Consider the following 144,179-nt stretch of genomic DNA (forward strand, 5'->3'; position numbering starts at 1 on the left):
GATTGGACCATTTTCATAAAACACTACTCATATCTATCACTATCCACTCTTTTTCTCATCCTATACAAGAGGTGCCTCTTTCTTTGTAAATGACCAAATGGGGTAGCATGCCCACCCACAAAATGAAAAATACTATTACTGTGTTAATTCTTAGTGCCTATTTCTTTTATAATTTCATGTGTTAATCTTAGTTATATTACATTTTTATAACTTTATTTCACATCATTAATTGTTTAAAACCACATAAAAATATAATTAACTATAAGGATATTAAATATATATATATCAAAATATTGATAAATAATAAAAATAAAAGTTTATATTAAGTTATATATTTACCTTTACTTTTTTATAGCTCTAATTTGTATTATTAATTGTAATAATATTTTTAAAATCAAGAATTTAATAAGATTCAAACATAACAAATAGTTAAAAATATTGTACTTCTAGTTATACAAGGGGTATAATTAAATTTAACCAGCTGTCGTCCCTAAATGAAGCTATTTTAGTATCTAGATTTACATTCTTAAACTAATAAGTGAAACTTATTCTTTTATATTTACTTACTCAAAATCTATCAACTATAATAATGTTCGAATTATAAAATATTCATAAACATTTTATGAACATCACATGAAAAGGAGGTTCGCATACAATTCAAAGACTTAAAAAACTATTATTAGATCTTTTATAATTTCCCGTTGAGATTCACTTTTTAAGCGATTTTCACGATATTTATTACACTTTTATGTTTCAACATTAATTGGGATCCCTAAAGTTTTTGTATAAATTATAATATAACAAGATAAATTTCATGCAAATTAGTTAAAAAGAAGTTCAAGAACTATGTCCAAAATTGGAAACAATCATTTATTGGAAAAATAACTTTAACTCAAATTGAGTAATAAAAAAGGAAAACAAAACTTCTTAAAAATAAATTACAAAAACAAAGTTTAGTAATGTTACATTACTCTATAAGTCCCTGAACAACTAGACAATTTTTAAGTAGGCCCCTTTTCTTAATTAGATCATTTAACTTGTATTTGTTTTTTAGTTAGATTTTCCATTTATAATTTTGATTCCAAAGAAAGAAAACTGTGACAAGTGAGGGGATTACAAATCAATTTCCTTTATTTATGCATGTAGAAGGTGTTATTTAAGGTGGTAACAGATTAAAAAAGATCACAGCACATATCATATCAAAAAAATCATACAAGTTTTTACAGAAGACAAATTCTTAAAATATTTTATACTAGGGTTAGTTAAACATTTGTATATTGGTTTCTTAACTTTTTAGAGCTCTTCCTAATGAAATTAAACTTTGGTTATTACATTTTAAAATATAGTTTAGCTTAACTTCTCTATTTATGAAAAATAATTAAAAGAACTAAAGTCAAACTCAATCTTAATAACTGAGTTTTGACGTCAAATTGGCTTTAAAGACACACTGAGCTCAGCAACCAAATTAGGTCATATTGAATAATTTTAGAACAGACAAGTCTTTCATCATATTTACTGTCAAATGAGATTAATTTACAGCATGACCAATCATTATAAAAGGAGTGGTATTATTTTCTTTCATGACATGACACTCCTTTTTTTCTAACAAATAAGAAGCGTCCATTTAAGTCTGATATAGCTCAGACTTTAAACTTATCAGCAACGAAAGAAATAGCTATCAGTTTTTATTAAAACAAGAAAAGTGTTTCTTTTCTTGTGCCCACTTTAGAAATAGAAAGAATGTTTTGATATATAAACCCTCCAAGAGAGAATGAATCAGGCAACGTGAAACTTATATATTTGTAAGAGAAAAACTAAAACAATTTGATTCTTATTACTTTATGCAAAAACCTGTGGAAGCAATAATTGTGACATCATGACAAAGCAGACTAAGGTACACAAGTATGAGCCGCAGAGTGAGGCAGCACCTATTGTGACATAATTGAAGAGTGAAGAAGGAGGAAATAGTTAAGACATTGGGTGTTTTTTCAACCAAGGTTCTTAATAATTTACAAGTAGGCTTTCACATCCAATAGCAATGGTAGCCAACATAAGATTACAAACAATTTCCACAAAACACTGCTACAAATTTCCCATCCTCACACCAGTGTCTCGAGCATAGGGAGGGGGACCATTATTATTAGCTTTTGAAAAACTAACGTAGTAGAGCTCCGAGGTTATGCCTGTCAAAACAATGAAGGCTGCTCCTGCTGCAAACACACCCTTCCTCAAGGTCTGACATGAAGGGGCTCTCTCTCCCATCAGATCACGGTACTTGGTGTGGTATGCATTCCTCACTGAACCAGCAAGCAGGCACGAAGCAGCAATGATAAATGTCACCCTGGATCATGCATCCAACAACAACATATCATGTTTTACAGTTGTGTTGTGAACAAGGGAAAACATCGTATCATATCATGTCTTGTATATTCTTTCATCACAAGAAGTGTTCTGTGATCGTTAACTCACCGCTTTCTTGTTTGAACCCTCACACCGTCAAACACGTTTCTTCTGACACTACCATCTCCAACATTGGTTTAACACGTATCCAACGCTTTTTACTACACTATTTTTGTCGGTTTAGAGGTGACACTTTCATATGGATGGACACATGCTGATATATATTGTTAACAAAATATTATACTATGTGTTATGTCTTGTGTTTCATGATTGTTAATTTCGCTAATAATGATGATGATGATGATGTAGTATATTTCATTTTGTTCACTGGTTTCAGATTTTTGTGCTGGAAATCATAAAAGCAATGTTGTTACGATGGAGAAAACCTTAGAGAAGTGAAAATGAGATTATATCTATATAAGTTATCAAAGAAAACAGAAAACAGAATAAGAATTCCATAAAACTAAATAGACCAGTTGATTCTGTGAATTGAAATAAAAAAGAATAATTTAGAGCAAACATGTAAAGTTCTGTTTGAAAGAGTATGATCCAAAAATGAACACTTACCAACTAGTGATGAATAAGCAAATTGCCCATGATCTGGATCCACTGGGTCTCATAGCTTTCCCACAGCACAGACATCTAGTTACAACCATAATGATCACTTGACTAGCGACTACGATGAACAATGACCCCACACCTAGGCCGGTTGCAATGTCAGAGTCATATTGACAGTACTTTCTTCCCGCAGTGTTTTCAGATAACGAGGCCTGTCAGATCAACAAATAGTTACACCGAATTCAAGTATTCCAACACTCCATAAATTGTTTCTGGTTTTGAGTTCTCATTCCATCTCAACTTCGCACCCTACTATGCAAGGAAACTATACAGCATGGCGAAAATGTTGAACTAGTAGCTATTAGTTTTGTGTACAATGAAAAGCTTTAATCCATACGAACTTTGTTTCCCTCAAATCACAAATAATGCAACTTGGAATTGCCGATGCAGTGCAACTAATGTATTCAATGCAAATATCAGTAGCTTTTCACCCTACGGAATTGTTGTTGAAAAACATTCCTAAAGTTTTGCTTTCCATTTTCTAGAAGTATAATTCAGGATCCAATCGTGAGGTAACATTGAAGGAACAAGTTGGCTCAACTTCCAAATCTTTTAAAATGAGAATAGCACTCTCACGTTGATTCGACACCAGAGAGATTAGCTATGTTTGGAAACGAAGGAAAATTATAAATCCACATCTTTGAATAATAGAAAGTGATCCTTAGCTGAAAAATAGTCTCTTTTAGTTACATTATACCATAGTAAAAACATAGGAACCATATCTAAAACAAAAATTATACTCTAAGAAGAACAAAAAAGGGAACTTGATGCAGACAATATGCTAGCTAGACATTGAAAACAAAAACATAAGTAAACTCCCTTCCCTCACAGAGAATTAAGTAAACATTTATGCATTAGTTGTTTTTAGATCGGATAAAAAACAATATTAAAGTGTTTTATTTTTATATCTGAAGAGCTTTTAGAAATAAGTTGAAACAACTTACAAATATAAGTTTTTGAAATACTTGCAAAGTGCCTTTGCCATAAAATGAGTATAAATAAGCCTTTCCAAACAAGGACGAATCTTTTTTAAGATAATTAATTTGGTAATTTTAGTAGCATCTTTATGATAGAAGATGAAATACAGATAGGACTAGAATGAATGGCCTTTTGAATATTGGAGTTAAAGTAAGTGGTCGATTGCAAGTAAAATTAAATTTCTCTACAAAAGATTAGAATTTATTAATAATGTAATAGCAATGTATAAATTACATATAATCTCCATTTCTTTCCGAAGTTAAATGTTTTGTCAATGAATACAAAAACAAGCCATATTTGGAAGCTTTTAAAATTAAGTCTATACAACTCGTGCTTGCCTTATTAGTAAACCAGGTTTAAATTTAGGCTTTCCCTTAGTTTTTAGATAAATAAAAGAAAACCTGTTTATATAACCAAACAACAGATAAAACAAAAACCTTGTGTTTGTAACTAAATAACTTGTTCAATGATGTTCTAATGTGTTGTACCTGAAGTGCATCAAATGCAACCTAAATGGACTGACCCTTCATAAGAGCTTGTATGCCATCATTTCTCAGGTTTAAACCCATCATGGTGTAAAATCAGCTATAATCACTTGTCTTTTTGCTTTTATGAGGTAGTGTTTGGTAATGTGTTAAAATCAGATAGAATTTGACACATGAGTTTGGTCTATTTTATATCCAATACGTTTTATTCTAGAAATAGAATAAACACATCACACGTGGTTATAAAATGGTACATCTTCATTCCACATAAAAGGAGGAAAATGAAATAAAGGGGAACTTAGAGTGTTCCACTCTGTTCTGTTCTGTCCATGAGCCAAATGCTACTTTAAAGTTTCTTAATAATTAAGTATGAGATATTTCAAAGAGAAAAAGATGATGTGGAGAGGATTATATACAATTGTAGTATATTATTACAGATCAGATTCTGCTTTTCTAGGCATTGATTTCACAGTCTCGTGAACCTTTTCTGGTTTAGATCTATACTCAGTAATGTAAGCCAACTTATATTCTTAACCACTAACTATAATAGGACAAACACTTGAAATTTCCTATATATTTTCTTTGATTGCCTAACTAGTGCTCCAAATCATCTTGTGAGTCTTCCTACCCACTTGAGCATGTATAAGTTTTTCCATTTTCAAAATGCAAGAACAATAAATGTTTTCATTATTATATAATAATGAGTAAGATCAAACCATAGTACCTTTTGCTGGATGTCAAAAGATGTTTTTTTAATCAAGTCTAGATCAAACTTTATATATTAATCTTTTACTATTAACTATTTAAATAAAAATTAAGCATTGTCATTTTTCTAGCTTCTATAGGGATTTATTTGAGAAAATTATTTTCACTATAGAGGTGAGAAAGGTAAATCTACAATGTATAATTATAAATAAATAATCAAAATTAAAAGCTTTTAAAATAGAACAATTACACACAACAATAAGATTTAAATAAGATTTTTAATCTTATAAAACGAATGGGTTTTAAATTTGGTATTTGTAAGAAATTAATTTAATTTCTCAAAAATTTAAAGTCATTGTTTTTTACTATTAGTTGGTCTTCATTAACTAATTAAATTAAAATATATATATATATATATATATATATATATATATATATATCTATCTCTAATTTTTTTACCCCTATAATAAATATTTTTTATCAACTTAAATTGATATTGGAGATGAAATAAAAAAAACTATATTTTAAATGGGTAAAAAATAAAGTATACAAAGATAATTCATTTACAGTTAAATTTAATGAAACCAAAATCATACATCCCCCATTCCAAATCCATTTCAGTCTGCATATAATGAAAAATAGTTAATACAAAATCACTTATAATTAAAAAAGAAAGAGATGGAAGTAGTAAAAACATCAGGAATATATTTTACTAAATTATATCAATTGAAAATCTCTTTATCAGTATGTAATAATCTGACAAAATTATTGTAGAATGGAGAAAGTGTTTTATGAGAGTTAAAAATCTGTTTAAAAAAATGATATAACTTTTGTAAACAAAAAACTCACATTATTTGTGTTATAATAATACCTTCACTGTATATGAAATCAAGGAAAACTCAGCCAAGAGAGAAAACAGACTAAAAACACAGTGAATTATCTGATCTTTTCACATAAAAGAAGAATATTATTATCACCTTCAGGGAAGACCAAAAGCAATCAGAAATTTTGAACTGAATTCATAACAGCTCTTTATCAGAACACAGAAGTAAACAACTGAATCCAGATATCCAAAGAAAAAAAAAACTGTGAATGAAGGAACAGAAGAAGAAAGTAACTCACAGTGTTCCTCCTCTGTTCTGCAGCAACAGCAAGAGCGAAAGCAATGAGATCAAACACAAACACCACCGCCAATAACAGAGACGAAGCCATAACTCTCAATATTTCTTCAGAAAACAAATTAATTAAAGTCAGAAAGATTAAAATATCGAAAGATTTACAATAAACAGCAAGAGAAACGCACCCGTTTGCTTTGATTTTTGATATGAGAGTGATTTTTCCTTTTTGAGAAGTAAATGGGAGCAGACTAAACAACCAAAACCATTAAAGTATGTAACTTTTGGATGTAATTTTAAGCTTTCGGATGTTTTAATTTAATTCTCCAACAGCGCCTATCTTTTTATTATATGCTACTTTTTATTATAAGTCACATCTTCTGTTATACATACTTCAAATTTAAATTATTTTAAACCCTCATATGCATGTACACACTTCATTTAAAATTCATTGAACCTAAATAAACATAAAAAACTTTAAAATGCTTTAATTATAAATAAAAGTGTCATATTTAGATTTCTTTCTTTTCTCCTTTATTTAATTTAAATACGTAAATGTAATTACAGTGCTTTGGTGCCTAACAATTTAATAATAATTTTATGTGTCACTTTGCTTCGCACCGAAAATTTTGTTTTCTATTATATGATCTTGATTTTGTTTTGTTAACCATAATTTATATAGATTTTAATATTGTGCGGGGTACAGTGGCGTTAGTGGCGTTTGTGCTGTCAGGGTTTAATTTGAGAGGGTTACTTCTATACTACTTATTATTTTTACTGCCACATTCTTTTTAAATTTTAAAACTATTCTTTATATTTAAAAATATCATATATTTCACATCTTTTCTTTAACGAATATGCTCATATCTATTGAGAATTTATTTTATTTAGTTTTTAATTTATTAATTTATTCTATTTTAAATTAATATATAAATATTATTTAATTTTTTTAAAATTTATTATATAATTATATATAAATTAATTTTAGTTTATTTAATAAAATAATTATTATTAATTTATTTTATATATTATTATTTAAATAAATATTTAAATATTTTTATAAATCTACTTAAACGGATGTGTCACATCCGTTGAGGTTTTTCCTTTTTAGTTTTTAGTTTATTAATTTATTGTAATTTAAATTAATATATAAATATTATTACGTAATTATATATAAATTAATTTTATTTTATTTAATAAAATAATTATTATTAATTTAATTTATATATTATTATTTAAATAAATATTTAAATATTTTTTATTAAATCTACTTAAACGGATGTGTTACATCCGTGTGGCGACATCCGTTGAGGTTTTTTCTTTTTAGTTTTTAGTTTATTAATTTATTGTAATTTAAATTAATATATAAATATTATTTAATTTTTTTAAAAAATTTATTACGTAATTATATATAAATTAATTTTATTTTATTTAATAAAATAATAATTATTAATTTAATTTATGTATTACTATTTAAATATTTTTTGTAAATCTACTTAAACGGACGTGTCACATCCGTCGTTAACCGTTGAGATTTTTTTTTTTTAGTTTTTAGTTTATTAATTTCTTGTATTTTAAATTAATATATAACTATTATTTATTTTTTTAAAATTTATTACGTAATTATATATAAATTTATTTTATTTTATTTAAAAAAAATAATAATTATTAATTTAATTTATGTATTATTATTTGATAAATTATTTAAATACTTTTTATAAAATTATTTAAACGAATGTGCCACATCCGTTAAGGTTCTTTTTTAAAATAAAAACAATAAACTAAAATATAAAATATGTAAACGAATGTCAACATCCGTTGAAGGTGGAACGATGTTGACATCCGTTTTATAGCAAGGACAAATTAGGTATGGGGTGGTGTAAGGAGCATTTGATGGTGGTGAAGGGAGCAACATTCTTAGTTTGAAGGTGTTGGGCTTGATCAATTGTGTGCGATGAACATGATGATCAATGATGTTTCATCTTCCTTCGTGAGATTTAACTCGTTAAAAGCATGATGTCGCTTCGGCGGTTCGATTCACATCCTTAATTACTGGGATTTCATTTACTTAGTTAAAACTGATGAATGCATCATGGAGATATTTTAACTAGTATAATAAGATTATTTTAAAATTAATTTTTAAAAATTAGATTTATTTATTATTATTTTGTATTTGTTAAATAGGTATAGATAGTAGTTTTTGTATCAAGTTTATTGAGTTTAATGAAATTAGATAATGTAAAGATTGAAAGGTGAAGAAAAAAATGTGTACTTTTGGAATTCATTAAGTCCAATTGAATTTTGTAGGACGTAAAAATGTTGATATATTGTATAAATCATGAGATCTCATTCTTTAAAGAGTGATAAGTTAATTAGATTAAGGATTTGATGATTTCTTTATTGTTTTAATTATATAGAGAGAATTTATAATACATTAAAGGCGTGATATTAGTTGTGTTTATACATATTTTATGTAAAGAATTTTTTGTGTTACGATAGGTTGTTTTTTTTTTCATTTTATTTTTATGTCTTTTTTTATTATTGATAATTATGAGGTTCTTTAAGTTGACATATTTTATGAAAGACAATACATTGTGTCGAATTCACGACTTATAAGACATATAAATCATCAATTTTAACTAAATTTTTAAACATTATGTGAGACTTTAAAAAAGAGTGAGAATTGAGCTCATAAACTTCAATTACAAAAGTTTCTTTTCTTGAATATTTGCACATTCATATTCTAGTGCTCCGTGACGAAATAAATGTATTAAGCAATAATATAGTCTATATTTTTTATTTTTCTTCTTTTATTATTGATGTTTGAAGGATGGTGATTGAAATGGTGGAATCATGAAAAAAAGTTAGTAATCACAGAATATGAATGAAGAGAGTACCAAACACAGGATAAGGATAAGGATTAAAAGAAGTCAAACCTAAAGAAAAGATGACGTGTTACTAAATGATTGAGAAAACTTGAGAAAACAAGCAATAACTTAGTTAATTTACCAAGAATTAATATAATTTCTAAAGTACAAAAATTAACCACAAATTTGTTTACAACCCTTTCTGATCAAGAATGAAATAAAAATAGAAATATGAATTTATTAACTAAAGAATTGATAGAAATTATTTTTATTGAAATATTTTTATATTTTATTTATAATCGTTCATTGATTGTTGTATTATTAATATTATTTCATTTTTTAATATTAAGATTGTTAAAGAAAAACATTGCAGGCTTCCAAAAACATTAAAAATCACAAATTAATTTATTGTATGATACATAATCGATTATTTTTTGTTACTCATGTTTTTCAAAGGAAATAATTATGTGTCTTATCTCTTTTTTCTATTCTACCAAATTCAATTAGCAATTTTCTTCTATTTATATGATGTAACGGGAGAGGGAGAGATAAGTAAAGGAGAGCAAAACAAATGCACAAAATATAAGGAAGGTGAAAAAAAGAAGGAAACGTAAACATAAAAAAGAGGAAATTACTATAAACAAAGAAGAAAATAAAAATAAAAAAGAAAGATAAAAGAAAGAAGAGATGAAAGAAAAAAAGACATGAATATAGATCTCAAATAAAATTGATTATCTTGTATTAGTATAGTGTTTAGTTTGTGAAAAAAAAAACGAAAGTAGAATGAATGGATGTTAAAGAAAGAAAGAAAAATTAATAAAAAAGGCAATAAAATCTAGGTTGTTTATTATAAGAGAAAATAAAATTAGAAATAAAACGAAAGATGATAAAAAGGTGAAAGTATTTGGAAATGATCAAATTATCTCACTAATAGGTCATCCAATATTTATATACAATATTTCCTTCTATTCTAGAATACTAATAGCATAAAAGACAAAATAACAAAAGCAGAATGGACAAAAAGAAAAGGAGTGGTGCGGCAGAGTGGTGCGGAGATTGCAAGTTTGTTATAAAGGAATATAGTACAAGTTTGTTAGCCTCCCGCAAGCTGGAGAGGGGTGTCAACCATCTCTAGCTTGGACAAGTTTGCATGGAATGGCTGAGGAGGAAGAGCTTTGGTGAAGATATCAGCAAGTTGTCGAGATGATGGAACAGGAAGGAGCTTCATTAATCCTGCTTGTGCTTTTTCTCGAACCAAATGGCAATCTATCTCCAAGTGTTTTGTTCTTTCATGAAAGACTGGATTTGCAGCAATGTGTAAAGCACTTTGATTATCACAATAAAGTGCTGCGGACTTAGAACACTGAATTTTGAGATCATTGAGAAGGTAAGTTAACCATTGCAACTCACAGGTACTAGTAGCAAGTGCTCTATATTCTGCTTCGGAGGAAGAACGAGACACAGTATTCTGTTTTTTGGTTTTCCAAGAAATTAAAGAGTTCCCTATGAAGAAACAATAACCTGTGACTGATCGGCGTGTGGAGACGCAAGTTGCCCAATCGGCATCACTAAACCCAATTAGGTGGATAGGGGAATTCCGTTTGAAGTAGAGCCCCTTGTTTGGACAACCTTTCAAGTATTTAAGAACTCTGTTTGCAGCACCTAAATGAGACGTTGCAGGATTTGCCATGAACTGACTTAATTGCTGAGTCGCAAAGACGATGTCTGGACGAGTCGTTGTGAGGTAAATCAAACGACCAATGAGTCGCCTATAGGATAGGGGATCATCAAGTATTTCACTTGAATTAGCTTGTTTTAAGCGAAGAGAGCTATCCATAGGAGTGGAACTCGGTTTACAACCCAATAATCCTGAATCTGAAAGCAACTCAAGGCAGTATTTCCGTTGAGATACAAAGATGCCATCATCAGACCTACTTACTTCTAACCCAAGAAAAAATTTGAGTTCTCCCAAATCTTTAATTCGAAAAGTAGATTGAAGTATATGCTTGAGCTTTGTTATTTCAATGGGAGAGTTGCCAGTTAAAACAATATCATCAACGTATATCAATAAACCAGTAAATTTCCCTTTTTCATGCTTGATAAACAAGCTGTGATCAGCATGTGATTGAGAATAACCAGATGAGAGAAGAAGGTTAGAAAGTTTCTCATACCATTTTCTACTTGCTTGTTTTAGCCCATAGAGAGATTTTTTGAGCTTGCAACATTGTGAGGATTCATACCCATATAGACCTTGAGGAAGCGTCATGTAAACTTCCTCGGACAAGTCTCCGTGTAGAAATGCATTACTAACATCCAATTGCTGCAAACACCAATTATTTATGGAAGCTAGGGCAAGGATAACTTGTATGGTAGTCATTTTAACCACTGGAGAAAAGGTTTCAAAGAAGTCTATCCCTTCAACTTGGGAGAATCCTTTTGCAACAAGCCTCGCCTTATATCGTTCCACACTCCCATCTGGTTTTCTTTTGATTTTGTAAACCCATCTACATCCTATGGGCTTGACATTCTTAGGAGTTTCCACAATCTCCCAAGTTTTGTTTAGCTTTAAAGCCTCAATTTCATCCTTCATGGCTTCTTTCCAACACGGCTTCAAAATTGCTTCTTGATAGCTTCGGGACTCAATCTCAGAAATAAGGTTCATGACATAATGACGCTCAGACTCAGTAATGGAAGAAAGAACAGATTGAATAGGATACCTGCACGTTGATGATGATTGATTTGATTTGGTCTCTATGTTGTAGCAAACAAAATCCGCAAGTTGAACATTAGGTTTAGAGCCACGAGTGGTTCGTCTTGGTATGAAAGGACTAGGGTTTGGATGAGGTGATGAAGAGATATGTGGTGAGATTGACTGGGATGGAGAAGTTGACGGTGAAATTTGTGGAGAGGGTGAAGTTGTTGGAGAAGGTAAGGTTTGAGGTGAAATGGAAGTGTGTGATGGAAGTGGGTCCTGAGGTGTAAAATGGAGGGGATCAAAGTCATGGAAGGTTTTGATATGTGGAGGAAATAATTTTTCTTTTCCTTTTTCTTGGGCTTCGTGTTTGTCAGTAAAAGGAAAGTGGGACTCATAGAAAACAACATCTCTAGAGACAAATATGTCTTTGTTTTGTAAGTCTAAAATAATATAGCCTTTTGTGCCAAATTGATAGCCGAGAAAAACTCCTTCTCTAGACCTTGGATCAAATTTCTGTTTGGGTCCAGTGGTTGAAGCATAACATAAAGAACCAAAAACTCTAAGCATGGAAAAATCAGGTTTTTGGTTATGTAAAAGTTCGTAAGGAGTATGTTTCTTTGTAACTAGAGAAGGGATACGGTTAATAAGATACACTGCATGTTTTATTGCATAAGACCAAAGATGTTTGGGCAGTTGAGATTGAAACATGAGAGCACGTGCCACATTAAGAATATGTTGGTGTTTTCTCTCAACTCGCCCGTTTTGTTGAGGGGTATAAACACAACTGGTGTGATGTATAATCCCTTTTGAAGCAAAAAAATCTTTAAGAAAAAATTCTGGACCATTATCCGTCCGAATACATTTTATTCTGGAATCAAATTGATTTTCAACTAGAGAAATGAAATTTTGAACATATATTTTTACTTCGGATTTAGATTTCAATAAGACAATCCAAGTATATCTACTAAAATCATCCAAGATAGTTAAAAAATATTTTTCACCATGAATTGAGGCCTTAGAAAAAGGTCCCCAAATGTCCATGTGCACCAAATCAAATTTTTTTGAAGCTCTACTATCACTAAGGCAATAAGGCAATTTTCTTTGTTTTGAAAAATGACAAATGTCACAATTTTCATTAATATGTTTTGGAATAAAAGGAAATTGTTCACATAACATATTTAATTTGTTTCCTGAGAGATGTCCTAATCTATAATGCCAAAGGTTGGAGTTGGAGATGGTATTGGTAGCACTTTCATTAATGGAAGGTTGGTTTGGTGATAGAACCTTGGCTTCTTTATGGACTTGCAAATGATAGAGACCTTGTTGAAGATTAGCCAAACCAATCATCCCCAACGTACGCTTGTCCTGGATAGTGCAAAAAAAATCATGGAAGATAAGGATATATTTATGAGTCAGTATGAGTTTGGATATGGATAAAAGATTAAAATGAAAGTCCGGAACAAACAAAACATTGTGAATAATAAATTCTGGAGAAAAAATTACTGTTCCAGATATATGGGCTATAACAATTGACTTATCAGGTAAACTTATTTGTATTGGTTTAATGTTAGAATAATTTGAAAAGCAATTTAGAGAAGATGCAACATGATCTGTGGCTTTCGAATCTATGATCCAGGGGACATTGTGAGTGGCGGAGGAGGTGTGGTGTGGGTTAGTGCAAAAAACAAAGGATATACCACTGGACTCAGGATTTGGAGCGTGGATGAGATTCACTCTATTGGGCTGAACGAGAGAATTAGGCCCTGTTACATCAGAAGCATTCTTTTGTTGCTGTGGTTGGAGCAAAGACATTAGGGTTTGATATTGGGCATGGGTCAAAGTGATGGGGCCTCCCTCCTTCTCTGAACCGTTGCCTCCTTCGGTGGGTTCGATCACAACAGCACTGTTAATGGAGGAAGAGCCAGAAGCATCGCGATTGAACTTCGGCCTCCCTGGGTATCGAGGATGACCAGGGGGATAACCATGTTTTCCCCAACATACGTCAATAGTGTGTCCAGGACGGTGACAATAGGAGCATTTCTTGTTGGAGGCTCCTTTGACAGTGGGAGAAGGACCAGAGCCACGCCCTTTGCCGGAGAAAGAGTGATTTGCTGCATTCACAAAGGTGTTAGGTTCAGTAAGCGTAGGTGAAACGAGTTGTCGTTCCTGCTGGACAACCATGGAGAAGACACGGTTGATAGAGGGGAGAGGATCCATCAAAAGGATTTGTGAACGCACAACAGAGAAGCGTTCGTCCAAACCTTTGAGGAATCGGATTATGAAATCCTGTTGGTGGTAAGTTTTGGCAAAACACGAGCAAGAAGAAAAGGGCCTGTAGTTATCGAGTTCTTCCCAGAGGGTCTTCAGTGCAGTGAAGAACTCAGAGACAGAACGAGTTCCTTGAGAAAGACTATAAATTTCTTCCTGGAGCGCTGCGATTCTGAGAAGATCACCTTGCGAAAAACGTTCGCGAAGGTCATTCCAAATGTCTATGGCACATTCGAGGAAAATAACGCTTTGGGCAATGGAGGGAGTAATCGAGTTGAGTAACCAAGACATGACAAGGGTATTGCACCTTTCCCAAGCAGAATAAAGGGGTTCTTCAACCTTAGGGACGAGGATGGTGCCTAACAAGAAAGCCATCTTGTTTTTTGAGATTAAAGCCATTCTAATGGCACGAGACCAGGACTGATAGTTTGTGCCATCAAGGACAGGGGTTATGGAGACAGAGGAAGGTCCTTCACTAGGGTGGATGAAGAAGGGACTTGATGGGTTCATGGTGGGATCAGTGGCTTCATGACCACGATTTTCTGTTTTAGGACCTTCATTATCGGAGTTCTTTGGACTAGGAGGAGGAGTAGAAGACATTTCGAAGGAATAAGCAGAGCTCCAGGAGGGAGCTCTGATACCATAAAACGAAAGATGATAAAAAGGTGAAAGTATTTGGAAATGATCAAATTATCTCACTAATAGGTCATCCAATATTTATATACAATATTTCCTTCTATTCTAGAATACTAATAGCATAAAAGACAAAATAACAAAAGCAGAATGGACAAAAAGAAAAGGAGTGGTGCGGCAGAGTGGTGCGGAGATTGCAAGTTTGTTATAAAGGAATATAGTACAAGTTTGTTAAGAAAAAAATATAGATCATCTTTATTTTCTTTTATAAATGGTAAAAGTGAAAACAAGAGCAAATATATTAAAAATTACAAATACTCTAAATAAAAATAGAAAGAGCTAGCATTAATACAATCCTTTACTAGGTTATTTTTTCTATTTTTTACTTTCTAGCCGAAATTGAAGGAAAAGCACTTACAAATGAGATTCAAAGTTTTTTTTTCTTTTAAAAATTAATTTATATATACTTATAAGTCTTTGTTGACATCAAAGCATTTAAGCATTTAAGGTGGTATCACCCACCAGCTCAACCAAAAACACTATTAACTCTTCATAAAAAACATCAATAATCCCCCACTCTCACGTTTTTGTTTCACAGAACATTTTAGAGCATGTATAAGCATGTGACAATATTGTATCAAGACATAAATTGTGCAAATACATCAATTTCAATCAATTATAGAACATAGATATATTGAAAAAGAAACAATTAATAATATGTGATCAATAAACCGAATAACCAAATTCCAAATCATGGAATTTATAACCCCTGTTAAATAGTAATCGATTGATTCTCAGTTGCAATCGACTTCATTGCTTTCCATTTGAGTTAATCTCCAGTTGTTCATCCAGAAGCAATTTTCCTGCAAAACCTTTCAAGATCTTTTCCAGATCAAGCATTTTAGAATTATTGTAATACAAGAATTATTACAGGTATAATTTGTGTGTGTAAATGTATGAATGCAATAGTAAACATTAAAGCAATCAACTTCATGCATAACACAATCGACTTAATCAATACAAATTGAATTTAAGCAAAATATCTGATTTCATTAATTCTCAAAAGATATTACAATCAGATTAACCAATATAGAATGGCATAAAAAGCCATTAACAAAACAAGCACTAAAAACAAACAAAACATCCAAACAAACAAATTATTTATACTTTCTTCTTATTCTTTTTCAAATAGGTTCCAAGAAGCTTGTCATTGTTGCTCTCTTCAACAACATTCTCATCCTCTTCCATTCCATCACTATCATCAGGTGTACTCCCTTCCTCATCCGATTGATCTTCATCATTATCTTCAGTAACTTCATCCTTGAACCTCCAACCTTCTGGTGTATGTTGCATTCCCATCTTGTGTAGAGCAGCTTTGTTGATCAAGCTTGTTTGGTTGTAGGACTCACTTGATTCACCAATGTAGTCAACTCCGAAATGAATAAGGATCTTGGAAATGAACACACAGTACAACAACTTTGCTTATTCAAGACGGGTAACTTTCAGCATGTTATCAGAAAATTGCTACAGGCCAGTCTACTTGAATGTTTTCTTTGAAAGCCTTCAGCAGATATAAGTCTTCTGTAGTAGCCTGAGCATGATTACTTCCTCTTGGCATTAAGATCTAGGAAATGACGAAGACTGTTAGTCTATCGTCCTTCATCATACCACCCGTTTTGTAGTGAGAATAGTCTCGAATATCGTTAGGATTTCTCAGGCTATCCTGATATACAGAAAACTTGTGAAAACCATCCACACCAAGATGGCATCTTTCACCTTCCATTTTGAGTCCAGCTATCTCCGTCCAAACTTCTTCAGTAAGTTTGATATCAACTCCCTTGACTCTGGAGCACAATGTTCCTTCACTTATTCTCAAATTGCAATAAAATACTCTGACAAGTTCAGGATACCATGGATCAGCCAATTCCACAAACTTATTTACGCCCTGGCGTTTTAGCCAGTTTTGGAACTGAAAACCTTCTTTCCTGAAGAAGCTTATCTTCAGAAATTTGTGTGTAGTAAGACTCCTCCTTTTCCAGCAGTCAATGAATTTTGATTGAATGTCGACATCGCTCATCCACCCATCAAGGTGTGAAGATCTTCTCATGTTCTTGATACCCACGGTTTTCACCCTTTTTCTCTGAGATGAGCTTGAAGCCATTTGTGGATAGTGATTGCAAGAGCTTGTAGAGAATTTAGGAATAGAGGATTCGAATGCAGCAGAGAGAGTACATGACAGGTTATCTCATTCTAGGTTTTAATAAGCCAAAAACAATTTGGAGGGAACGCAGAAAGATTCATTTTCGCACCAAAAACAGACATTGTCAAATTTCAAATTTTCAAGACTAAAGAAAGCACCTAACAGAGAATTTTAGTCGATTTTATTTATGCAAAAGTCGATTCCATGTTTCACTTAATATTTCAAAACAGAGAAACACAACACACAGAAGATATTCGACTTAACAAATAATGGAATCGATTAAAAGTCGGGCAAATAGATTTTCACATAAAAACAATCTCGATCAATCAATCAACAATCATACATTCATCAAACAATCATTCAAACAAATATCATGCATGATGCAGTGAGATAATAATCGTTACCACTTGTAGATACTCAAGAACTTTGATATCATCAAGTTAGCTCATCCTTGAGTTGTGCATTGCTACAGCAGCCTCTGTTATCCTGCAAAACAATTTAAATTTTTCGATGTTGGTACCCATTTGAATTTGGGTCCTTGCTTGTTAGTTGCAAAAAGTTGTTCCTTGGGAACCCATTTGTATTTTCCCTTTGGAACACCAACATTTCTAAAATAGTAGTTTCTTACTGTGTGACCAAGTGTATTGCAGTAAAAGCATGCATTAGTAGTAGGTTTACTCAGATCAATAAATTTCTTTAAGTTTATCCTATTACTTTTAGCCTTATAACCAATCCCTTGTCTGTAGATAGCTCTTCCAGATGATCTCAACACAACATCAAGATTTTCTTTGCCTTGAGTGAATTTTGCCAATGTGTTGGTTAAGTACTCAATTTTCTCAACATGTAGAGGACAATTATCACACTCTTTCTCAACAACTTGTACTTTGGTCTTTACTGTCTTTGCAGATTTCAGAGTCTCTTCAAGATCTTTTTCAAGCTTTTCATTTTCCTGCATAAGATTATCAATTCTGTATATAATCTCTTCTCTCAGATGATAATCGATTCACTTTGTACTGAAGTCGCATGGCCTCTACATGAATTTCCTGAAATGCATCCAGTAGCATGTAGTACTTGACTTCTATTGGTTCATTTTTGAATTCACGATCACTATCATCTTCTGATTGTGCAGAGTCTGCCATGAAGCAGATATTTGATTCTTCTTCGCGATCACAGTCTTCATCACTTGAAGAGTCTGAGTCATTGTTTTCCCAAGCAATATATGCGCTTTTCTGCTTCTTGCTCTTGTCTTGAGGAAATCTCCTGCTTCCTCTTTGCTTGATTTTCAGGTCTGGACATTCAAGCTTGATATGTCCTTCTTTTCCACACTCATAACACTGAACAACATTTGATCTTGCAATTTTCTTTCACTTTCCAGTACCTGCATGGTCAGTAAATTGACTTTTGTTTTTCATGAATCGATTGAATTTTCTTACCACCATGCTCATCAATTCTTTTTACTACAAAATCCACAGTCTTTGGAGTTTTTCTGCTTGTAGCTTTTAAGGCAATAAACTTCTTTTCTTCAATTTCTTCCTCTTCTTTTAGTCTTCCAAGTTCAAGCTCATGTTCTCTTAGCTTGCCAAACAAGGTAGCTATATTCATGCTTGTAAGATCTCTGATTCAGAAATTGCAGTAACCTTCAGTTGCCAACTTCTGTTTAGACTTTTCAAGATCTTGATGTTGATATCTTCCTTGTCAAACACTTTTCCTAGAGCCATGAGGTGGTTGACTATATGCGTGAATCTTTTATGCACCTCGTAGATAGTCTCACCAGCCTTCATTCTGAATAATTCATACTCTTGTATTAGTGAATTCTTTTTGGCCCTTTTCACCTCATTTGTTCCTTCATGAGTTACCTCCAAGACTTCCCACATTTCCTTAGCCGTTTTGCATTGGGATATCCTGAAAAACTCATCCATAGTTAGTGTAGAAGCAATTACATTTCTAGCCTTAACATCATATTATGCTCTACGGTTCTCATCTTGAGTCCATTTAGAAAAAATTTTCAAAACAACTTTTCCATTCAAAACATGAGTGGGTTCATATGGACCGTTTATGAATGCATACCAAACACCTTTGTCCACGGATTCAAGAAAGATTTGCATCCGAATTTTCCAAAAAGCATAGTTTTCACCAGCAAATAGAGGTGGTCTATTTATTGATGCACATTCACCAAAGGTTTGAAAATTAGAAGCCATTTTCCAGGATCAGTCGATTTAACATAAAACATAATCGACTAGTTTTTCAAATATCTTATGAAAACTAGCTCTGGTGCCAATTGTTAAAATAAAATGGCTTAATTTTCAACACCAAGAGGGAGGCGAATTGGTGAAACACAAAAACAACGTTTTCTTTAAATCTTTTTCTCAAAGTAGTGTAGTGAAAAATGACCTTTGTAGTGCAGTGAAATATAGTCGAATGCGTGAAAAATAAAGTCGACTGAATGTAACAAAGTAGGGATAGAAAGATCAAACGCTGAGTTTTTATACTGGTTCGGCCAAGCCTACATCTAGTGTCCTTACACCACAAGAAGCAAATGCACTATAATGATTAAGGATTTTACAACAGGGCTTTTATAGAGACCTCCACGTCAAAAATATAAAACACCTCTCTAACCCTCTAATCAAAATATAAACATACAACAAAAAGACCAGCAACAAGAATCCCCTCTTCTGCTGTCTACACCCTTTGAGAAACCCCTTAAAGTCAAGAACGTTGCACGCTCTTCTTCCTGTAATCACAATAGGGAATTGACCCAATCTTCAATAGATTGTCAACTTTGATCTTTTACTAAACACCACTCTGTGCAGATTTGATCAGCTCTTTCAAAGCACAACAATTTTGCTCTTCAAGAAATCACAAGAGATGATCACCACGGTCTTCTTCTTTGATTCTTGGAGCTTTTCCACGTTCTGTAAGATAACACTAATCTATAATGAATATGAAAATGTTAGAATTCACACAAGTTCTTACATAATTCAAATTTGCGTCTATTTATAGTTTTTCACAATTCTGACGCTCTCAAGTCAACTTAGCTACTAATGCAGTCGAATACAACACTTCAGTTAAAGCAGTTAGCAGCAACAAATGCAGTTAATTGAATGTACAATTAATGCAGTTGAATCACAATAAATGCTTGGTCAACATATTTAAAAATATAGTTGTTGTAACATTTAATTCAAACATTAACAGAATTTCAAAACTGTAACAGACTTAGTCGAATGCAGGTTGCATGTAATCGACTATACAACATAGTTAAACAAAGTTCTAAAAAACTTTCTCTTCAAAAATTCTCACAGCACACTTTGAAAAAGTTTATGCAAAGCCACGAGTTTTAATCGATTTACTTCATAATGAAGTCGACTTAAAACTGCTGTTTTGCCACATATTATAAGTTCAACAAAAGTGCTTGTGGTTTTCCTTTTCTAAAACATATGTCATGCATTCACAGATAAGATCTCATGTAAAACACAGTGAATTGCATCAATGACAGAATCAACACAAACATGTTCTTAAATAATCATAAACATGAAAGCTATGAACATGTAACACATAAACATCACATGTGTTATTAATTATGTGTTGTCATCATAAAAAACCAGAAGCTCTAAGATTGTAGGTTCAGCTAAACTAGTGCTCCCCCTATCAACAATTTCAACAACTATGATAGGTGAAAGAAAATAGAAATTCTGGCCAAGTGAAGACCAACATTTTTATTTATAAAAAAAGGAAATGTCATACTGAATACCTTAGTATTGATGTATTCGTATCCAAGGATTTGAATGAGCTGTCGGGAGGGGAGGCAACGAGTTAAGTCGTTGATCACGCTTATCGCCTCCACCTCCTCTGGTGTCATTAGGAACTTATGCCCTGAAGTCAACCTTTTGGGATTCTCGGTCCAATATAGGGGTACTCAGGCCGACCACCTTCATTAAAAATTTCGGTCGATCAACTTCCTTTATTACACGACCTTGAAATACTTATTCTTGAACCCCTAGAAGGAGATCGAGTATAGCTCAAACAACCACTTCCCGTGCTTAGATATGAAGGAGAACCAACCCCTATTTGTGTTTGGGTACGTGCGGAAGTAATGATGAAAAATGGCTGGAGTGGGAGTGAAAGTAAGGTCAAGGTCGGCGTGAATCACCACGAACGCTTGCATAAATTCCTAGCCGTTTGGGTGAAGTTGGGTGGGTGCCACGTTCAGTTCCCTCAGCAAATTTATGTGGAAATCATCGAAGGGGAAGTTGCACGTAAATCTCGTTGAACGGGTAAGCACACATAAAGAAGAAGTCATCGCGGCTGCTCCCCTTCCCATGGAACACCTTCTCGTTCCCCATGCACACCATCAACTTGATAAGAGGGATGTCTGCATAAGTCTTTAAAAGGCAGATCCATTCATCCTAATGTTTTATCTTGCTCCTCATTCAAAAGCATGTCACAAATTCCCTCATGTCGTGGGATGCCCAACCATAGCCATGGATAATAAGAAGAGTTTGGCCAGACTCCACTCTCTAGTTGGTTGTGTTGATCTCCAGCCATTAAAAAAAAGAAACTCATGACCCTAATACGAGTATCCTTATTATTATATACATTGGTCACGTTGTCAGTCGAACCTTTATCTCGCTTGGTTGACTCAAAGATAAAGGAGTAGATAGACCATGGCATCGACGAAGACAAGGCATCATCATCGTATCCTCGACTGCCCCTTCCCGAAGACTCCTCAAACGAAGACAAGTTCACGGTCAACATTATTACCTGAAAAGAAGATAACACTTGGTGGAAAGAGAAGGTTGAGGAAAATAGTGAAAATGACGGGGAAGGCAAACCCCTATTGATAGCTAACCAACCCCTCTCCCCTCGAGTGATATCGACCGTGAGATTAAGCTGAGATCCCAAGGTCCAGATCACGTAATCCTACGGATTCTGTCAAGCACGACCCGCGAAGTGTTTCACACCTTTTTCTAATGATATTTTTTCACCGTAGGATGAACAACCCCATCGTTAATAACCACCAAAACCGAGCGACCGTTGCCTGATTAACAAAGCCCTTTGGTAGTTGTTCGAGACTTGTGGTTAGGGCGCTTGTGTACCGTATAATCGTCGGGGCAATAGTTGATTGGGCGATCAACCTTCACACCCAAAGATAACTCCCCTCATTGATAAAAGTCACTAACCGATTGGTAAATCCCCTAATATTGATCAAACACAAATTAAATACGTGTAGGTAAAATATGTTTATCGACTCTTGGGCCATGATTAGGCTGGTATAAATTAAAAGCTGATTATGAAACTTATAAATACAAGTTTAAAATAAAGAGATAGATGATTACATGTATTATACGGTAGAAAATTAACTATGCTTACCAAATGATCATATAATGAACTAAGTATCATAATATTTTTTGTAGATAACTTCACCGCATGATGTAAAAAAAAAAAATAATAAAGCCTTAGATTGCAAAATAGTTGGAAAGGTATTTAGAGTTTGACTAAAGTTTAGAATACAATTCTAACAATTAAAATTCCAAACTTTAAAATTCTAGAGTTTAAATTACACGTGAACAGTTGTAATTAACTCCTCCAATTTTATAAAGCATATAAATAGGAAAAAGAGGGAGACGCTACATTTTCTTTTAAACTAACGTTAAAAATAAAAGTTAAAATTCATTCGGTGTTATATGTTTCGGTTGTCTAACATATATGTTTTAAATTCTCTCGTCAATAAATGGACACTAAAGTTTACATTCTCCCGTCAATGGACATATGTTTTAAACTTCAGAATTCCACACTAAATTTAAACTCCCATCAATGGAGATATATGTTTTAAATTCTCCCGTCACTCAATGGAGCTTGTTTGCACAACGAGAGTTAAAATTCCTTGTCTGTTACAATTATGTGAATTTTAAATTTATCTATATTTTAAATTTTGATACATTTTAATTTTTAAATTTTAAAAATAAATGAATATATGTTAAATGATGTTTTAAATTAATATTTGAGATAACAATTGTCAAACAGATAAATAAATCAAACACTATTTTGAAATATTATTTGATATGTAAATTTCTTTTAACTTAATTAAATTAAAATGACTATATTTATTAATTTTTGAAATTTAAAAATAAAATTCTATCAAAATTTGAATTATGAGCAACTCTTATTTTATGTGAATGTTTAAAAATTAAAAATATATTTAATTTCAATCTTAAAGATGTCACAACAGCTTTAATGTAAATCATTATCAAATAAAACTATATTTGACTTTTAAAATTAAACACTTAAAAAAGAGGATTTAACTCAATGAACTTCTATTGACAAATTAAAACTCTAACTATTTTCAAGAGTTAAATGTATTTTTAATTTTTATATTTTTACACAAAATTGAAAATAATTTATATTTAAAATTTTGATATATTTTAATTTTTAAAATATAAAATTAAAGTAATATAATCTTTTTAAATTAATTAAACATTAATTTTATTTAACGTATCAAAAACATCTCATATTATTTAAGTTGCTTAACGTTTTCTTATTTTAATATCAATTAAAAAATATATTTAATACATAACCAAAATATTTACCTAAGAAGGAATTTTAACTTTTATATTTAAGGTTAGTTTAACCAAAAAAACCAAAACAATGTAGCGTCTCTCTCTTTTTTCTATTTATATATTTATATATTTATAAAACTGGAGGAGTTAATTAAAACTATTCACGTGTAAGATAAAACGTGAAAAATAAAATTGCAAGAATTAAGGATCTCCTAAAACCCCATTTCCCTTTCATCGTGGGCACTGCGTTCTGACCGACCCTGCCTCAACCCCTAGGCTGCTCCACCATAGTCCACCGTCTACCGCCGTGCACCGTTCACCGTGCGCGTTCACCGTGCGCCGTCCACCGTGCGCCGTTCACCGTGCGCCGTCCACCGTGCGCCGTTCACCGTGCGCCGTCCACCGTGCACCGTCAGTCCCTTTCATCACTTTCGCATTTTCATCTGCATTCCGTTTCGAAGTTCTGTTTCACAACTTTGTTCATATTTAGTTGATTTTACTCTTTGCCTTTACACCGTTTAGCCTAATTTTCTATTTCGTTCGTACACGTTGGATATTAAACCCGTCTTAAACCACTTAACATACATCTTCCGAAGAGTTATCGAGGAAGGTGGTCAATTTCTTTTTATCTTGGCACAATCCGAACTCAATTTGTTATTTGATGCTGTTTCATAGAACTGGCCAAGAATACCAATGGCTTACCGGCGTTGCCTTTTGATGAGAGGGAACCTTGTAGATCGGAGGTGCCATCCATCATTCAGTTATGTTCTTCATAGCGATGAAGGGAGACAGGAAAAGTCTGAGGAAAAATCATCTTCAGCAGGCGTTAGTAAGTTTGCCCAGATAAGGTCCTTTGCAAGCTCTCTTAAGGGACCATTGGGGTTCTCCCCCCTTTCCCGAGATAGATTTATTTCTCCATGCACTGGATATGGCTTCTGCCGGTATATGTCGACAGTGAATCAGGGTTCAGATAAGATTGACAGTGTCATACTCACTGATGTAGCTGATGTACTCACTGACACTACCATAGACACTATAGCTTCTCAGGCTGCCATTACTAATGAGGTTGCAATTGCTGCCGCCGATTCTTTTTTGCCTGTAATGGGCTTGCAGTACGTGATAGATGCTGTGCATTCCTACACTGGCTTAAATTGGTGAGTCTATGTGTGTATGTATGTATAGACACAAACATAATCCCGAATTTTAATGGAATACCAAAAACAGTCCTGAAATGGTTTCATGCATGTCAAGTTGTCATTGGTATATCTTTTGCTTTTACAAGGGATTTGGGTTTGAACTTTAGATTATCTGTTTAATTATAACTTGCTATAGGCACTGAAGATACTGAGTTTGCTTTAATATTTTCTAAATTGATATATCAGCTTATTTTATGTCAGTTCAAAATGTAAAGGGAATTTTTAGAGTTTCAGGATTATGCTATGGTTGGCAAGGTTGTTCTTGCCCTATTTGTATGTGATGTATATTCTGGGATTTGATTATCCAGTGGTGAATTCATTCATAATTCATAAATAATATATGTAGTATTTGGTGAAAACTTGACTTTCAAGGGTGATTATTAATCTCATTACTTCTTCTTTCAGGTGGGCATCAATAGTTCTTACAACCCTGTTGATTCGAAGTGCTACAGTTCCACTCTTAATAAATCAACTTAAGGCCACTTCTAAACTTTCGGTATATTATGCTTCTCTTAGCTTCATCCTTATTTCTTTCTAAAATAAAATAATGGTATATTATGCTTCTCTTAGCTTCATCCTTATTTCTTTCTGAAATAAAATAATGGCAATGCCTTTTGTCTGTTCCTTCGTCCTTGCCACGTCCTGATTGGAGTGGACACAATTCATACATTTGGAGGGAACTGTTTCCCTTAGTTCACTTTACCTTTTTGGATTAAGATCTCCTTAACATGGCTTAGAAGGTTAATTCTAGCTTTACACTTCTGTTCCATCTTTTTTATTCTGTTTTCTGTAAAGGCCCTCAAGCTTTTTATATCAATAATGCACTTTTTATATATTCTAATCTATTTTATTACATAAGCTTACTATTTCACTTATGCCAGTTAATGAGGCCGCACTTGGAGGAGATAAAGCAGCAGATGGACGGGATGGTAATCCTCAAATAATTTTTATTATTACTGATGATATTGCCATGCTATTTTATTGAATATGCAAGTGAGCTAACGGGGCCTCAAATGTTCTGTTTACCGTGTTTTGTAAATTTTAATTGGTTTATTTATCTTTGAATGTCATTCAATCATTTTAAGCATGTTCTCTTACCTCCTGAACTGAGAGTAATGTGATGGAAAGGATCTTTTTTATTTAATTGTAAATTTATTATTTTAGCCCTTTTCTACTTGAACACAATAGAAGCAACCACTACCTATGCTTTGTACACAATTCTAGTGCAACGTACTCTGTTTCACAGTTTCAGTCGTGACAGAAGTTAAAAATTCTAACATCTGGCAATCATAATTTATAGAAGTTGAACATTCTTAATACTCAAAATTGCTTTTTCACCTACTAAAATGTAAAAGAATTTAAAGGCATTTTGTCCATTTCTCGTTTATGTTGTTTGACACTAATCTTATTTTCATGTACTTGAAGAGTTGAGAATAGCTAAAAAGTTTTTTTTCACTTAAACTTATGATACAACTTACTACTGCATTTATAGGAAACAATAGTTTTGAAAAGCAAAAGAAGCAAAAGGGCGGGAGGCTCCTTACAAAACCCTAAAAGAAAAAACCCTTACATAAATATTAATAATAATAATGACATTACATTTCAACACTCTCCCTCAAGCTGGAGCATATAGATCGTATGCACCAAGCTTGGAACATATAAATCATATGCACCAATCTTGGAACATATAAATTGAATTCTAAGCCCCCTAAGAGATTTGATCAGAATGTCTACAAGTTGTTCATTAGAGTTGACAAACTCAGTAACAAAATCCTTTGACAACAACTTCTCTCTTAGGATCTAAGGTAAGAGGAGAGAAGGAAGAGGAAATGAGAGAGTAGTTAGGAAAGTCGGGATGGAGGTGAGAGCAGTTAGGAAAGGCGGGATGGAGGTGAGAGCAGTTAGGAAAGGCGGGATGGAGGTGAGAGCAGTTAGGAAATGCGGGATGGAGGTCTTGTATAAATAGAGTTCTATTTAGTGTTAGAGGGGAGTTTTTGAGTATTATTTTGTAAATCTGGACTTTGGTCAGAAGAGGGGGATTATGCCTCTGTTAGGGCTAAGAGGGGGATTAGGCCTCCATTAGCGCTATCATTGTACTTTGTTCTCAATATCAATATAGGAACCCATTCTTTCATTGTTCTTTCTATCTTCTGAGTGTGTTCTTGTTAGGTTCCAAACCCAGGTTCCTAACAAATTGTTCCGACTTGCCGGATCCAAATTGGGGGAAAAATGGAGAGCAGAATCGACTTGTCGGAACCGAACGGTCTTACAGTTACAGTCAAAGGCCGAACGGTCTTACAGTCAAAAGAGTCTCCCAATCATTGGCCGAGCAATCTGAGGCCATAGAATACCAGTCGTTTGGGGGACGAACGAGCGAAGAGGTGACACAATCCGAGGCTAATCGCTATAAACCCAGGCCGATTGGGAGCTGCCAAGAGTGTGGGGTCAGTAACGAAGATGCACAACGAAGAGGAGAAGTAACTCTAGAATGGGAAGATCTTGTAGCAACTCTGTTCAGGGTTGTTAATGCGAGTCGAACGGTTGAAGGCAGGGTGGAGGAGCCGAACGGTATAAAGACAGGGAGAAGAGAGCCGAACGGTATAACGATAGGAAGAAGAGAGCCGAACGGTAGAAGAAGTTATTTTACAGGGAAGGATAAGAAGCTCCTCGCCTTCAAGGAAATAATGCAAACACGAAAATGGTCCCATAAATTTTATCTCTCAATTCGACCACCACCCAAGCCTCCAAACGGGAAGTTGCAGGTAGTAGTCAGCGGGTTCCCTTCCTGTGATAAGACCATATCACAATGCCATGGGCTCAAACTTCATTGTTCCAACCTTGAGGACAAGGTTGTTTTGCAGCAGGGTGTAATGATAGGATCTAAGGTAAGAGGAGAGAAGGAAGAGGAAATGAGAGAGTAGTTAGGAAAGGTGGGATGGAGGTGAGAGCAGTTAGGAAAGGCGGGATGGAGGTCTTGTATAAATAGAGTTCTATTTCAGTGTTAGAGGGGAGTTTTTGAGTATTATTTTGTAAATCTGAACTTTGGCCAAAAAAGAGGGATTATGCCCCCGTTAGGGCTAAGAGGGGATAGGCCTCCATTAGCGCTATCAGTGTACTTTGTTCTCAATATCAATACAGGAACCCATTCTTTCATTATTCTTTCTATCTTCTGAGTGTGTTCTTGTTAGGTTCCAAACCCAGGTACATAACATTCTCTTTAATAAAATGACAATCAATCTCTGTGTTTTGTTCTTTTATGAAACACTGGATTAGAGGCAATGTGAAGGACTACTTGATTGTCACAGTACAACTTCATCTTTTCATTTTCTCAAAATTTCAACTCTTGAAGGAGTTGTCTAATCCACACTAGTTCGCATGTAGTTAAAGCCATAGATCGATATTCAACTTCAACACTAGATCAAGCAATAAACTTTGTTTCTTATTTTTCCAAGATACAAGGTTCCCTCCAAGTAAAACACAATATCCTGTGGTAGATCTTTTGTCAATTGGACAACTCGAGTGCTTCCCTTGTCCTCATACAACAATCCTTGTCTTGGGTTCCCTTTTACATATTTAAGAATGCGAATCACTACATTCTAATGATCAACATGTGGATTTTGCATAAATTGACACAACTCCCATCAGATAAGAAAGATCAGGTCTTGTTATGGTAAGATAGATGAGTTTTCCAACCAGCATTCTATATGTCTCTGGGTCTGAGTAAAGTTCACCTTGGTCTCTCATTAACTTTTGATTTGAGTCCATAGAAGAATCAATGGGCTTGGAATTTGTCAGGCTTGTTTCCTTCAAAATATCAAGAGCATACCAAGGAAATATTTTAGCCAACCCATATCTTTGGTCTGAAAGTGGTTGAACAAATGATTCTTTAATTGAGCAATTCTAGTAACGTCATTTCTTGTAATGACAATATCATTAACATACACCATAAAATAAACACATTTATCAGGAGAAAAGTGACCATAAAATACTGAATGATCCGCCTTACATCGTTTCAATCCAAAATTCTGCACAACCCAACTAAATATACCAAACCATGCTCGAGGTGATTGCTTCAAGCCATAAAGGGAATGATGTAATTTACAAACTAACCCAAACTCCCCCTGAGCAACAAACTTAGGAGGTTGCTCCATGTATAGCGCTTCTTCTAGATCACCATGAAGAAAGGCATTTTTAATTTCCAACTGGTAAAGGGGCCATTGACGAATGGCAGCCATAACAAGCAAAATACAAACAATACTGGTTTTAGCCACATGAGAATAGGTATCACAATTGTCGAGGCCATAAACGAGCTACTAGACGAGCTTTGAGACGATCGATTGTACCAGTAAGACCAACCTTAATAGCATAGACCCATCAACAACCAATAAGCTTCTTACCAGGAGGAAGAAGGACAAGGTCCCAAGTGTCGTTGTGTTTAAGTGCCGCATTTCATCAATCATGGCTTGTCGGCATCGAAGATGACCAAGTGCCTCATGAACATTATTGGGAACCTTAATGGAAGATAAGGAGGGAACAAAGGAGAAATATGAAGGAGACAATGATGATAACTCAATAAATCATAAACAGGATAAGGATTACGAGTAGAGCGAATACCTTACCGAAATGCAATATGCCAATTACTATCTGAGTCAAGAGAAGGTGAGGAGGATGAAGGATCCATGGTTTGGGAATCTGATGGAGGAGGATCTGAGTCTCGAGGATCTTCAGTGTTTTGAGTTTGAGATTGTGTCTGACGTTGATATGTGAGAAGAGGTGGAGGAACAATGTCATTTGCATTTTGAGTTTGAGGTAAAGAAACAAGAATAACCAAGGGATCACATGATGGTAGATGAAACATTTGTTGAACAGAGAATGATCCTCTATGGAGGACAAGAAAAAAGGTGTATTCTCAAAGAATGTGACATTAGCACACATATAATACCTCTTGGTTGAGGGAGAATAACATTTATACCCTTTCTGAAGGCGAGAGTATCCCAAAAGGAAACACTTAATAGCTTTTGCAAAGAGTTTATCAAGACCTAGAGAAACATTATGATCAAAACAAGTACACCCAAATACACGAGGAGAGACATGGTATAGAGGGTCATTTGGAGAAATGACCAAGTTAGGGACTTTATTCTCAAGAGAGGAAGAATGTATCCTATTGATAAAAAAACAGGCAATGTGGATTGCATCACTCTAATGATGAACAAGAACATTAGTATTCAACATCAAGGAGCGTGCAATTTCAATGAGATGTCTATTCTTTCTCTCTACAATGCCATTTTGTTGTGGAGTGTGGAGACATGTTGACTGGTGTAAAACTCCTTGGGAAAGTAAGAATCAAGAAAATGCTGCATAAAAATATTCCTTAGCATTATCACTTCTGAGGATTTTAATTGTCTTCCCAAATTGGTTCTAAATTTCATTAAAAAAGGACACAAATATGCCAAAAGTTCAAATCTCTCTTTCATTAAATAAACCCAAGTACATCGAGAGAATTCATCAATGAAAGTTGGAACATAATTAAAACCAAAAGAAGTAACACGACTTGGTCCCCAGATATAAAAATGAATAGTTGAAAAGGCAAAATTACATCGCGTCTTAGACTTTTTAGGATAGGAAGATCTAATATGTTTTCCTAATTGACAAGACCCACAATCTAAGACTTGGATGTATTTGAGACTTGGAAGCATCATCTTCAACTTGGATAAGCTTGGGTGGCCCAACCGATCATGCAAAAGTTTTGGGGATGAAGTTGTGAAACAAGAAACTGAGAAGTTAGGTTTTAAGAAATAAAGTCCTTGTGACTCATGTCCTTCTCCAATCAGATGACCTGTACCATGTTCCTGTATAACAAAGGAATTAGCAATAAAGGTTACAAAAAAATTTAAGGAACAAGTCAATTGACTCAGAGATTAAATTGTAAGGACAATGAGGAATATACAAAAACAAAATTCAAATTTAGTGGAGGAGATAAGGAAACTTTGCCAATTCCTTGAGATGCCACTTTGATCCATTGGCAATGGTAATGAAATGGGAATTTTCGGAAAGGACATGGAAGAAAATGAAGGAATGTTACCGAAGATATGATCTAAGGCACATGAGTCAAGAGTCAAGAATCCATGGACTATGACCTTCCACAGATTGAGAGATGCATGCAATAGACACATTTGACATTGAGGAGGATTGGCCAAGATTAGAAGATTTTTCAGACTTGTACCTCAAAAACACTTAGTACTCTTCATAAAAAATTCTAGATTCTGAATGATTAGATTTAGACACGTGAGCGACTTTGTCTGGAAAGCCATGCAAGGAATAACATTTATCTTGGGTATGACCCACTGTCTTACAATATGAGCATTGAGGACGTCCACTTCGACCACCGCGTCGTCCTTGGTTGCTCCTACCTCCTCTTCCTCGCAGTACCACCATTGCTGATATTTCAATAGCATCACTTAAATTCTTGTCTTTTACCAATGTAGGTACCCGAAGGAGTCGAGTAACTAAGCCATCCATCGACGGGATTTGATCACCAGCTAAAACTTGATCATGTACATGATCAAAATACGAGTGTAAACTTCTCAAAATTAGGACCATGTAATACCGTCAAGCTTTGTGTTTATACTTTCTAATGAATCAGCTACAAAGAAGTTCTTTAACTCTTCTACCACAGCCCAAGGTTTTGCTATATGGGAAACCATATCATGATTGACTTGTTTGAAAGAAGCTACTATTTGGGTTGCATCGAAAATATGTTGTACAACATTAGCCAAAAGTATCTTGTGTGCTTTTCCAAAAAGAGGAGCATGTCTTATAGGGTCTCAAGGTATCTAGAACCTCTTGCTCAACATATTGCCACAAAATAGCACATAACTGAAAATCTAGTTTCTTCCACTAAGGTTTTTCTTCATCTGGGACCATAGAAACATCTTGTTCAAGGTGATTGTGGTGTACTTGACCAAGAAACCATAGTTCCACAGCAGAGGACCATGATAAATAATTTTTCCAATTGAGTTTTACAGACCTAATGACAGGGGTAGTAGAATTCCAATAGAAGAGGCCATTCTAAAGCTGTGAGAAGAAACAGGACTTAGGGTTCCAAAACAAACAAAATAACTTTGAGGGAGGAAACCCTATGTATGAGCCACATCCAACGAAATCGAGAAACAAGAACCAAAACACACTCAAGAAGCTCCGGCGAGACGACTGCCTGTGGTGCGGTGTAACTTCGACACTTGGAAGGCAGCGCGTGAGGAACACGCGCCCGAGACTGTCCGAAGAGAAGTGGCGTGTGGTGGCACATGTAGAGGCTTCTGAGGAAGGGACCACCAGGGTTGGGTCGCGCTTCTTAAGGCACACCTAACCCTTGACTTCGCTGGAGAAAGCAACGATTGACCACGGCGGCGACGGCGGAAACGGCATAAAGACGACGGTGCCGACAATAGACAATGAAGACAAAATGGTCTGGCTCTTGATAACAACTTGAAGAGTTGAGAATAACTAAAGAGTTTTATTTCACTTAAACTTCTGATAGAACTTACTACTGCATTTATAGGAGACAGTAGGTCTGAAAAGCAAAAGGGTGGTAAGCTCTTAACAAAACCCTAAAAGAAAAAACCCTTACATAAATATTAATAATAATAAAAACATTACATTTCAACACATGTTAATATTTATTAGTTCTACATTAATCTGCACTGCAATGAATTGGCTATCATTATATGTGTCATGACAATTGCACTATTACAACAATAATTTTCTTTTGGTGTATTTATTGATAGTTGATTTTCTTTGAAAGCCAACTCTTCTAATGGATTAGTTTTTTCACCAATAAGAATACTTTAATAGGTTTCATATTCATTCTAGAATTTGATGAAGACAAGTGGTTAAGAAGAAGAGAAAAATATACTATTGCATATTATATTTTTACGACAAGGGTAATTTAGTAACAGAGAATGACTAATTCCGCTCCATTCACTATCCAAATAGTAAAATGATTTTTTTCCCCTTGCATCATAATGTATCCGAGCAATGGAAAGAGATGCTAAGACTGTTTAAGGTATGTTTGTCAACATTGACTAATGCTACGACTGTCTTCATAACAACTGACTGCTTCAATCAGTGTTGTTAACTCTGTCAAAACATGTCACTAAAATATATTCTGATGCCACCAAATATGACATTTTTGTTGCCATTTCCACCATCACTCCCATTTGTTGCCACCATTATCAGCATAATAAACTTTTTAGCTATGTTTGTTGATTTGGGGTTCATGGCCTTGATTGTGATGGTGCACTGAAAAGCAATGTACAATAATGAATTCATTATTCATCTAGATAATAAATGATCTGTGTTAAAGGAATAAATGCATATTCAGAACATAGATTTTGTTTCTGGAGTTGTTTGTTAGTTTTTATGTTGTCAAAATATATTCTGTTCTATGTAAATGCACCGCACACATATATGAACTTATCGTTCAAATGTTGCATATTTATTTATATATTTGTATGTATGAAGAAACTTGATTGCTGGATGATCATTCTTCAATGTTTGCCTGTACCTGTTGACAAATGGCGTTGCTGTATATGTAAATTTTAACGTCTAAACAAGCCATATATTAATCAACCTCCAAACTTACCTCATCTGTGGTATTTTGGTGTGATTTTTATGTTTTCGATTTTGTTGCTTGTATTATTGAAAACAACTTTCTCTTTGATCACACTAACATCCAATTTTCAGGCTATGGATCCTGTAGCTGCTGCTAAAGGTCAGCAGCAAATGAAGAAGCTGTTTAAGGAGTAAGCGTTTTCATAATTTGCTTCTAAAGACTATCCTTGTCATTATTTTCGTGTTCTATTCTTTTCTATTCTGCTTTCATTTTTGCTGTAATGGTTGTTCTGTGTTTAGAGCATATGGTTGTTTTAGTATTTTATTCTGTTCTATAACTGCTTATAGTAGTTTTTAAACCATCCATTCTTATGTAACTACTGCACTTGGTGATATAGTATTATAATGTATTAGTGGATCAATCTTTGTGGTGACTTGTGAACTGAGATGGCCATACCTGAGATCATTAAATAACCAATTTCTGCTTTTACTTTCATGAACTGCTTATGTTTCTTCACTTGTCAACTATTGTCATCTGATGGGAAGTGTTGCCGTTGAAGACAGGTGCTATCTGATATTTAAACATTAGTATCATAAAAAGGTAAAAAGAAATTAAAATAATATAACTTGTATTATAAATAATGCAAGACTCAACTTATTTTGGGGTTTATTTCCACAGCACTTAACTATATATTTTAGATATTGAGAAATATGTTTCTTAGAATTCCATTGAAATTCGTTATTATAGAAAAATGTGAAACTTAGCAAAATTGTTTTTATTGTGTAAATTACGGAAATCTTAATTATCAATTGAATTTTTTGTTTTGTTGATTACACAGATACGTGCATGCATATACACACTCACACACACTATATATCTAAAATAAGTCCAATTTCTCAATTCTTTGATCTTTTGCTTGACTAAACATTTTCTTTGGTTTTGATAATTGCAGATATGGTGTGACCCCTTTTACGCCATTGAAAGGACTCTTTATTCAAGGCCCTATTTTTGTTAGTTTTTTTCTTGCGGTAAGCTGTTCCAATTTGATATTTGACTTAGAGTCTGAAGAGCTGTTACATTGTTTCTATCCATTCTCACATTTGTGTTTCAAGATAGATAACAAATATGGCTGAAAAAGTGCCGTCATTCAAGCATGGTGGAGCTTATTGGTTTACTGATCTCTCAACTCCAGATCCCTTGTACGTTTTTCCAGTTTTGGCTGCATTGTCATTCTTAATAACGGTAGAGGTGAGCATTTTCTTTCATAAACTTTCTACTCTTGTGATAATTCTTTCTAGATGACTTTCGTTATTCATGATTACATGCTTTTTTGAGTTGACGATACGGTGTTCTCTCATGCATTAATTCCAATTTGGACTAATTGATTTTCTGTTCCGTAGTGTAATATGCAGGAAGGCATGGAAGGAAATCCTGTGGCTGGTACCATGAAAAAGTTCTCCAGAGGTCTTGCGGTTCTTACGGTTCCTTTCACCATGGGATTTCCAAAGGTAAACTATCATAGTTTAGTGTTTTTCCGGAAGGAACAGCTATCCTTTGCTTACACTTGTTTTTGCATTTGAAATAATTGTTGGATGTACTTGCAAAGAAACAGTAGTTCTGCCTGAAGTTTTATTATAAATTGTTGGATTCTATCTGCGTGTGGAACCATGTTTCAACACCAATTTAAATGGGTTTGGACACTAACTACATTTATTCTTACGTGCATCTGTGTATTTGTGTCCAAGTTCCAAACACACTGTATCGTTTGCTCACTGGCTGGTAACTTTGCAAGTGTAACTTTCTACTATGAAAAGAGGCCTTATTCGCCTCCCTCTTACAACTAAATCCATCCCTTGGTTTGAACACTCCCTCCCCTTATCCCTGAAGCCATGTCTGTGTAGCAGGTTGTCACACAAGGTGCAATTCCCGCTTACCCAAATGTAACTCTAATCCCCTACTACAGCCCACTTCTTTTGCTAATGTATCACCTTTAGTAATCTTAGTTCATCTACTACGTGTTTTAACATTTATTTATGTTTACTAGTTTTGACATGTTGAAAATCGTGTTCCAAATTGTGAACTATGTAGGTAATTTTAAATCTTGAATTGTAAATAAATCATATCAGATCTATAGACTCAATAAAAAATTGCTTAAAATATATGTAGTTCTCAATTTAATAATTTTGAACTACAAATTAACAAAAAAAATTTAACTATAAGTCTCAAAAACCAAAATCCCAGGTTATAAATTAAAGCCTTTATTTTAGTAGAAAATAAACAGCAATGGAATAGCTATATACAATGCAGAGAATGAATGAAACATTTGTGAAACCGTTTTCAGAAAAATTAAAACAGATAGAGTGCTTTTGGTTGCTCCTTCATTTTTTGTAAACCATATAAACTTGATTGACTTTTCAATTCTTTTCTATGAAAATTAGTTAAAAAAGCAAAAGGGTATAAATAGAAAATTGGTTATGTTTCATATGGGTACCTATGGAATAGGACTGTTTCATCCAAGCTTTTCACAACTTTATGTCACATGCAGTTAATTGCATGATCTGAATTGCTGATTTCTTGAATCGAATTAGATTTGAGATTCCAAGATCCCGTTTGGGGCGGTTATGAGTTAGTTTTTAGTTCAAACTTTATTTTCCAAACAAAATCCATTTGATAAAATGGTTTTACAAGGAATTTGAGAACCATTTTACCTTTATTTTCAGAACAGAAGAAAAGCTTCCTATTTTGAGTTAAGTTTTGAGCAGTCTCTACGTTTACCCTAGCCAGCCTTCTATCTGCCTTTGCTGGGTTAACTCTCTTCCTCCTTGTTGCCTCTCTATTGTATGATCTCTCCTTGTCTTCCTCTCTCTCTTTCCATTCCCCCTTTTCTTTCTCCATTTCTTTGTTCTTCTCTCTGTAGTTTTTTATGTTATCTGAAATTGAAAATACATACATGACTAGTTCGCTTGCAGATTTGTTTTCATTTCCGTACATAAAAGTTTTATATTCCGCTCTCTCCATTTCTCTCGTGATCCCTCTCTCACTCAGCATCTCTCTTTATAGTCTATACTTTTTTGAAACTGAAAGCTTATGCATGAAGAGTTGGGTTGCAGATTTGATTCTATTTTTCTGCAAAATAGCTAACCTTGGGGTTTGGTGGGTCATGAGAGATATTTTGGGTTGGCTTAGTTATAGTTTCGCAAAAGGTTTATTTTTTTCGTTAGTCTTAGTCTTAGAAAGTGGATTTTAAAGTTAATCTCAACCAATGTTGTGAAACCTGAGGATCGTAAGGGGATAAAAAATTGAAACTCGAGGATTGTAACTTGATTTGCTATATTCATAAACTCGTGCATCCATTAAAAAGAATATTGATGATAAAAGTAACTTATACATAATAATAATAAGTCATAACTAGTAAGAATTAGTACATAACTAAAACTAGGTTCATAATTCATAAAACGTTCATGCATAAAATAAACTTTAGACAAAACTTCAAGGAATTTTTAAAAGACACAAAAACAATAAAATTAGAAAATAATAGGACTACTACAATGATTTACATGAGACAACATGGAGACTCTAAGAAAAAGACTGATTGCAATTCAATAGATCAATAAACCACAAACAAAAATTGTTGTAAGAATTTGTGTTGAACTCTTCAATTTTTTTTTTGCTCTTGGATCATTACTTTTTCTTTTCTTTTAAAATATATTTGTTTCCTTTTGACTTGGATCCATTATTCTTTCTTTTCTTTTCAATTTTGTAGTTCAACACACAAACAAAGAAAACTAAACAAATTGCCTTTCAAATACCAATACTCATGCAAAATCAAAATAAATAGTTAATTGGAACTACAATTAACTGAAAAACCAAAAAGAAAAAACAGATAATCTCCATGGATCAAATGCACAATTATATGAAAAACACGAAAATTAAAAAATAGAATTGGGTAAAACCGTAGGAGTTTTACTCCTTACAAAATTCTAAGAACAATGAATCAAACAAAATTCCAAAACAAAGTACATAATACCAATATTCAAAATTTTTTTAGGTGTTCCTCATATGACAGAAAGTTAGATAGAAGAGAATATCAAACGAGAAATCTTGCTCTAGATATCAAATATTACAATCCGAATACCAGATGATACCTTCCCAGATGATACCTTCCCAGATGATACCTTGCAAGATGATACCTTGCCAGATGATACGATCTTATCCAGGAAGGAAAGAGTATGATTGTTTTGAATTCGAATCCTAAGAGGCGTAAACAAAAATAAATTAGAGAAAAACACAAAAGAAGACAAAGATGGAGACACCACAATCTAGCATATTGTTAAGTCAATGAAGATTTTCTATAAAGATTGTCATCTTTGATAAGAATCAGAGTTAGAGATGCCACAATCTAACATATTGATAACATATTGATAAGTCAAGGAAGATTCACGACAAAGAAATTCATCTTTGATAAGAATTAGAGTTCTAATCCTAGAATCAATAGAATCCTAGAATCAATAGAATCCTCTCAATGAAAAACTAATTATCATATAATGAACATCCAAGGTGTCTACATATTTGGTGCTTATATATAGACACAAATGTTTAAGCCACCTAAGAAACCTTAAAAGAAAGTCCAAAGACATCTGTCTCAAAAATAACATGAAAATTCAAAAATAGAAACGAACTATTCGCCCAACGAAACACCTTTCTTGCCTAGCAACTACTCAATATTCTCACTCAACAAGATAGGCAGGTCACCGAGTGAACTTACAAAATTAAAATAAAGTACATACACTTTAATTGCTTAAAATTTATTCTATAATTAAGTTCCAAGCCATGATTTTCATGTTTTTAAGTCCTTTGAATTGCAAAGGCTCATCCTCAAGTTTTTCTTGTATTGAATTAGGATATAGTCCTTTATCATATCCTCCTTCTTGACGAGAAGTTGTCCTCAAATTCATACCAGTTGAAGATTCCTTCTCTATTGTATTGGATTAGGAGATAGTCTTCCATCAACTAATTTCTTACCTTCTCAAAAGTGCTCCAGTTACACTCAACCATATGAACTACATGTCAACTCAATACTCTAATTGCAAGTCTTTGTAATTCTCGATGTTCATCACCATATGATTCCCACCATTGTAATGGATTTTGGTTGAGTGGAAATTGAGCTGTCAAACTACCAAAAAAAAAAATCCATATTTGCTCTTGAAACTCTAAATTTGAGCATCAATCTTTCTGATCTCATCAATGTCTCCCACCAACTTATCCAAACAATCATACATTCCACGTTTCTCCTTATAATCAACTATAAATTCAGCATAATAGTGCAACATGGGATTGAGGTAATAGCCTACAATATGCAATGGCCTATGCAATTGGTTTTCCTTTCTTTGATCAATGATTTTCCAAAGGGGAGTGTAGCTGAATAAGATAAAAATAAATAAATTAATCTCCAAACAGAGTTTATAGTTCTAAAAAATAAATTAGAAAATCAAATATAAGTGAAAGGTAATTAGTCTTTTAGAAGTACTGGTAAATAACTTGATTGCTATCACAAGCCTCCGCACCCTTAATTTTATCTCCTAGAAAAGATTGCAATTGTTGTTTTGTCCTGGGGACTGACTGGATGGTGCATAACACCATAACTAAATTATCAAACAGAAACTACTCTCTTTCCTTCTTGTCTGGGACTACAAAAATAGTTTCTTGGCTTCTGTGTAAGTGTTAATCCTTATTGTTTTAAGTGTGTTTCGATCTCAGATTTTTCTTGTCCTCCTTTCTTATTCTGTACTCGGTCACTTTATTATTATTATTTTATCAGAAAGGCAGGTCATAATTAACATAAAATTTAGTGTTTGAATTATAGTAGGAAACCTAACAATTGTATTGATTAAGCGGAAGCATTCTATTTGACCCTGGAAACTTAGAAAAATTGCTCTATTTTTTTTTTCGAAAATAGATGCCCTAATATTTATAAAATTTAATTTGTAATTTACTTGAAATTGAAGGGTATCTTTGGCAAATCAAAGGTTGGAACTCACGCCTTGTATATGCTAATATATGTAGATATTGATTTTCCATATTCTATCCACATGTTTTAGGTTTATACGGTTATTTTGTTTGTAATATCTAAATGGTGTTTTGCTAATTGAGAAAGAAAAGGAGAGATTGCCAGTTTCTCTTTACAGCTTCATGTTCGCTTTCATTTGTCATTTCATATAGTTTGATTTGTGCTCCTTTATGATTGTGCAGGCAATATTCTGTTACTGGGTTACGTCAAATTTGTTTTCACTTGTATATGGACTTGGTAAGGCTCTTGACATTTTCATTTGCAATTTTACGTCTTTTTCCAATTTTCACCACTTAAATAGGTAGAAACCTAAATTTCTTGAAATGCATTTTGCTTTGGGCCTTCATTCTACCATGCGAATCATGATTGCATTTATGCGGTCTTGAATGTATAGGGCACGTAATTGAAGAATCCATGGCTCCGTAATCTTAGTATTCTTTTTGAGTGCAGTCTTCTCTCTGTCCATGATGATTCAAAACAATCCAAGATGCACTTGCAAGTTACAGTCTTGCACTCTTAATACTGATTGATCTAATCTTTTAAACATATCAATGAAGTTGAATGCCTCTAACAATCATTCGTAGCCTGACTGACTTCCATTTTACTTAGTCCCTTCTAGAAAATCTGCTTGATTCTAATCAATATCTTCATACAAATCACAACTATCTCATTAGGGTTATGTTTTGTTCTCTCAATCTTAGGACTTTTCAGAGTATTTCCATTCTCTGTTTTAGTTATTACTTATTTATTTACATTTAATTTCACAAGCAGAATTTGCATACCATTCTGTCTGCAATATTTTCTCCAGGTTATCATAATTATGGTCTTTTTTATTGTAATAGTAAGATATCTAGTTCCCTTATTATTATCCCCAGGATAATTTACTAGATTCAAAATTGAAGGATCAAGAACAAGATTAGTTTATGTAGTAGATAGCATCTTACTTGTGTGTATCGATACACTTACTGTAAATCATTCAGCTTGGTCTAAATTCTGTTGATGTTATTAGTACTGGAATTAGAAGACTAAAATTTTATTTGAAAAGGAGTAAATTTGACATAAATTTAATTCTATAGTCATGGAACATGCTGTCAAAATTGTCCTTTGTGAGATTTAAGGATTAAATTCATGTCATTTTTCTATGATGATGAAATTATTCCCCCCGATGGGTGGGTTTGAGCTGTGTTAAAAACAACTAAAGGAATAAAATTCTCGTAACAGAGGAAAACTTGCAGTAGGTCTATAAGACTCAAGTTCAAGGTTGTGTTTCATGTATAAATTATGTTTCTAATTACTTATGTATCAAAACGGTGTTTTTCCACTCTGAACTGTATTAACACAAGCGATCCTTGTTATGCACTTTGTTTTTTTTTTCTTCCTAATACCCATTTGCTCTTATTTCCAATTTTGCAGTGCTTAAAGTTCCTGGTGTAAAGAAAACATTGGGTATTCCTGAAATACCTGTTGCTGTCCCCACCAGTGCTCCTCAATCGCCCTTTTCTATATTTCCCGCTCTAAAACAACCTACCTCTACGACAAATGAGTCAAGCCCAGTAGTACCTGATAAACCTTCAAAACATTCAAATACAAAGATATCATCTTCTTCTGTTATTAGTCAAAGGCTTAGAAGTTTAGAGAAACAAGTGAAAGGAAGAAAGAAAAATAAGTGAGTAAAATTTACTGTTTCTAGATTAGGCTATCGAAATACGGAGCAATTGTGCTCAGATTTTTGTTATATTTTATTATCCTGGGAAGAGGAGGAAATTAGTTCAAACATTGAGTGCTGATAATTTTGCACAGGGATTTGCCCATCGTGTAGCCTACGCACGGGTTTCTAAATTATCGTGTAAACATTGATTGCTAATAATTTATGTATTTGACAATTGGTACAAGTTTTACCAAAAGTTTGATTATTTATATTTGGATACTTGACACTTATTTTTTATTAGACATTTTGTATTTTACTTAAGACATCGTATATGCCGCACAGAATATTCAAGCTTGACTAAGAAATATGAAGAGTGTTGTGTTGTCAACATATATAGTATAACAATAAAATCTTTTCCTTAATTTTAATGCGAATTTCTTAATTTTTGTACGCAGAGAAGGGAACACAGGTTGTCAGACCCCATTAAAACGCACCCAAAATCCCAAGTAGTGGGATCCATGTACCAAGAAGAGAGTGAGCGTCTCAGTTAGTGGAAAATAGGTGGCTGTAGGAGAGTGGCCGTTCGTTTTGGGTGATAGTAGTATTTAAGGCTAAATTTCAAATGACGTGCCACTTCTCTCTGCATGCCTTTCTTCTTCTCCAAACTGTTGAAACTCTTTTCTCCTCCTTCTCTCTAAAATCTCCTCATTCTCTCTAAGAAAACCTCACCATTTCCTCTTTCGATCACCTCTCAAGCATCGTCTGAACACTCCCGACGACAAGAGCTTTCGTTTAAACTGATCGGTTTATTATTCTGAGCCGGTGAGTTTCTTTCTCTCTAGTACGTTCGTTTAAGTCTTGCATGCAACCTTTTATTTCTGGTCGCCTGAGTAGATAGTATAATTCTGAGTGTTTCTGGTTTTTCTGTTTGGTCTAGTGCTCCTAAAATGGGAGTGTCGAACGTTAGTTCTTTGGTAGAGGGGAGCTCTATTATGCTTCGTTGAGCGTTCGGTTACGTATAAAGGTAAGGGAAGCTTATATAATTTGATTAATATTCTTGTTTGAACGTTGGTATGTTTGCATGATATGTTGTTTGGATTATTGGATGAGTATGAAATATGTACGTACTGCTTATTTGGATGTTTGTATGGATGACTGATATATGTTGTGAATTGAGTTGAGATAGGACTTGATATTCAAACTGTGGTATTCTGAGTAAAGGTGGTAGTATGGTTGAGAGTGGTTAACGAGCGTTCGGTTCTTCTTGGAAGTACCTGGTCTTACCTGAGTTCTCATGTTTTGGGGGATAAAGTCTAAGAGTCTTCCTGTAATACTATATAGGATTAGTTAAACTTTGACCGAGAGTTCGTATTAACTATTCTGTTTCCCTTTGAGTGTCCGTCTATATTAAGTTCTTCTTCTACAAGGAATTTCGTTAGTGGAGATCGTGTTATAATAATAGATATGTATAATAAGTGTTCGGCCTAAGTGTAGTCCTTCTTTAGGTTTCATAAACAGTTTAGTTCATGTATTATATACTACTTAAGGTCGTGGACGTTATCGTTCTTTTTCAGTAAGACTAAGTGTGGAGTAATTGTTTATATATATATATATATATATATATATATTCATTCTTTCTATGTAAATTATCAGTGATCGGTCTTGGACCAAGCGTTAGTCTTAATAACGCTCGTTCCTGATAAGCACTTGGTCTTGGGTTATTGTTCGTTTTATAGCGTTTGGTTCTACAGGGCTCGGTCTTAAACCAAGCGCTGGGTCTTGTTTTCTGTAATATATATTATTACCGTTCTTAGAATGAGAGTCTTCATTCAAACTCAATAGCGTTCGTTACTTCATAGTTTCTCATTAGTATTAGTATTGTGTGTCAAACAGTGCTGGTCTTTAAAAGGTGTTGGCCTAGAGTCTTAGTACTCGGCCTAGGCTTCGTGATGTCCATTTTGAACTCTTAGTGGTCTGTTTATTTAAGTTAATAAGTAACGCTCAGTCATGTTCGTTTCTAAGAAGTGTTTTCCAGTCGGATTTATGCCATAATTAGAGAGTGCGATTGTATTTCAGTTGAATGTATTAATGATATAGTGTAAGGGAATTTGAAATGTGATGTGAATGAAATAGTGTGATTATGAACGAGTATTCTAGGGAGGAATATCTCAGGAAGTGGTTATTGATTGGTAAAGTATGAATGTGGGCAAACCTTAGTGGACGTTCATCCTGATATTCCATGATTACTCGTTCTCATGTAGAGAAGAGTAAGTCACGTGTGGGAATGGCAGGAAGTCCTAGTCCATAAGATTAACTTGGACGGAACGGATCAACCTCGGGTGGCAGCTGTTGAGGGTATCCCAGTTACTACATCATCGGGGTGGACGAACGTCGTAGCTACACAACATTCATACAGTCTCGACAGTCAGAGTCAAGTGGTCGTCCTTTGCATGCCTTGATGAATTGAGTGTTGTTAATTTAATTATGATTGTTATATGTTGTTATGGAATAAATTAAATTACATAAGCTTACCCTATTTATCATTTTTGTCTTTGTTGTACGTCCCGTCGTTGTCCTGTTGCAATGATCATCCGTGTGGATGTGAGCAGAAGGAGAAGAGCTTCTGGAAGAAGTATTGGAAGACGCGGAGGAAGTGAAGGCCGAACCTTAGGGACGTTCGGTATGATATTAGCTTTATATTTTGTAAGACCGCTCGGTATGAGTTTCTTTTGTAGAACGTTTGGTCTAGTTGCAGTTAGAGTAGTGGTTTTAAATTCTCTGATGTTATGTAAGGCCGTTCGGCCGTAATCGTATATAGCTGAGCGTTGAACTGATCTGTAGTATTATTAACATGTGATTATTCTCTATATGATTTTACATTGTATTTTTGGGATGTTACATAGGTGGGAATGTAAAGGGAATTTTAAATAACTGTCACATTGCGTTCATAAGTCTATCTTCAAATTATCAAAGCTGTTGAAATATTCAAATTAGAAATTGAAAGTTTTAGGATAGAGAAAAGGACACGTGAATACTGTAAGTTATATTCTTACTGTGAGAAAGGGAGACTCTGCCACTCTCAATTTGAAACTAAGTTACTGGATTATATAATTTTGGAATTAATTGTTATAGTTGAGTAATTCAAAAGATACGTCTTATTGTCTAGTTTATTCTCTTTTAATGAATTTCTACATCAAAGTGGTAGTAAGAGTCATGGGTTCTGTGTTTATAAAGTTGAGACATGAGTTTAGCTTTTAGTTTGTTTTTTCTTTTAGTACATATTTCATTTTAAACTGATTGTTTTCTCTAATTTTCCAATATATGTCTTCCCCCTCCTTCCAAAACACATTGTTATTTACTCTTCTCTCTTGGATTCATTCTCTTGGTGCTTATTGAACATATTTAATATTTTTTTGTTGATGGATTCGACGTACAAAATAAACAAATATAAACTTTCCTTGGTTGAGATTGTTGGTGTAACATGTACAAAGTTGACATTCTAAGTGACATTTTCAATCTTATTAAGTAAATGACAAAATAATTTCACTTGGGCTTTGGAAAGACTGAAAGGTTTATTTTTGACATTTGAGGGCTATCCACAAGTCATTGTCAATGATAGAGACTTGACTATGATGAATGTCATTGACAATATATTCCCTAAGTCATATAAGATGTTATGTCAGTTCAACATTCTGAAAATTTTTTAAGCCAAATGCAAAATGTTAGTTGATTTTGTTGAGGCATGTAATGTGGTGATGGAAGCATGGGAAAAAGTCATGGATTGTGAAGATCAGACCATGTTTGGTGACTATGTGAATCACTTTCAATACGTCCGCAGTTCATGACCTTTATTCTTCTAATATGTGAATAATACTTGGATTATTCTATGGAATACATACTTTGTAAAGGTCTAGACAAACAAAGTAATGCATTTAAGGAACACAACAACAAACATGTATGTTTTAATGTTATTTTACTTAGTTGTTTCTGTTAAATATTTTATGTAATTGTTTATTTATTTTTGTTAGAGTTGAGTCTACTCACTAAAGCTTGAAGAAAGTTTTGGAGAACAATATAGGTGATCTTTGTTCTTGTTGGGATGATATTCATAACATCATTATCCTCCAACACAATAAGATTAAGGTGTCCTTCAAAAAGAGTCTCACTGTTATGAGTGAAACTTATAAAGGAATCGGATACAGAAGACTTATTGGATGTGTATCCAGATATGCTTTGGAATTCATTGTTGAGGAATTGGAACAAGTACAACATATATGGATTGGATAGTAAGTTGTGGATGCATATTGAGATAAATATTCAATCTTCCCTATGCTTGTGAATTAACACAATATGACCCTAGATGATTCCTTTGGCTGAAATTCATATAATGTGGTATTGAGGTTTTCAAATATTGTATCAAATGAATCCTAGCTAGATTTATCCATTGAGCATGAATTTTCTATGGTTCAAGAACGATTCAAAGAGATTGACATTGTAAGTAAAGTCACCATTAAGCAAAAGTTACTTGATATTGTTTGTCCTACAATCACATTCATGGTAGAAGTCTTGTACATAAAGTGAAGACAAAAGGTGCACAAAAGAATAAACTTCAACGAAATAAAAGGTATACAAAGCGTGGGCCGTCATATTTTGAGCATGTAGAAGTCTTGCACTTAACAAATGAATCTTCATTTGGAAAAAAACAATTGCAATCAAAGGCAAAATTTGTGCGAAGAATGAGAGAACACGTGATAGAGCAGTTTCATCCTATTTGTTACCCATACATTGTTGATGTTGATGTCGTGATTGATGATCATTGTGGGTATAAATGCATTATTGCATCTATAGGACTGGGGGAAGACTCATGGCCATTTATCCAACATGATCTTTACAAAAAACTTGGTGAAAGGCGTGATGAATACGTAACACTAGTGGGAAGCTATGATTGACTCGAAGATTTAAGGAGATCTTTGTTAGTCGAGTCACAATCAATGGTATGAGTTCCTATATTGAAGAAGTATTTATTATTTCTTTTCTTCTTGTTTTGTAACAATTCTTTTTATTTCTTATAGGCTTAATGCAAAGAAGTGGATGACTATATTAGACATTGGTTATGCAATTACTAATCGATATAATATCATCTTAGTCTGTTTGTCATATGGTAAAAATTATACTATCTTCCCATTACGTAGCAAACCGCCTTCTGATATAAGACAACATCGATTAATTTGTATAGGACACGTTCATGGATGTCATTTCGTGCATGTAATATTATTATTCTTTACTTTCATTTAACCATTAGTTGTCATTTCATTTTAAAATTACTTGTCATTTAATTAACTATACTAATATTAATAACACAATTTCACCTACAAAAAGGTTGTTCTTTGCCTATGGTTGATATCATATCCTTAATACAATGTTATCCTAAGGCGCGAGCATGGTCATCTTTTTATTCAAGTAAAATGTAAACATTTGAATAGTTGATGGACGTTACTACCTCTTATATTGACTTAGTTGAACCATGATATTTATGTAATGTGTTGAGATATGTATATAATCATTAATAGTTGTTGTTAATTAATTACAAAGTGTTTCACTCTCATGCATATAAATCTCACATTTGTAGTCTCAGCAAAAGAAGGACATATAAATGAACAAGTATGTAAATATGTACTAAGATGGTAAATAATATTCATAAAATAAAACGTTACTTCAATCAAAATATGAAATAAACAATCCTAATAAAATTAATACACAATAAAAGATAATGTTATCCAGACGAAGATGAACGTTTGCCATGTACATTCCTATGACCTCTATTGCTCGGTGAATTTTCTTCAACCAATGCAAGAACTATTTGAAGGGCCTTATTCGTATGATCCCATGTTATATTCCCCTTAATCACATCCCGACAAGAGATCATCGTCTGTAAGATTCTGGCAATGCACTTCACAGAACCCTATAGTATAATAATCAGACAAAAATAAATAAACATTCATAAATAGAACTTATAACATAAATATTGTAGGATAACATACAAGCAAACCAGAATTTGTAGGCGATCTAGGACGAATGGACACTTCATTTGAAATATTTCACCGTAGTCTAGGAGAAAGACTAGGTTGGTCTTGATCGACAACAAGAATAACGTATGGATGGGAAACCCTTTCGAACCACTATAGGTATCCCTCAATAAAATCAGACGAAGATGAGACTGATCTTGCATGCCTTATATCGTGGTCTACATAGTGCAACCAGGAAGCATTTAGTGAGCATGTCTGCCTCTACAACAACATGTGGCGGCTGAAACCCAAACTGCCTTAAGACACGTTTAGGCAAATGCCGGTGAAGCATCTCACCAATCTTGATTCACCTAGAGAACATACAGATTCCTAGAAATGGACGAGTGGCCCGATGTGACTCATACGGGTACCAAATCACCCTATCGTATGTGAGACTATCCAAATGTGAGCTTACCTCTACCATGTTGCAAACTTGCCTCCCCGTCACCCACCGAGCGACACACGATCTGTCTTCATCATAAGAAGACAACACACCTCTCATTCCCATCCTAAGGAAGTGTTCATCAATCAAACTCTTAAAAAAAATTAATTAATCGTTGATCAACAACAATAACAACAAATCCTTGATTAATTAATCCTTGATAGAAAGTGCTAAGTTCAAAGTTTCATCTCTCAATTCTAGACGTTTTTATCTACCCGGACGAAATTGGGTATTGACAAAATGAAACATGAACAAACAAAAAAGAGAGTATGTTAGCTAGATAGAGAAAAAAATGAAGGTTTAATCCTTTCGAACATCCCTATTTGTGTAGGGTTGTCTCAAATAGGTCCTCGTATTTATTTTTATCTCAAGTAGGTCCCTATTTTTGTAAAATTGAGTCAATTGGAACCCTGCCGTTAATTTCAATAGACGACGTTAAATTTATTGAGTCGTGGCATGCTGACGAAGCAAATTTTAATGACGTGACACGTGATTGTGTAATTTATTTTATTTCAAGTTTTAAATAATTAAACCTAATTTATACTATGACTGATAACAAAATAATTAACCCTAATCTTCGTCGCCACACCCCTTCAGAACCTTGTTCAGCATTCCGTCACGCACGCTGCGTCCTCCACCAGCTTCGGCACCTTCTCCACCGCTGCTGCTCCTAGCTCCGCCTCCGCTAACAGCCTCGCATGAAACCACCATCTTCTACAGTGGTCCACGCAGAACTCCCTCCCCGAGCCTCTGCACGCCATCCTCCTCCACAACAAGCATCACAACATCATTCACGCCTAGCAATGAGGCATCTCATTGATCAGGGGATCCGTGAGCTTCACCGCCCTTGGGCTCTTGAAATCTGAGTGTAGAAAAGTTGGTTAGCCTCGGTGATGCAAACCAAGTCGTTCCCCCAAAACGCGCAATCTGCAACGTTGTCCTCGAAGCACTCTTTTCCTAGAGAGAGGTTAGGTCGTCGGAGGAAGAGAAGAGAAGAGGCGGCCGCCAGAGGAAGAGAAGAGGCGAAGCTTGCGGAGGGCAGACTCGGCGTGTAGTGTGACACCCGGGCACTGACGAGGGCGGGGAGTGACGCCGGTGCGGGGAGCATGGTGCAGGGGGCACAGACAATGAGCGGCTCCTGGCAGCTTCGGGTGGAAGGGGTACATGGACGAATCGAACATACACCGGAATGAGAGGGATCTGGAGACTGTATAGGTATGGGACTATACGGTTGAAGGATAGCTTAAAGGAATTGATTTGACTACTCATATCACCAAAATGCATTTACTTTTCGGTAGCCTGACTCATAAGAACTCCATGGTTAAGCGTGCTTAGCCTGGAGTAATTCTGGGATGGGTGACCTTCTGGGAAGTTTTCTCAGAAAGTGTGCGAGTGAGGACAAAGCACACTGGAAAGCCTGGTGGTGGTCTGTGGGGGCAGTCAACGGTCCCTGTGAGTTGCCGGGACGTTACATGTAGCTGGACGATCTTGGAGTCGTCACTGATGACGGCGATCGGGCCACCAAAGGGCGCAACAACGACCTTGGTAGTAGCGGTTGTAGAGGAGCTGCCACTCCCCAATGACAGATCGCGGAAGTGGTTCAGAGGAATTGGGAAGAGGAAAGTCGTATACTTTCTTCCTAATTTCTTAGTTAAGTGTTAAAAATGTGTAGTGGGACATGGGATTTGTGTACTTTGTTCCTAATTTCTTGAACGCATGTCCCCAAGTTCCACTTCTTGGCCTCCGAGACATCTTGAAAGGTGTATTCTATTTAGCTTGGAGATACTGTAATTCTAGTTTTCTCTATCTGGGTGAGCTTCTTAGTTCTTTGGGATGCACTTTCCAATTACCCAACAAGAAGAGGATTTACTGTTTAAGATTTGAAGATTCTGGAATATATAAACCCCTTATGTTGTATTGAATGAACGGAACTGAGGCACTGGTTTCTTATTGACATAAAAGATAAAATACTTTTTGAATGATCTGCGTGAAATCACTGCAACTTCAAAAACCCTAGTGAAATCACTGCAACTTCAAAAACCCTAACAGGAAGAGGACACCAAGGAAGAAGACAATGCTTTAAATTTCACCTAATGCATAATTAAATTCCACCTAATACAATCTCAGTGTGCCACGTCATTAAAATTTGCTTCGTCAGCATGCCACGACTCAATAAATTTAACGCCGTCTATTGAAATTAACGGCAGGGTTCCAATTGACTCAATTTTACAAAAATAAGAACCTACTTGAGATAAAAATAAATATGAGGACCTATTTGAGACAATCCTACACAAATAGGGATGTCCGAAAGGATTAAACCAAAAATGAATTATATAAAATATTGTATAAGAGTTAAATTTTAACCTAAAATTTTTATCACAACCTAGAAAGAAAATATTTTTCGTTCGATCAAGCAAAAATAACTTGTCATTAATTGTATTTTTCTCCCTCAAACAAGCCGTACAAATATAACACTTTTTTTCCACAAATTTTCTTATAATTACTGTATAAACAAACCGTACAAATAACACATTTTAGATAATTTAAAATAGAACTATTTAATTTTCTTATGTGCATAAAACTATTTAATTGATATGTGTGGTATATATTTTTCTAACGAAAACATGGATAATTATGATGATAAGGATGGAACATGCACCTGCCCATCACATGTGTCTTGGACAAAGAAGACCAAATTTGTTGTGTCAATTTATTTCGTGATATTTTTAAATAATTTGTTTGTGAATTTTTCTTTTCTAATAAGGAAGACTAAATTTATACGTACGCATTATCTATATTCAAATTTAAATCGAATTTGGGAATATAATGATTAAATGCATATAACTCTAACATCATCAAAATATTTTTAGTTTACTTTATGGTTTGTTTTAAAATTTATGTTATTAGAACTTTTTTTTATTATTACTTAATATTAAAAACTGTGTATTGTTTTTTATCATGTTTGATTAATTTTTATTTTCTATAAAAAGATTATTTAATAAATATTTGAATAGATGTATACTTATTATTAAATAAAATTCATTATTACTTTATATTGTAAAAAAATATATTTTTATTTTGACATTCAATACTGATATGCTTCTTTTCTTGCGATTTTAATTTTAATAAAAAATATTTAATTTTTGAATATGTACAATTATATTCTTTACTAACATAAAGAGAAATATGACACAGATTTTATATTCGTATAGAGGATCTTGAATATATATTTTTATTTATTTAGTTAAAGTAATAATATTTGTACAAATGTAATAAGTATCTACTTGTAAATTAATGTTATATTTTGTAATATTACATCAAATCTCTGAATTGTTATTATTTTAAAAATTAAAAGAAGTAGAATCTCTATAACTCAAAAAATTGGTTTCTTTTATTATTTTTATTCAAATTTATAGAAATATTTAAAATTTTAAAATAATAGTACAAATAAATCATACATAAAAAAATGACTTCAAAATAAAGAAATCATATTAAGTTTCTAAAACTATGAAAAAAATATATTTTTAAATACATGCTTTTAGTTTTTGTCAACCCACTTTATAAAGACAGCTTTGTTCAATGTATAATAAGTACATGTGGTTTTTTTTTTATCTTTATAGTAGCCTCTCTTTACACAGACAGCTTCACGTTTTTTCTCATAGAAGTATTACATGTATGGTACGACTTTTCTTTTCATTCTTTCATTTTAACTTGTATGTTTCTTAAATTTTATTTTAATAATTTAATTAATGATTTTTTTAATTTTGTGTGAATTTTTTTATTTTGAAATATTTTTTAACAATATGATTAATAAATTAAAATAAAAATTTCTAATATTTTCTACTTTTTAAAGTTTTTTTCTTTCTTTTTTTTAAATTTTATATAAATATTTTTATTTTAAGATTTTTTAGCTTATTTGATTTTTAAAACTTATAGGTGATTTTTATTCATATATACATATATTTGAAAAATATATGATAATAATTTAATATTTAACTTTTTATTTATTTATAAAATAATTAAAAGAAATTTTTAAATAAGAAAAATATGTCCATCTAAATTAAAAAAAAAACTTTTTAATACAGAAAAGATCTAAAAAAAGTAAAGTCCTACTAATGAAGTACCACTTTATTAAAACAATATAAAATAAAAGACAAAAAAACAAAAGTCATGAATCCAAAGCACATCCTAACACTACATTGAAAACAACACAAAAATAGAAAGATGTACTTAAAAGAAGATTTTTGTCTAAAATACCGAAATGATCCGTTTAAAAGTACAACTTTTTATTCTGAAAAAAAAAACATGATTTATATATTCATCTAACTTTTTAAAATTTAGCTATTTTTGTTAAAATTTCTTCATTAAGAAAGATTCAGGCTGTATAAATACAATAATATAGAAATTTTTTCATATAAAAATGCAGAAAAATAAACTTTGGAAGGTGCAGGAAGAAACTACCTTATTTGGTTCCACCACAAGTGTTGTTTTCAATCACTTTGCTTTTTTATGTATAGAAAAATAATTGTTTGGCTCTAGAAAAATTAATAGAGTTGACAATTCAATAATATAATAATATATATTAAATTTATAAATTAAAAAAATATAAATAAAATATTATTATTTTAGATTAAGAGTATGTTCCCCATTATCCCTGGCTAGTTAACGACCTCACAAATTAATAACATTAATAAGAAGGATATCACTGCAACTCTATATATTGGCTTGCTTATTAGGTAGAAGATAAGGTATAGTAGACCTTTTACCTTTCTATCTTTCACTCCTCTGTCATCTAAGTTTCTCATAATTTCTTTATCTTATTTTTCTTTTTATATATTTCATTTTTTTTATGTGTTTATGCATTTGAAACCTTTTATGAAAATATTTAAATAGAGATTAAAATTGTGGCTAATTGGTTTAGAAAAAGATAAAATGACAACCTGTAATAAATGGCAAAGACAAATGTTATATAGACACAAAATGAAGCATCACTTTCTACTTCCAAAACACCCATGTCCTTTCAGACATCACACCTAACAAAACAGAATTCGTGTCGAAATTGAAAACGTTTATGTTTATATATATATATATATATATATATATATATATGTGACATCCCAAAATATATAACAAAGTATATACGTAGAATGCATCAATTATAATAATAGAAGCAGTTAAGAGTACACAATAGATAGAATTAGGAGTACAGTTATCCAAGTCTGACTGGAAAACTTTAAAATATAAGTACAAGTTCATAATTCTCCAAAATACAGATCATGCTAAAATGAAGGCTAGAAGTTTTTTCAAAATAAAAAGCTATTGAACAACATAGCTAGTAGAAATCCTAAGCACTAGGAGCTGGGTCTTCCTCATTCTCCAACGCTTGCTCCAAGGGTACATCATCACCTACTGCTCACATCCAAAGGATTGGATGATCATCGCAAGAGGGAAATCAAACACATGCAACGCACACAAATGCAAGGGTGAGCTAGATCTCAAACAATCATACAATTCATTTTCAACCAATCTAGCATTTACCAGAATATACATACACATAAGTCATCATAAACATAAGCATTTATTTAATAACACTCATCAAGACAAGTATCCTATCATGTTAAGACTCTAGACACGTCCGGACATAGAATGTATGTAGAGCTGGGGCGGGTTGTGCACTTGTGATGGCCTCTACTGCTTTGCAAAGCCATTGCCGAGGGGTTCCACCCGACCATACACAAGGTTAATCCGTTACCGCGGAATAGACCTCCAGTGATAGCGTCTACCCTAGGACCTCCCACTACTCCCACCACACGCGTCAATCCTCTCTAAGTGAGAATGAAAGACCGTTGGAGTGTTAGGGATAACCCCCCATATGGAAGCCTCTTACATTCATTCAATACACTAACTGATCTCACCGAGAGATCTAATTTCTGATTCAATCCGACCATTTTAAATTTCATAATATTCCTTTTGGATCAACATCATAAACCACTTATAATCATACACTCCAGTCATACTTCTCAAACCAAGTAACTCACTAATACTCACCGACATACCCGAGTAATCACACTGCAACTTTTATTTTATACCACAACCCACATACTTCATTTAGTATTTTCTCTTAAAAAAAACATTTATATTACAACTAAAATATAATAAAAACTATTAAAGGCAATGTGACAGTACATTCCATTTTATTAAACCTATAAGTAAATTTATACTTTATTAATATAATATAATAATATAGGTACATAAATCCCTGCACGAAAACAATTAAAAGAAAAACAAACCTTTCTTTTCTATTTCTAGCCTGCACATGAACTTCTTAATAAAGGCCACCTTATCTTTATTTAATATTAATTTTCCTTCATAAAATCTTGCGGGACCCACCATTCTTTAATACAAAAACGTACCAACAAAGCCTATAAGCCCTTTTCTCTTTCTACTTTACAATGATTTATCATGAATTACTCCCCTCTGCCCTTAACTTTCCACCACATCCAAATAAAAGAAAATATTTCCAACACCAAGTCCAAGGCGGGACATACAAGGTTTTTTTTTTTTTAAAACAAACACCAACAACTCTCAATCTCCCCAATTTCCTATTTTTAAGCAAAATAAAAGCAAATCAAAGAAGTAAGAAAATTCCCACCTTCTGGACTTAACAATCCCGCGCCACTCACAAGATGCTTCAGAACTTAAAAAGCCAAATTACCAAGTCTTATAACCAAGGCAATACCCAACTAAAAGAAGCCATAATCTCCTTCTTTGTCACAATGCTACACACCACTTTCATACTCACGAAACTCTTTTCTTCCTTTTTATATTTTTCAAACAAAAAGTTCTTACAGTACCCATACTTATATAATAAATATGCAGAAAACTCCATTCCTCTTATCTTCACTAAACCCATCTATATTTCATCAATCAAATCCATCATAACAACTTACAACCAATACATTTTTACATGCACAATTTTCAGCATCATAACACAAGCCAATTTATACTCAACAGGTACATAACAGTTTAAATCAACACACCAATTCAAGATTCAACATGCATATATCTCATAAATTAATTTCAAACAAAAATAACTAGCTCCCCTTACCTGGAAATCAACAGTACAACCAACTATAGTGCCCTAACAATGCCTTCACAGCGAAAATCCCAACAGTGACCTACAACCACCTAATTGGTGATGGAAAACAGCTCTTAGAGCTAGAACAGACAGAGAATCAAAATGAGCTCCATGCAACCAGTAAAGTTGCATGCCCTAATATCAAGAAGAGTGGAGAATTTGACTTACCCGTCCAAATGAAATTCTAATCGGATAGAATGGAAGCCCTCAACTCTGTGAGCGAAAGAATACCACCTATTTGAAATTTGAACGGTGGAAAGTGGTGGAAAGGTAGAGAGAAGTCAGAGCAAGGAGAAGAAAAGTGGAACTGAGTTTTAGAGAGAGAAAGGGAAACTGGAAATAGGTTCAGAGTTGGGAAAAAGAGGAAACCCCTCCTAAGGTCATGGTGCCTTTGGCCCTTTGGGCCTGGCTGCCTCAGAGAATAGGGCCCCCTAGCCCATAAAATTTTCAGGACCTTACAATATATATATAAATAGAGTGTAAGATATTTATTTATTGAGTTTTTTTAATTTAATCTCACATTTATGATGATTTTTAAAATATATATTTTATAAAAAAATTTAAATAATGTATAATTTTATTGGAGGATATATTATTACTTAAATGAATTATTTATCTTAATTTTATGAGTCTTGCAATTCCATTTAACTTTAGTTTTGTAAGTCCTACATTTGCTACTGCACTTTAATACTTAAAAACATTTTTCAATTTCTGTCGTTGAAAACAAATTTCTTAAAATATATTATTTGTTTAAACAGTGTCACATCATTTAGCATGATAATCAATTGTATTATGCGACTTTTGTTTTATGAACAAATACATTTTATTATGTGTACTATTGATGTTTTGACTATGAATAGTGTGGAAAACGATGCAATAAGATGATTGATTGTGATTTATTATGCACTATAAAGTCAACTTGATTTTTCAATATTTTTATTTTTTGAAATTCACTAATACAAATTAATGGTTCTATATTGACATTTAAGATAAGATCATTTTCTTCAAAACCGATGTAATTATAGAAGTAATGACAATTTTGTGATATTGTGAACATAGATTATATAAGTTAAATAGAGAACTAATACAATATAAATGAAGGAGACTATTAAGTCGATTATAAACAGAAATCGATCTAATAAATTATTAACAAAAGTAATGAATTAAATATAAAATACTAAATTGTACTTAAAAAGTTGCATTGTTGTTTGTTGTATAGTATTTGAGCAGAAGTGTATATAAAACTATATTTTTCTAGAATATTAAAATGTTATTTATAAGATTGATGGGATATAAGTCAATATAGAATTAAAATTAATATAAAATTATTCAATTTTCTTGTTCATGTTCTTTATCATTTCTTAAATAAAAGTCTATGTTTTTCAAATTTCAATTTGTGATAATTCACCATGTTCATCATTGTTAGGCCTGTTATTCTCGTAACATTGACTTGACTTTATATAAAAACTTAATTCCGGTTTAAATATCATCTTTAACTTCTATAAAGATAAATAAAATTTTAATAACAATAGTAATAAATTATTTTTGAGGTAAGATATTAATTTTTAGAGTTATAATTTATATACAAGAAAAATTGATATTATTAACGATTAAAATTGTAATGTATAAAATTTATCGATAAATTAAAATTATCGAAGATTTATTAACAGTCAAATTTCGTCGATAAAAATAATATCAGTGAATTTTATTGATGAAATTTTTTGTCTTGTCAATAACAAAAAAATCTGTTAGTAAATTTCTCGATAATTATTTACGAAAAAATTCATCGATAAGATAATTATTTACGAAAAAATTCATCGATAATTATCGATGGAAACATTCATCGATAATTATCGACAAAAAAATCTATAGATAATTATCGATGAAAAAATCAATTGATAAATTTGTCGGTAAATATCGTGATCTAGATCATCTTATAATTGTAAGGGTGATGACAAACATTGACTCTGGTCGGAGTTAGAACGGACAACAATCGTGTTACACGGTGGTGACAATGCTTGGTTGCATTGTTCCATGAAACAGGAAGAATGGAGGCACTGCTTCTTCCGTGCACAGAAAAGAAAAAGATGAAGTGAAAGACCTCGAACGCAATGTCCACGATGGAGAAGGAGACAATGGCCTAGTTGAATGGAGATGGAGGTAACTTGACTTGTAGTTGTAGTAGCAAATGGAAAAGTAGGAGAAAAGGAGGTTGTTGCAAAAATATGATAAAGACTTACGAGAGAGAAAAATAAATAAGTTTTTGGCTCGGGGACAGAGTGAATAATGAACAAAATTTTTTTTTGTTTATTTTATTGATAGATTTACCGACGAATTTTTTGTGAGTCATGTATATTTCATTTACTGAAAGATTTTCCAACGAAAATTTTATCGATAATGTATATTTTATTTATCGACGGATTTTACAAATAATTTTTTTTGTCGATAAATAAAATATATATTACTAACAAATTTTTATCAGTAAGTGAAATATACATTACTAACAGAAAAAATTGTCACTAATTAATCTATCGGTAAAATATTTAATAATATATATTTTAAAATTATCATAAATTTATTGACGGATTTATTTTTGTCAAAAAAATTTTTGTTGATAATTTAAAAGTTTTTTGTAGTAAAATGCGTAAAATTTTTAATTTTATTTCATACAAATTTTATTTCTCTATGTTTTTTTACATAATTTCTGTCAATCGGTTGACAATTCACTTTTAAAAGGAATTTAATTATTGAACAAGTTAATTGTTTATAAAGAAAGAAATAAAAAGAAAGGTAAAATAATAGATGGAAAATGTATGGAAAAGTTTATTGTGTTTAAAATAAAATAAATATAATTACTCTATTATCATGTTGAGTTATTAAGTGACGTGTGGTAGGCAAAATATCTATCTATAACCTTTGGAGTGTCAGCATAAAAAGGGGTATGTGGTAGAAAACGGAGTGAGAAGAGGATCGGATAGTAACCGATTTTATGATGGCTTCTGTCTCCGTTACATCGCATTTCTCAACGTTACTCTCCATTTTCCATTCTTCATCATCTTCCACCTTCCGACTTTATCAAACTCCATGCCACCCCACCAAACATAGCAAACCAGAACACCACCGTCTCTGCAAAGTGTCATGCCACAAAAACACTATACCAAATGAAGAAGGAAAACCATCACACAACAGTGGTGAAAAAAATCGAAGGGACGTTCTCATTGGGTTTGGAGGACTCTACGGTGCATCCACTCTTGCAGGCAATCCTTTAGCCATTGCTGCTCCAACTTCCCCTGACTTCAATACTTGTGGCCCACCACAGATACCAAACGATGTACCATCCACCGTTTGTTGCCCTCCACAATCTTCTCCCATAGATTTCGAGCTTCCACCACCTAGAACATCCCTTAGGGTTAGACCAGCTGCTCAGTTTGTGGATGATACCTACATAGCCAAGTATAAGAAAGCTCTCAGTATCATGAGATCCCTTCCTCCTGAAGACCCTCGTAATTTCATCCAACAAGCTAATATCCACTGTGCTTACTGCAATGGTGCCTATAACCAATCTGGGTACCCTGACGTAAAATTACAAGTCCACAACTCCTGGCTATTCTTTCCTTTCCATCGTTGGTACCTTTATTTCTATGAGAGAATATTGGGAAGCTTGATTGGTGACCCAGATTTTTCTATCCCATTTTGGAACTGGGACAACCCTAAGGGTGGCATGGTAATCCCTTCCATTTTCACAGATAAAAACTCCCCTCTCTATGACCCTCTCAGGAATCTGGTTCATCAACCACCAACTCTTATAGACCTAGACTATAACAAAAAGGACGATGACGATCCCAACGGGACTCCACCTCCAAATGAGCAAATCTCTAGTAACCTCGCTATAATGTATAAAAGTGTTGTCTCGGGTGGGAAATTTCCACGGCTCTTCCTAGGAAGCCCTTATAGTGCTGGTTCAGCTCCCGAACCTGGTGCTGGAAGCTTAGAGCTTGTTCCTCATATTCCAGTTCACTCTTGGACTGGTGATAAGAGACAGCCTCACCGCGAGAACATGGGAATCTTCTATTCGGCGGGAAGGGACCCCATTTTCTATTCTCACCATGCCAACGTAGACAGAGTGTGGAACATATGGAAAACAGTACCAGGTGGGAAGAGAAGGGATTTCACTAAACCTGATTGGCTGGAATCTAGCTTTTTGTTCTATGATGAAAACAAGAACCTTGTGCGTGTAAAGGTGAAAGATTCCGTTGACTCGACAAAGTTGGGGTATGCTTACCAAGATGTTGACATTCCATGGCTCAAGAATAAGCCTAAGCGCAGAAAGCCTAAAGCTAAGAAGGTGGCATTGGCACAAAGTTTTGGAGTTAGTGCAGCACGAGCCGCTGAGACTACGAGTGTAAAGTTTCCTCTCACTTTGGATTCAAAGGTTAGCATCGTTGTGAAAAGGCCAAAGCTGTTGAGGAGCCAGAAGGAGAAGGAAGAAGAGGAAGAAGTGTTGGTGATTGATGGGATTGAGTTTGATAGGGAAAAAGGTGTGAAGTTTGATGTATTTATCAACGACGAAGATGAAAAGGAGATCAAACCAAGCAATACTGAGTTTGCAGGAAGCTTTGTGAGTTTGCCACATACTCATTTGCATTCAAACACGAAGATCAAAACCTGTTTTACGCTGGGAATAACGGATTTGTTAGAAGACTTGGAAGCTGAAGATGATGACAGTATTGTGGTGACGTTGGTGCCAAAATATGGAGAAGGACTTGTCACAATTCAGAGTATTAAGATAGAGTTTATTACGGAATGAAAAATAAGTAGTTGTGAACAAAATAATTATGGCATCTTTGAAAAGGGTTTTCAATAATCATCTGAACCTTCAAATGATTTCAACATTGTATTCAAATTTTACTATTCAATGGCAAAAGAGGATTTTGGTTGTTTTATTCACAAAAAAAAAAAAAATTGGAGTAAATAACACTCATGATGCAAATCCTGAACAATTTGACCTTTCACCTTGAGTATAACACATTGAACTTACTGTTTGAAAAACATTACACAAATACTTTGTGTACTTTACAATAAATTTTCACTGTTTAAAAAACATTACATTATAATTTTTTTAGAAGAAAAAAATTAGTTTATATTGTCTTATAAAAGTTCTGATGTTAAGAAAAAAGAATGAAATTTTACTAAATCTTAAGAATGTTGCGTGTAATTTACTTAATAAAATTTCATTATGTTTAGTTTTTTTTTCTGGAGTTTTAATCTAAAAACTTTCCTTTTTTTTTTTTTATTTCTCAGTACCAAATTAAAACATAAAAAAATATAATTTCATGACATGACCTTAGTGTTAACTGATAAATGTCTTTAATTTGAAAGGATGGTCTGTCTTACCTGATAATACAAGGATTGTATGATGATTATTTAAGCACATCGGTGCAATCTGAAATTAACCAATGAGTCAGCAGCAATATATGCAGCCATAGATAATGTGAGTCCCACAAATAAGAGGATTCTATCTTTTTCTCATTTCCCTTGTCTATATCCTAACACTACTATACAATACAGTTTGAATTTTAATGTCAACATTTTGGCATTTGAAAGGAAATGACACACATGAGACTTTTTATGTTTGTAAGCTTCTGTCTACTATTGTTTTGGTTTTATAGTTGCGAGTGATAGAAAAATATTTGTTTTCTGTAACGTAATGAAAAATAAGTTGTGTATAAACAATGTGTTGGTAGGCGTAGTAGTTTGATTTTATTATAATAAATATTTTTAGACTAATAAATATATATATATATATATATATATATATATATATATATTTATTTATTTATTTATTTATTTTTCTAAGTTTTTTTTCCATTCGTAATAATACTACCCACATATAATAATACAGTTTCTAGACGATGTGAACTCTATTTATATAAGATTAATTGTTAAATTTAAAAATGAATACGATGAGTTTTTGTTTTTCAAGTGAACTAAAAGTATACACCAAAACATAAAAATACAAAAATGGAGCACTATAATGTAACAAAACACAACACACAAATGCAGAGCGCTGCCCTTTAATAATAGGCCTCATTAGCCCTAATTTTTACCTTTGCACATTCAAAGTTTCCAAATCCCATATACTCCTTATACTCAATCTTTTGAATTATGTGTGTGGAACTCCATCTCCAGATGTGATGTGACCAAATAAAAATATTTTACACTTAGTCTTGTAAAAGTGCATTAACACACTGCAAAATAAAATAATCTCATACTTACCTAGTAAAACTACACTAACACAGTGTGAAGGTTAGGACGAAAATATCACTCATGCTCTCCCCGGCATGGTAGTCATATCATATCATATTATATTATATCATATTATATTATATTATATTATATTATATTATATATATATATATATATATATATATATATATATATATTATATAGATAATTTTATTTATATTTTATTTTAAAAATTCTTAAAATAGTTTTTTTTTAAATATATGCAAGTATGCATAGGGACCGCGAGTTTTGAAATACTCTTAATATTTTTTAGACGAGTATTCTACCGGTAACGAGCAAGTAATTGGTGGATTTTGTTGTTGCGGATTGGGTAACGAGTAAGCATTATATATGTACTCGATCTGACACGTTGTCATCACTACACTTACGAGTATTTGGATATATTTGCTGCATACATGTTCTTGATCAAAAGAAACAAGAATATATTAGAAATATTTTTGGGATATAGCACACAATCAAAAGGCTATGGAGTGTACAACTTACAAATAAAGAAGCTCATCATTAATCGAGTTCTTAATGCTTCTTGGAATTCAAAAGAAGAAAAAATTGTTAAAAGTAACATTGTGTAACAATCTCAAGAAGAAACTCAAGAAGGGGCAGAAGATTCTTCACCGGAGTTCATTCCAAGACAAGTAAAATCTATTAGACATATACGAAACTTGCAATATGATCATGATTGAGCCTAAACTACTATAAAAAAGGAAGAAGTATGGGTCAAGACTATGGAAGAAGAGATTAAAATGATTGAGAAGAATAACACTTGAGAGCTTCTAAACTATCTTCATGGAAAATACATCATTGGAGTAAAATGGATATATATAAAACAAAACTCAATCCTGATAAAACTATACAAAAGCACAAGGCAAGATTGGTTGCTAAAGGTTACTCACAAGAAATTTGCTCTAGTTGTTCACTTTAATACAATTAGAGTTTTAATAACTCTTGCAACACAAAAAGGATACATCATTTATCAATTGGATGTCAAATAAGCCTTTTTAAATAGAGTGCTCAAAAAAGAGATTTATGTTGAACATGCACAAGGCTTTATCAACAAAGGAAATGAAGGTAAAGTACTAAGACTAAAATAAGCTTTATATGGCCTAAAGCGAGCTCCTCGAACAAGGTATAACAAGATTGATCAGTGCTTCATCGATCAAGGATTGAGGAAGAGTAAATGTGAGACAGCACTATATATTAAGGCACAAGGTTGGTATCATCTCATTGTCTTCATATATGTCGATGATGTTATCTATATAGGAAACGATACGAGGATGATGACAAAATTTAAAGAAGGCATGATGAAGACATTTGAGATGATCGACCTTAACTTGATGAACTATTTCCTCGGTACAAAGGTGAAACAACAAAATGAAGGTATATTTATCGCTCTAAAGAAATATATTGAAACTCTATTAAAGAAGTTCAAGATGTATGATTGTAAACTTGTTGCTACTCCATTGGTGGTAAACAATAAGCTACAAAAAGAAGTTTGGAGCACAAAAAGTAGATGCATCACACTACAAGAGTTTGATTGTCAGTCTCCTATATCTCACAACCACATGACCAGATATTATGTATGTTACAAGTCTTTTATCAAGTTCATGCAAAAGCCAAGTCAGATTCATTATGGATTAGGAAAAATAATTTTAAGATATCCACAAGGCATACAAGAGTTCAGTATATGGTACAAAATCATGACTAACTCAAGGATGATTGACTATGCAAATAATGATTGGGTATGACCAATGGGTGACATAAAGAGTATGTTATAATACACTTTTTCACTAGGATCAAGTATTTTATCTTAGGCATCAAAGAAGCAGGCAGTTGTGGCTCAACCAACAATAGAAGCAGAGCATGTAGCAATTGCTGAAACCACTTGAAGAAATGGATGAACCAAAAGATGGGCCGATTATTATCTATTGTGACAAAGAATACACAATATTAATAGCAAGAAAATCCAATCCATCATCAAAGAACAAAATTCATAGCCATTAAATATCATTTCATTAGAGGTGAAGAGACAAAAAAAATGCAACTCGAGTATTGCTTAATAGAAGACCAAATTACAAATATTTTCACGAAGACGTTATCAAGACCAAGATTTGAACTATTACGCTTTATGCTTGGAGTTGCCGAATTTGCATCAAGGAGGAGTATTAAAGGGTATTGCAAATTCTAGAAGAATATAGAAAATACTAAGATAGAAATATATAAATGTAATACAAATTCTAAAATATTGCAGAAAAGTCTAAGAACATTCTACATATGTAAAAATCTAAAATATTTTACATAAGTTGTGCCTAGCATTTTCTATAATAATATACGAGTCTATAAATACCCATGTATACTCTACCATTTGATTTAAGAACACAACTAAGAAAACTACAAATTACACTTCTTCTAACTAGTATTTTCTTCATCCATCAATTATTCCTTTCACAAATTCAAAATACTGATAACTGTGTTGTTCTTATTCGTGGTGCATTGTGATAGAACGAGATATGATTCAGTGATGTTGGAGGTGGCCAATGGTGGTTTGAGTTTGCTATTGTCGTAGTGGTTGTGGTTCGCAACAGTAGTTGCATTTGGGCCTTGCTTCAATACATATTTTCTCTCTCTCTTTAGTGTAGGTTTGCGCATTGGGTGCAGAGCGATCTTCAGTGGTGGCGAAGGAGGGAAGGGGAACCGCTATAGCTACGACTATTGTGCTCGTATATAAAAATAAATACTTTAGTTTTGGTATAAAATAATATTCAAATTTTGGTTATTGTTTATAGTTTTAAATGAATCATTTGAATTAAAAAATCACTAAAGTGAATTTTCTTTGTTTGGGTAATTCATATGAAAGTTTAAATGTTTATGTATATCTATGTGAGTATTGATCAACCCAAAAGAAGATTAATATTTGGTCGGATTGCATATACATCATGTGATAAGGGTTTGTTTGGCAATGCTAAATCAATCCAAAGACAAGTTTGTTGTTAGATATGCTTTATTATTAATGATCATTATACCAAGATACCAGTAGCAGTTAGTATTGATGTCCAATGATTTAATATTGGTGGTGCATTAGTTATCTTGAGATGGGTTAGATCATTATTTGATTTTATTTTTATTTTTATTGTGCGAGGTTAACTCCTTTATTTCTCTTCTAAATGTAGCTACAATTGTTTCAATATTTGCTAATCTAAATTCAATTCCAATTCTCAATGACACAAATTTTAAGACTCAAGAGAACATGAAAATTGTTATTAGCTGCATGAATCTGATCTTGCATTCTTTTCCTACGAACTCAGATACCTTTAAATCTGTTAGGAACATAATATTTTATTAACTAATTTTTTAAAGTGATCTAATTAAGATAAATTTATGACTACTGACATATATTTAATGAAATATTAATTGTGTAGAAATCATATACAATATTTTAATTTGACGAGGATTAAATTAGAAATATATTGAAATTTAAGAAAAAGTAACTAAGATATAAAGGGGTCATAATTTTCATCTTACGTTATTTATGTTTTCTTTTCTTTTCATTCCCATCAAAGAAAAAATCTAAGAGAAAAACTATACATTGAAAGACCATATATCATTCTATAACATCTAAATTTTTTTCAATGTTCAATCCAACTATACTTATGCATAACGGGTATTGGGGATGGGTTATGATTTTCATCTTTAAGCATGTACGTTATTTTTGTTTTCTTTTCTTTTCATTTGAAAGATCATATACCATTCTAACATCTAAATTTTTTTCAATGTTCAATCCAATTACACTTGTGCATAATGGGTATTGGGGAACCACGAGTCACTTTAGCGGAATATGTGACATGTGACACAGTTTTTTCACTAATACACTTAGTTATAACGTAAATGGTGTTTTAGGCGATAAACGCTTCTAATTTGCATTGACGGTCTTGAGAGACAACCTGTAAAAGATTGACTTATATATTGTCAATACCAGAAGTAAAAAGGTACAAAATGATTTATTTAAACCGTTGATGCTGATAGTAGAAAATTAGTTTTGCACCGCGATTAGCATTTTAGAAGTGATTCTATTTTGTCATTACGCTTATTACACCAAATTTCAGTAGAATTTGGTGGAAACAAATAAAATATCGTTCTACTTCTTCCATCCATCACCATCAATATTTTCAACAAATATGTTTGATGATCGATACTAATAGAATGAACGCAAAAGGGATAAAAGGGAGTTTATCGCTGTTAAATAAAGCTCCAATATACATGTATATAAATATATATATATATATATATATATATATATATATATATATATATATATATATATATATATAGAGAGAGAGAGAGAGAGAGAGAGAGAGAGAGAGAGAGAGAGAGCGCAAACTAAAGTGGTGAAAATACAGGCTTAGCTTCATGCTTCCGCAGAGTTCTGGCAAATATTTCATAACTCTACAAGCATGACTAAATCCTATCAAAATTTAAAAATTAGAACTCCAAATCGCCAATGATCATTAATTTACAAATGGCTTTGACACTAAAATGGGGGTTCATGATGGATATGCAGAAAGAACCTCACCGTGTCGTTTTTGACTCCAAATACAAAGCATAAGTCCAACTATATATATGTATGTATATAATCATTTGATTCATGGTTGGTTGGGTTTGGGGTTGGGGTCACTCTCTATCTCTTGTGCCAATTCTCTTGTTAGGTTGTCAGCACGATCATCAAGGCCACCAGCGAAGGTGTAGACCCGGAATGCAAATTGAAACGCTTTCCATAGCAACGATGCACCTTCTTTTTTCGGTCCATCTTTATTAGCAGCAGAGTTTCGTTTCTCCTGCATTCAGTTTCACCAAATACAAAATAAGTAAATTTAGTTTCATGGTTTGGTAAAAAGTGCTTGTGTTGTGTTGTGTTGTGTTGTGTTGATCTCCTTTGTTCTAACTTGGATATACCTTAAGTGATAACTCCATGCAGTTGGAGGACACGTCGACCAACGCTTCCTTGATCTTTACGAGAATGTGGAAATCAAATTCGATGTTGTGACTCTTAAATTTCTTAGATTCTTCATCTTTGGTTCGTTCCAAAGCATCTAGTTCTGTCTTAATCTGTATTTTGGTCTTTTGGGGTTAGCATTTAGAAATGAATTTACAACGAGTCAAGAACACGTGTGTTTGGATTACCTTGCTGAAATATCGCTCAACCTTGTCCAGTTGCTGAGCCATGGGAGGCACTATTTTCCAATTTTGAAGCTCGGTAAGTATTGAGTGCAATTTATTGTACAGTGCTGCTGACATTCTTAAAGCTTCCAACTTCTTTGTGGGGAATCCTTCAAACCGTGATAGCACCTATGCAGCAACGGAATTGTTTACTGTTGTGAATGAAAGAACCAGCAGCAATGAATGGAATTGAAAACCACCATATTGACACGGATTTTCTTAACTCACCTGTGACTCATCAGTTAATTTCTCAAGAACGGATTCGACATCTTTGTGGAACTTGGCCAATTCTGTCATATCTTTTGTCTTGAAATTAGAAATGGTAGATCTCAGCTCCAAGATTTGCTTTGTGTAGTTCTGGACATCTTCTTCTATTTGTTGGAAGTAAGAGGATCTAAATAAGTAAAGTGAAAGATAAGCGAAACAGCTCAAGAACTGGGACGTTTAATACTCACAAAACTTGAAAAAATGCATTACCTACTTGGAAGCTCCAAAAAGCAATCAACTTTGATTGGCTTCTCGGATACGTTACCAATATTTAGATACTTTTAACGATATGCATCTATCAAATTCTAATACAACTTCAAACAAGGTGCAGAAGCATGCATAATACAGAAAATAGAAATACTGTTATTTGGTGAACAAAAATGAAATTTATTCATTTATATATAATTGGTTTTAAGAGGGGAATAAGGTTCATGCTGTAAACAATAAAGAAGTATATCATGATTTAAGATCTATAAGTATTATATTTCCGCCATAGCTTAGAAGTTCGTGCTGTTACGACATGGTTCAAAACGCATACCTTTTTGTCATCTCTGCTAGAGCATCGGCCATTCCTTGTTTCCCTCCAGAGCTTGCTCCTCCAACGCCACCTTTTTTCCCAGCAGAAGATTTTCCATTCAGGCTAGACCCTTCCAATTTTCCCTTTAGAGACCGATACAGGTTGCCCAATTGTGCCGATCTTTTCAACTTAGTAGTTGCCTTAGGGCGCAAGGATCTCCCTCCTCCCAGAGGAGGTGGTGGCGGAGGCCCACCTGCTCTTGGACCACCTGGCACGGGTGGCGGAGGTGCAGGAACTGACCCGCCTTTCGAGGGAGTGGATTGTGGAGGTGGTGGAGGTGGTGGAGTGGCGGCTGTTGCTGAACCTGAACTTGGAGGCAATGGTGGTGGTGGAGGAGTCGCAGTTGTTGCCGAACCTGAACTTGGAGGCAATGGTAATGGGGGTGGTGGTGGAGTAGGAAACTTCCTAACTGCTGCTTCACTTTGCTCCAGTTTAGGTGCTGATGGTGGAGGAGGAGGTGGAGGTGGTGTTGGTGGCACTGCTACATTTGGCTGCAGAATATGTGGTGCTGGTGATGTTACATTTTCTGTTATCTTGGACGGTGCAGGAGGTGGAGGAGGAGGTGGTGGGAGTGGTATAGTCTTCATCTTTGTCATTGATGGTGGGGAAGGTGGTGGGGGAGGTTGTGGAATGGAAGGTGAAGACTGTACAGATACTGGTTCCTGCTGTGGAAGAGGTGTTTTTTCTGGTTTAGGAGATTTTGGTTGAGTTTCTGTTTGATTGGGAGATAGAGAGAGCCTTAACTCCTTTATAGCAAAAGGTTGAGTTTGGGGATCCAATTCCTCGGTTGTGTCCAAGTGAAACACTAGCTCTTCTAACGAGTCTTTCCCATCATTTGAAGCCTTGTCATCCACTTTCATTTCTCTGGTGGATTCCTGCTCCATCTTGTGGATGACTGTTGGTGACATCTGGAAAGACAAGTGCTTTACATCAATAGGGTTCAACTTTCCCACAGCTTGAACTCTGAGAGACAGAAGAAGTGGTGAGGCACAAGAGCTTCTGGGACTCTCTCCAGATCTTGAAGAGTGTCTCATCGACTCTGGAAGAACAGATTTTGGTGTGACAGGAGTAGAGCAATAAGAGCTGCCGCTATCTGAAAAGGAGGTTGATCGCATTATATATTTTCCAGATGAACTAGATCGTGGGCTGAACTCTTTCTTATGCTCATATTCCTCTATGTCAAACTTCTCACTTGCTAACTTTATCAAAGAACCTAGAGTGGTCAACAAGGTTTCACCTGCAAAACAAATGAAACAAAACTTGAGGGTTGGAAGTGGTGTCAACTTTGATCATTGTAAATCTCAATTAGGCCTTTCTTATTCCTTTTTTTTTTTTCCAATGAACCATTTCACAAGGACGACAAGATTACCAAGTTCACGCATATTGCTGTTATCTTTGCACAATGGTAACACAACATTGAGCTTGTTCATCCAATCATCATGCATAATCCACGACTCTCCAAGAGACTTCAAAGCCTTGCAGAAATAGGCCATAGCCTGCAGTAAAACAGACCACATTTAGTGTTTTGGAGGCTAAGGGTCTGTTCCTCTGACAAAACATGTTTTCTTTTCACTTTTTAATTACAAAAGTGTCGATATTTCGAACTTTCAACTGTGTTTTCAGGACTAATTGTAAGGAAAAACATCACTGTTTTTAGTATCAATCTTTGAAAATAGGAAAAAAATGTAAACAAAATAACAGTTTTTATGAAGATTGAAAACAGAAAATACTTCTTTCAAATTTCATGATATTTCAGCATGACAAGAATGATTGAGGAGAAACTAAATGTCGAAACCTGGTCCGTAGGCTTGCCCTTAATCTTTGAGACTTCATTTTTAGGTATGATAGCTGGGTAAAGCCCTTGAAGATCTTGCAGGGTTTTCATGACCATCTGTGACAGATGAAAGACAAATTTGTGAAGCAGGCAAGAATATTGTGAGAGAATGCTGGTATTTCTCTGAACAGAAAGAAATTACAAAGCACCTCACGTAAAGAAGCAGTCCTGTTGCATGAAGCAAGGTCCATGAGGTCTCTGAATTCCAAGATCTTCTTATGGATCTCAACCATTAGAAACAATTGGTCAGCTCCTACAAATGACAACTCTAGCGACTCTTCATCTTCCTTGCTCTTAACCTTACAAGACTTCTTAGGAGCGTTTTTCAATCCCTGCAAGGTGGATATACGGCATGAACGGTGTCCATAGGAATTCTATTATTGTTTCATATAACCAATGCTTGAAATTCCAACGACAATTTTCCTTGAATTTTGAACCATGAAACCTCGCATGATATAAAAATGTTCGACAAAATAAAAAAATGCGGTGGTTCAAAAATCTCAAACCCAAGATTTTGAGCTTGATAAAACAGTGTATAGACAGATTGTTTTTATTTTAGCAAATTGAACTTAACTAGCCTCAGGTTCCTAATAGACATCGAAACAACAATAAATGTGTTATTAATGAGATAAGATGATGGAAACAAGGTTAGAGTTTTACCTCTAAAATGTTATGTGTCTTGCGACGAAAGCGTAATGGCTTCAAACCGCAGAAGCCAACGGTGGCCATGTCTTAGGAATACAGACTTGAAATTAATCCTACAACGTTCAGAAAAAAAGATGGAAAATAAATTTAGAAGAGAAAGAAAAAGATAAGCAAAATAAGCAAAAAGGAGAGAAATATTGTGGAAACCTTAGATAAATGAATATCCAGATTAACTGGGTTTGTTTGTATTGATATTTTGAGAGCATGCACGCACACATGTGACATGCAGCAATTAGGGGTTATCCAAATAATTTGTGACACGAAAAGCAGAAGATAAATTACAATGGAACTTTCTCAAAAGAGAGAGCCAAGAAGGAAAATGGAAAGAGGAAGGATTATAAAGGTTCCCTCCTCTTTCGTTATGGATTAGTTTGAGTCGTTTTCGGTTTGGCTTAGTGTTTATGCTTTGTGTCTTCTTCATCATCAACGGCTAACTGATATTGCAGGAAACTTGATGTGCTGGTTGGCCTATGCCTAAAAATAACACTATGTCAATCTTAAAAACCTTCCTTCTTCTAGATTAAGGAGCCACATTATTGGAATTATTAATATATGACTCTACAATTTCTATATTTGTCCGACCTTTCTTTTCTATCTAACAAACTCATTGGAATTTTGTGTTTAATTTAATGTTTCTCTCATCATGTTTCTGAACAGGGAAAGATATATCTTATCTGTACGATAAATCAATCATTTTTTAAAATTAAAATAATTGTTTGAGACAAAGATTTATATGAACATATAATACAGAATAATGATGTGTTACTTTTAACCATTAGTGTTTTCTACAGCCACCGAACTTCTGCTTGGTATAATCCAACGTAATGGTACACTCTGATGTTTAATTGTTAGCGAAATAATCGGTTAAACACGACTATAATTGACATGCAACTTAAAAAAGCATTTGAAATGTATTTTTTGGACGTACAAATCATGTTCCTATTCCTAGCAAATTATTTACTGACACGAACCCAAATTAAAAATAACATTCCTATCCACAAGGTGGTAATATTAAATTTATTTCGAAATAAACTAGATACCAACAATATATGGAAGATCACAGTAATCCAAATAAAAATATATAAGCTCAATTAACTAGCTACCACAAGACACTAAAAATAAACATCCTTTTTTAAATGTTTCTTCAAAATTATCAAATTTTAATAATACGTTTGAATTCGGGTTGGGTTCCCCATTCCACTCACCTTCTATAGATTACTCAATCGCATTCAAGAAATTTTCATTGTCTCATTATCCCCCTAAGCCTTTCAAACCTTGGGACTGAATAATTTTACCCCATACTGAGTTTTATTAATGATACATTTCTCACCTCCATTTCTTCATAATATATAGACTCATTAAATATATAATTAAATCTTTTGACTTTACTCACGTGACACTAAAATCATGAACATTTGTTAACTTGGTTTTTCTAAAGTTGACTTTAACTTAACTGACGCCAAGTCATCAGACTATTAGAAATTTATAAATTACTTGCCAAATTTGTTGAGAAATTTTTTACAGAAATTTCATGCAAAAATTGTTATGAATTTATTATAGGATTTGTTTCTTACTGATTTAAATCTCTAGAAAGTTTCACATAATTTTTTTATATTTGTTGTAAATTTTTCAACAAATTTAAGTTAGTAAGAAAATGATAAATAGTTTTTGAAATTTCGCAGGAAACTACTAAGAAAATACAAGTTTTCTGCTTATTTCACATGATGTTTGTCTAGGAACTTCATGCGAAAATTATTGACAAAAATTTTACATACAAAATTTACAAGTTTTGTAATAATATTTTTAATTGAAAACAAATTGTGAAGAAACTCAAAACCTAGCTGAGAGTCTGAAACATTGCAAATTTGCAATGTATATGCACATCGCAAGCTCATTAATGACAGCGCAATGAGAAGTCAGGAATAACAGTGGATATGGAGCGAAATCGACATCACGACATCACGACATCACCTCCATTCGTTTCTCAATCGCCTAAGATCAGGTAGGATTTCTTCATTTTTCATTGATTTTATTTAGTTTTCGTTTTCAATTTCATTTTCCCTTTGACTTTATTTGGTTTTCAATCTGGTGTGGATCTTTGATTTTATTTGTATCATCATGATTATCATGATCTGAGTTAACTCTTTGCCAGTAAGCAATTGGAAAGAATAGAAACAAGAGAATTAGTTTTCTGTAATTCAATCCAGATAAAATCTTAGAGTCCAAAGCAACCTTGCTGCTTTCAGTAGTGAGCTTTAGGTCATTGTATTTCTTCCTCATAACATCATATATTTACTCCTAAAATCATCATTAATCAGAGTTAATGAATTCAATCTTGAATTTAGTTTCTTAACCTCGGAATCTTTAGCTTCTATTTCCTCTTCGATTTTTAACTAGTTCATCTTTACCCTTGAATAATGGATGAAGTTAAACTCTTGCATAAATCTCTTGCGGAAACAACAAATAGGTTGGCTGTTTCCTATTTGAATTTTGATGTTAATAATTTTTTATATCAGTTTTTTATAATAGATCACGTGTTATTATTTTATTGATATATTTGAATTTATTTTCAAAAAATATTTGAAACAAACATTCAAAAACACAAATAAAAAAATTGTAAAAAAAAAAGTTGTTAAAAAGATATTTTCTCTCTTTATCTATTCCAATAAATTTTATTTTTCTCTCTCACGTCATTGGCCTTCAAATAATGAGCTCCATACAAACATTTCTAATAGTTATGGAGATCCTGCTCAAGGTCATAAACCCAGTTGCAAACCTTGGAGCAGTGATAGATTATTAAAGAGACAACTGCATATCCCATAGATGATTATGAATTGTGCACTATTAATTATAGGATTATGATATCTTAAAAACTTTTCATAACAACCTTTTAATAATAGACAACTAGTCACTTCTTTCTTGATCTATTTGAATTTATTTTAAAAAAAAATATTTAAAACAGACTAATCACCGAAAGTGTTATAAAAAAGTTGTCAAAATAAATTGTTAAAAAAATATTTTTCTTAATTATAAAGTGCCTAAGTGATTCTAATCAATGTTGAATCAACGTGCGTTCCAGGATTTCTCTCTTATATAACGCTATGCATGTGTTGTATGATAAGGTGAATTTTCTTGGTAAGGATTGATATTAAAACTCTTTCTCTTTTTGAACTTCTTGAGATAAGTTAAATCTGTTCAATATTTGGTGACTTTAAATTCTTTTTTGTTGTTGTTAGCTATATAGGTCATAAGAATTTGTCACTTGTTATTAGGAAAAATTATATTTTAACACATTTTTTATATCATTTTGACAAAGCTTTTTGGCTTTTTTAAAATTAATTTTCAATTATTTTTTGAAGTTATTGACTTAGACGATGTCCATGCTGGTTGGAAGAGTACGTTTTCAATTAAATGAAGCAAAGCAAAAAAAGATACGTCTAAACATGCTAAAATAGGTCCTCCTTTTCTCCGTACTCAAACATCTTGCGCGAGTCTACCATTCTCATTTGTTTAATCGACATTCCCTTTTTTCATTGATGGAAGTTTTGTGTGGAAATTTGGTAAACGTTACGAAGCAATTAATGTATTGATTGTCAGTGAATATAATAAGAACGATGAGTAAAAATGATCAAGTTGGTGAATGTAGTCATGACATGAAGGTGTGCGTTTGTATGAAAAATACAAAGATTTTTATTGATTTTCTTATGAACTAAGTTTAATTTTGCTTTTGCATATTTCTTTTCACCATTCCCACATATCGAAGTACGGTGGTGTTCTGAATGAAAGGTTAAGTGTGGCGTGGATTGAAGCCACACCATTTGGCTAGTTCACCGTTTGGAAAGACTATGTGAAGATATAAGTAGGAATATTTTATCAGAGTGTTATGTACTAGGTAGGTTTTTTCTTACAGTGTTTTTGTAAAATCAGAAGTGATTTAAAATATTTTTTTATTTAACTCAATGAAATGAAATGATATAGTCAGTTACACTATTCACTAGTGCAGAAAGGACTTTAGACGTATGTTATTTTGGGCTTTTAACGTCTAATCTCTGGCCGACGCCTATATGGGTAACGTTAATGAGACGTCGGACCCTTTAAGTCAGACATCTCTATAGACGTCGGACCTATATAGGTCAGACGTCGGACCTATATAGGTCAGACGTCGGACCTATATAGGTTAGACGTCTATACAGACGTCCGATCCATACAAGTCAGACGTCTCTGAGATTATTCCTGACTCATGGTAATTCGAGTTTTTTATATTTTAGTTAAAGAAAATGTATTGTACATTTTTTCTATTGGATGGTTTTAAAAATGTAGTGAAAGGAATTGGAGGAGTTCAAAATGCAAGAAATCGCCGTCGAAGAACGCCGCCCAAGGACATGAGAATAACTGCACCAAAACCCAACAAAAACGCATTTTAATCGGTTCAAATGAAAGATAATGCATCAAAGAGTGATGTAATCAGAGTAAAATTAATTTAAAACGGTGCAAAAGTGAGAAAACGAACCTGAAAAGCGTAACCCATAGAGAGAAAATGCGACGAAGATGATGAACAATGAGTGCGCGTAACGACTATCTCGTGTTCGCAGTGTTTTAATGCCGACATTTAGAAGTTGGTTCCCCCATAATAGACGTCTAAAGGATTTTAGAAATCGGCTTCCCCCATAACAGACGTCTAAATGGAGTCAAAAACTGACTTTTTAAATTCTTGGGCTCCACATTTAGACGTTGGTTCCCTCAATAACAGATGTCTAAAGTGCTTTAGAAGTCGGAGTGGCGGGATCAGACGTCTAAATGGAGTCAAAAAGTGACTTTTTAAATTTCAGGGTTATGTATTTAGACGTCGGTTCCCCAGTAACAGATGTCTAAAGTGCTTTAGAACTCGAAGTGGCGGGATCAGACGTCTAAATAGAGTCAAAAAGTAACTTTTTAAATTTCTTGGTTGTGTATTTAGACGTCGGTTCCCCCAGTAACAGACGTCTAAAGTTCTTTCGAAGTCGGTTCCCCCTATAACAAACGTCTAAATAGAATAAAAAATTATTTTTTTTAACTTTTTCGTTTAGTGTTGGCATCTATTTGGGGGAGCCGACGTATATGAGTATTTAGACGCCGGGGCCCTCCATAGCCGACGTCTATATAGTTGTTTTATTTACGAAAAATTCCACCGATCATTTTTTACGTTGGATATTCGAGGGTTAGACGTCTAAAGGGTGACATTAAAGGTCTTTTTTGCACTAGTGATTTGTATGTTAAGAGTGGTTAAACTTGTATAGTCAGTGATAATTTGGCAAGTGTACCAACTCGTTACAAGTAATACAGTGAATAAGTAAAAGTATCGTCTCTCAAGGAAATTTGAGTCACATTATTTAATCAAGCTTGTTTATCAAAATCAATTTACTGATGATAATATTTGATTTCAAATTTGGAAGATTGCATCAAATTAACAAACGTAAAGATTTAAGATTGTAAAATTGAATAACATATCATTGGAATTGGTGCTAGACTAACATTATAGTAACATCTTGCACAATATACGTTCTAAATTCAAGCATTCACATCAACGTATCTTGATTTAATTCCTTAAACCAAGTTCTAAAATCATCTATTAAATTATTAATTCTTTAATTAATTTAACAGATAACTTTGCATTAAAATTTGATGTTAAGAATGACCAGAAGATCGGAAACTATTCCTAGCATCGTTACTTTTGGTTGCTTTTCTTACGTTTATGTTCTAGAAATACATTCCAAAACAAAAGAACGTTTAAATCAAACTATACTTCCGTATAATCATAAGCAAGTCAAGAAAAGTACATGAACATAGACATATATTACACAGGAAAATTACATCAATGAAGAGTCAAACAACTAATTCCAATGAACAGAAAAACTAGTCACTCCTAGTCATCTAGAACATACTCTTTACAACAATTCCTTGCAGAAAGTGAAGTTTTGAAGCCTTGGAGTGTCTCTTAATTGTCTCCTGAAATCCAGTATTTTTTGTGCTTTCTTTTGTCAGAAGATGTTTTCTTTGCTTATGTCACGTCTTTTAAAACCCACTTCATTTAATTAATTCACTCAGCGCATAATGCTGATGTGCTAGGCGAAAATCTTCAAGTTGAGCAACGGATGGCGTGTGCTTAGCGAGACAATGCGGTCAACATTCCAAATAATATAGAATTTTCCGTACAAATTATTACACAACTTTCCTACTTCTAATTACAACTTTTCAATGAAGAAACACATGAATAATACAACTTTGAGTTCATTTATAAGTCTAAAAACAACTCTTTTTCACACTTATTAGTCAGTTGGACTAGTATAAAACTATGAATAGTAATATTCATTGTAAACCAAGAATGGTTAAACTTATTGTAATTTTTTCAAAGATTGGTTGAACCCCTTAAGAGGGCTTAAAGGAAAAAATTGAATATAGCTCAATTTAGAATAAATTAGTATAAAAACAAGTCTTCTTTTCTATTAACATTTTTAAAAACTTTCTGAATCCAATCCTTAAGTTTTAACATTATTTGCAGGTTGTCTAATATTTACAAATAACGTCTAATATTCTATCGTAAAAAGATTTTAAACTCTATTCAACCGTTTTTTAGAGTCTACTTATGATTTCAAATTTTTGAAATAATAGTGAAAATAATAACTCACTCATCAACAATGACAAAATTAATTAAAAATTAATTTTAAAAAAGCTACGTATACTACGTATATTTACACTTTTCTCCACATCCATTATACTGCATGTTGTCCTTTTCTTATTTGATTGTATGTTTGGTCGAACAAAAATAATAATAGTACTTACCACTCCTTTTAGTTGGTTGCATTATTGGTTTAACTGCTTCTACTTGAGTTTTCATTCCTTTTGATCCACAATTCAAGTATTTTTTTACTGTTTAGCTATAATGTTTTTTATCCACACCTGTTTAGGATCAAAAGGCTTGGTTGCTCATGACAAGAATCCTTGGTATGCACATTCAGAGTGTGTGGATTTTATATTCACAAATACTTTTTTCCAATATTCTCTGGGAATGATTTTAAGAAGATTTAACCTCTGGCGACTTCTCAATTTATCCTATATGATTCATAATTTTTAATAAATTAGTTCGAACCTATATCTCAATTAAGGGCCAAATATAATCAACTTCATCTGCATATACCCAAAAACATTTCCTGCTGCAGTCGTACATATATAAGGTGGTAGTTAGATTTATTTATAATTAGAGTATAATTATTACGTACTTTTAATTTGAAAAGGTTAAAATGTTAATCAGTAAGAAATTATAATTAAAAAATTTGTTATATATGATGATTTGTTGGATGATACTGAAACTGTTTTACGCTAAACATATCTTGTCTTGTTAATGTGTTTGTTTCTCAGAAATAATAAATGTTAAAATTAAGGATGATTTAATTTTGAGTTAGTCAATATAAGTCAATATAAAAATAATTAAACACGAGTCATTTATAAAAATAATTAAACATGAGTCATTTATAAGTTGTTTTGTCATTTAAAAATAATATAAAAATAAAAATTATATATTATTAAAATTAATTCTTTTTATTTATTTTTGTAGGAAAAATTAATTGAAAATTTAAAACACGTAAGAAAATCACTTACGAAATTTAAATTTGTTGGAGAAAGTATCTGTTGATTTTTAAATTGATTGTTTCGCAGGAAAAATTGTTGTGAATTTTTTTCGTAAGAAAATTTGCTGTAAATATTTTTCATAAAAATTTTGCAAGACATTTCCTGCAAATTTTAAATTCTACGGTAACTAATTAATCATGAAGGTATTACTTATCGATTAAATTTCGTAAAAGAATGAAAAAAACACTTTTCATGCAATTAGGTATGGATGAAGAAAATAAAGATGAAAAAATTTATATAAAAGAATATAAAAAAAATATGAATGAGAATAATTAAACTTTTGAATTAATCAAAATTCTCCTAAGCCTTTCCATCATGACTATACTTTCATCTTACACCTTTCCTAAAGATCCAACGATTTTGCTGTATGTCCATATTACATTCGTATCTCTAGCAATATAACAAGGGTCAATTACAACAACAATATGAATCACACCATAATAAGGCATACCTACCATACTATATGAAATTACCACCTACATTTTCATGTGACTATTGTAAACGAAATATCTCCTTCATTCTAAATTTACATCCCTTGTTTCATTATTATGTTGTCGTACTGTCATCTACATACATCCCCAGACATTATCTCTTCATATTGAATTCGATATATAAGATCAAATGGAGAAAATGTTTCTCCACCAAAATTTCATACCATATAATTAACTTTAACTTAACTCACCATAACTTATAAATATTAAAAATATATTATATTAACATAATTTTAATCAATAGTAATATTAATAAAATACATAAAATTAGCTTGATTTAGTTTAAACTAACTTAAATATTATAAATAAATAAAATCAACATCAACTAAACTCATACAAACCTTATTTAATTTTAATAAGCATTGACAAAATTTACGAAAACATAAACACTTTTACATTTAAAAAAGAGAGTTAAAAGTAACATCGACTTAGAATTAGTTAAACCAACTTTAATGTCTAATATTAAGTAAATTCTATTATAATGTTTAGTTACGCGACCCTAATCCAACATTCACACAAACAATTATATAATAATGGAAAAATGAACATTGACATGGAGTTGATTATGACAACTTTTTTCTATATACTATTTTTATCAACTTAGTTGCTTGCTAGGATGGAGCTAGAATACTAACAAAACATGTAGCTTGTGGGAAAAGCTATGATAAAACGTATGAACGAGAATTATGATGCAATTAAAGAGAAGGAGTAATTTATTATTTTCTTCCTATTTTTCTCTTCTTATCACATTCACTTTTATTCACTTTCTAAATATACGTTAAGTGTTGATGTTTAACATACATGCATATTTTTGAAAGAAAAGCAAGGTTGAAAGTAGAGCTGGTAAATGTAAATTGAATTTGATACAGAGAACCACGATGCATATATATTAAGCAAGTCAATGTGCACGTTGTTTCTGGAACACAGGCCATGATCCATGCTATGAATGAAAAAGAAAAAAAGAAAAGTATTTTGGAGTCTATGTTACATACTCTCTCCGTTTTTGGTTGTGATGAATCTGGCATTTAGGAATTTACTTTTTATGGTTGGTATGTGTTTAGGGTTTGCAATTACTTTACCAGTAAAGTAGAAGTAGACAAATTCAGCCGTTACATCAATCGGGATCAGCGCGTTCACGAAGACTTGGTGTCAAACTATAATTAAGTCTTGTCCATGATGCACGCGTCAGGTGTCACTATCCTCACAACAGTACTATCATCAATTTCTGTTCAGATTGGACCAAGATATGAAAAAAACTTACCGGATGCATCGGGGAGACAATGAGCAGATCGTGAAATTCTTTAAATTAAGGGTGTGTTATATCGGGAATATATTCGAGCGAGATGGACTGAATGTGAGGGGATGTAAGAGTAAATTCCATTTTTTTTTTAAGGATTCAAAGGTGATTGAAGGTAGATTTGAAAATGAAATTTATAAAAGTTTGATTAATATGATAAATAAAAAAATGTTTTAATTAATAAAACATGAAGATTTTTAAAATATTTTTAGTCGTAAAAATAATATAAAATTATATTTATTAATAACATATTTATTGATTATAAAGAGGAAAAAATAAAAATTAATTTTAAAAATAATAAATTTGTAACTTAAACACCGTCATGAAATTGGTTAATTAAGACGTGGAATCGGTTATGTGAACACCAAGTAAAATCGGTTACTTGTAAATTTGAAATCGGTTAAGTCATTCTTGAAATTGATTCTATACCTATTATAATTGGTTACGTGTTCAACCTCATGACTTTTTCATCCTCCTTCATTGTTCAATCTCAATGTGTTTCTTCAAACTCAATGATTCTGGTTTCTTCAAATTATACGATGACAAATATGTCATCTATTATTAACTTCCTTCAAATGTATGCTCTCATGAGATGATGAAAAAAGCATGTATCCCACAAATCACTTATATGTGTTCACTAAAAGCAAACATCAATTTTAACTTATATGTGTTCTTACTGTTGGGTACAAACAAAGTCTTGTATCGAAAAAAATAAGAGATGAACATGGGTTTATATACATATAAGATACCTCTATTGGTAAGAGGTCTTTTGGAGTGGTACCAAAAGTAAATCTATGAGGACTTAACTCAAAGCGAACAATATCTTACCAGTATAAAAATCTATATATATGTGTGTTTGTTGAACCTCCCTACAAATGGTATCAGAGCCCATGGTTCAGGTCAATCATGAGAGCTCGAGAGCAAGAAATATTGAGTGATGTGACCATGAATTGTAAAAACAAATTTCCACATCGAATAAAATAAGATATAAAATTATTATTATTTTATTTTTTTAAATAAATATGATATAAGATTTAATATAAATAATAGAATTATGTTAAAATAAAATTAAAATTATATATATATAATAAAATTTAAAAAGCAAATGTAATATATAAGAAAAAAAATCATTTTCATAAATTACAAAAATATTATTATAATTATTTATATATAATTAAACAAAATAATTTTTATAAATTAAAAATATTATTATTTATTATTAATAATAGTATATATAATAAAAAAATTTAAAACTATATATATATATATATTATAATAACTTAGAACCAATAATAGTATAATCGATTCCAATAAAACCCATAAACGATTTTAGTAATGGTATAATCAATTTCATTGTATTTAAATCATATAAACAAATCTAAAATTGATTCTAACATTACCGTAATGGATTTTAACATCACCATAATCAATGTATTTTGAAAATGTATCCAAAATTTATTTCAGAATTTTTTTAATTATGTAGAATCGATTATCTTCATTTCGAGAATCAATTTTCTTCTCTTGTCCGCATTGACAATGAAAGTCATTTTCAAATTAAAGCGAGGACAACTTCATCTTTTGTTAAAACATGAACAGTAAATACTTTTGTATATTTTGGCATAATGTGCGTAAATGCTTTCATTCCTTTCTCATGCAAATTCACACCCACATATCCATTCTTAAAAGTGTTCATCACAAATCCATCCTCCCACAATAGCAATAGCAATAGCAAAAGCAACATCATGACTGAAAACAAACAGCCTAATACTTAGAATCTTTTGTCATTCTACCAAATAATACTTTTTGCTTTCGGCAGCCCTATCATCCCCTATTCATTTTCTTCCATCGCAAGATTCAAATGTCCGATTTTCAAACTTGTATAATTTTCACACATACCTTCACTTAGAAGAAAGAAAATTTGAAAAAAAGTTAAGGTTGATCGAGGAATAATTTTATTCATTCGGTTTGTGTGAAATTCCTCCAATTCAAGAACTTTGATTTCCCCCTAAATATATTTTGATAAATGCACATGACTAAAATATATGTGATCATAGCGCGCTATATCATATGATATATGAAGTTTTAAGAACTTTTAGTATGTAAACTTTGCTTCAAGAAGACACTTTAACCAATATCAATCAAGAAAATACTTTACAACTTAATTTAATACAAGATTACACATTATACTGCATCATACTATACATTTCAATCTTTAGGTGGTTAGAGGAATCAAATTTTCTTAAAGCGAGCTTCCTTAACTCTTTAATTTCAAAAACGACCCTCTTTCATTATTTTTCTAAGACACGATATTTATCTAATTTCACAAGATTTTGTCTTTGTAAAATGAAAATATTTTTTAGGCATAAACTATTATACATATCTCACAGTTAACATTGAATGTTCTAGTTAAATGTTTTAACTTTGTGCATTTTTAACCAAAGACATTAACGATTATACACTAAGATAAAAATGACAAATCATAAGACACATTATAATCGACATATTCATGAAAGAACAAATAGACATACTAGTATGTAGAGAAAGTTAAATCAGTACTAATCCTTAAAGAATTTATCAATTATTATACTAGGACAAATCTCGTTTTATAATCATTCTTAAAACTATTCAATCTAAACCATATGTGAAAAATTTAAAACAATTTATGGTAAAATATATTGAAGAAACTTTGTATATGAACAAATGTCTCATATTAGCATATACTTAAATACCTTTTCACAAGTAATGTTAGTATCAAGAATGTATTTAATCGATCATTATCATTCTTGTCATTAATTTGGTGAAATACAATACTATTTTCAATCTCTTAACACATTTTTTTTTATTGACAATGCTTATCTGTTTGCATGGACAGTAGTCAACTTCCTAGAGTCAACCAATGACACTAAAATGGCCTTTAATGTCACCCAGTAGACATCGAACCACAGAATAACCAACGTAAATTATTGACCGGTGACATGTTGGTAAATAAGTTGGACACATAAACGTCTGTTAGGAGGGGCACCGACGTCTATAATATTATAGATGTCGGTGCTCCTCCTAACAGACGTCTATGTGTCTGACAGGTAGATGAAAAATTATTTTTTTCCGCCAAATAGATGTCCGATCCCGCCACCCCGACGTCTATATACGATTATAGACATCGGTGCCCCACCTAACAGATGTGTAAATGTTTGACAGGTAGATGAAAAGTTCTTTTTTTCCGCCATATAGACGTCTGATCCCGCCATCTGACGTCTAAATGGCCTGACAGGGTAGGTGAAAGTTGTTTTGGACGTCATATTAGTGAAGGCTCCTACGTCTAAGCGAGAATAGATGTCGTGCCCTCTGCGTCCAAGGTCTTATTTACTGTTAAATTAGAAATCGAATCTGCGGTTACGCGCACTTCATCGTCTTCCTTCTCGCCTTTTCTCTCTGCGACATTGCATATCCAGGTGCGTTTTTCTCTCTTTTGAACCGTTTAAACTTACTTTTACTCTGATTAAACTAGTTTTTCATGGATTATCTTCCATTTGAACCGATTAAAATGAGTTTTCGTTGTGTTTTGATGCAGTTTTTCTCGTGTCTTTGGGTAGTGTAGTAGCACATTCTTCCTTTGCTAGTTTCCTCGTAATAAAAACTTGTGTCTTTTGGACGTCTTATAACGTTTCAACCGAAAACCAAACCTGGGTCCTTGCCTACTTCTCATGTCACCGTATTCATTTTCATTGCCAGTTGGAATGGAAATAGGCAAGGACCTAGATTCGGTTTTCGGTTGAAATTCCATAAGAGGTCCAAAAGGCGCAACCTTTTCTATGACGAAACTAGCAAAGAAAGAAGGTGTTACTACACTACCTAAAGACACGAGCTGTAGTAAATGTCAGTTAGTGCCATGTCCGATGCTTAAGGGCACTATAGACGTCGGTTAATGCATGTCCGACGTCTATAAAGACGTCGGACCTGTGGAGTCCGACGTCCCATTAACATCACCCATAAAGACGTCGGATCGGGATCTGACGTTAAAAGTCCAAAATAATAGACGTCTAAAGCCTTTTCTGCACTAGTGTGGGTTACCTTCCACATGATATATATCTTCAATGAGGTGATATAAAAAAGTTGACAAAACAGTATTTCCTGATGCATGTAGATTCACTATCCTTAAGGACTTATCCATGGTGTATTGCGCAAGTCCACGAGGATACAACAGCAACTTCCCATAATATTTCTAAGGATCTCAAAACTAGCAAGGATCTCTAAAAAGAGTATATAAATAAACCCAAAATATTTTAGAAAAGGAAAAGACATAAGGATGAAACTTAGGAAGAAAAAAAGAATGAGAGAAGATTGATTTTTGTGTGTTTTGTAATTGAGGAAGAGCTATCTGTTTATAAAACTAGAGAAGAATAAAATCAATAAAAGAAATTAAAAATTAATAAGTGTTTTAACGTTGCATAGAACGTTGTAATTTATGAACGTTGTGAATAAAGCTTTGCACAACATTCTTTTGAAATAAAAATTTTAAAGTTGCAATTTATGAACGTTACACAATATTTTATAATATTATACAACATGAGGCTAGACCAGTCTCACAAAAGAAGAGGAAGCTAGGGGAAGAAAGAAGGTTAGCCGTTAAGGCCGAGGTAAAAAATATGTTACAAGTCGAATTAGTCAAGGAGGCGTGTTACACAACATGGTTGGCTAATGTTGTGTTGGTGAAAAAGGCCAATGGAAAGTGATAGATATGTGTAGATTAAAGAGTTTGACGTCAGATAGAAAGGTGGCTGACATCATATCCCCAATAGATGTTTGTTTTTAAGGGAGCGACATCATATTGTTTTAAAATATTAAAAAAAAAAGCCAATTGGAAGGCCATGTTTCTAAAGAGTTTGACGTCAAATAGAATAAAGGTCAACATTATATTGTTTTAAAACATTAAAAAAAGCCAATTGGAAGGCCATGTTCTTGAAGAGTTTAACGTTGGATAGAATGAGGCCTGATTTCATATAACAAATAAATGTATGTTTATTTAGGGGGTCGACGTCAAATGGTTTTCAAATATTAAAAAGCACAGCATGAAGGCTATTTTCATGCAATGTTTAGATGTCAGATAAAATTGGGGGCTCAATGTCATATGACCAATAGATGTCTGTTGGAGGATGGGTCAGGCGTCTAATATGTCAAATAAGGAAAAAAAAGAGGTGCGAGAGGTCACATTTTCAATGTTTCTCTATGCGAAAGGCTTCTTTGGAGCTAGGCGATAGTGACAATGAGGCTTTGAGGTCCATTGCTCTCATTTTCACTCCATTTGACCCTTATGATGCTTGTTTTCATGAAAGGATTCATTTTAACTAATTAACTTTCGCTTTAAGTTCAATTATGCACTTTGTTACTATGAGCAATGATTCATTAGAGCAAGGTGACAATGACAAACATTTAAGGTCAATTACACTATTTTTCACTCCATTTTACTTTAATTGATGCTTGTGGTGCTCATTTTCACCAAAGTTTTCGTTCTATTGGATTGATTTTTGCATTAAGGTTAGTTTTCTTCAACTTTGCAATACCCTTTTCTCTCTTATGTTGAATGTACAATGACATTGTGTATCCTTTGTTGATTCCATGTGTATACCCTTTGTGTTATTGGTTTTCCCCTCTTTATTGTGCTTTTGTTCTTTTAGAATGTATAATGTTAAATATTTAGTTTTTATGTTATTTTATCCTAGTTTTAATGTGAATATTTAATTTTATCTTATTTTTATCGTAGTAGATGCATTTTAATTTATCTAATGATCTATGAGTTATTGATTATTAAATTTTATTGTTAGGTTTTATTAGTTATCTAACTAATTTTAAATTTATTAGATGTTGTATGTTTATATAATTTAGATTTATTAGATGTGAAGGAAGAATTTATGAACTAAATTTCATTTTAGTTAAACACTGAGCGAACCTTAGTTCTCGTTGAGATTTAGTACAAATGATTAAATTTTTAATCATTTGTATTAAATCTTGAATTTTCTAATTAGACAGTTTGGAAAATTATTTTCATAATTCGCTATAAAGTGTATATTGAAGTTTATGCATAAATTTGATGAAATTTCGGTTAAGACCATTTTTTGTTGTTTTCTGGATGTATACTTGATTGTTGATCACTTTCATTTCGTGAACTTCGGATATCAACCCAAAATGCTGTCAAATTTTATCAAATTTATGATGTTAGACTTCTTCATATGTGTGTTAGCAAATTATGAAAAATATTTTTTCTCTTCCAAATAGGTAGGGCTTCACCTTGTAAAAGTTAAAAAAATTTAATATTGATGGAGTTTGTTACAAACATAGCATGGATCAAAGTTGAATAAATGAACGTCACATCAATGAAGATTATGAAAAGGACGTTTCTGAGTTCTTGCAATACGTTTAAGACAATGCAATCTTTGTGAACGAGAAGATGAAACATGAGTTGAAATCCACGTTACAAACGGAAGTGTTACTTCTTTTCATATCATATACTTAGTTATATTAATACTAACCTATGTTTCTAATTTAATTAGAATTATGGGTAAGCTCGGAGCACAACAAATTCAAGTACCATATCTAAAGGTTAAAACTCATTCATCCTAAAGTTACTAATTTGGGAAGTCAATTTATGACCATGATGTGTTTATTTTCTTTGTTATGTTTAGTGTAACAAATAGCTAGATTCGAGCATATGGTTATTATATCATTTTATGAATAAAAACCATCATTCATGTTGAAATTAGAAAAGATTGGATTGAGACAATAATATATACCTTTTACATATTATAAATCACATACATAATAAAGTTGTGTTTTTTTTTCAACAGTTCAAGAATCCATCACCTATAAAGGATGACACAATGAATAAGGTAAGATAGGAATGAGCAACGTATCTATAGGAACAATGAATTTAGGACCCATAATAACATTATTATTTTGCTTCAAAATTGTCTAGGACAAGTTTTTTATTATGAAAGTTTTAGTTTTGTTTTAATAGTTTTAGTTTTGATAGCTTTAGTCTTAGTAGTTACATTTTGTGTTAATAACTTTAGTTTTGATATATAATTTTTGTTGGGAATTTTCTGAACTATAATGGAATATTTTAACTTTTTCAGGTTTAAGTAAATTGTAAATATAAATAATATTTAAAAAACCAACATTTAACGTTTATTAATGCACTAAAAGACGTCTAAAGATGTAAAATATGGTCTAGTCTGAAGTGTTTTAACGTTTGTAAGTACACTAAAAGATATCAAATGTTTCCCATGTTTAAATAGAAATGGCATCAATTGGACGTCGGTCTATTGTCATACTCGTTGTTAAGAGACGTCAGATTCTAACATGATCGAGGTTCTTGGACATTTGTTTTCAACACTGACGTCAATTTGATGTCCTCGGCTAAGACGTTAGAGTTTTCTGATGTTAAAATTCAAAAATAACAGACATTAAAAGTCATTTATGTGACAATAGTGGAGTTATAGGAAAAAAGCAATATACACATAGAAAAAATCCTCTTTATACCCCTCTCAATCATGACTAACATTGTCTTTAACAATTACTCTTCTAAGCGACACTATATCCTCGAACACCATGCTCTCAAATACATGAATAATATTCATCCAAGAGTTTAATATTCTTGACCAGCTAAAGTTTGAAAAATGTTTTCCCACCAAGGGATATACCCACTTGTATCCCTCCCTTCGAGGTAGTTTCTCATCGACATGCTCCTTAGGAGGATCTCCTTATTCTTATATATCACCTTCATTCACCTCCAAAGCTCTTGACAATGATGCGTCAAAAGACATTGAGGTTTAGGTACTACCATTATCTTTTGCCCCTTCAAAACCTATGTTTGACCCACTATGCGACATACCTTTGAATAGTCGACTGTTGAAGTGCTTAACCTTTCTCTTAAGATATCAACAACAGAGCAATTCCTTAGAAAACTTGGTTTTCAATTGGGGCAAATGAGCCCTTTATTTATCGCAAAACTTCGCAACCCTTCACCTTCCCGCCTCTTCTTCTCAACCATTAGATCTTTCCAGAATTCAAAGGCTAAGGGATGTGACTCTTCACATACACAACCTCGCTTTGTTTTCTTTGCAACCTACCAAACCTACATCTTCCATGTCTAATCACATATGACATTTCATCATTACACCCTTTTCATCGTTGCACTTCTCAAGGGTAGGGGTTAGTATACCTGTCAGACAAGAACCAAAAATACAAATTTTCTTTGCATATAAGACAGATAACTACATAGTAGCAACATGAAGACTGGACTACTAACATATCAAGCCTAGGAGGCTATAGTGTACTGTATATGTCTAAAGACATATCAACACTTGCCTAGATGTTCTAAAACCTCAAGGTCTGATCATGAGCCACAGCGATATGGATGATTACATGTCAATTAGCTGATGCATTATGACGGCATGGCCGCCTATACACTAGCGAGATAGTTTCAGCATATGGGATGGTTACCGAAAGTGACAATTAAAGCATGATTAAGTAGATGGATTAATCAAAGACTAATCAAAGTCATTAGCTACATTAGTCAGACTCATCCATGTAAAGAACCTATAAACATAGTATAAATAACACGAAATACAAGATAAATTATTGCGTTCATTAATTACAATTTTTATTACTCGTTGATCCACTTGATTGACTTGAACGTCGAAGTGTCTTTTAAAAATAAAATCTATTACTCAACTTAAAGAGGACAAGTACCTTAAAGAAATCAAATATCCGTAAAATTGGAGACTTGAAATGTTTTTAAAGTCTTTACAATATGTAATAACATAATATAAAACACTTATCAAATTATAACTTATATGCAGAAATATTAATATGATATGAATTTTATTTTACTATAAATTTATTATATGTAAAATGTATTTAGTGTAGACGTGTATTCAAACTAATACTGGTTAATTTTCTCTTACGTTCTGGTGATGAATTCCAACGGGACTGTTTCAACAATCACTTGTCAATTTCGAACTGAGAATGAGAAATCAAATAAGGCACTCAGCTGCAGCTGACTATTTTCAGATTGATAATCGTTTTGCGACTCATTCTAATTCCATCTCACAAACAAAGATGGAAACTTTTCTCTTAATTTTTTTCGTAAAGTTTTCAACACTCCAGAACATTACAAAGAAAACGAGACGAAAAGTAAGAAAAGTCTGAAAAATATTACAGGGTGTCACCATGTTCTACAACAAGATCATGACAATTTAAAGCAATTGAATGCAATTTTCTTTCATGCCCTCCAATTCTCCTTCATCAAATATGTGTTTCTTTTTTGTCATCTTTACTAAAATTATTAGTTATATTAACTTTTTTTTTTCTTTCTATTTGTTTCATTTCACATCTTTTCAAACTATGGGGTTCAGCTAATTTCTCTTTCTTTCGTGGTCGTGGGTTTTGGCATTGGTCCCCATGCTTAACTTTTTTTTTTTGTTTTCTTTAATCACCACGAGATGCTAGTAGTTCCATGACCATTGGTAGGGTCTGAGGTGCAACATGATTGGGAATTTTTTATATTTGTTTGTCATGCACTCACTCCTTTGAATAAAAAAAAATACATCTCTTATACTCATGATTATTATGAAGTTCTTTTTAAAAAATGCCTTAAATTTCCGAGAAAAAAATATTACTCATCTAACATAATTTTATTTCAATACTAAATAAAAATATTAATATAAATGCAACTGAGAGAGACATAACACTCCACTAACAAACCTTAAAACCTAATTTGGATCGTTGAACAAAATTTTGTTTACTCTTTCCTTAGTTCTATTTTCACTCTTCTTTTAGTCTAAGTATAGTTTTTCTCAAATTATTATAAAAATTGTTTTATTCTTAAACTAAATTATGAAAGATTTACTACTATATAAAATTATATATTATCAAGTGTCGTTGGTAAAAATCTATCGACAAATTGTATTTACCAACGGACTTTCGATAGATTAAAAATCTTTTAGTAAAAGGATCATTAGTAAATTTTATAAATATATTAAAAAAAATTTCGATAATTACTAATAATCATAAATTTATCAATAATTACTAACAAATTTTACATGTTAATAACATTCATTGATTAGGTTTCTTTCCTTTCTTCTTTTTTTTCTTATATTTCTTCTGCTAGATATACATCTCATTCATATTCGATGGAGTGCAAACATTATTCCTAGTACTATCAAATTTGGAGAACAGATCTAGGCCGAAACTTGCATCAATGGCGTACATTTTAAGTATTCAAAATAAATATAGCTTTTGAACCAACATTTAGTATTGGTTTAGTGTGCTTAATAAATATTGAGGTTCATTTCTTTCTGAAAAATGTTGAAGCCACACAAGAAATTGGAGATTAGGATTTGTTGTCCAAGGTAAACTTTATATTATTTTTCCTGTATTTTATAACAAACTAATTGTTACTATAATATATTTAACCAATGAATTTGCCTTTTTCTTTACTTAAGTTGTGATGTAGGAAAAGAAGATGAAATCAAAGATGTTGAAAAAGATGACCAAGCTATACTAAATAGGGACTCAAATGCTGTTAGAGAAGCTAAAGGTTGTTAAAAACAAAAAAGAATCTGATATGTCAAGTCTTTAAAAACAATTTAAATATTATTATTCCTATTGACTATTGAACATAGAGACAAACATGGTAAATGTTGTGATATTGTTAATATCTTAAAAAAAATTATCATTTTGTTAATTTTACATTTTTTGTAGATTTTAGTTTAACAATAAAAATCATATAATTTTATGTAAAAAAATCTGTTTTAGTAATTTCCTTTTATAATATTAAATTTTTTTAATAATATACACAAGATTCTAAATTCAAAGTCTTTATAAAAAAGAATATATATATATTAATAGTTAATTTGTATTTGTAAGAAGATGATGTGTGGAAACGGATATGATAAACCTAGTTTATAGGGACGACAGGAAGCAACAGTCTAAATTTCCCACAAAAGGCAAGGCAAAATTACTAGACATGACCATGTCAGCGGATCTGCGTTAAGGATTCCCCACACATAGAATAAAGTGACCAACTACGTGTTTGAAGGACAAGCACAGTTCCAATCACATGCATTCTAGGCAGTCAAATTTTTCAAACACTTTTACTCTTTTTCGTCAATACCTAGTATTTTCTCGAGTCCAGACATTAACCATTGAATTTCAAACCCCAACCTTATAAAACTGGTCGTTAATCAAACCCTCTCCAATTCCTCTATCAACCACCATTTTTTAAACCAGAAACGCTAAGCACAAAGACAAAATCACACCTACAACATATACCTCCATACGTTCATTCACACAAACAAAAACAAAATAGTTTCTTTGCATATACCAAGGTAACTTGTCGAAGCCATGCAACATTTGCCGGCCAAGTTGTGCCGCAAACTGGCTCGTCCAGCATGCGATGTGTTCATAAACCATCGTGGCATCGACACCAAGAGGAACATCGCGGGGTTGCTATACGACAGTTTGACTAGGATGGAAGTGCGGTCGTTTTTGGACAGCATGAACATGAAACCTGGGGATAGGTTGTTCGATCACATCGACAGGGCCATTCTAGGTTGCAAAGTGGGTGTTACGGTGTTTTCGCCACGTTACTGTGAGTCGTATTTTTGTCTACATGAACTCGCTCTTCTCATGGAGTCAAAGAAGAGGGTTGTGCCCATCTTCTACGACGTTAAACCTTCGCAGCTTGTGGTCAAGGACAACGGAACTTGTCCTGCTAAACAGCTTCGGAGATTCTCTTTGGCACTCGAGGAAGCTAAATACACTGTTGGATTGACCTTTGATTCTTTCAAAGGGTACGTATTTCACGAACTAAAATGCCAAAAATAAACATCACCATAAAACTATAAACAATAATACTAAATTAAAAATACCATCTGTCAATGATGGCCAAAAAATTATCTTACACTATAATTAACAGTATCAATTTTGTTTTATTTTTCAGTAATTGTTAAATTGTTTTGGTTAATTAATGCAAAAATGTTCAATTTGATGCGTTTTCAGGGACTGGTCGGAGATACTGAGAGATGCTTCAGATGCAGTGATGATGAACTTACTGGAGGTAGAAGAAGAGCGAAAAAACATGAAGAGAAAACAGTGAATACTAATTTTTTTTTTTTATAGAATACTGAACATTATAATATTAATAAGTTCTTTTGTTTTTTCTTTGGCCTGTATGTGCTCTCAGAGGAGATCCATATACGTCCTCTAACATCAATCAATTTATGCCCTAAATTAATCAGCTTAATTGATTGGTTTAGGCTCCAACAATTTCCTTTGCCATAATCCATTTATTTTTAATTTTTTTTTACACATGCAGCAAGCAATAGGTTTAGTTTCCAATGATCAGTTTGCTTTTCAGGGTTCTTTTGTTGTATCCAATCCCTTAATTCGGACAATGTCAAGATTCAATTCAATAAATTGCAGTTTGTTACTCTCTTACCTCAATCTGTTTGTTTGATTTTCTGACTATGTACTCACACAAAGATATAAAATTCATGAGAACTGACATATATAATCTCTAGCTAATATTTGTATTTTTAATAAATATGCAAAATTATAAAATTAACACAAAAATTATGGAATGAAAAAGAAATACTAAGATGTATTATGTTCAATAAAACTCCAACACCAATAAAGAAGTAACAATAAATAGTACATGGAAGTTGTTTTGAGTTAACATTTCTCACTATAAATAACACGAAGTTTATTTAGTCATTGAACATAAGCCTCAAAATAAATTTAATTTAAGCAATATTCAAATTGTGTGAATAAATCATTAATATTCAAATATATACGTAACGAAGGTCAATTTACTCACATTATACAAAATCATTCAATTCCTGAGAAATATTAGGAATAAAATCTCTTTTAAATAATACATTTATTTATTATTGAACAATATATTTAATAGAAATGGTCAAATTTTGATGGTATGATTTCAGATATACTATATATGTACACATGATTTGTTTATATTTTATAAGTTTCAAAACTTTATAGGATTGATTAGATTTTATTAAGTTTGTTACATATACGTAATTGATTTTAAGGTATATAGACTTTTTAACATTATATTTTTAATTCTGTAAAAGTATTTTTTAATACTCACTTTTTATTCATTGAAATATATGTGTTTCACTAATTAATTTTGAAATGGATTCCTGATTAAATGAAAAATACGTTTTTAGTATTTTTTTTTATCCAATTTATATGACTCTTCAATTTATACGAAATCATAAAACCACTCCATTACGTTTAATGAATTGAAATATTGTTATAAAACCTCTTTAAGGTATCAGCATATCCAAATCCACACAGAACATTTGAGTAATAAAAATTATATTTATAATAAAAAATTGATTTAAATTATCAATATTGTTGAGACCAAGTGATAGCGATTTATGTTTTTTAATCAAGTGGGGTAGAGTTTCAACCCTAGTGAAGTTATTCTTAGTATGAAATAAATTATCTAAAGAGGAAGTATGAGTTGACTAAGATGTTAATCATTGTATCAACGAAGATAATTCGTATTAATATCGCGATTATTTTAATCGTTTAACATAAAAATATAGTATAAAAATCTTCCAAACTTTATATTTTGTTTATTCTATAAATAAAATAACTAAAATTTCATAAGAATGTGAGATTTTTTGTGCCTTATTTACAAGAAACCAAAAAGAGATGCTAAATTTGAGGAAAAAAATTACTTATAAAAATGTTAAATTATTGGAAGATAAAAGAAAAACAAGGTCAGAGATTTGTAGATATAAAACTGACACACCCAAGAGAGATAACAATATGATTAAAATTATATTAATTAATTACTCATATTTTTGTTTTAAGTATTTATTTTTCTTAATATATTTATATGTTGTGTATGTCCAAGAGAAGTCCCTAAAAATGAAAATCAAAGCATAAATAAAATGAAACAAAATTTTGTTAGTTTAATAAGGTTTGTGTTTTGTCAACAAAGAGCACTTGTGAGACCTAATATTACCGTCCGCACACAGCAAGGGGTTATTAATTTGGAATGAGAAGGTTACACTGCATATTCTGTGATATTTCTTAAACATTATTAAAAATGCAAAGTGGCTTTCTATTGGATAATAAGTTCTAAACGAGGAAGACGCGCTAATTAATTGGAAAATTAGGCTCATTCGCATATATTCACTAAACAAATCAACAACCATATCTATCTCAATTCTCAACTGATACAGATTAATAATATTAAATCAATTTGTTGTTGAACTCTATATAGTATAATTTTAAATTCTTTTGCGCAATTAATGATTACATACTCTGTATTTGTTGTGTTAGGAAAATTTTGTCGTGTTAAGGAGATCCTCTCTCACTGTTTAATCATAATACTTTAAAAATAAAATGTATTAAATTGTTAATTTTAAAGTTTAAAATTCGATTAAAATTCAATATATTTGAATAAAATACATGTTCAATATCTATTTTGGTATTCTTATTTGTTAGTTTTGTTTAAAGTGGTCCTCTTATTTTTAAATTTTTGAGATGTTCAAAGTGGTCACCTTTTTTGTATAAAAATTGTTCAATTTAGTCTTTTTTGCTGACGGCTGTCTACCTTAGTCAATATTTTAATGAGCTATCCAGTTTTAAAATACGTGGTCATGTGACGTGGCAATGTTAAAAGTTTTTATTTCACTTTTTATTTTATTTTATTTTATTTTAAATAGTTTCTCACCTTCTTCAAGCTAGACACATCCTCAGCTGCTACTCACACCCAAACCACCACTAGAGACCCCAAACCAAACCACCATCAAAAAATCACAAACTGCAACTATCACCTTCCAAACGAAAAAAATTCTAGAATCTCAAATCAAAATCCTATCCCAAATCGCAAGATCAAAACCTATAGAGAAGAATCAAGAATAAAAACCTGAAATAACAACACCCAAATCAAAACCCTAGTCCTAAATCGCAAGATCAAAACATGTAGAGAAAAATCAAGAATAGAAACCCCAAATAACAGAATCCAAATCAAAACTCTGGCCCCAAATCGCGAGATCAAAACCTATATAGAGAAAAATCAAGAACAAAACCCCCAAATAGCATAACCTAAATTCAACCCAGCCAATTATTCACGAGTTCGAACAAAGATAAAGGAGAAGAAGAAAACCCAACTAAACTCACAAGGACACTCCAAGGCTAGGTCTATCCGAGAACTAAAAAACAGAGAGGGGAAGAAGTTCCTAATTAGAGTTTCATGATAGTAAATTGGGGTTTAATGAAGGTAAAGTAAATTTAATTATAATAAAGAAGGTTTAATTAAGGTGAAGGACTTTTAACATTGTCATGTCACTTTTGATGTTGCCATTATTTTAAAACTGGACAACTCATTGAATATTGGTTAACGTGGACATTACGTCATTAGGGTTTTAAACGCCGTTAATATAAAAGATCAAATTGAACCATTTTTACAAAATATAGAACCACTTTAAACAATTCAAAAATAGAAGAATTACCTTGAACAAAACTAACAAATAAGATGATCAAAATAGATATTAAAACTAAAATACATAAGATAAAATAAGGAGAAAAAAAATCATATATGAACACAAACTATACTAACGATCAAGAGATAAGAAGAGAAAAAAAATATATTTTAATTTCATGTTTTATATTGTTTATTGACATTAAATAGTGTTTTTTAAAAAAATAATTTAATTAAATATTAAAAAATATTGTATATTGAATAAGAAATAAAAAACTGTCAATAAATAATTTATCCGTAAATTTTATTGATAAGAGTAATGATATGATACACACTTTTACACTCATTTAACATTTAATATATTGTATAAAAATGAAATAGTTATAAGAGAATAAATTTTTTTGTATTCATTAAAAGAAAAAAAAGTAAAAGAAAAAATATTAAATGAACATAAAAAGTTTATGTGTATCAAAATATCTTTATCTATTAAAAATTTATAAAGTCGTGACTATGATAACAAAACCGTTGATAAATATTTACTAGTAAAAAAATAGAATCCAAACAAAAAAAGTGTACAAAATATTATGGCATTTATTCTCACAGACATGGGATACTACTATCCTTACAAGATTTTAAATGTTTTGCACCATGAAAAGAGAATAATTGTTCCTCTTATATATCTAAACATTTCTTAATGATTCTTTAATTGTAATTGTATATTAATTAACATTAATTTTTTTATGAACACATCTAATAATTATTAAAAATTAAGCACTTATTTAATTATGTTAATTATTAACAGAATTTAAATAAAACTAATAATATTATAATTATCAATTATAATTTTTTATAATAAAAATAAAATATACTAATATTTATTTTAACATATATTAAGTTTATAGTAACTTCTTTTAAGGATAAATATGGAAAATAGATTTTAAAAAATTATTATTTATTTACTAAAAGATCTGTAACTTTAAAAATGAGCTAGTAGCATTCATATAGAATGCTAAAATGTAAAGATTGGTCTATATCAAATTTTAAAATAAAATTCAATTTAACTCAGTGTGGATATATGGTGCTTCACAAATTGCAACCATTTTAACAACGCTATATAAATAATTTATGTATTAAATAAGTTTTTGAATCCTAATTTTTTAAAATATTTTTACTAATTAATGTTTAATAAATATGTTAATTTTATTTTTATAATAATTATTTTTTAAGTAAAGATTTTGATGTCCCAATTTCAATAATATTCTGTATTATGAAAAATTAATGCAAAAAATAAGAATTATCCTTTAATGTGCTTTTCAGTTTCAAACTGCCAGTTTCATAAACTCTTGATTAAATTCTTTGATAGTATACACGGTAGAAAATCATATTTAATGATCCATAGAGCACATGTGAAATTTATAGCACTTTGTCATCATTAGAGTAATTAAATATATATATATATATATATATATATATATATATATATATATATATATATATATAAACAAAATCCTAAGGAAAATCTCAAAATACCCGCTCTACTTGATTGACACCTATTTCAAATCATGGCCTTTTTCGGTCATTTGCATTTGTATTAGCTTGTCAGTTCACAACTTTTAAAAAATTAGAATGCATAGTTTAATTTTGTGCTCTTAAATACCTACTTATTTAATAGGTTACCAGAATGGATAAACTGACTGATTGGGCTTAGAGAAAGTTGGTCTAGAGAAGATTAACCTAGAGGAGGTTGGCCTGGAGGAGGTTGACTTGGAGAGCTCAAAAGAGGTTGATCTGGAGGAGGTCGACTTGTAGAAACTTAGCCTAAAGGAGTTCAGGTTGGAAGCTCAGCTTGGATAGGTCGCTATAGTTTAGAGGAGGTTAGCTTGAGGAGCTCGGATTGGAAGCTTGGACTGTAAGAGCTCGGCCTATAGGAGGTCATCTTGGAGGAGATTGGCCTAGAGGACTCAGACTATAGGAGCTCGACCTAGAGGAAGTTGACCTAGAGAGCTCGATCTGGACGAGCTCAACTTGCTCCAGAATACCTACTGTACTTGATTGACACATGTTCTTAACCATGACTTTTATGCTCATCTGTATCTACATTGATTTGACATTTCACTACTTTTAAAAAATTAGAATGTGACACTCCAATTTCATGCTCTTAAATACCCATTAATTTAATAGGTTACCAGTTCACTCATTTGATAATTCTCTTCTCATCTTAGCTTAGCAGCAATCCTCTCCTTATAGAGCTCGACATTAAACTAAATGGATTGGCTGGCCAGGATAGCTTTATGGTCATCCTAACATGCTGACGGAATGACCGATCTGGCATGATGGTTGGGTTAAGCGACTTGGCCATAATGATTGGGATGGTTGGGATAGACTGCATGGACTACTTGCCAAGTTGCCTTGATGGTCGGGCTGGCTTTATGGTCGTGCAGACGGGCCAACATGATGATCGATCTCGCGTGATGGCCAGGTTGGTTAGGTTGATCGTGTTGGACAGATTGGCCAAGATGGTCAGGATGAACAGGCTAATTGGATTGTTTGGATGGAGTGGATGGCTTACCTTGCCTAAGTGATTATTCACTAGTAAAAGAAAAGGATTTTAACTCGTGCATTAAACATCGATTTAGTTGTAACCGAAGCAAAAAATGGTGCGGTGGCATTTTTGTAATTATCACAAACGTATGACTCGGTTCAAAAAGAACTGATGCCTAAAACTGACGCGGTGGCATTTATGTAATTATCAGAAAAGTATATGCCTTGGTTCATAAGGAACCAATGCCTAAAACTGACGCGGAGGCATTTTTGTAATTATCGCAAAGGTCTATTACCTCGGTTGTTTAAAGAACCGAGGCATAAAATAGCTAAAATATTTTATTTTATTTTTTTGAGAGGGTTTAGGCATCGGTTCTTTATAGAACCGAGGTCGTAGACCTTGTTGAAATTTTTTATTTTTTTTAGAGGGTTTAGGCATCGGTTCTTTATAGAACCGATGACGTAGACCCTTATTGCCTCGGTTAAAAAAGAACTGAGGTGATAACATCTGTTTAAGGTTAAATTTCGTGAACAGGCATGGTATTGCGCCGCTCCTCTTGTTTGTGGTGTTGCGCCACTCCTCTTGTTCTCCCATTTTCTTTCACGTTGCCAAGAGGGAGTCTTCCTTCCTCTTCTCTGTTCCTTCCTCCTCTTGTTCCGATCCAACCTAGCCTAGGGTTCTTCGTCTCGCGCGGACAACCAACTTGGAGGGATCATCAATGGCGCGACGGAAACGCGACGGGGGCGCAGCCGGGGCACAAGGGCGCAGTGGCCACTCTTCTTCTTCTTCTTCTTCTTCTTCTCTCCATTTTGATTCGCAGCGAAGGAGGAAGCCTCCTTCCCTCCCCTTTTTCTGATTTCGAATGGGTTGTTTTTGTTTGATTGATTCTCTGCTGGTGGTGGTGGGAGCACGCTGTCCTTGTTCTTGTAGTGATTTGAAGGTTGCATTGTTCTCCTTGTTCTTGTAGTGATTTGGAGGTTGCATTTCAGTGGACGTTGATGGATTGCGGCCAAGGACTAATGTCTGACCTAGCAAATCGCAAAAAAAAAACACAAAAATAAGAAAAAAACCCCTATATTGCCTTGGTTGGATTTGAACCGAGGCAAAAGCACACACCTTTTTGCCTCGATTTAGAACCGAGGCAAAAAGCCTACCCCTTTTTACCTTGCCTGTATATGCCTCGGTTGTAGAATCGCTGCGTATAAGCGAAAATAACCGCTGTCGTTTCTCTATATTGTACTAGTGATTGGCTATAAAACCAACGACAAAAGTGTACCTATCCCAAGGTAGCAAGTAATAAGTAAATATATTGTTATCTCCCAAGGGACTTATGCAACACTCAACAACTCTTGTAGTCAATAATTCAATTAGACCACAAAGTTCATAAAAACACAAAGAAATTCTTTTTGTTTTTTTTATCAAATAGTTGGTGCAACCAGAAATTTAACATAAAGCATTTATAATTTATTAAGATTAAAGTTCATCCACTTAATTCTCATTCATTAGTAATCATCTCAATTTCATATTCATGTCAAAATCAACTCACAATTATACTCAAATTCTATCCCTAGAGCCTTTGGGCCTATGATCACTCATCAAGTTCCAATCTCTTGAATCATCAACGAGCAATTGTGCAGTAAGTTCAAGAGTCTTAAGATTAGTAATAAATCATGTTTTATCCCTATATACAAGCTCCATTAGGTGTTCAATTTCAGTTATAGATTCAAGTCATGTTTCTCAATACATCAAGAACCATAAATCAAGCATGGAATCAATCCACATTAAGCATTAAGCATGAAAATTGAATACTAAGAAGAATTGAAAAAACATATATCATTAACAACATAAAATTACCCAATAATTTTACGTTTTATAACTAATCTCAACAAATAAAAATGGCCATCCATGATGAGCGGTCGAGTTGGCCGAGCTTGCCAAGTTGGACAAGATAAATGGGTTGGATGAATGGTTTGGAAAGATTGATTATCCAATATGGCTTGTGTGTCTAGGATAGATTGGATGGATTAGTTGACCAAGATGGTTAGGCTGACTTGATGGTCTTGTTAGCAGACTGACGAGATGGCCAATTTGTTGTGATGGTCAAGTTTGTCGTATTGGTCGTGCTATCCAGGTTGGTAGGGATGGATGGGATGGACGAATTAGGTGAATGGTCGAGATGTACCGGTTAGTCGAACTAGCTTGGGATTCCGAGATAGATTGGATGGACTGGTTGGTCAAGATGGTAGGGCTGGCTTGATGGCCATGTTGATGAGTTGACAGGATGGCAGATGTGGTCGGGCTAAGTAGCTTTGTCAGATGGACGAGATGGTTGGGCTGGTCAACCTAGCCTGGGTGGACGGGATATGCCTGATAAACGTGCTAACAGGTTGACGGGATGACCGATATGGAGATATGGCCGAGATGGTCGAGCTAGCCAGAATGTAAGAGCTCAAAGTGTACGACCTCAAACTGGAGGAAGTCAACCTAGAGAGCTCAACTTGGATGAGATCGACCTTGAAGAGGTTGGCCTATAATAGCTTAGGTTGTAGGATCTCGTCCTAGAGGAGGTTGGCCTAAAAGAACTTAGCCTGAAGGAGGTTGGCCTGGAGGAGTTTGAACTGTTAGAGCTTGGCTCGTATGAGCTCGACAAAGAGGAAGTCGGCCTAGAATGTTCAACTAGGAGGTGATCATCCTAGAAGAGGTTGCGTGTAGGTGCTTGACCTGTAAGAGCTCAACCTAAAGAGCTTGGCCTGAAAAGCTTGGTCTGAAAAGCTTGGTCTAGAGGAGTTCGACCTGTAGGGCCGCCTGGAGAGGTCAGCCTAGAACATCTTTATGTCAAAATATGGGTCATGGAGAGCACTAGGTAAGAATCAGATTAAAGGCTTAGGATGGTGGTTAGATATTATGATAATGTGTGGGGCAGAACAAAGTGGTAATTGGTTTGGTAGTAGAATTTTCTAGAAAGTAGAATTAAGAAACAAAATACAATTTTGGGAACACTTGATTAGGAAAATTTGTTTTGAGGGATATATATCTTAAACTCTTTGCTAATTCAAGCCTAAAACATGTTAAACTAGGGGAATTTTGGCATTGGTATGAAAACTAATGGATATGGAACCTCAAATGGATAAAAGAGTGGTTTAAATGGGAAAAACCACTTAATAATGCAATACAGAACCAATTACATGAGTGTACATTAGTTAGGGATAGTGGCGATGATTGCGAATGGAAGGATGAAGAAACAAAAGTCTATATGTAAAGTCTACATATAAGAAGTTACAAAATGGAATCAAAGGTGAAGATGAAGTCATGTCCGATAAGTTTTGGAGAATTAAAGTGATGTTAAATAAATAGAGTTGAGAAATGTGTGAAAATAATAAGGAAACAATAAGTTACATCTTTTTTAGGACAACAAATTACATATAAAAATTGTGTCATAATTGAGTTGGGATATTTTTTGTACATCATGAAAGAGTAAGGGAACATTTTCTACAATTTTGCCTAAGTGATAAACACAAGAATTTGCTCAATCATAGTGAGGTTAATATAAAATCATAGTGAGTTTGCTCAATCAACTTTGATGTTTTTGTCATCCATTTCTTTACTAGTTGTCCTTTTATCTTACCATGTTTAAGGATATTCATAAGCACTTTCACATCCCCATGACTATTTGGTCAAATATTGCTTCTTTATATATTATTTGTCTCTCAAATATCCTGAAACATGTTTTCTACATAGATGAAATTCTTAAATGGTATAGCATGGTGGTTTCTAAATCCATCATTACATATCAATATAGAAAAGTAGCTAAATATTATAAAATTGACACCTTATTCTATATGACATAATAAGTGATATCGAATGCTTTTGTGAAAAGTGTTTTGTGTAATAACACAGTTCACTTAAAGAAATCTAAGCGTGCTTGGAATTCAACTAGCTTTAGTCCATATTAGGAATAAAGAGATGTGATTAAAAAGTGTGTGGAATGTTTCATCCCTATTTTTCGACGATTCCGCGCAAAAGCACGCGTTGCTTTATTCTAATTTTTGCATAGTGCTTATCCTTTTCGTTTTCTACACCCAATATGAAATATAAATAAATACCATTCCACCACGTTTATTGAAATTCAGATGTGATTGCTTTATTAAAACTCAGTTTTCTATTATCTTAATTGATAATATATATATATATATATATATATATATATATATATATATATATATATATATATATATTAAGATTCAACTTAATATTATAGTTAAATTTTATTTATTAAATATTTAAAAAATTTATATTTTTTAATTAGATTGAGTTATTATTGTTTAAATTTTTTTAGTTAAGTGATATGATTATTATTTTATTCCGTCATATTGCCTATTTATTTTCACAGGTTAAAAAATATGAAAGGTTATGATTAATTTAAAATGATATTATAATTAATATAAAATATGAATGATTTTTATTGATAAGTTAGATAATAATAAATATATTTTTAGTTTCTTAATTTTCAGTAAAAATTATAATTAATTTCTTTTCAAAATTTTGAATCAATTTAATCTTTTATTCTTAGAATTGCATGAATTTAATTATTTTAATTATATTTATTAATTTTATTTAATATTTTAAATGTATTTTAAATATTAAATAAATTTAATAAAATTTTGTTAAAATAACTTCATTCATTTATAAAGTTAAAAAACTAGATTAATATTCACTAGTTTCAATTTTTACTGAAAAATAAAAAATAAAAAATATATTTAACTCGAATAACAATGGCGATTAGAATTTCATATTCCTTAGAAGAAATTATCTGACCACCTTCTTATCTAATACTTTCTCAACAATGACCTAAAAATTATTTATCATTTTACAATAATTACATATCATTTTTTTATTAATTGCATAATTTCTCATTTATTAACAACTGAAGACAACAAATAAGCAAGTGACAAAATACTATAACAATCACATCACTTTGCTAATGAAAATTAAGTGACATAAACTAAATTTCAAAATATGAAAGTACCAATATCAATAAAATTTAATAAGAACTCAATTAAAATACTCAAATTTCACGAAATTATCTTAATTAATTAAATATATATATGTGTGTGTATGTATATTCAATTTCTCATTAGTGTTTGTGTTTGTCGTTTTTTCATCTATTGCTTAATTGTTTATCTTAAATTTGTCCCATTTCTTTTTATCATATTACCTTTTATTATATTTTAATTTATCCTATGTTTTTTTCTTCTCTCTGAAAACGTACACTTCAAGATATGTAGAAGAATGTTATTTTGGTAATAATAATGAAAATAATTATATTGGAATTCTAAACTAACTTTACCCATTTAAACCTTAATTAAAGTTAAAAGTTTATTTGAGTCTCTTACAGACTAGACCCATAAGGCTATTAACCTAAATAAAAGTAAGGAGGTTAATTGAGATAATAGGTATGAAAAGTTTGATTAAAGGACAGCAAAAGTAAAAGCATGCAATTTCAAAAGCTACTACCAACATGTTTGAATGTGACAAGGGTCGTTTTGACGGGCATCATGAACGGCTACATAGTATCATTATTTTTAATTACTCATTTACGTTTATAATTAAATCAATTTTACTCTAAACTTGATAAAATTATAAATAATAAGGCTAAACCTAGACTTACTCTAGATCAATTTTAAATATCAGTTTAATCTTTCTGAACAATTACTCTATTGGTATATCTTCTTGTATATTTCAAAAAATTGAAATTATTATATTTTATCATTTAAATAATTTTGAGTGGTTATTAAAAGTAAATATTTATTTTAGTAATTACCATATTTTTTTAGTTTCTTTTAGTCTTATATTCTGTAAGAAATTTTGATTCCATTAGTATAAACGATGGTTTGAGAGAAAAATTATTTAAAAAGTTTTTAGTCTTTTCTTCTTTTATAAACTTTCGGCGGCTGTGGTTGTTAAAATGAATAATATGTTTTTTTTATAAATGGTTTCATTTGATGTTGTCTAAATAAGGTCATGTTAATATTATAAACGTTAATATTATGGTAGTATTCAAAAATTCATCAATCATTTATTATTATATAAAACATTTTTAAAATGAAAAAATAAAATAATGCAAAGCATGGAATCACACCAAAATATTAGTTGATAGCAAAAGAAAGTTTTTGTTTGATGAGTTTATATATATTTATATATATTAGGCTTAATACCCTCTTTTAGTCCCTCGAAAAAGGGGGAATGTTCAAATTCATCCTACTTTTTTAAAAAGTTAAAAAAGGTCCCAACTTGTGAAAAAAATGTTCAAGTTAATCTTCTTTTGTTACGGCGTGAAATTTTTAACGGTGCAGTTGTGACAAAACATAATGACATGTCTAGTTTATGTCATTGCGTGGCAGTGTGAGGTTAAATGACATGTAAAATTTAAATTTAAAAAAAATGTTGACAGAGGGTAGGGACTGCTTGCTCTGCGTTGAAGAAGATGCAGATGTTGATGGCACAATGAAGGATTTGCTTGTAGGTTCGAAGAGTTTGATGTGCTGATGGCGAAAAAAATCGTCCAACCCTCTCGCAAAACCAAGATTCGCCATCAGCACATCACATCAAACTCTTAATCTGCAAGCAAATCCTTCATCGTCAATCTTCATCGCGGCATCAACATCTGCATCTTCCTCAACGCAGAACAAGCAGCCCTACCCTCTCAAATTTTTTTTAAATTTAAATTTTACATCTCATTTAACCTCATACTGCCACGCAATAACATAAACTAGACACATCATTCTGTTTTGTCCAGAGTGGCAGCTGCACCGTTAAAAATTTGACATCGTAACTAAAAAAGATTAACTTGAACAGTTTTTTCACAAGTTGGGACCTTTTTTAACTTTTTAAAAAAGATAGGATGAATTTGAACATTCTCTCTCTTTCTAGGGATCAAAAGAGATATTAAGTCTATATATTACTAATGGATGTTATATGTGGAGGTAATTTAATATATATAAAAAGTATTATTTTATTTGAAAAAGAAAAGTTGCTTTAAATATTAAAGTGATACATAGGTTAAATATTTTTCTTTTGGTTTCGCAACGGCTGAGTTATTTTGTTTATAGATTTGATAATTGCGGTGTTGTTTTTGTATAACATATATTAAAGTTAAAAAAGGGATTTTTTTTGTTAGCAACTTGGTTTATATATATATATATAAATTAACAAAAGCATGTTATCACGTGTCATTATTATATATTTGTAAGTTTATTTATTATGTTTTCTTTTTAAGTTGGTTTACCATTACGCGTTTGTGGTTGTAGTGTTCATTGTAAAGATGATATGACTTGTGTTATACATGAGTATATAATACGCAGAGGTTCAGATGCACTACAACGAGGAACTTGGGATTTGTTTGGGAATGAATACTCTTTTATTTCACATGTATTTTGGATAAATTTTAATTATTGAATATTTTTAATTATTTTCTATTTTGAAATAAATTTTATCGAGTGAAACATTTATTTAATGAAATAAATGAACTATTTTAATTTTATTTTTGATGCAAAATAAATACAGAACATTCAAGAAATATTTCTAAGTTTTTAGTATCATCTTGAACTTGAAAGGGTGTTATAAAACCCATGATAAAATTTATACTTCACGAGACAAAAGCAAAATATACACTATTATGAAAAAATCTAAAATAAATATATGGAGGTAAAAAATTAAACCACCTATATTATTCTCAAAAAGCTAAATTAACTAATTTATCATAACAATAGTTTTTTTCTACAAAAAGTAATTTTGAACTACATGTATGTAAGAAAATGCAACCACTAATGTCATCTCTCTTTAAGACTCTAAGAACCAATGGTTAATCCAAAAAAAACATAATAGACTAAAGAAGAATAACTTTCTAATCAAAGCCTTTAAAAGCTCTCGTCCCAACATGCTCCAAATCATAAATGTCTTTCATAAACTCAGCATAAATAAAAGTTTATATCCTTACAAAAAAAGTTAAAAAAACTACCCACGCGTATGTATTCCACTTTCTTTAAAAATATCAATACATGAAGTTAAATTAGTACAATCCCTAGTTGCAGTATCAATATTCACCTTAAGCCAATTTGTAACGTCCCAGCAATCCCCGCCCTCTTATCAGTGCCCGGGTGTCACATGCCCACCAACTTCCAAGCTAAGCACGCTTAACCATGGAGTTCTTATGGGTCAGGCTACCGAAAAGTAAATGCATTTTGGTGATATGAGTAGCCAAATCAATTCCTTTAAGCTATCTTTCAACTGTATAGTCCCATACCTACACAGTCTCCAGATCCCTCTCATTCCGATGTATGTTCGATTCATCCATGTGCCCCTTCCACCGGAAGCCTTGCCAGGAGCCGCTCATTGTCTGTGCCCCCTGCACCATGCTCCCTGCACCGGCGTCACTCCCCGCCCTCTTATCAGTGCCCGGGTGTCACACAATTAGGATATGAAACTTATCATATTATGTCCATAATAAATCCAACCTTCTTTAATTTGAATATTCAAAAATTTCTAACACCAAAAAATTAAAGATAATATTATTGATATGCTTCTTAAATTTATTTCAACCATATATAAAAAAAGAAAAATTAGATTTTGAAATCTATGTAATTTTTCATCCTCCAAATCATTTAAATAACCACAATAACATTAACAACCGCAACTTCACTCTACTATTTAAGAAACCATATTTTATTATTATAAATAATGACTTTAGATAAAATTTGGATTAAATATGTTTTTAGTCTCTAAACTATCAAGCGAATTTGTTTTTAGTTTCTCTTTTAAAGTAACGTACATTTTAGTATGGAACTAAAATGTATCTTACTATGGAAGAGAGACTAAAAACAAATTCGCTTGATAGTTTAGGAACTAAAAACATATTTAATCCATAAAATTTCTATAATACGTGTAGCATGTTCTTATTTTTATAAATTTTTGGATATAATATAAGGTGGATGAAAATATATTTTATGTAGTTGGTTTATATATTTTATAAATGAGTCACTTTTCTCCAATTCACTTGATATTTTGAATTTTAGAATTATTTATCGATTCATAAGAGAATTGTTTATAGAAGAAACCTGGTATCACTTTTTAATATAAAATCTTAAAACTTAATATTTACGAATCTTATTTTTTATACTACTCTATTTTTTAATTCTTTTTTAACTTATACTTGGAAGAATTTGTAAAAATAGATATTATAGTTCAAGTGTTAGATATTATACTTGAAGTATTCATTGTAAAATATTTTAATTTTGATTGAATTATACTAGTTAAGAAAATTGAATTGTTAAATGATGTATTCAAATTGATAGGATTGAGTGAAGTTTAGTTAACTCCATTTTTAGAGTAGTGTTGTCAGTTTCATTGTCCCGAGAAAAACTATTCAAAAAGTTCATCACATTCTTCAAAACCAATAAAAGGGAAACAGATTTTCTCTCATTTCCACTATTCATTTTGGTGAGTCCCCCCTATTGACCTTTGAATCTCGCATTCAAGGTCTTTCATTTTCGGTCTTTCCTTCTCTATAATTTTTTATCTTAATATTTGTAAGGTTGATTTAATCCAATGTTTTATTTTTTTATTTTTTTATTTTTTTAATTTAATTTTCATTTTATTTTAAAATATGTAGTTTTTTTTTTGTTAAATTGGTGTTAAGATGGTTTTGAAATAGAACATAAAGAAAGAAAAAAAAAACTTAATTGAATTCTTTAATATAAATATTAAATATATTTTTAGTCTCTTAATTTTGATTTAAAATTAATATTTATTATTTTTTAAATTTTAATACATTTTTCTTTAAGCTTAAAAAGTAAAAGTTCTTTTTGAATTAATCTATTAATTTTTTGAATTTGTTAAATTGTATTTCAAACTAATATTTAAACCAAAATAAATTACAAATATTATAAACACTTAAATGTTATTTTAAAATAAGTTTGACACGTTTAAAAAATTTAATATAATTAAATTTAAAAAATCATATTTACTTATTTTTAAAATTTAAGATTAAATTATATTAAAATTTAAAATTAAATTATATTAAAATTTGGAACATGAAGAAATTTAAAATGTATGTCGAAGTTTAGAGATTAAAATTATATTCAATCTATAAATAAAACAGGAACGAATGAGAAAAAAAATATAAAATCAAAACCGTGATTCTTATATTTGTTGTCGTATATTAATTAGTGACCATGTACACGTTTGTCAGAAACTATTCCAATATGTCATATTATTCTAGATTTAGTGATATATAATAACTTCATAATTATTTGTTCCCATTTTATGTTATACCTAGTCTTGTTTTATTATCATTGGTTAAAAGTTCTTAAAATTGTGAATTGATATCATTGAAACATATTTTTAAAATTTTAAATTAATGACAAATTAAAATTTGTGTTAAAAGAATTCTCTATTGGAATCTGAATATAAGAAAGAAAGAATAAAATAAAATAAACAATTTGATCGTATTAAAAGTTAATATGACCCCTTGTACATCTAAAAGTAGCGTAACCCGTGTCTAAGAACTATATAAAAAAATCACAGAAATAAGCCAGTATGATTCATTATTTTTTATCATAAATAAATCAAATCAATATCATAATACAAGAATACACGCTAATGTGAAATTTTTAACGTAATTAGACTTAATATGTACGCTTTCCTTAGAAAATAAATCGTCATATGCAAGAATATTAGCTTCTTCTAATCTTCACTTGCAAGTAATACAAAACCTATATAAATGATGGAATATAACCATAAAAAATAATAATTGATAAACATCAAATAGTCAAATACTTTAAGCATATTTAAATCAGAAACATATTTCAATTAGAGATTATTTCTAATATAACTTTAATTTGGGTTTGGTCTAGGTCAAGATCTAGTTAGTATATTTTCGATTTAGATGTTTTTTATTCTATTATATTTTAATTAAATGTAGGAGTTACTTATAAGTTAAATATGATTTTGATTATTTTTCGGGTCACATTCTCAATATTATTTATTTATTTATTATAGAATTTAATAATATTTTTTAATTATTGTTAGAGGATTTTTTAATTAATATTAATAATATAAATTATATGTAGGAATATTCTTTTATAGATATTTAACGGGTAAGGTGACATCTATCAAGATGGACTTTTTCATATAGGACAAGTACCCAATATGTACTATTCCTAATTGATCTTAGTAAGGTTATTTTCATATCCATTAGTGGTTTTTTTTGGTTAAAATACAATTTTCGTCTCATTGTTTTTATTCAATTAGACTCCTTTATTATTATTTTTTTCCAATTAAGTTGTAATTGTTGTTAAAAGTATTTAATTAAGTTTTTTTCATTAGTTTTGTATAAAATAATGTCACATGTTAATTTTTATTAATTTTATTTTTTTAAAATAAAATTCACATGCCAAGGTTGTGTCCTGTCATATGTCAGTGGTAATGTTAGTTTTATAGGATGGTATTAGTTTCAACTATTATTATATCGTATTTAATTTAGTTTTTATATTTATTTTTTACTAAATTAAGTCTCAATTTTTTTAAATCAAATAATATTGTTCATTTCAAAAATATAATTGAATTCAATTTACTTAGCAATAAAAATAAATTAAAAGTTTAGTATATTTTTAGTTCATAAATATAGCAGTTTTTATTTATATTTTTATTGTGGTGGCTGAACATAAATGAGACCAATTGAAAGAGCGAGCGGTTGAATACCAACCCTCACCCTGTTTCAGTTGTATACAATATAATAGAAAGAAATGAAGAAATATAAGGTAGGGTCAAATAAAAGAAAATAATTGAATTGAATCCTATATTTTTAGCATTTGTACTTTTGTAGCCTTTAATCTTTATTATTGGTTGCACCAAAACCATTCTAACTGATGGCAAAACAAATTTTAATGATCTCATGTGGTTTATTTTATGTCCACGGTTCCATCTTGTCTTCTTCCAACTTTGTTATGATTGTGGGAATTTATATCGTCATATTTAGTGCAACACTAGGATGTGAATATTTTGAGTTCTCTGTGGTGAATAGTCATAAACTGATAACATATGTAAATATTGAAAGAGTCTTTTAAGAGTGTGAATTTGATTAAATATTAGTAGTAAGTACTTCAGTGGTATAGATGTGGTTAATATTTTGAAATGATTATGTACTGAATAGTAGTAAGTTGCTTTCTGATACTCTCTTCTTTAGTTTATTTGATTTTTTAGTTTCTTTATGCATCAACTTGTATTTCTTTCAACTTGTCTAATAAAAATATATTTCAACTTTTAATAAATATTAACACCGGCAGATTTTTCAGAGTGTTGAGCCCCCACATAAGAGGAAAAAAAATGCAACACCTATATTCTTGAAACATCTTTTATATATATATATATATATATATATATATATATATATATATATATATATATATATATATATATATATATATATATATATATATATATACGTACATATATATGTACATATACGTATATATGTACATATACGTATATATGTACATATACGTATATATGTACATATACGTATAGATGTATATATACGTATAGATGTATATATGTATGTATGTATATGTATGTATGTATGTATATGTATGTATGTATATGTATGCATGTATATGTATGTATATATATGTATGTATGTATATATATACACTAGTAAAAAAAGGGTCTTTTAACGCGTTATATATGTCTCGGTTCTACTGAAACCGAGGCGTATAAAAGTGTGGTGGCATTTCGGTAAATATTGAGCAGTTATATGCCTCGGTTATATTTGAAACGATGTCTATAGATGTTACTATCTCGAGTAGAAGGCCAACCGAGGCTTATAATATAAATTTTAAATGGTTTAGACACCGGTTCGCTGTGTAAAGGGTTTAGGCACCGGTTTTAAATATAACCGAGGCATATATCCTTAGGTTAAAACCAAAACCCTCTCTCGCAGACTCTCGCAGCCTCTCGCACTCTCGCACTCATCTCTCGCTCTCATCTTTGCCTCCCTCCCTCCGTCACGATTTCTTCTCTCCACCAAACCCTATCATCAGACCGTCACCATCACCAGCCATTACGGTCGCCGCAACCACTGCCGTTCAACCACGCCGCCGACCACCACGCGCAAACCCGCAAGCCGCCACCACAACGCCTTCGTTCTCGTCCAAACTCCATGGTGGCCGCGACCACGCATCGATAGCTTTCTTCTTCCTTCTCCACGCCACCTTTCGCCTCGCCGCCATCGGGAGCCACCACCACCTCGTCGTGTGCGACGGCTTCGAGTGCGGCTTCCAGATCCAGATCCAGATCGCGATCCCCTTTCTCTCCCTTTTCTTTTTATTTCTCAGATGGTGCTGTTCGTGTGCGGCCCGTGCCAGTGGTGGAGTCGCTGGCCTAGCACCCGCTTGCCGCTTGCCGTCGGGTGCCAGTGGTTTCTTTGATTTTTTTTCCAGCTTTGTAATGTATCTGAAGTATGATTTTTTTATGTTCTGATGTATCTGAACTTTGATACTCTGTAATGATTTTCGGATTCTATTTTCTGATTTTTTTTTTCCATTTGTTATATGCTCTATAATGAAGAACATTGATTCTTTCATCCCACTGGCTTTTGTTATATGCTTTGTAATGTATGTATCTGAACTTTGATGCTCTGTAATGAATCCTGGAGTGATTTTCTGAACAGGTTTGAGGAAAAGGATCCAGCAGGTTCAGCACTTTTTTGATTTTTTTTTTATTAAAATTTTCTAAGATACGGTCTCGGTTCAAAAGAGGACCGAGGCAAAAACCGATCTCTTTTTGACTCAGTTCACAACCGAGGCATTAAACTTATCCTTTTTACCTCGCCTCGGTCGCAGAACAGGTGCCTATAAGCGAAATTAACCGGAGCCATTTCCCTTTATCCTACTAGTGATATGTATGTATATATATATATATATGTATGTATATATGTATGTATATATATATATATATATATATATATATATATATATGTTGTTTTAAAGTTTATAAAAATCTTTTTATTCTAATCGTGCTCCAAACCATATGGAGATATGTTAAAGACATTCAAACGCTCAAGTCATTAATTAATTTGATAGGGAGTCAAAATAAAGTTTTAAATTCGTAATAAATGCAATCACCTACTTTCTTATCTTTGATATCTATTTAAAATTTTTCGAATGGACCTAGGATTCGTGGAACCCTAATCACGACCTAATCCTGACCATTGCTTATTAAGTAACACTTACCATTACTCTTGATTTGGAATATTGTTTTAGGGATGTTTGTTGGTCAGGTATGTTTGTCCGATGTGGTTGGTCGTATTTCTCAACGGTCCTAATCCAATCGATCCGTACATACGTACAAGATGTACTGCAATGTCCACCCGATTAGTTATAAAGACCGATCGGTCGACCATCTAGCAAGGAAATGACCGACCGGTCAGAACAATGATTAATCTGGACAATAATAGTCATTACTAAGCAATTAAGGAGAATAATAATCATTGATTGGAGATTAATAGAAATAAAGAAATATATATATATATATATATATATATATATATATATATATATATATATATATATATATATATATATATATATATATATATATATATATATATATATATATATATACACATTGTAGAAGAGCATGGAGCGATCATTGCTGAAGTACCAATTGTGGGTTATGTTCTCTATGTTGAGCACCAAGGCATAGGAGTTGGGGTTTGCCATGAGAAGGTCCTTAGTAAGGTCAACGGAAATAAGTTTTGCACTGCATCCCATGTCGTCCAAGTTGTAGCTCTTGATGTTGTTCCTCAGCTTGTTGTGGTTAATAATGAGTTCCGTGCTACATCCAATGTCGCCCATATCAACAAAATTTTTCGCTCCTTCTCCGGCTTGTTGTGAATTAAAAATGTTTTGATAATTCCTTGCAACTGTAACTAAGGATAATAAAGCAAACTAAATCTCGAAAGCAAAAAGAGAGGGATTATTTTCTCCTCTTGAAATATATATATCAGAAAAAGTTTATCCATATTTTGAACACAAATATACAGTTTTGGACTTGTCTATTCTTATATTGGCTTTTGTAAAAATAATTTTTTATAACCATTGACTTGCACTAAGTGATAAATAGCACAAGAATAAGAATGTGGAGGTGAATATAACCGAAACAACGATGTCGAGACTGAGCATTCGTCTGGTTCCTCGTGGTTACAGGGGATGTCGCTCTACACCATGGTAGGCGCCAAAATGTTTCGAGTAAGGTGTTGAGGTCCCTTACTCAAAGCACTCAAACCGAATGGACTTCTTGATGATCCTACATTATCTAAATTATGTTGTTCGCTCTCTCTCCTTGTTGTCCCGTGGGGACGAGTACCTGACACTCTAATGCTCAATTTAGTGATTTATTCAATAATTCTTATAATAAAGATGAGTAATGATATTTAAATTACCTGTCTTTTTCGTCAAACATATATTTATAAATATTATAATGAACTTACCATTAGGTCTAATTCATTAATCACCGATAAATGACTTTCACCATTCCTATTAATCTCCAATCAATGACTATTATTCTCCTTAGCTACCTAGTGATGGCTCAATTAATGATTATTCAGGACCGATCAGTTATTTCCTTGCTAGATGGTCGACCTCGCAATCCTTGGCTGACCGGATGGCTATACTGTGTGTGTGGATCTTATAAGTTAGGTATTGTAGTAATTTAAATGGAGACTAGGATGAAGATGAAAATGAGTATTTGGATTAATAGAGGGACGTTGCTAAGATAATTAAGAATATGCACACCATCATTCCTATATTTAATTAAAAAATTCAGGTATTATACATATCCATACTCATATTTAGTCAATATATAAAGATTCTTATTAAAACGAAAACAAGTTTAAACAATACCTAAGAAGACAAATTTATTTACTATTCCTAATTTCAAGTGCAAGTTTGAGTTTCACATTAAATAATAATGAGAAAAATAAGCAATATATAAGAAAGAAGACACAAATTCATTATCTTAAAGTTTTAAGTTGAAAATGGTCACTAGTGTATATGTTTCGGTTTCAAGAAAAACAAAGTCTTTCAAATCGCGGTGAGATTTTTGAAATTTTTTGCATAACTATAGATTTATGTTTTAAAATAACCAAGACCTATACTAGTATATGCTTTAGTTCTTTAAATAACTAAAATATATACTAGTACATGCTTCAATTATTTAAATAACTGAGGCATGTTCGTCTACATCACTCTTCCACCAAAAGAGACACTCTCCTCTTTTCCTCGTCACCAAATGCAAATTGCACTACCACTCTTGCACTTTCCTTCTCGACCACTCTTGCAAACCTCTATTTCCTTTTCACTTCGAAAGTGGTGAGAATTTCGTTCTTTCGTCCGGTTTTTTTTTTAATGTTTCATAATCATTTCTTCTTATAATGCTTTTTATTTAATATGGGAGTGAGAAGGGGAGGTGTGACTCTATTGATAGGGAACATAGTGATTTTGTGGCAATTATGATATGAAAAATGCTTAGAAGAAGGTGTGGATGGAAAAAAATTGAAACAATAATTATATTATTTTAAAACAATAAGAATAGGTTTTTAGTTCAATAAAGAGTCAAACCATAAAATAAAGAATATCCTTCTTTTATAAATCGAAATCTAAATTTCTACATTTTTTTTCTTTGTCTAAATATACTTAGATTAAAAAATGAAAATAGAATTTCTAAAATAACCGATGTTAAAGTTCTTAGTGGTATCTTAATATTTTTATCTTTGTCCGTTATTAATTGATGTTGAATCCGGTATCATTACAAGATTGTTTTTTTTTATTCTATTCTAATGTAGTCACATATAATAAACTTATTCCAAGAATATTTGAATATGTATCTTTTTTTCCATGTTCCAGTGGGATTCTCATCCATTATTGAATTAGAAAACACCTTATAAGGACCTAAAAATTTCAATTACCCATAAGAAAGAGATTAGAAAATGTATCACCAATTTCAATTATCTATCATTTAAACACTGCTCACCTACATATAATGCATTCCTTACAAATCTAAACACTACACCATCACTCACCTCCCTATCCAGAAAATTTAAATATTTTTGGGGATTAAAGTAGTCCATTTAAAAAGGATATTAAAATAATATTATTTATTTGTTGAAATAAATGAACAAGATAACATACAAACTTGTAACTACCAATTAATATAAATCTAAAGTTACGAAATGCACAAGAAAATATTACAGCAAATAACAAGGAAATATACCAAATATTAGTTGATACACTCTTATATTAATACACTTGATGTTGCATTTGTTATAAATCCAGTCATCCGTACCAACCGAAAGAGATGTGCAATCATATTGTGCAATATTTAAAAGGTCTTGAAAAAGGACCAATATTTTTTGATAGCCAAAATAATCTACTAAATTGTACATTTAATTACTGTCACTAATATAATAAAATTGAATACATCCTTTAATACAATAGTAATATAAAAGCAATCACACATATATAAATGATTATTCTTCAATAACCATTAATAATTGAATAAAAACTAAAATTTTTAATTATTTCTTGTACAATTTAAATAACCATATTTCCGATAAAAAAAAACTCATCTTCCATTATAAAAAATAATTTTCTATTATAATCGTAGAAAAAAAAGTTAAAATAAGACGAAATAAATAATAAAGTAAAATTTCTTTGAATTACGTATTCTTAACATAAATGTAATTGAAATCAATTTTTATTCTATCCTAATTACTTAAAAAAACAAAGTTTCTTCTTTGAAAAAATTTAGTACTTATATGTGAATCAGTGGTGAAGAGATATTAATATTAAAAAAAATTGTGAAGATGAAAGGATAAAGAATGATCAAGTTTTACTCAGCATGAACAAAAAGAAGGAGACATTTATATATGAAATGGATTTGAGGATACAATCTCTACTAAATTTCTTAAGCCATTTTTAGACTTTGGTTTCTTGATTGGAAATGGAGTTGGATAGTTGTATCTGTAAAGCAAGAACATAGTGACAGAATTTTAATTCGTTTTATTATCTTAGATTGTCGTAGTCACATAAAGAACAACATAGTCCCCTCGGATTGTCTACATCAGAACATGTAATGTTGAACATTTCTAAGGTATGCCAACCACCAAAATGTCTCTCACTCGACTATTCCAACAAATTTAATAGCCTGCTTCATCCATCTTGCACTCTAGATTATCTATTCTTTCACACTCCAGAAGGTACATAGTCATCACTCATTGACTCATTTAATATAAAACTTTAAGACTTCAAATTTATCGGTCTATTTTTCCTTATTTATCATTTAACTTTTTTTATTTTTATCTTATCTAATATGAGACTAATTCATACTTAGATTCCTCAGACAAAATGTGTTACATTTTCCCAAGGGGACAGGAGCCTAATTGTGTTATGTGACTTGGACTATACATAAAACGTATATGGTCCTGTTACATTAAAAAAAAAAAACTGCAACATCCTAGGCCCATGTTCTCTGCAATGCTTCACATGTCTTAACCTGCCAAACTCAGACCCAATCTTGCTATTTGCTCTGCACTCTTCTTATTTAGTTATATATATATATATATATATATATATATATATATATATATATATATATATATATATTAAAGTTGAGTTGATGAAGATGAAGATAAAAAAAAAGTTACTTCTCTTCCTCACAGAATGAGGCATAAAAGAGGAGGAAGTAGGTGATTTTATTTTGTTTATTATATATTAATTTTTATGATGCTAATTTAGTTTAATTGTAAATATGTGTAATTAGATAATTGATGTTGTGATATTAATATTTTTTTTTCTTGACATTAGTTTTAGATATTCTAATTATAAGAGAAACTATGTAAGTTGTTTTGAAAAAAAAAGATCAATAAAAGTGATGTTACTAAAATCTATTTTTAAATTTATATGTAAAATATTATGTGATATAAAAAAAAGATCGAGAGATATAAGTACGCATAAATATTATAGGTCAAGTAAATTTAAAATAAAAAAAATTATACTCGTTTATTTTATCATAAAATGGGTATATTAAACATTTAAAATGTTTTATGTTTAAAAAAGTAGTATGTTCACGTAACTTAAAAATTGTAGTTGTATTGTTCCTTTCTACAATATGATGTAAGCAATGGCTACCCTTTTGGTTTGTGATCTCCTTTTGTAATGAAACATTATTTTGCTAAAATTATTTTTTTGGAGTCTTTAACAACTGCTGATGGTGATATATGTATAGGTAAAATTGACTTCAAAATGTTGTTAGTTAGTGTCAAAATTAATAATTGAGTATAATGGAAAATTTAGTTGCTGACCCATTATCAATAATGTATGATAAAATATAGGAAATTGATCAGAAAGTTTATCATAGAGACTAATTTGCTTCATGAGCTAAATTTAATTGATATTTTTTATTTTTCTTAAGTTACCATTTAGGTGTTTATTTTATCATTTTCTTTTGTAGTCAGTTTACTACAGAAATATAAAGAGAAGAAATGTATGAGAAGTATGAAAAATGAGACACAAAATCAGAACAAATGAGGTCACACTTGATAATTCATAATTAATATATTATAGCATTACATTTAAGGTAACATTCCATAATCTCACACTTGATAATTCATAAGTTGATATGTATATATGTTTTAAACTCATATTTCAACTACAAACTCATAAATATAACTCGAATTCTTCTAATTTCTTCTTTTATATCTTTCTTCATTGGCACTGAATCAGACGACATTCATTCAACTGTTCCCGTATAACGAATTATACTATCATCGCACAAACACAAACACAAACAAGTAGGGTGAGCTAACATGCAACAAATCATTTATAAAACATGCATAATTACTTTGATACACTCAACAAACATCATATAATAATAATGTTAGACACCCTCATACCATCATTCAACAATCGCACCATAGATACTAATCCCATCATACCACAATTCCTAATAGACACTCATCCCACAATACCCAATAAACACTCATCCCACAATACTCAATAGACACTCATTCCATAATACCCAATAGACATTCATTCCACAATAACCAATAGACACTCATTTGGATGATACGTTGATGAGAGGTCACGGGAGGTTATGCACTTGTGATGACTTCTACTTCTTCTTATAAATACACTTCCAAAATACTTCATACCATCCACAAGGTTAGTCTTCAACACTATGTCCAAAACTAGCACATAGACCAGGACCTCCTGCCCCTCTCACCACAAAATTCATCTTTCTCTACTTGAGATTGGATGATTATTAGAGTATCATGATAACCTCCAACAACAGGACCCTCAACATCAACATATATACTAATACCATATCATTACAAAATCTTTCCACAGACTCATATCATGCTCATATTCCTCAACTCATATTATACCATTACAAAATCTCCCCATAATACTCATATCATGTTCAGATGCATAAATTCAAATCCAATATAATAAAACACAATCATCACAAAAATCATACAAAATGAATATATCACAAAATAAATTAACAATAATAAAATATCACTATAAATGGTCACCAGAGAGGAATCAAATGTTTGACGAATCAAACTCACCATAAACGTCAGTACATATGACTAGTCATAACTTACTAGATTTGACCAGGGCTGCTCTATGATCAGGGATGTACCAACTTCGGTTTTTAAGATTCCTCTATCCTACCATCACAAATATAACCTTAATATAAATGTTCTAGGGAACTAAGAAGTTGAATCTGGCATAGCTGGTTAGACATCTTCTTATCCTTCCAGAAAGATGAATCCATCACATATTTTATATCAATTGAGTATATTGTATAATAGTTTAACAGTACTTAATCTGTTTAATAGGATTTAAGTTAAAAACCTATCGAGTAGACTTCCAGGAAAGAGAGGTGTGTCACCATGGACAACTTAAGTACCAAGTCTTTCCTTAGCCAAAGTGTTCCTCAACTAGTTTTTAACAAATTTCTTATTTACAGATTCAAAATAACAACATATAATATTAACACATAAATTCAATACAACAAACACCTATGTTTTTCATTAACAATATTCACACAGAATTTCAAGACATGAATAGTAATAAAACAATACTAAATCATAATATAAAAGCTTAGAAAGGTTAGCTCCCCTACCTCTATTCCGGACTTGGTTTCTTGATCAGAGATTGTTCCCAGAAAACTTCCAGAATCTCCACACTAAAATCCTTCTTACTCTAAATTCTTCCTAATCTTATGATTTCTCTCTACTTCTTAGTGCAAAATCCCCCTCCCCCTTGCTTGGTATTTATAGGCCAAGATTCTAGTACTATTTGTTTTTTGTTTTTATTATTATTATTATTATTATTATATATATATATATATATATATATATATATATATATATATATTTATCATTTCAATCACCGAGATGTTTTGGTGTTTTGCTATTTCAATCACCCAAAGTTTCTTTGTCCATTTGTTTTCTTTTTCTTTTCTTTTTTTTAAAACAAAAAGGTAGAAAAGAGTTTGAACCAATGTTCTTGAAATCACCACAATTTTCTAATATTTAAGCTACCAAAATTTCTTATTTAGTTTTCCACATTTTATTTTACATAAACTTATTAATTATATTTTTCATTCATAAAGAAAAATTTATTACTACTAGTAATAAAATTGTTACTATTAAGATAAATATTTTTCATAGGTCTTACAAATTGCCATAAAATGAAACATAATTATTAAATACGATGGGCTTGGAATAAAATATTTATCTTTTATTGTAACATAATAAATCATTAAAATATATAAACATAAATTATAAGTAAAGATTTACGAATATATTATATTATATTATATTATAATTAAATGAATAATTAAAATAAAATCATTAAAATAATTAACATAATAAAATAAAATAAATACTTTGTTAATATATATTTTATATTAAAAGATAAATAATTAAAAAATATCAAAATAATAAATATAGTAAATAAATTAATTTAATTTTTGATTATTTATTTTAATACATTTTTATTCATTAAAGTTTAATAATATTTTTTATTGTATTTTAAAACTTATTTTAACTTTAATTTACAATTTCAAAGTTTTATTTTACATTCAATTATTTTTCAACATTTATTAAATAAATTATTTTTTAAATATATATAACCAAATTTATGAGGACGATTTCGAAGAAGGTTGGATTATTCTTCATACATTACTTTAAAAAAAACATGTCATTACATTGCAATAATTTTATCTAATTATATATAGTTTATCGTCTAAATAGAAAAAAATGGTTTACATACATTTTAAAATTTATTATCATTTATCATCGAAGAAACCGAATTAAAATCAATTTTGAATAAAAAAAATTAATATTAATTGAGATATAAATTCACAACATTGATTCTGTTCAATCTTAAAACTTTAAAATAATAAATTTAAGAGTTTTTCTTATTATATAATACTTATTTTTTAAATTTTTAATTAAAAATCTTAAAACAATAAATTTATGACTCTTAATTATTTTATGATAATAAACTTTTTTATATATAAAATTACTTTTATTGCAAAGAATTTCTCAATATTAATATCTAAATTTTTTTAAGATTAGAAAAACAAACAAAGAATACAAATTAACCACACTTTCTTTTTCATTTTCCCATAAACCGAGTTAAAGTGAATTTGAACTGAAAAAAGTTTAATATTAGTAAGATATAAATCCACAATATTGATTTCACTTTTGAAATTTAAAACACGAGTCTCTTTTATTATATAATACGCAATTTTCTTATTTAATTAATTTGTATTTTAATTTCCATCAATATAAATTCTGAATGATAACGTATTAATTTCTTATTTTACTTGAAAAATATAAAAAAGAAATAGGGAGCCTAAATTAATGAGACATTGTTTTCCATTCCCTTTGTTGATAAAAGTGTTAACGGGTAGTTAGGTTATGCTGAAACGAGTGTGATATAGAAATATATAAATAGGACAAAAACAAACTTTGAGGTTTGTGTGGCTTCTTTTCATGAAGCCATGCACATGTGAACCTTTCACAATCATAACAACTGGATGAGATTCCCTTATAGCATCATCCGAATGCCATGGTTGCCAGAAATTAAGTTTTTTTATTTATTTATTCTTTTTTATTACCTATAAATAAATCCTCGTTTTATTTCCATATTTTGTTTAGGTCCTTTCCACTTTATTCTATCAAATTTTCGAATCACATAAATGGATATTAGGTTTTGTAACTCTGCCTAAAACATAGTTTAATCATGTGACTTCTATCAAACAAGAAAGTTACCTTTATCAGAATTATATATTCCAATTTCATTTTCTTCATAATCATTTTCCATTTATTCATATATATATATACACTTTTAAGTTATGTGCAAAACTTTACTAATTTATTCACTTTCTCTGGATTTTAGCTCTTGCAACACATGCATATGACAAAATGTTGTTTCAATATACATTATTTTGTCATTCTTGCATTCTTTTATCTTTCCTTTATAATCAGAAAATTTAAAAAGCTTCAAATTTTCAACATACTTTGTTTTATCTTCATCTCGTGTTTGTACGGGACAATATATAATGCTTGAAATTTTCTATTATTTTCATTTAGATTTCCTACATCCTCTCTATATATATTGAATTAATTCCATTTTTTTCAACTTTTTAAATTCTCAATTTAAAATTAGGTAATTTAATTTGTATCTAAGACATATATTTTAAATTGACGAGGCCTCATCATTAGTCAAATTTATAATATTTTAGTCCAATCAAACGCTAATATTTTTGTTTTGATCAAATCAACAACACTTAATCACACTATAGTAAAAGAAATGTATGAATAGAAAAACAATACAATTATAAAAGAACTATAGTACAGAAAATAATCTAGGTGAAATTTGAAGTTTTATATTAAAAATAAAACTGCTCAGAACTTCCGTTTATTTTAAAATTCTAAATTGAGCAATGTATTTTCTATAAATATTTTGATTTTTTTTTTCTAAAAATAAATTACTTTCTAAACTTTGCAAAATAAAAAGGCTGAGAAATGTTTTTCTTTTAATTAAAGAAGATGATTCACTGTAGTTATTCAAAGTCTCTTTAAATTGATTCTGGGTTTAAATTTCTCTTAAGTTGTTTTAGCCTTCATTTTAGATTTTGTTGTACCAAACGTACACGCACCTTCTATACCAAAAAAGAGATGACATGGTATTTAAACTTTTGTTAAATGTAGAGTAATTTAAATTTCATCAAACGTATACAAAATTTACCAATGCAAAGTGCTGGACGTCTTCACAACTAAATAAAAAGTCATTATAATTGATTTCAGGATTAATTATAAGTTTTTCTTAAAAATTTCAAAACTAACTATTTTTTATATAGTTACTTTAGAATTACATTAACATTATATATAATCATCCCTTTTAACAAGATTACCATATAGTAACATAAACATCCAAAAATACATAGACATAACAAATCACACAAATTTCCACGTAGTTTTTCATAAGGGGTGTTGTTATTCAAAGGAAAATGACACTTGAACAACCATTTTTGACAACATTTAGACACGCGCACACGTGTCAAAATCTGAATGGTCCATTTTCATTTAATTTTTCCAACTGGACCACTCAGATTTTGACACGTGTGCGCGTGTCTAAATGTTGTCAAAAATGGTTGTTCAAGTATCATTTTCCTTATTCAAAATAGGTGTTGGCGTGAAATTATTAAGAAAAGTTTCATGATGGTGAGTGACAAATCACCAAAAGGATACAGGGAAGATAAATTGAAACAAGAGGAAGAAAATAACATTTAAAAGGTGATGGTGTTTTCTTTCAACCATACCATTCTTAAGAGTCTCAAACAAACATAGTTTGATGAATTATGTCCTTAAAATAATAAAAATCATGCATATTAAATTTAGTTCCATTATCACTTTTAATATATTGATTTTGATATTGAACTACTTTTTAGTATAGGTAATGAAATCAATAATCAATTTTCAAACAATATATTTATTTGTTAGAGGTAAATAACTTTGTATAATGTGAAAAATCAATTATAATAAAGTATTTGTAATCACATAGAGAAAAAGTGTTGCAAGGTCCCAAAATATTCATATATAAAACATAAAAGATTTTAGAACATGAAAAGAAAATTTTCTATGTTTTTCCAAAGTGATAAATATCATAAATATGAGAAGTATCAATAAAAACATAAGGATATTTATTCTTTAAGGAAATTAAGTGTTCAGGAGAGGGATGTCCTAAATGAAAAGGCCATAGGCATGTTTTTGACAATATAATTAGAATGTTTGAGTTGAGATTTATACTTGTTCATAGGAATATCACAAACTTACAAACCGACATGCAACTTAACTAAACCAATCCTACTTTCTAGTTATTGCCTTGTATAAAGCAGTCATCAAAAGAAGGTCAATTGATAATTAAAAGAAATAATTAATTAAGAGATTGATATAAGATTAAATGTGAATTATGACACATAAAGAACATTAGTAAGATTAATATCATAATTGAAAATAATTTTTTTTTGTCATGACACGTAGAACTTGACAATTATGTTATGTCTTGTAAGCACAAGCAAGATCTAGTTGAAAAGTATCTAACTTATCTTAAACAATCCTAATCTTTGTGAAATAATCTAAGACACTTAATTCACCTTGTGCCAGGATAGCAACTTTGAACTAAAGATCAAATATGCTAGCTAGAGACATTAAGAACATGTGAAATAAGAGTGATTGTAGGGTTTTCATCGGGTAAAAGTATAGAAAGCTAGGAGCAAGGTTCTTATCTGCCATTAAGAAAGAAACAACAAAAAAAAAATGATCAGAGTTAAGTAAAAGAGTTCTTCTCGAAGAACTCTAATATCATAATAAGATGACCACAAAATCCAAAACAAAAAGTGAGGGACCAAACACAAAACTAAGGGAAAAAAAACAGAGAGAAATCAAAGACAAAAAAAAATAACGAAAAGCAAGCAAAAGAACTTATCTATATTAAAAAGAGAGAAAAACTGTGTATTCTAATTACAAGAGGATAGCAGTATGAAAAACATAAAATAAAATAATAATAAAAAGCCTAAAGAAGGACAACACAACAATACAGGGTATGAGAGCAAAGAGTGAGCCAATAAATTATCACCTTTGTTTTAAGAAATTATTGAGTTTTAATTTAGAATTGACTTTTATCTGTTTTAGATTTTCCATACAAAGAGTAGAAAACTCTAGCCAAGTTTAATTAAATCCTCTTTAATTTCATTAATGTTATCGCTTTTAGCTTTTATTGTACAGAGGAATAGTTTAGACAACTACGTAAAGAATTAAAGGTTTGCTAAAATAATAAATATTTATATTTATAATTAAAATTAAAATTTATAATAAATTAATATCTCTGTATATAAATTTATTTTATATATGATTATAATAATTTAAAATGTTATATATGGTATATTCAGTAATTACAATTTAAAAAATATTAAAAATGATATAAATTAAAGATATAGTATGTTGAGAAAAATATCAAATATACCTATAAAAAGAAAAGTAGTTCGAGATATTTGAAAAAAAAAATCTAACTATTTTTGAAGGTATTATTATTAAATAACAAACAGTTTTAAAAAAAAGTAATTAGTCATTATATTACTAACAAACAAATATATAATTTTATAAATTAAAAAATCATTAATATCTAAAATAATTTTTATTATGAATAAAAAACATAATTGATTTATGAATTAAAGTTTAAATTGATCTCTAACATTAGCTATCAAGATTTTATCTATTTATTATTGTTGGTTCTAAATTAATTTATAATTTAGATATTAATTACTTGATAATTAACATTTGAATAGCTAATGTTAAAAACCAATCTAGAATGTAATTCACAAATTAATTATAATTTTTTATTCATAATAAATACTATTATAGATATCAATAATTTTTAATTTATAATATGATATATAACTTAGTCAATAATAACTAATTATTTTAGTCTTTAAAATTGATTACTATTTAATAATTTCCATATAATAATATGAAAGGTATGAAAATAAAGTATTGTAACGTCTAATTGAAAAAATAAATAAAACTTATAAATTTTAACTTTTCAAATATTGATTTAGAATATATTTTAAGTACAACCTAAATAAAACAATAAAGGCATATAAATGAACGTAATTTGATTATAATAAATTGGACATACAATAAATACTTTTAAAACCCTATCAATAATAATTTATCGATTGAAAACGTAAAGTGGCATATTATTTGTTTATCTTAATTCACAATATATGAATAGATATACTTGCTATACAAAATAAATAAACCAATAAAGGGACATAAATGAACTTAATTGAATTATGGTAAATTGTATATGAAATAAATACTTTAAAAACCATATCAATCAGTTAAAAGTTCAAGAAAAATTTCACGAACAATACATTGAAATTAAATAATTAGTCTTTTTATACTTATTTACTAAAGTATATCGATAGACATGGTAATGTTCTATATAACGACGGTATTTTAGAAAATTTTATGGCGTATTAAGTATATGGAGATTTACCTTGCTGGGCCTGAAGTGAACTATACCAAACTTATTTTACTATAATGTTTACAGTAAATCCGATCTAGACTGAAAATCCAAGCAAAATATATTCTAAAGTGACGGAGCATCGTGTAAAGTGATTTAAAGTTGAAAAGTGTATCCTACCGTATATTTCTTGCAAAAGATACGTTATACTTGTAAAAGAAAATAGTATGGTAAAATGTTCCTTTCATTCTATCATGTTTTCATGGTTACATTAAGCTTTAAAAATGGTAATATAATACTTTATATTTTAAAAATAATTATTTTAATTCTTTTAATTAAAAATATTTCAAAATATTAAGTGGATTCCAAACTATTTAGTTTTTTTTTATTTTGTGAAAATTTCTTATTAATAAATTTAAAGATGACCATATTTAGCTTCTTCTTTTTGTCAAGAATAAAAATATATATAATATAATGAGATATTTGGAGTGTTGAGTCTCATATACACACCTTAAGAAAAATTCAAACAAAACAAGACAAAGCAAAAGAAGAAGAAGAAGAAAAAACAAGTTCAAAAACATTTCTCACAAGGTAGAACAACACAAAAATTTTCACATTCAAATCACATCAAAAACAGAGAAAGAACAAGATAGGTGTAGAAGAAAAAAGATCAGACATGCACATGTTGAATTGTCAAAACATGGACCCTAGCGATATTGTGACCATTTCTTTTCTTTATCTTAGCCTTTGTCATCTCTCAAAACCAAGTATATAATGTGTATTACTTTAGCTATTTATCTTTATTTGATGTGTATTACTTTTAAGAGAGTATTTGTTTTTCCTAGTGATTCAAAGACTTTAGTCTAGATTCAAACTATAAAAATATAGTTATAAAACTTGTATTTTATTGATAATTATGCAAAGGTCAAACTTCAACCTTAAGAATTAAGAGAATCTCATTAAGAGTCAATACTAGCAAAATATGACTTGATATCCTAAGATATATTCTTTCATACATAAAACTCTTCAGTGTTGATTCTCCAATGTAATCAATTTTTCCAACAAATATATTGGGTGGTTTGTAGTACAACAAATGTAGTACCCATGGATTTGATAGAATATACAATGTTCAAACTTGTTTGATTTGAATAAAACGGTTTTTGGTTGTACGAGAAGTATGAAAACAAATATAATGTATAACAAGTGTTGATTTAAGGCAATAAAGATGTGCTAAAACAATTTAAGTAAAAGGTTGACTTTAATATGGTAAAGACGTGTTGAAGTTAGATTTCACCACTTTGTCCCTCTCTTATACTGATTCAATCATTATTTACAAATATATATGCAATTATTCATGTCCTATGAGTTCTCTTTAAATGTAACTTTAGGTCTATTCCTTGAACTTAGAGCCTAAGATCATTAAACTTCAATATGATTCTTCAATGACTACTTGAACAAATCACTTGCATTAAGATCAAGACTCTATAACTAGTTAGAGTCTTACATCTAGTCTTAGCATCTAAAAGTAGGAAAAGAATTAATTAGACCACACATAGTGACAAATTTGCATTACTCATTTGGATTAACCCTTGTATTGGCTGAAATTTGGGTGTCTTGTTGGTATGCAAGTTGTTATGCAATTTTTGTACTTCCATATTTCTTACGGGTGCCTTAATGTTCTTATGGTTGGAAGTTGGCACTTGTATGAATTAAGCTAGAGCATCTTCAAGCTTAGATACTTTATCTTGCAACTAAGATTGTTCTTGATAAGGTATGTGTGTAGGGTGCCTATTTGATGTTCCTCCATCTTGCCTCCAACTAGAATGTTGATTTTGATTTCTTCACTAATTGTTAGAATAGTTATTAGGCCTTTTATTGTTGTTCATGTAGTTCACTTCATTTTCTTTTTTAGTTTCTAATGCAGAATAATGACCATTAGTAATCACCTTGAGCATAAATCACATCTCATCACTTGTTGTGTTGAGTCATGAGAGCATGGCTCAAGCTACAACTTTAATATTTGCATTTTAAATACTTCTATTTGTTGTGAAATGATTTTATTTTGTGCCAAAATGACATCCTGAGTTCCAAGCTCTAAACTTCCTCTTTATAAGGTTGACTTCTATCATATTAAGATTGGTGGTCACTAACTACTAATGATTCAATTATCACAGTGGCTTATTCTGCATATTTAAGCATCACGGCTTTTCCTGCATATGCATCTTGGTCTAAGAAATAAATCCACTGTAAAGCATATTAAGTTGTGCTACATAATCAAATTTATGTTTAGGACATTTCCTGAGTAAGGCCTTGTATATTTCCCATTCTTCACAAAATGGTTCATCAATTCCTTGAGAAAAAGTTGCAATAGTAAATTTTGCACTGATAAAAACTTTGTTGTATGGAATAATTCTTGCTAAAAGCTTATTCTCCACATCTTTCCAATTGACTAAGCTTTGATTGAGATGTGACCATATTTTATCTTTATCAGTGAGTGAAAAAGAAAATAATATGAGATAAATGACATCTTCATTGTTAGAATCAATTCCAAGAGTTCCACACAATTCATAGAATGTTGCAAGATGATTAAATGGATCCTTCTGGTCCAAACCATCATACTGGTTTGTTGTAATCAGTGAAAGCAAGCTTCATTTCCACATCTTTGATAGGCTTTATAATGCTTAAAAAATGATGTGATCCTCATCTTCATCCTCTATGAAACAACTACCTTTGGTGCTACGAGGATTCATTTGATCTAGATATACCACATTATGCTAAGGGGACATGGACTTCCATCGTTGGTCCCACTCGCGCCTTAAATCTTTAGTAACTTGTCTCCTTACTTGTTGAGCAAGTTGTTCCATCATCTCCTGATTCATAGGTGCCACAAAAGTGTTGGGTTAAGGACAAGATACAAAATATTGTCTCACACCCACACCAAAAGCAGTATTACACACATGACTAGAGTGCTCTTCAGTACCAATAGCAGTGGTCAATATGTCACGATGACCTTAAGAGACAAAACTACCTTTTGAACTTTTTTCTACAAGTTCATCCTGTAAAGAACACTATGTTGTTACTCATAATAAAAATTAGAATAAATTATTAACGACATCTCTAGTGACGGGTCAGTAATGTATTACCCTCAGGGAGAATTTCATGCAACAATTCAAGCAATTCAGTGAAACTTCTATCGGTCCATCCATTTCTTGGCTTGATGTTAAATAATTTTAATATTGTTGATAAACGTGTGAATCTTGTACAACCTATATATAAATTTCTGAATCACCTTTCAATGAATCATACATGTGTTCGCATTGAAAATTTTCTTCTCCAATATCAATCATATCCTCCATGTGATCTTCACAATATACATTTGAATCTTGAGATTGAAAAACACTTAAGAGGTTTATAACTTCACCATGCTAGGTTCACATTGTATAACTTTTTAAGAAATCATCACAAAGAAAATGTTCTTGTATCAACTCAATTGGTAGTCGTCTCTTTTTCAAACAATTAACCTCGGGACAATAGTATTTTCCATTCACAAGTCCTGCATTTTGCTGAGCAAATTGTAGAAACTCTTCAACGTCATTTTCATACATGTCACTAATTCGACTAGCATTTACCCAACTTCGATCCATTATTCCACAATATAAGAACTTCATTTATGCATGCAATACATTTTTTCAAACTCTAAATGGGTCGTTGAAGTTTAGTGTAATAATTTTCTTTATGATTTTATTTAATTTTAAAATAATTAAAGATAAAAGTAGAATTCTAAAAATATTGTCGAGGGTCAAACACCTTCGAACTCAACCAACATGTTCAACATATAATAGTGAAGACACACCAACAATAATTGAGCTAAATAAAATAAAATTTAATTTAAATAAAAGATAAATTTAATTCTAAATAATCTAAAATATTCAAATTAAGTAAAATAAAATCAAATAAAAACAACTAATTGTTACAAAGAGATGGAAGAGATGGAAAAATTTCATTAATGTGGTTACACATCTTGGAGACAACCAATGTTGGTAGAGCAATCCTTAATGGAGCCCCTAATAACCAAGGGGAGGGCAACAACAATAAATGAGATGGAAGGGCAAGTAGCGGTAGTAGGATGATGGGATGTAGGATTTTTGCGAAACCACCAATGCAGGTAGAGCAACCCTTAGTGGAGCCCTAACAACCCATGAGAGGGTTGTGACAACATATGAGATTGACGGGCAAGCAATGACAACGAGAATGAGGGTTTTCGCGAAACTACCTCCTCGGTGCAACGCACAAAATGATTGAGACCCAAGACTTGTTGGTCGCCTGACTAGGTTTATGAGGTAGTGTGACCGAACAACAGTGTGACGGTGTAGCGGCATGGAGGAAGGAGTACACTAGACTCTAACAATAGAGAGGAAAGGAGCAACGTGAGGGCTTTAAATCAATGAAACTCATGACCCATGACTCTAATGGAGGACTAGCAATGACTTCGAATGGACGAGTGTATGAGGTGGAAATGGAGGAGGAAAATGAAGAAGTGGGAGGAGCGAAAAAATAAAGAAGACGAAATGAGGGAAACTAGATGCACCTGTGACAATATTAGAGATATTACATCAAGATATTTCATTGGTTATCTTGGTGAATTGATGTAATATCCGATTTAAATTTAAAAAAAAAAGATGTTTAAACATACTTTTGATTTTTTGTTTCAAAAGTGGTTTATTACATAATTTGTTAACCAATGTAATATAGTTCTTAGTAATTACAAAATTGTCAATGTGCATCAACTACATTTTTTATGACAAATGATGTTATATATATCCTGTTGTTATTTCATAGTTTTTCCCTAGTGTGGGAGTAATATCTTTTTTACCCATTTTATTCATTTCAATACCCTCATGTAAAAGCCTTGTCATAGTCACTTCTACACTTTCAGGTAGTAACATTGTCAATGTGGGTATCGTTTTGTCACCCTCTGCCTTTTTATGAGTCATTACCTCTTCGGCTTCAATATGAGAGGTGGCTCAATAATGTCTTCATTTTCTAGATGAGAGAATGAATATGGATTTTTTAGGAGTTCCTTTAAAAAGACATTTACAAATATGTCTTTGTTCCATTAAGGATTCTAATATTAATATTGTAAAATTGTATTATGTATTCTTTAAGAGACTAACTTAATTATTATTTTTACATCAAAACAAGTTTCCTATTTAAGGAACTTGACCTTGTTTATGACAAATTAGGCAACACATAAATTGAGTAACTCTCTAAAGAAGAGATCAGGTTGTTGAGTAGCCATTGAACTAGTTTAAGTGAAGTATACCAACGTGTACACAATTTTGTACTATACCACATTACACACACACATATATTATTATTATAATTTTTTATGCCATATTATTTATATATATATATATATATATAGTATTGTTATTTTTTCTTTATGTCATATTATTTGTGTAAAATATCATGAAAGAATCTCATACCAAATAAAGATGATGCGAATTTATACTATGAGTGGATGCATATCTTGTAAGATTAAGATATGATTGAAGTTCAATTTTTAAGATAATATCAAAGCCATTTAAAATCTACTGATATTTGTTTTTTCGACTTATCAAATTACCTGTTATCATATCGTTATCAAATATTTATTAATGTCTAATCTCATATTCGACACGAAAAATGTATTAAAAATCTTACATTAACTAAAAATAAAAACAAATTTATCTTAAATTTTACCTTAGAATAATTTTGTAAAATTGATTTAAACTTAATAATAAATAGTTAACTATAATTTATATGTAATCTTTATAGAAAAATTTGATTAATGAGTTTAAAAAGTAGATATGTTCCATCACATGTTTGAATGTAAACATCTAAGAAGAATGTATAAGTGAGATGAGGGAGTGTTCATAACTGTGAAGTGAATGTGAGAGATGGTTGCTAGTTTTCATGAGAAAAGCATGACATGAAAAGCGTATCATTCCTAAACTCTTGAACCCTTAATTTCCTCAACACCACCTTCCCCATTCTCCTTCTCATTCCGTGGTCCCCACACCACGTGTCACACCATCTCTTCTCTCTCAAAAACCATCCTCATCCCGTTTTTCTTAAGTCATCATGCATACCAAAATTTCACACACATCCACCCCACCTCCCTTTCTCAATCTTTTTCCAAACCCAAACAAACTCCCATTTCATCTCGCCGCTACTTTTTTCCAAATTTCACGAAAGCAAAACCCACATCACCATAAACTAAGAACACCCTCAACCAAATCAAAAAACAACTTTTTTCTCCAAACTGAATGCATGACACAGATACAGAATTGATCGTAATCATATCAGTATCATGGACAGCACCGATTCATCTTCAGGCTCTCAGCACCCACACCTCCCTCCTGGCTTTCGCTTCCACCCCACCGACGAAGAACTCGTCGTTCACTACCTCAAGAGAAAAGCTTCTTCTACACCCCTTCCCGTCGCCATCATCGCCGACGTTGATCTCTACAAGTTCGACCCTTGGGAGCTCCCAAGTATGATACTTTTTCACACCCCATTTCATCTTTTCATCTGTTTCTTCAAACCCATGTTTTAAATTTTGTATTCTTCTTCTCTTTCTTGTATCATCGGAAGCTGCTATTACAAATGCAAAACTGTCTGTCATCAGACCTTATGAATCGGATTTAGGTTGTTTTTTAATGATGTTTAAACAATATTGATTTGGATTGAGATTGATTTTGAAATAATATTGTGTACATTTCACGTTTTACTATAAAAGTAAATTAATATTAAAATATAGTATGGAATTTATTTTATCTACTTAACTGAATTGTTTTAGCTTATAAGCAACTATGGATTTTTGAATCAATTTACCAACATGAAGTCAATCCTGTTTCTACGTGAATCTAAAGAATTTGTTTTGCGTTGCAATGCTTTTTCCATTTCTGTTTCTGGTTTTGTAGGTAAAGCAACTTTTGGTGAACAGGAGTGGTACTTTTTCAGCCCGAGGGATCGGAAATACCCAAATGGGGTTAGACCCAACAGAGCTGCTACTTCTGGGTATTGGAAAGCAACCGGAACTGACAAACCTATACTAACATCTGATGGGCACCAGAAAGTTGGAGTTAAGAAAGCACTTGTTTTCTACGGCGGAAAGCCTCCAAAAGGGGTTAAAACCAATTGGATCATGCATGAATATAGGCTTGTTCATGATTCCTTTAATTCAACCTCAAAACCCCCTCCTCTTGTTCCTCCAAACAAGAAAAATTCCCTCAGGGTGTGTACATATATATATAGCAATGTTTTTTTTTGTTTTTTTTTTTTCAGATTGGTTTTACTTTCTATGTTTTTTGTTGTTGTAGCTTGATGACTGGGTGTTGTGTCGAATATACAAGAAAAGCAACAGCAGCACCGTAACAAGGCCACCCTTGATGGAGCATGGAGAGGAGCTTTCAATGGAGAACATGCTTCCAACGATGTCAACTTTGTCAATGGCTAATAACAACACTCAAAACTCTAAACCTCCATCTTCGAGGAGTACGAGTTATGGAGCACTGGGACTTGAAAATGATGACAACTTCTTCGATGGAATCTTAGCCGTTGATCATCAGAGCATGCAAAGTGGTTCTGATTCTCACCTTTTCTCTCCAAACTCAAAGGGTACCAACTTTCCTATGAAACGTGCTCTCACATCACAACAACTTTGGAACGAGACAGGGTCTCCGGGGTCATCTTCTTCATGTAAGCGATTCCATGGTGATCTTAACAGTGGAAGCAGCAACGCTGAGGACAACGATTCCTTTGTTTCCTTGCTTAGCCAGTTTCCTCAGAACGCAACTTTTCAACCAAACGCGATTCATGCCTCCGTTGGGAATGGTGTGCAGAGGCAACAACAGTTTCATCTTCCTGGTATAAATTGGAACTGATCCATAGTTAATGTTGTGGTTTAGCTTAGATTACACACACCTGATGAAAAAATGTCACACCATTATATTTAGCACTTTATGTTGGTCTTAGTATTTTTCACTTGTAATCATAACATGCAGAAAATACGAAGATATCAGGCTTTAGAAATATGTTATATGTATGATTATAAAACTTGAAGTTTACAAATTGTACTGGATTAAATTTTATACAACCTCGTAATAAAACATCTTACATAGTAGAAAGGACTGACAGAGATATATGAGGTGAAACAGTTTGAACAAGAGAAACTGGATTAGCCTGGTGAATCTAAAGTTCTTCTTTTAATCATTAGTTAATCATTATAGATTAGTGGAATCTTTGCCCACTAATCCTAGAACAGAGTGTGTGTATGTATGGCTTAATAACAATAGTTTCTTTCTTATTGTTGTTGAAGTGAAAGTAGTTTGTCACAATTCTTTGATGGAGAAGACAGATACGTAATGAGGTGTCAAGTGAGTCCCACATCGCTTCTTTGTTTTTCAAAGAAGAATCTCGTAAGGTCGTAACCAACTACCTTTTTTCTATCAATACCAACTACCTCCCTCAGTAATGTTTTCGGCGTTAAGGTAAAATAGACATGCATAAAAGTAAGAGGTTGAATTAGTTTATATTTGGATTATTCTTGTATTTTAATCTACATATTTAAACTTAATTTATATATATCATTTTTAAAATAAGTTCCTAAATTAATAGGAATTAAAAAAACTTAAGTTAAAAACTAAAAATGAGTTTTAATTATAAAAACTTAAAAGTAAATTTTTCAAAAGAGAGAATAAATGATATAAACAAAGTAAAATCCTTATCCTATTTGTTGTCTTTTATCGCGTATCATATCTTCCTAGAAGGTGATTTAAGCAAATGAAAATCATTTTGTGTGAAAGTTTCTTGGACACTGATACTTAAATATCATGTACAGAGGTTAACATCATCGAACCTTTTCTACTAGAACAACATTTAATGGATATTTGAAAGAATTTTGACTTTGAAATTCTCAGCACATGCAGGATTGGGGATGAGATTATTGAAATACTATTTTTAAGTAATAATTATAGTAAATAGGGTAGGTTGTGGTTGATCAATCCAACCAACAATTAGAATAATGTAAATTAAATCAATTAAAATCAGCAGATCTTCAAAAACATTTTAGGATATCAAAATTTTATCTATAAATATATAAAAATTTGAAAGATCAAATCTACTATAATTAAAAAACTTGTATTTATATATATATATATATATATATATATATATATATATATATATATATATATATATTGAAGTTGTGATTTCAAGGCTTACTTATCCATACAAGTGATTTTTAAAATTTTTATCAATTTTAGGAAGTTTTAAGAAATTACACATTTTTTGTTAATTTGCCTTAGTAAGTATTGATTTTTAGAAAAATGTGAATTAACATAGAAAACTTAAAGTCATGAAAAATGTGAATTAACTTCGTAAGTACGAGGTTCTTACTACTAGGTCATAATTATCATTGATAGTCATGAAACAACTTTTCCAACATAATAGTTCAAGGTTTTAGAAAATTTAAAAATCAAATCAAATAAGAATAAAAATCAAATATATGTTTTTAAAGTTTAAGTTATATCAGTAAAAATAATTTTAATTTTAGATATAATAATTTGATATATAAATAAAATATAAATTATAATATATGTATGTGTTTTTAAAAAGTAATATTACTATTAAAATATATAATAATTATCTTGTAAAATGGGTCAAACGATGAGCCTACAATTTGGGTAGGGTTACATGCTCAACGAGTTTAGGAAAACATGATTTGCCTAGCACGACTCATTAGTGAATTTCTCGAGTTTATCGCCAAATCTATTTTGACAATTATAATTACAAGTATTCGTCATTTTTTATTCATAATAAGTCCTTAAATTATTTTTAGTAATTCGTTTTTTTCTCCCATTGAGATAAATAACATATAAGTATTATTTTTTATTAAGTCACTAATTGGTTATGAATGACAAATCATCTATTAATAGGCATCTTAAATAAAACTATTAAATCTTCTATTGTGTGTTAGAGTTACAGGAGAGATTGGTCTAGCCTCTGCCTAATTGTAATATTAAATATTCATTATTTTAATACAGTAATATCCATTCAGCAACTATAATCACATTTATATTTCACTACTCATTTAAATGGTCTTGACAAAAACAAACACATTAAGTCAATTTTAATAAATAAAACCAAATTAATATTTGTAATATTTGTGGAGTGACACTAAATAAATAAATCGTGGGACAGAATAAATTATTGAACGAAATCAATTATTAATCAAAAAATAAATATACAAAGTATTTCAAGTTTATTAAATCTCAATATGAGTAGAAAAGAAATCTGTGTATTAACAATAAATAAAATTCAAATTCAAATAGTTTTAATTTATTTAATACGTCCTTTTCAAAATAACTTTCATCTAATGGGTACCTTATTCCCAATAATTCTCTTTTATCTTTTATATCTAACTTTTAGGAATTTTCTTTAAATAAGTTTGATAAAATATTTCAATTTGAAACAAAATTAAGTATAAATAAAAATATAAAAAGTGATTGTTTAACCTTTTAATTATTGGACCAATTCATGTATGAGTTCTTAAATGGTAACTTTCTATTGTTGTAGAGTCACTTGTTTTGTTTAATCGAGAATCAAATTTCCAAAGTGGGTATATTAAATTTGATCACATTAAAACTACTTTTATATGCCAAAAACAAAAACATTGTTAAACAAGAAGTTACATAACGGGCCTAGCCCATTTAGTTAGCTATAGATTTTATCAGGGCCTGGTAGAACGTCCACACTTTAGGATTTTATTTTCTTTCTGCACCACCATGATATTTTTTCCCATGTCTCTATGCAGTTTTGTCGGAAAAAAAAATCTGAACCAAGTAATCCAAAAAGTTCCTAGATATTAAAAAGTTAGATATTATATTCTAACTTATAAAATATTTTTAATATTATTAAAAAATATAAAATATATTCAAAATTAACTTTTTAGTAAAAAGAATATAAACAATATAAAATAAAATATATATGCTAAATGTATCATCATCTTTTATTTCAATTAGATAAGTTCTACAGAAATTCCTCATAGGAGACTATAGTCACGTCAAATCAGTACAAACAGTAATTTTTTAAAATATTTAACATATTGTATTCAAAATTAAAATAGAATTATTAACTAAATTAGAATAATCTTATTTATCACATTGATTCACACAACTATTTTGATATGTTTTCAAGTTACAATATATAATGAATAAAAACACTTATCATATTTGGTATATAGGTTTTTTTCCATGTGAATTTCCCACTACTTACTAAACTATTTGGAATAAATTTGGTTAATCTTTTATTTACAAACAAAAATTCAATATTTCAACTTCTCCACAAACAAATCACTTTTTCGCACACATAAAAGTAATGATCTATTTTCTTTTCTTCTATTTCTTTAGTATGCGGAACAGTGAAATTAAAGGATAGGTGACGCTGTTATCGGCGCAGAATTTAGGTGGATTTGTTTGGGCTGAGCAACTTTAAGACTATGCTCGTTTCTAAAACTCCTATTCACATCAATTTGCACACACGAATTAAAATTAAAATTCGTGTTAGTTTGGATAGATTTAGAGGGATTTATGACTATTTTTTACATTTATTCTTCTCTTTCAATTTGGGGCTTCATATATCTGTAGGGTTTGAAACGAAACTGCATAACAAGGTTCTTATCCAGATTTTTTATAATTAATTTTAATTTTTTTCCTATAATTATAGTTATAATAATAATAAAAAAAAATAATAATTAATTTTTATAATTATTCTCTCCTTATAATAATTTTTACAATTATATATAATATTAACAATTATCATTTTGTATTATTTTTACTATTAGGATATTTTGATAAACTTTGATTTCTATCAAATAAATCATTTTTTATCTATTATATTAGTCAAATCATACACTACTTTGGTAAATTTTACTTCTAAATTCATTCTCTTCCAACTCCAAATTTTTTTAAAAGAAAATGACAATCAATTAACTTTTAAATCCCTTTAATTCGCTCATTCTCTTTCCTCCAAATTTATTCTCTAAAATCAACATAACCCTAAATTAGAAATTGAAACTCATTATTTTATTTTATAATTTTGAGGTCAAGCTTGACAGATTTGATTTTGAACAATAATAAATTTATATTTAAAATTATATTTATTATCAATATTGTTGATAGTAATATTTAATATATTTATAGATAAAACAGGATTCCTCTCTTTATTTTAAACAATTAATATTTTTATTTTATCATAATTGTTATTAACTAAATTTTAAAAAATAAATGTTATTTTGAATTTTTTTTTTTTGATAAAACTCAAAATACAAAACTAAAATATAATTTTTGAATACTTTTTATAATGCTAAATATAAGCAGCTTTTATTTTTAATAATTAGTATATCACTTATAAAAATTAAAATAATTAATATATATATATATATATATATATATAGTTATATTATTTTGTGGAATTATAATGGAACACTTAACTTGATGCAAAAAAAATTAAAAAATTAAACTAATCTATAATAATTTATTAAATGAATTTATTATATTAGATCAAATAAATTTTTATATTATCTTATTACTTTAAATATAATACAAGTATATGAATTATAATATATATATATAACTTGTATTTTATTTTTATTATATATTTTTATCATATTTGTTAATACTTTATTCTGCATTGAAATTTTTTTATTTTGACTTTATTTTATTGTTTTTATTCTCTTGATATTTGTCAATTAAATATGAAATTTATATTCGTCCTCTTACTCTCTAGATAAGAAATTTATATTATAAATTTTCGTTATATTTGAATACATCAAATTAATTTATTGCATGATTTTTTTATTTATTTAGTAAAATATTTGTTGTTTGTTAAAAAATATCATAAACATACAAATTATTAAAGTATCTCCTGATGTACTTTTTTTAAAATATTATTGTACTTTCTTTTCTCTCAAAAAATATTATTAAATATTTTTTTTACTAATCCTAATTAATCCATTTATAATGTTATGTGAATCAGAAATTGTCTGACAAGTGCAAGTGTCTTTTGTAAGTTTGGAGTGTGACCGCAAAGGTGGTTTGATTGTTTTACATTATCTTTCTAGTGGTTTATGGTCTTCAAGAAAAGCTAAAGGGTGAAAGCAAACTATAGTGAGGATTAGAGAATTTTAACGAGGATCAATGAAGAAGAGAAGACAAAATATTTGTTATGGAAGGGTTTCTTGGCATGTTCTGAAGCATGTACTAGAATTATGACCTAGGAGCGATGGAGTTCACTACTACATTGGCGACTGAAGCAGAACCAATGTCAATAGTTCCTAATTTGGATAATTCTTGATGAATGTGTGAAGTAAAAGAGGAAAATGAAGGAGTTGTTACAACAATAGTGGTTTGGACTTGGTAAAATCATCGTTATAGCTACAAGCTTGATAGATCTTGGAAAGAGAAGTAGAGGGAAAATTGAGCAGTTATAGTGTAAGTCTTGGCTCAATCAGGAGTGGAGGAAATAGAATGACAAGGTTGTCGGGGAAAAGATGAGTTCTTAGGGTTTTGCAAGATTATAAAAGTTTTGAAGAAGGTTATGTAAGGATTATCGTTTTCTAGTTATAGCCGACATGAAGGGATCATTCTTTTTAGTAAACAAATGAGTAGGAGAGTATGAGGATCAGAGTAGTGCAACAGATGATAGTGCGCATGTTTATTAACAGTGAGGGATACACGAGAAGAGTTTTCTTATTCATGTGTTGGTGGTTTGTGAGACATGATCTTCTTTAAACCAGTAAAGATGTTGTTTTCTAAGAATGAGTTAAGAGAAAATAGCTGATCTACAAAAGCCAAAGGTGAGGTTTTGAATAAAGGAAATAGGAAAGAGACAAAGAAGATGAAGTGAGCCTATGGTTTCAAGCTGCAATGTCATTAATGGACTTTGAATATAGAAAGTAGGTCAGTAGACAAAGGAGATGAATTGTGCTATGGTTTCAAGTTGTAGTTTCAAGCTTGACGTGAGAAAGTGTTAACAGATGGTTGGAACAAAAAGAAGATTCAAGTTGTTGTTTGATAAGGATTGAGTAAGAATTAGTGGAAACGGATGACGATCAGCATCTAAAGTGAAGTTGAAAAGAGATTTCATAGTATAGTGGCAATACTATAACTAGTGAGTTTCTCAAAATGGTTGAGAAAGGGAAGTTTGGACAATCCTAATTTGAGATGTGTTATAAAATGGCTCGGTACTAACTAAACTAGTGATTTCAAGTTTCTATAAAGATGGTGATCTAATAATGGTTATAGGCTAGTGGTTCAAGAAATGCAGATGGTTCACGATGGTGAGTAAAGAAGTGAAGATGAAGTGCTAAATTTGGTTTTGTCGTTGCAACGAAAGAGAGTTCTACATTGGTAGTGGGATAGCATAGTTGAACACTATGTTACTCAAGGGTGAAAATCAATAAGGAAATGTGAATTTTTCAAAGTGGTTGTGATTAAGAGCATCAACAATTGGTAGTAGATCAGAAGTCATGTGTGGTCAAGTCAGTTGTGTGGTGTTTCATAGAAGGAGCAAGAGAAAGTGAAGTGATATCAGTCAGATGTTAAATTGATGTCAAAGGCTAGTTGAAGTTTTGAGAGGAGTTTACAAAAGGTAGTGGAAGACTAATGGAAAGTGAGTTCAGTTTGGCATATGCAAATTGGTTGGTCAAAAGAAAAACGGATCCTTAGAGTTGAGGTTTGAAGGTTGAGAAGTTGTTTTGAGAATGGGGGCTAGATCAATCTATACTATAGAACATTAAAGCATTTAGCATAGAGGAAATGTTTCATTTAGTTATAGTGTTGGGGTTATTATCTCAATTAAGTTTAAGTGTTTATGATAAGAGAGAATGAGGAAAGCATATTTTCTTTCTACTTGATGAGTGAATTTTTTAGCACAGAAATTTTTATTGTTTTAGAGAATGTAAAATCCTAGAAAATGGTGTTTTAGAAGTGGTAATAGTTTAAAAATGGTGATACTTGATTATTTTAATATTAAAAGGTTTTAATATAATTAGTTTCGTTATAAACGAGTTTCATTATTTTAAAACACATCCTCTCTCTAGAAACCACTTTTCTAAAATTCTCTAACTTCTCTCTGAGGGTTCTCATTCCATGTTCATCTGTTTGAAGATCAAATACCTCCAGTGATCATAGCGGCAAGATCTTCAAGTCTAACCGATTGATTTCTTCAATAGAGTAAGTTGACTTTCTACTCCTTTCTTTGGTCAGTTTTGTTTTTTCCTTGCATGTCTAGCCTTCCTTGTTTTGCATGTTGAGTTTGAGTCTTCTATATGACTCTCTACTTATTAATGGTTTTAACGATGTACCATGATTTTGTTTCTGTGGTTTGTACAAGTAGATAAAAATTCTTGTGCTTTTAGGGCTTTAGGCTTTCTAGAGCGGTTTGGTGCTCTATTAGGTAAGGGAAGTTAATATTCACTTTAATTTGTATGAGAAGCATGAAATTGTGTTTAATAGATAGTGAAATTTATGCTTGGTTGAATATGATATTAATTCAAATGCTTGTTATGTGATGTTGTATATTGATGAGTGCATAATTGCCTATTTATGAATATTCTGATGTATATTTGTGATTTGGTAATAATGGTGTGAAATTTGGATACCATTGTTTTGAAGTTCTACAGGTGTAAATCTTATGTAGAGTAGAAAGTAGGAAATTGAAAGCTTTGTTGGATTGGTTTTTAGTTTTAATAGTTGAAATTCTAGAGGAGTGACTTTAGAGTAATAAATTATGTTTGGTATTTGGTTTAGGGTTATTTAAAACTTGTATAAGTCCTTAGATAACCAAAAAGATGATGGTAACTAGAGAAATTGTGAATCAGTAAGACTTGTAGGATAGTTTAGTGCTAAATAGGAATTTTATAGATGTGATTTTGATATTAGGGTGGAATGGAGAATCTACAGGTTTAAAGTTTGTTGATGGACTATCTATGATTTGTTTAGAGGTTAAGTTCACCAAATTTTTATTAAGAATGAGTAGGAATGAACTTTTAAGATTATATAATGATGTTTAATTGCTTGAGTTAGAAACTTGTGAGAAAATAAGGCCTATAACATTAAGGTTGAGTTATAAACATTGGATTAGTTCACTGTAAACTTTAAAATATCAAAGGAGAGTTGTAGGTGTATGTGAAGGTATATGAGTTCGAACATGTGAGGTTTGGGGAGTGCAGGATTTGTAGAATTAGTGTTCTGCAGAATTCTATAGACTCATTAAATGAGTCTAGGCTCGCTGAGCGAGCAATGCTCTTTGGTTCTGCATTCGTCGGGCAAGTCATGGGGCTGGACGAGTTAGTTTGGAGAAAAAAATTTGGATGTAGTAGTGGTGAGGGGTACTAGGAGGTCTTAAATTATGGTTTGATGTTCTTTGTCCGTAGGTGATAAACAAATTAGTATTGTATGGTAGCTTGGAGAGTTTTATTTGTTCCACCACAACAAGTGGAAAAACTTGTCATAGTCTGACATCAATACATATATTCGGATTGGCCGAGTCTAGAAATAATATGTATGTTAAGTTTTGATTTGATTTGATTTGAAAATGATTTATATTGTATGGTGTTTTATAATTGTATGAATCATTTTCTTTTATAATATATATTAACTTACCCTTCTTATGTTGTTGTTTGTTTGTGTTTATTTTATCTTTTGTAATGATCACCTTAAATGATGTGAGCTTAGAGAATGTTTTTTCTAGTGGATCCAATACGCGATGGAGGTGAAGCAACAATGTTGTTAGATTTTCGTTAAATAGATGTAAATCTTTTCCTTTAAAAATCTCTATATTTTCTTGTTAGTTATATTTTTGTAATATTTTATTTAATGATTTTACATTATTAAAAAATGAAATGTTAAATTTAAGGTTCTAACACTTAAAAAAACCATAAAAATCATTTTAATAGATTCAATCTGCATCATTGTATATCTTTTAACATCTATAATTTAATTCACTGTATTCAAATTGATTTTTTTATAAATAGTTAGCTTAGATACAACGAATCTCAAAAATAATTTTATTCACTTTATATAAATTATTATTTACTAAATATAATACTTTAATCTAAAAATAATATAAAATTATATTTAGGTGAATACAACAAAATAACCGCATCTCGATGGACCAAAATTTAATACAAAAGAACAATTTTGGGTTTGTTAAGTGTGGCTAACAAGACCTTTAATTTTCAGAAACATTAATGTCAACAACCACGTTATATGTCACCTAGAAATGTACATTGCATCAACAACGAAGTCATTCTTCTTCTCACCAACCGCTCCATTTTATTCCATTACAATTTTATAGATTGGGTTATCGCACTGTAAAAGGAGATCTTGAACTATTAAGACTTTTCGATTTCAAAAGTTCATAAACTTGTACTCAATTTTAATTTAATTTTCTTTTCTCCTTATAAAAATATTTTTTTTCTCATATTTCATTATATAACTATAGTTGATATTCCGGAAATATTGTTGTTATTTTATTTAAAAAAATAAGAAACATTGAAACATATATTTTGAGAATAAATTTTATGCGATGATATATTTTTAAGGATAAAATATGTTTTCCTTCTTTATAAAATTAAGAATATTAGTTCTTCTAAAATTTTTAGTATTCTTTAAGTCTTCCAAAATTAAAAATATTTTATTGACAAATTTTATTTCGCTAATGATTTCCTATTTACTTGATTATCACCTTAATGGACAGAGAATTAGACTAAATTTGATGCTATCGCATGCCACTAATCAATCACTGTGAACGAAATTAAGATATTTATTTCTCATAAAAAAATATTTGGATAAACTTCTCTAGAAATACTTTTACAAAAAGATAAAATAATAATTTTTCCATACAATAAAATAAATATATTTTTAAGTTGATTTGTAAAAACCTTTTTATTTAAATTTTGTAAAATTAATTTTTTATAAGTTAGTTTTAAATTATTAAAAAAATATTAACTCTTAATTTTCTTATCAAAAGTATTTACGAAGAAATTAATCTAAATAATTCCAAAACCAAATCATCGCCTAGATAAAGAAAGAAAAGAAAGAAAGCAAAGAAAGCTCCACTCTTTTCCTCAAGCGTCGCCATCGTAAAATCATACATGGAAGAAAGTCGTAGATGATAAAAATGGTCTCAATGATTAGCCATAGTAATGATTATGTTATTCCGATTTTCACTAAGAGGGATATTATGTTGGAGCTATTCATATAGACGTCAAATATATATATATATATATATATATATATATATATATATATGTATATATATATATATATATATGTATATATATATATATATATATATATATATATATATATATGTATATACATATATATATATATGTATATACATATATATATATATATATGTATATACATATATATATATATGTATATATATATATATATATATATGTATATATATATATATATGTATATATATATATATATATGTATATATATATATATATATGTATATATATATATATATATATGTATATATATATATGTATATGTATATATATATATATATGTATATATATATATATGTATATATATATATATATGTATATATATATATATGTATATATATATATATGTATATATATATATATGTATATATATATATATGTATATATATATATATATATATATATCTATATCCTAATATAATGAATTTTAAATTTGAATAAGGTTATTTGTTATAAGGTTATTTGTTATTTAATAGCTGTAAGATCTTTAATTTATAATAAAAAATTTATATTTAACTATTCATTTACAAATAAACATATTTGTAAATATAAGTATAACAATAAAGTTATTTTCAATTCAAACGTGATTAGCAACTACTTATGGTTTTCCTGACATACAATATGGGTATTGCTTCTTATATAAGAGTCTCACCAACCATCTTAGACAAATAGTAGATTAGTAAGAATCTCAATATTATGAACTTTCTTTATTATATAAGTGTATCCTAAAAGATTTCCTTTTTCATAGTTCATTTGTAGGACATAACATGTTAGAAAAATCAACTCCAAAGACAAAAAAACTTGCAATGTTGTCTCCCAAGGTTTAGTATTTTGATTTATATATTTATAATTGTTTGCTTCCTTTTCAATTATTTATATTGTGCTAATATATTGTAATGTAATAAACAAACCAACTTATATGAGTGTGATTACTATGTAATGCACTGGATGACAATTGTTGTTCTTGCTCATATTACAATTAGTTGACAAACGGTAATAATTGTATTGAATCAAATACTTTTTAACTTTATCTTTTTATATACTAATTGAAATTATTGTCTTTTATGC

At 31.1% G+C, this 144,179-nt stretch overlaps 7 protein-coding genes and 2 long non-coding RNA genes across 11 annotated transcripts; 4 read left to right on the top strand and 5 right to left on the bottom strand.

Moving 5' to 3' along the window:
* Window positions 1-1,799: 1,799 nt before the first annotated feature.
* LOC124848606 (1,3-beta-glucan synthase component (DUF1218)) lies at window positions 1,800-6,640 on the bottom strand. Its single transcript, XM_047326324.2, has 4 exons — window positions 6,490-6,640; window positions 6,309-6,412; window positions 2,968-3,170; window positions 1,800-2,341 (listed from the first exon to the last, which is right to left on the bottom strand). Exons 2-4 carry the CDS (start codon window positions 6,396-6,398, stop codon window positions 2,083-2,085), a joined length of 552 nt encoding a protein of 183 aa, XP_047182280.1. The 5' UTR covers window positions 6,399-6,412; window positions 6,490-6,640; the 3' UTR covers window positions 1,800-2,082.
* A 3,571-nt stretch (window positions 6,641-10,211) lies between these two features.
* LOC148205718 (uncharacterized) lies at window positions 10,212-14,731 on the bottom strand. Its single transcript, XM_088105069.1, has 3 exons — window positions 13,367-14,731; window positions 13,148-13,228; window positions 10,212-12,139 (listed from the first exon to the last, which is right to left on the bottom strand). The coding sequence occupies exons 1-3, from the start codon at window positions 14,729-14,731 to the stop codon at window positions 10,262-10,264; spliced, it is 3,324 nt and encodes a 1,107-aa protein (XP_087961195.1). The 3' UTR covers window positions 10,212-10,261.
* An 8,970-nt stretch (window positions 14,732-23,701) lies between these two features.
* LOC124833894 (mitochondrial inner membrane protein OXA1-like) lies at window positions 23,702-41,330 on the top strand. Of its 2 annotated transcripts, none has more exons than XM_047308462.2 (10): window positions 23,702-23,929; window positions 24,194-24,672; window positions 25,120-25,210; window positions 25,596-25,643; window positions 33,457-33,515; window positions 34,278-34,353; window positions 34,442-34,573; window positions 34,726-34,833; window positions 39,575-39,629; window positions 40,806-41,330. In XM_047308462.2, the coding sequence occupies exons 2-10, from the start codon at window positions 24,212-24,214 to the stop codon at window positions 41,060-41,062; spliced, it is 1,287 nt and encodes a 428-aa protein (XP_047164418.1). In that variant the 5' UTR covers window positions 23,702-23,929; window positions 24,194-24,211; the 3' UTR covers window positions 41,063-41,330. The 2 variants fall into 2 exon arrangements, with proteins under 2 accessions (XP_047164418.1, XP_087959860.1); XM_088103734.1 differs by having other exon boundaries at window positions 23,702-23,901.
* LOC148205719 (uncharacterized) lies at window positions 25,656-39,568 on the bottom strand. The gene is made up of 3 exons (XR_015783332.1): window positions 37,471-39,568; window positions 33,782-33,895; window positions 25,656-33,012 (listed from the first exon to the last, which is right to left on the bottom strand). It is a non-coding gene; the product is annotated as an uncharacterized LOC148205719 (long non-coding RNA).
* Window positions 41,331-52,686: 11,356 nt separating the features above from the next.
* On the bottom strand, window positions 52,687-55,111 carry LOC148205720 (uncharacterized). The gene is made up of 3 exons (XR_015783333.1): window positions 54,854-55,111; window positions 54,656-54,735; window positions 52,687-52,956 (listed from the first exon to the last, which is right to left on the bottom strand). It is a non-coding gene; the product is annotated as an uncharacterized LOC148205720 (long non-coding RNA).
* A 2,465-nt stretch (window positions 55,112-57,576) lies between these two features.
* LOC124833898 (polyphenol oxidase, chloroplastic-like) lies at window positions 57,577-59,628 on the top strand. Its single transcript, XM_047308467.2, has one exon. The coding sequence runs from the start codon at window positions 57,675-57,677 to the stop codon at window positions 59,490-59,492; it is 1,818 nt and encodes a 605-aa protein (XP_047164423.2). The 5' UTR covers window positions 57,577-57,674; the 3' UTR covers window positions 59,493-59,628.
* Window positions 59,629-65,625: 5,997 nt separating this feature from the next.
* Window positions 65,626-69,606, bottom strand: LOC124833892 (Hydroxyproline-rich glycoprotein family protein). Of its 2 annotated transcripts, XM_088111822.1 has the most exons (10): window positions 69,538-69,606; window positions 69,027-69,209; window positions 68,839-68,934; window positions 68,413-68,539; window positions 67,465-68,280; window positions 67,005-67,398; window positions 66,428-66,593; window positions 66,164-66,328; window positions 65,936-66,088; window positions 65,626-65,817 (listed from the first exon to the last, which is right to left on the bottom strand). In XM_088111822.1, exons 1-10 carry the CDS (start codon window positions 69,604-69,606, stop codon window positions 65,626-65,628), a joined length of 2,361 nt encoding a protein of 786 aa, XP_087967948.1. The 2 variants fall into 2 exon arrangements, with proteins under 2 accessions (XP_087967948.1, XP_047164413.2); XM_047308457.2 differs by having other exon boundaries at window positions 67,005-68,280.
* Window positions 69,607-90,438: 20,832 nt separating this feature from the next.
* On the top strand, window positions 90,439-91,307 carry LOC124833891 (Toll-Interleukin-Resistance (TIR) domain family protein). Its single transcript, XM_047308456.2, has 2 exons — window positions 90,439-90,887; window positions 91,096-91,307. Exons 1-2 carry the CDS (start codon window positions 90,439-90,441, stop codon window positions 91,190-91,192), a joined length of 546 nt encoding a protein of 181 aa, XP_047164412.1. The 3' UTR covers window positions 91,193-91,307.
* Window positions 91,308-130,874: 39,567 nt separating this feature from the next.
* Window positions 130,875-132,874, top strand: LOC124833900 (NAC transcription factor 25-like). The gene is made up of 3 exons (XM_047308469.2): window positions 130,875-131,295; window positions 131,725-132,038; window positions 132,124-132,874. The coding sequence occupies exons 1-3, from the start codon at window positions 131,112-131,114 to the stop codon at window positions 132,685-132,687; spliced, it is 1,062 nt and encodes a 353-aa protein (XP_047164425.1). The 5' UTR covers window positions 130,875-131,111; the 3' UTR covers window positions 132,688-132,874.
* Window positions 132,875-144,179: the final 11,305 nt, after the last annotated feature.

Source organism: Vigna umbellata, chromosome 1, assembly GCF_029865625.1.
Source record: "Vigna umbellata cultivar VRB3 chromosome 1, Vumbellata_1.0, whole genome shotgun sequence".
Lineage (NCBI taxonomy): Eukaryota > Viridiplantae > Streptophyta > Magnoliopsida > Fabales > Fabaceae > Vigna > Vigna umbellata.

What these genes read in the sequence shown, in the direction of transcription:
- LOC124833898 (XM_047308467.2), top strand. Translation starts at nt 57,675, where the DNA reads ATGATGGCTTCTGTCTCCGTTACATCGCATTTCTCAACGTTACTCTCC.
- LOC124833894 (XM_047308462.2), top strand. Translation starts at nt 24,212, where the DNA reads ATGGCTTACCGGCGTTGCCTTTTGATGAGAGGGAACCTTGTAGATCGG. An exon ending in AGGCCACTTCTAAACTTTCG is followed by an intron (nt 25,211 to 25,595) that starts GTATATTATGCT and finishes CACTTATGCCAG; the next exon opens with TTAATGAGGCCGCACTTGGA. An exon ending in ATGAAGAAGCTGTTTAAGGA is followed by an intron (nt 33,516 to 34,277) that starts GTAAGCGTTTTC and finishes TGATAATTGCAG; the next exon opens with ATATGGTGTGACCCCTTTTA.
- LOC148205718 (XM_088105069.1), bottom strand. Translation starts at nt 14,731, where the DNA reads ATGTCTTCTACTCCTCCTCCTAGTCCAAAGAACTCCGATAATGAAGGT. An exon ending in TAGCCCATATATCTGGAACA is followed by an intron (nt 13,229 to 13,366) that starts GTAATTTTTTCT and finishes TGCACTATCCAG; the next exon opens with GACAAGCGTACGTTGGGGAT. An exon ending in AAGTCCATAAAGAAGCCAAG is followed by an intron (nt 12,140 to 13,147) that starts GTTCTATCACCA and finishes TTTACACCTCAG; the next exon opens with GACCCACTTCCATCACACAC.
- LOC124833900 (XM_047308469.2), top strand. Translation starts at nt 131,112, where the DNA reads ATGGACAGCACCGATTCATCTTCAGGCTCTCAGCACCCACACCTCCCT. An exon ending in CGACCCTTGGGAGCTCCCAA is followed by an intron (nt 131,296 to 131,724) that starts GTATGATACTTT and finishes CTGGTTTTGTAG; the next exon opens with GTAAAGCAACTTTTGGTGAA. An exon ending in ACAAGAAAAATTCCCTCAGG is followed by an intron (nt 132,039 to 132,123) that starts GTGTGTACATAT and finishes TTGTTGTTGTAG; the next exon opens with CTTGATGACTGGGTGTTGTG.
- LOC124833892 (XM_047308457.2), bottom strand. Translation starts at nt 69,606, where the DNA reads ATGGCCACCGTTGGCTTCTGCGGTTTGAAGCCATTACGCTTTCGTCGC. An exon ending in CTAGCAGAGATGACAAAAAG is followed by an intron (nt 66,594 to 67,004) that starts GTATGCGTTTTG and finishes TTACTTATTTAG; the next exon opens with ATCCTCTTACTTCCAACAAA. An exon ending in GCATGGAGTTATCACTTAAG is followed by an intron (nt 65,818 to 65,935) that starts GTATATCCAAGT and finishes AACTGAATGCAG; the next exon opens with GAGAAACGAAACTCTGCTGC.
- LOC124848606 (XM_047326324.2), bottom strand. Translation starts at nt 6,398, where the DNA reads ATGGCTTCGTCTCTGTTATTGGCGGTGGTGTTTGTGTTTGATCTCATT. An exon ending in CAGAACAGAGGAGGAACACT is followed by an intron (nt 3,171 to 6,308) that starts GTGAGTTACTTT and finishes TTGATCTGACAG; the next exon opens with GCCTCGTTATCTGAAAACAC. An exon ending in TGCTTATTCATCACTAGTTG is followed by an intron (nt 2,342 to 2,967) that starts GTAAGTGTTCAT and finishes TGCATGATCCAG; the next exon opens with GGTGACATTTATCATTGCTG.
- LOC124833891 (XM_047308456.2), top strand. Translation starts at nt 90,439, where the DNA reads ATGCAACATTTGCCGGCCAAGTTGTGCCGCAAACTGGCTCGTCCAGCA. An exon ending in ACCTTTGATTCTTTCAAAGG is followed by an intron (nt 90,888 to 91,095) that starts GTACGTATTTCA and finishes ATGCGTTTTCAG; the next exon opens with GGACTGGTCGGAGATACTGA.